General features: G+C 50.4%; 4 protein-coding genes, 3 long non-coding RNA genes and 1 pseudogene across 7 annotated transcripts; 4 read left to right on the top strand and 4 right to left on the bottom strand.

The window, feature by feature from the left end:
• Positions 1-9,605: 9,605 nt before the first annotated feature.
• LOC135311174 (uncharacterized) lies at positions 9,606-14,310 on the bottom strand. The gene is made up of 4 exons (XR_010370986.1): positions 14,156-14,310; positions 12,737-12,853; positions 11,691-11,775; positions 9,606-9,731 (listed from the first exon to the last, which is right to left on the bottom strand). It is a non-coding gene; the product is annotated as an uncharacterized LOC135311174 (long non-coding RNA).
• Positions 14,311-44,204: 29,894 nt separating this feature from the next.
• On the bottom strand, positions 44,205-59,465 carry LOC135311146 (ubiquitin carboxyl-terminal hydrolase 42-like; annotated as a pseudogene).
• Positions 59,466-60,643: 1,178 nt separating this feature from the next.
• On the top strand, positions 60,644-72,703 carry LOC135311145 (protein ELYS-like). Its single transcript, XM_064440285.1, has 10 exons — positions 60,644-60,764; positions 61,972-62,224; positions 65,916-66,096; positions 66,861-67,068; positions 68,371-68,487; positions 69,451-69,535; positions 71,495-71,645; positions 71,918-72,050; positions 72,138-72,319; positions 72,696-72,703. Exons 2-10 carry the CDS (start codon positions 62,018-62,020, stop codon positions 72,701-72,703), a joined length of 1,272 nt encoding a protein of 423 aa, XP_064296355.1. The 5' UTR covers positions 60,644-60,764; positions 61,972-62,017.
• Positions 72,704-72,736: 33 nt separating this feature from the next.
• Positions 72,737-77,070, top strand: LOC135311160 (protein ELYS-like). The gene is made up of 7 exons (XM_064440298.1): positions 72,737-72,870; positions 73,632-73,725; positions 74,285-74,408; positions 74,536-74,592; positions 75,675-75,821; positions 76,572-76,759; positions 76,932-77,070. The coding sequence occupies exons 2-7, from the start codon at positions 73,640-73,642 to the stop codon at positions 76,996-76,998; spliced, it is 669 nt and encodes a 222-aa protein (XP_064296368.1). The 5' UTR covers positions 72,737-72,870; positions 73,632-73,639; the 3' UTR covers positions 76,999-77,070.
• A 1,369-nt stretch (positions 77,071-78,439) lies between these two features.
• LOC135311164 (uncharacterized) lies at positions 78,440-79,627 on the top strand. The gene is made up of 3 exons (XR_010370981.1): positions 78,440-78,582; positions 78,668-78,777; positions 79,562-79,627. It is a non-coding gene; the product is annotated as an uncharacterized LOC135311164 (long non-coding RNA).
• Positions 79,628-87,442: 7,815 nt separating this feature from the next.
• Positions 87,443-88,357, top strand: LOC135311127 (olfactory receptor 14J1-like). The gene has a single exon (XM_064440268.1). It carries the CDS (start codon positions 87,443-87,445, stop codon positions 88,355-88,357), a length of 915 nt encoding a protein of 304 aa, XP_064296338.1.
• Positions 88,358-97,796: 9,439 nt separating this feature from the next.
• Positions 97,797-99,421, bottom strand: LOC135311144 (olfactory receptor 14J1-like). The gene has a single exon (XM_064440284.1). It carries the CDS (start codon positions 98,724-98,726, stop codon positions 97,797-97,799), a length of 930 nt encoding a protein of 309 aa, XP_064296354.1. The 5' UTR covers positions 98,727-99,421.
• Positions 99,422-106,488: 7,067 nt separating this feature from the next.
• Positions 106,489-108,982, bottom strand: LOC135311167 (uncharacterized). Its single transcript, XR_010370983.1, has 4 exons — positions 108,879-108,982; positions 107,580-107,727; positions 107,386-107,495; positions 106,489-106,616 (listed from the first exon to the last, which is right to left on the bottom strand). It is a non-coding gene; the product is annotated as an uncharacterized LOC135311167 (long non-coding RNA).
• Between the last annotated feature and the right edge of the window lie 5,013 nt (positions 108,983-113,995).

The raw sequence follows: 113,995 nt of genomic DNA, 5'->3' as shown, positions 1-113,995 counted from the left end.
TCAGCAAGTGACGCGTTCCCACCACTGCAGCGAGGCAGCGTCTGTCCCGTGCCTGTGCAGTCGGTGCCGGCAACGCAGGAATACGAGCCACGTCACATCAGGGTTTCCACTCGTGTGCCAGCTCTCTTAGCCTCTGCTGCTTCTTCTCACCCCATCCTTTGCTCGCACCCCTGATGGTACACTCAAGGAACAGGCCAAGCATTTCCACAAGGTGCCTGCATCACAGGATGCCCATCGCCAAGTACAGTTTCAGCAGCCCCTTGGCCCTCCTGGAGATCAGCTTTGCATCTGCCACAGGCCCCAGGGGCTGCAAGAGGCACCACAGACAGCAAAGCCCCCTCCTGGCAGAGCTGCAGAGCCCAGCTGGGTTTCTCTCAGCCACTGGGGGAACCCGTCTTTGCTGTCCTTGTGAGCCCCCCCTTTCACCCTGACCTTGCCGCCTGCCACTCGCTGCAGCACGTCTCTGCTCTGAGGGAAAGCCTTTGCTCACACAGGGTCTCGGGCCTTCAAGCTTTGACAAGGCTGAGCTTGGCCTTGCTGGCACAGAGCCCACGTGTGCACCAACGTTCTCAGCGTGGGGCACGGGGAGGAGGGGCTGGAGCCCCTCGTGCTCTCACAGGTCCATGGCATTGATGCGATACCTGCTGAGGTTTGGTGGGACAGGTCACGCAGCTTGGGGTGCTGCAATGGGGGTACAGCCTTTTCAGAAGAGACAGGCAGGAAAGCCCAGGAGGGGGTTCCCGCAGTGTGAAGGCGCTGCCTGGATGAAGGGAGAGCCTCTGTGGGATGGGGGACAGGCTGCGTGAGCCCTTGTGCGTGAGGGTCAGAGGAGAGGCCAGCTGGGGCGACATCGTGGTAGGAGGTAAGTGCCTGGAATCAGGTGAGGACGTCGACAAAGTCTTATTGAAGCCGTTTGAGAAAGTGGAAACTTCAGAGAACAACTCAATTTTCACTCTGTCCCAGAGGCCGGCCTGCTTAGGCCTGCAACAGACTACCTCTGCCTTGTCAAGTAAGAGTGAGTGACAGGAAGAAAATGAGAGAGCTGGCGTTCACCATCACCATCACCATCACCATCAGGAAGAAAACCAAATCTGTAAGCACATGGCACGGTGACTGTTATTAGTGGCAGCAGCACTGATTCCAATGCATTCCTGCTTTGAGGTGCAGGGCAGGGGCCACACATCTCTGGCAGCCACTCTGGGAATGCACTGCAGGCAGTGCCACCTCAATCAGTGTTTGTAAGAGAAGGCACGATACCCCATCCTCAAGTACTCCTCTAGCAAGGGTCAGCTGGAGGGTGGTCTTGCAGGACTCATACCCTGAGCCCTCGGGTGGCACGGACACTGCTGGTTTCCCTCTGCAGAGAGTGGTAGCAGCTGGATCCCTTCTCAAGAGACACTTCTTGCCAGGAAGCCTCCATCCTGGGGGAAGCTCCCCTGATTTTCACTGGCACGTCACACTCTCTTCTGATGTATCTGGGGCGCTTCTGTGCTTATTGTTCCTGCGCAGAAGAGATAAAGAGAGAAACGTTTCAGAAGAGATGGTCCTAAGGCTCCTATTGTGAACAATAATGCTCCCTAAGAGCTCCGGAGGGAGCCAGGGAGGTGGGAGGACACACACGGACAATTCAGGAAGCCCCAGGCCTCTTCTGAAGGGTGACTGGCTCCCAGCTGGGAGGCAGCACCGGGCACTATGTCTGGCTGGCAGAGAGCGTTCAGGGAAGGCAATGAGAAACAAGGCGGTGGTTGAGGCCTTTCCCAACTGTTTATAAAACTGTTTGTGCTCAGAACTGGAAAAGAATTTTTATCTGGATGTGAGAAGCTGCGGTTTGGCAGGTCTGCAGGCTCCTGTGCAAATCAGAGATGATTTTCCAGAAAAGGTGTGAGGTTGCCCTTGGTGAAAGAGGACACCAGGGAGCCAGCAGGAACAGGCTGGGAAGGAGTCATGGCTGGGACTCCTTTTGTATCTCATTCCTGGAGACCCTACCCCAAGAACTGGACCCCCAGAGCTCTTCCTTTCACCAGGTGATTCTCCACTGCATTGCTTCTCCTTCCTGCTGCTCATTGCCCTCTGGGGCTGATGCTTGTAGCAGTGGATTTGGAGGGAACTTACCCCTCTCGGGCCTCTGACTCAGCCCTCATGGAAGAAAGAGGCTGTTCTGCAAGTGAAGAACATGGGACCCAGGCAACCCTTCCCAAGACCCTTGTGAAGGCAACTGTGGCCCTTAAGGGGCCGTGACATGCCAGAATTGAGCAGAGAAAGGGCGATGGAGATGAAAACTCTGATACAAGTGAGCAAAACAAACTGTGGCAGTCCATCCTGGACTTGAGAAGACCAGATCTGGGCTTGTGCAGGGATCTTCCTTAAAGAATGTCCTTGGAGCCATCCTGGAGGGACAAGGATGCCCCAAGCAGCTGCCTGATTGTCAGGGATCCCCTCCTCATGTCACAAGAATGTCCCGTTGCAGTGGGCAGAAAGTCAAGCAAGGGCTGTGCCAGGCAGCCTGGAGGAGCAGGGACTTGCTCATGGAGCACAGAGTGGAAATGTGCAGAAGGTGGCAGCAAGGACAGGGCACCAGAAGAAACAGAGCGCCACAACCTGAGCGTGCTGGGATGGAGCGAGTCTAACGGAGTCACTGCTGTGGTAGAACCCCAGTAGGCAGCTGAGCACCACACAGGCGCTCACTCACATCCTCACAGTGGGATGGGGAAGGCAATCAGAAGGGTAGAAGTGAGAAAACTTGTGAGTGGAGATAAAGACAGTTCAATAGTTCAAGCAAAAGGTGCGCATGCAAGCAGCGCAAAGCAAGGAGTTCATTCACTGCTTCCCACCAGCAGGCAGGTGTTTAGCCATTGCCAGGAAAGCAGGGCTTCGCCACCTGCCATGGTGACTTGGGCCACCGAGCTCGAAAGAGTTCACCCTTATGCTGCCAGTCCCGATCCACCTCAGCCACTTCAATCTTGGCAGCCCGATCCACCTGCTGGTTGTTTCGGCGTTCTTCAGTGGCCCAACTCTTGGGGACATGAGCATCCACATGATGATGACTGAAGTTTCTGTTTTATTTGGAGAGGAACGCGTGATGTCAAGCAGCAAGTAAATTGTCTGATATCAGGTATCTAATTAAGGGTAATAAATTTGCAAGACCAACAATTTATCATATGAAATAATATTATTAATATTCTTGATAGAATATTAATAAATCATAAAATGAAATAAGAATATAGTAGTGGTAGGACTCAGAAAATACTCATGTCTTAGTCTTGCCATTTTATGCTGTTGTAACCTGAAGATAGTCAGGTCCTGACAACAAAATTGCAGTCTGAATAAATAGCCAGAAAGACAGACTCTTTGGTTTCTCTCAGGCATTCAGAAAGGTTGCCTTTCCCTATTTAAACAGTCCCGTTGGAAACTCAGGCTCTCTCTTTAGTCACTGGAGCCACCAGCTGGACATTCAAAACATGCGAACAGCCAATGCTTGATTATTAAAGCAAACAAATTCTACAGTTGGCTTTTTCCCTCCTTTCCAGGGAATATAAAACAGTTGAAATTACGGTGTCCTTACAGCACAGCTTAGCTCTGAATGATTAAAACTGGGTTTAAACCAGCACGTGGGTCACTCATCGGCAGTGTCACTTTCTCTTTCTGACAGCTGTTTTTAGGGATGTCTTCTCATCAGAGAGCTGCGGGGTGCAAGAGTTTTTAAAGCCCTTGCTCTCTAGGCTCCCCTCTCGGGTCAGGCAACAAACAACAGAAGCAACACAGTGTATTTCGGCAGCTTAAAAATTCAGTTTCTGCCCAATGACTTTTCTCTTCTCTCTCTTTTAGTGCATCGCTCGAGGAAGCAGCCGTTTGCTACAGGTGCGGGTGCTGCAAAAATGAAAAACTGGGTCTAAATTTTGAGAAGATCTCAGGGATCTTTCTACCTTTAACATTGCTTAGTAAACCTGTTTTCTCCTATCAGAAAAGACTTTGCAACAAAACAATTTATAAATTCCTAAAAAAACTCATAGTACAAAGAAATAAAACAATGCTTCCTTCTATGACGTCATTCTAAAGGAGGTGTTTTCACTTGCATTGTGGTTGAAGCATAAATTAGAAAATGCATCGAACACGTAGGTGACAGACATTTCAGAACACCGATGCGCGTATACTGAAGGTGTCATAGAAATACCTCCAAGGGATACGATTGCATGTTTGTGGCTTTCTTCAACGCCTTCTAGCAAATAGAGCTCCAGCAGTGCCTGGAATGAAAAGGGAAAAGGCTTTTACAAACTCCTCTCTCTGAGAAATGATTGGCTTTGGGGGAGGGCTGGGCTGGGGCTGGGGTTTGTGGTGGTGGTGGCTGTTTTCAGGGAACACAACACTCACCCGTAAACTAGGAGGTGGGTATTTCCCAGTTCCGCCTTCATCCCCCCGCCACAGCTCCTCAACTTGCTCTCCGAACTGGGAAACCATCCCATCGACCATCAGGCAGTCAGAGTCCCATTTGCCTCTGGAACAAAACGTAGCGAGGATTTGACAGAGGAAAACACTAATTCCAGCCTCTCAGTGTCACGGATTTCCTCCAGCCAAAACAAACCCAGCTAAAGCTCCCACGAGTCCAAGAACGGAACAAACACACACAGGCATGATCGTGACTTGAAATCGACTGGAAAGACATTTCTGAGTCCGATAAAGGGTGTTCATTAGATCATAGTGAATTGTTAAAGGAGTCCCAAATAGACATCCTAAAAGCTCCCTTATTAAGGGAAAAGTTGCAATGACCTTTTAGATTTTGGGTTTTCTGTTTTGTTGCATTACTTGTAATACAAAGGAAGTGTAAACAAAGCTTTTTAAGTGCCCAAACCAGCCACTCTCCTCCTGACTAACAGAGGAAACGTGACAGTACCAGAATGCCAGGACTATTCTCTAACCCAAATCTAACGCCCCCAATGGCAGGGTGCCAACACACAGCGGTGAGACCACGGCACGGAAATGTCAGGCTTTGGTCTCAGCACCTCGCTTTTGTTACTGAAAAACAGTCACGGTCAGAAAGCTGAGCCCGCAGCTGAATTCTGGTATCACCTGAAGCAGCACGTTTGCGCCTCTGCACGTGCCATCACAGTGACGGAGGGCTGGCCTGTGAAACACTGCATTCCTCAGAAGCCCATCGCAGGCTCCTGCGGGCTGCGACGCCAGCCTTTCATTTCCCGAGGAGGACGAGCAGAAGCAGCACGCTGGAGGTGGTGCTTCTAAGGAGCCCGTGAGCCTGTACGAGAGTTACCTGAGAAGGAAGCTCAGGAAGAGGAACTGGAAAGCCAACACCTGACACAGAGCAGCTTCCACCTGGACTCCTCCTGCAGCACCTTGTTCACGGTGCCACAGCCTGAGCTTCTTTAGGACTTGCTTTAGTTTACAGTGCAGGTGCCAAAGGAAAATCTATTCTCATCCAATGCAAGGCACAACACCTATATGCCAGGGAGCCAGTCCAGGAAAGGGAGTTCCCATGAGGAAGGGACTTTTATCCAGTAGCCAGGAGAGCGCTGGCTGTGCCAGCGTCATGGACCTCTGCCCATCTCCTTCAATGACAGCGAGCCGCTTGTGAGCAGGAGATTTGGGCCAATACCCTTATCGCCATGAATTACTCGTCAAGGAGAGAGATTAGTTTTGTTTTTCAAAACATGCTTTCTTCTGTGCCCAAACCAATTGCTCTGCAAATGCCGTGCTTTGCTGACCTGGCCGTGACTGATCCTGTCCTCATCACATGCCCTTTTCCAGTAGAAACAAATCACACAGACCGGCCAATGATTTACGTGCACTTCAAAGAAATGATGATACCGACAAAGGGCACTACGCAGAGGGATATATCAATGTTTTAACACAGGAAAGTAACCTCTGTGTTCAGCAGGACACGCGCATCACTGAAGTCAAGAGTGCTGCCGGCAAATGCATGAAGCGTAGCAAATGCAGCTGTTGATGGAAAAGCCACTCGCTGCCGCTTCTGAATTTGCAGCGGAACTGTTCCAGAGCTTTCCTGTAGGTCTTACCTTGATAAACACTCCAGTTTCTGTCGATGAGCCACGCAGTAGCTCTGAATCAGAGGAGAATTGTAGAACGGTCTAGAGAAACGCATCTCATCACCTACAGGCAATAAATAAGAAGGGAGTTAAAGAAGTCACATCACATTTTCAACCTACACTTTTGGACTAAACAGACAGAAGAACATACAAGCTCAGCATCAAAAGCACAGGCAAGCCTCCGACTTTGAACGAAGCCAATCCTCTTTCTGCCTTTGCTAAAAGAGACCTAAGGCACAAGGCTCAAGTCCTGCTTGTCTCAAGTGCCAGTTCAAGCTTACAGTTGATGTAACATCCAGAACACAGAGTGTCAGCCAAAGTTCGTTATTTAAAAAACCCCCAATTCTCAAAGGGAATGGGTTTTTATACATGTCATGTGAACATGCATTAGACAATTCAGGCTGACAATAGAATTTATCACCCATCCAAATGGTGAACTATTTCCAAGGTGAAGGTTTTCCTCTAAGCAATCAATGAAAATTTCGAAACAGGCAGGTCATGCTTTTACTGTAAAATCAAGCATTCCAGTGTTGGTGCTGTAAGAGTTACTTGTTTAAAATCCCAGGTATTTCAAGCTGTGGACATGAGCAACTCCTTCAGTCAGAGGCTTATTGCTATTTCTGACAAACATCCCAGGCAGAAACTGCTGGCATTATTCTATGCTACGTAGTTGAAAAAACCAGGACAATCTCAATTTCAGCAGCAGAACTTCAGCATCTGCTGTCACTGAACCAGCACGACTTGGTATTGATGAAACATTGACAAAACCACGGCTAAGCACGTGTTCATAGGAAGCACCTCCTGCTACAGATGCAGGACAGTTTAGGCTTACCTGAGCCCTCTGCCAGGAGACGGGACCAGCAGAACCAGAGGACCACTCGTGCATACAAAGCTGTGCGGCTGGTCACCCCCAGCTTATTTGTCAAGTCTGCAAAACATGAAAAAAGCCTGAGAGGACTGTTGGTATGCAATTTCTATTGGTTTTTTATAAAACTCCCCTCATCGCACTAGAGAGAAAGTCGAAAAATAACACCTTTACAGCCTTTTTCAGAAAAATAATGGCTGAGTGTAGAAATTTTATCTCGGGGGCTACCGAGGTGCTGTGCTTTGAGCTTCAGCCCAGAGTCGTTTCATTTGATAGCCAGCACCACTTCACGGGCTGCGTTACAGAAGCACCCAACCCCCAGGCTCAGCCGACTGTCAGACAGGTGTCACAATAGCACACGCTTTGTCAGCACAATGTCATCAGAGGTGGGTTGGTGGGGGGTTGGGGGTTTTTGGTTTCCCTGGGTTTTTGCGTGACAACCAATGAACAAGAGAACCAATAAATGGCATTTGAGCTCGGTTTAAGGTTATCGCTATTCAAAGCAGTGAAATACCTACCAAATTTATAGGTGCTTGGATGAAAACACTGCTCAGGTAGTGGATAAGAAGGAGGAACTGTCCAATTTAGGCTGCGCTCCTGTACCACAATATCCAATAGAACAGAGGAGTGAGCATCACAAGGTATCCTTTTCTTTATACATTGGAAACCTTTTCCAGGGATCTCTTGTGCCTCTGTTAGAAAACAGTTCAAGACTGTGCTAAGGTTGCTCAAAAGCAACTGGCGGTGCTGCAGAGCCTGTAATCTCTGCGGGTCAGTGGAGCTGCAGGAGCCGTCAAACATCACTTTCTATTTTGGCTTCATTCTGTTACATCACTCGTGAAACGCAACACTTGACTAAGAATAATTTTTAAAATTTACACCTCTGTGACAGGTTTCAGTCATACTGGCCCCCTTTTCAAGTTCAAATTGTATCCGTCCTAAGCCAAACAAAATACACAATTATCAGCTAATCAAGTTTTCCATACAGGAAGAGTGGATCAAGACATTTAGCAAAAAAACCCGCAAGAAACACACAAAAAAAAAAAAACCTAGGAAAACATACATTGCTTCTTTTAGAAAGTATACAAATAATTGTCGTATACACTCGATCACGCAGCTGGCATTATTGATTTCCAGATTTGACTCAATTACAAGTTTTTCGAATAGCTCCTTTCCGGCATAGTCAGAACGAAAGAACACAATTATCACACAAAACAAACACCAAAGCCCAAACCCAACAAACAGGACATTGGAACAAAGAGTTGAACATCAAACATTGACCATGTTACACTCGAGTTCTCTCAAGAAGTGGGCTGGTCTGTCCCCTCTGGGGAAGGCATGCTCTAGATGTGAGCAAAGCAGGTGGTGCATCCTTTACCCTGACAGAGCAGGGAACCAGGAGACAGGTCATTTGGCAAAATGGGTCTCTGTTCTCGGTTGAATTCATCAGTGCTGCTTAGGGAGCCTCCCACGCTTTACTGGGTTTCATCATGAACTCCTGGGCCCTTTCACTTGTGTGAGCTGCTGAAACTGCCCTTGAAGGTATCAAGTAGTTTCATAAATCAGAAGCCAGCTTCATTTCTAACCTCAGTCCACATCCAACAGAAGCTCCTGTGTGCCTACAACTTGAGTAGTTTCTGGATAAAACCTCATTAGGAGCCACCAGAAAAATGACAAGTATTTCTCCCTGCCTCACACGTCATAAAAAGGAGGCTGAAAGGGGCTTTTTTGGTGGTTTTGGGTGTTTTGTGTTTTCTGTTTTGGGGGTGTGTGCATGTGTTGCTCGTTTTTGACAAGGTTTAGAAGGCCCTCCCCTCAGAATCATGACACAAGTGGAGAAAATCCAAAGGGGTTTTAATGAGATTTAGACATGCTCTTGTTAGAGGATGGCACCACAGAAGAGGTGGAAGGTGCTTGTTCCAATGCTTCATAACCCTTTCTGTGAAGAAATTTTTCCTAAGATCCCTACTAAACCTTGTGCTCTAGACCCTTCACCAGCTTCGCTGCCCTGCTTTGGACACACTCAGCACCTCAGTGTCTTTCTCGTAGTGAGGGGCCCAAAACTGAACACAGGATTCGAGGTGCAGCCTCACCACCGCCGAGTAGGGGGGGACGATCACTGCCCTACTCCTGCTGGCCACACTATCTCTCATACAAGCCAGGATGCTGGTGGCCTTCCTGGCCACGCAGGCACACTGCTGGCTCATCCAGGTGCTTGGGGAAGGTATCAAACAGATCTGGCCCCAATATCGAGCCCTGGGGAACACCATTCGTGACTGGCCGCCAGCTGGATGCAGGTGCAGGCATAGGTTTGAAGAGGGGATAAAAGAAAGTTCAGGGAACATTTGTAAGCAATGGAGGGGATGGTCTTACTGTTCAAAGATGAGAGCTGGAGGAATAAAATGACTGACAAGCATTATAGAGGTGACCCCACCATACATCGCTACAGCATGTCAGCAAGCACTGAAGGAAAAAATAGGCTATATTTTAACAAGTCCCACAGAACGTAAGCACCCAGTTTTTCCTTTGAAATAAGCCCAACAAGTTAGTCTATACAGATATTGAAGACTTTCAGGCTGTGGGTATAGAACAGCGTTCATTGCTTAGATTACACAACCATTTCGTTTAGAATCACCAAACACGGACATCAGGAACAAACCTTCATCAACACTTACTTCTCTGCCAACGTGGTTGGGAAAGATTTCTACAGCCTGGCAGCTGAGTAGTTTGGTCTTGCTGCTCTGCCCTCTCAAGGGAAAGGCTCTGCCCGTGAGGTCTAAACTGTACTTTTCAACACAGGATGCCAAACGCTGCGGAAAAAATAACAGGAGAGAGAAAGGTAATTTTGAGATAGAAGCAGACATTATACCTAACGATGAAAGAAGTATATGTCTACTAGAACATGCATATTGTACTCTATCTCTCCCAGGCGCTTAGTCTGATGGCAAAGAGAACTAAGTGTCAAACTGTAACGGGTAAGTTTGGCCTTAAAAGCTTTGCACATTCTCAAAATTGAGCATTTCCCTCACCATATTGGTTCTAAATGTGTTTTGCAGAATTCCTTGCAATATCAAGGTTTCTTCACAAACCTACACAGTTGTCTACAAAGAGAGATCTGAAATAATGCGATACGTAGGCAGGCAAAGCTCTGTGCTCCATGGCTTGATTACAGAACCAATGAAGTTAGAGAAGTCATGGCATTGCAGCAGCTAAAGCTCTCTTGAGAGGTGTTATCTATAGGCACACACCACTAGAGTGAAAGCACATCCCTCGGGAGTAGCCATGAGAACTTCTTACTGAGTCACAATCTTCTCTCAAACCACGTCAGCTCCTGCCAGCTCCTCCTCTCGCCTCGTCACAGTCTAATGGGTGAAACATCCCTCCATTCCTTCACCAAGTGCAGCCAACAGCAAAACCACACGGCGGACATGGCATGCACGTGGGCAAGGCGTTTAGCATCACAGATTCCTACAGAGTCAGCAAACTCCTTTGAGATCTACAGAAACTCCAGCAGGATTGTGTTGAACCTCTGAGACCACCATTTTCAAAGCAAGCATTAACTGAAATCCTGTCTTTCCAAACACAGCAGTTGGATGTGTGGATTGTGGACAAAGAGCAGCTCTACAATTAAAAACCAACTAAACAAAACCAACCAACCAACAAAACCACTAAGCAAGTAAAATTCCCCAAATACACCACCACAAAAAAAAAAAAAAAGAAAATCGATCGTACCTCGTTCTGCCCAAGTTTCCTAAAGTTTCAGAGCTCTAAAAGGACCTGGCATGAGCTGGCATGAGACAAGACATTCTCATATGACCTCATATGTTACATGTAACTCACCTACTCTGAGAACAGGCAAGCTTTCTCTTAACCATTCTAGGAAGTACTACTAATAAATATCAAGGCTGTAGAGCACAGATCCTGTCCTACTGCACCTAAACAGGAAACAAATGCTCTGAATTAAGGTTATTTTCCCCTCAAAACGATTTTGCAATGGTGTAAGGCATACTACTGAACAGAATTATACGGTCTATAAACGCATCTTCTCTCTGTTAGATAACAGGGAGGTAAGGCTAGTTCATCTTTTCTTTAAGCACAACATCTTTGGAGCCACTTCTAAACATTTACATACACTTTTCTGACCATATCAGACCACTCTTTCCTGTATTTACGTATTTTGCTGGCGTCAAGAGCAGAGTTCATTGGGAACGCAGCCAGAAAGTAGAAAGAGTTCTCTTTAGAGCTACTGAGATTCAGGATCAGCACCGAAGAGACCCTGCAGGTGAGCTTCATTTGAAGTCCTGCTGACAGAGCTCAAAACAAAAACAAGAATCTAAACCTGAAGACCAGAACAGAGTAAAGCCGTATGACCGTGTTTAAGGCAGGGAGACAGACAGAAGCATATTCAAGTCTGCAGTTTGGTTCAACAGAGCTACTCAAAGCCCTGCCTTCTCTTCCTACATGCCATTCAGTTGGTGTTTAAATGAAGAATCATTTATTTGTAGAAGCTGCTTCCTCTTCAGGAACTGAATTTATACGGGCTCTTTGCAGACGACTCTAGTTGGAACACACGGCACTGCGGTATGAAATTGTACGACTGGTTTTCAAAAAGTATGGGCAAAGGCCGTGCCCAAGAAGACTCAGCAAAAGATTCTTTTTTTTAAAGTCATCTCTCACTTTTCATGGCAAATATTACCCCTGCCGACTTCACCGATACTCCCTTAGAGAAAAGGACTGTTTCCATCCTTTCACGGACGTGCACATCTTACCTCATACATGACTTGTCCTGATGGCAAGCGTCTCCTGTCACCGAATTCTAACCGCAGCAGGTGTAAACTCACAGCATCGCCTTCACTGAAAAAGGTATAAATGATGGCATTGGGTGACAAAGCTGCTTTATAGTCCTCGTTATCCTTTCCTTAGATCTAGGCTGAGGTTTCCTTAATAGCACTGTCTCGCTGAAAAGAAAAACAGCCCTTCCCAAAACATGAGAAATGGCCACATTTAGCCACTAAAACACAAAGGAGGAAATTTGGACACTAACAGCTTCTGGGGCAAAGGCTAACTGAACCATTTGCAAGCTTTAAGATGTTATGTGGACTAAAAGTGGTTGGGAATAGTTCTCCACAGTGAAGAGTTCTCAACCACAACTACTTTACAGTCAAACTGGAAAAGATTGCCACTCTATGGGCAGCTGAGCTGAGGAAATAGCTTGCTGATGCTGAGAGGGCGAGATCGCTCTCCCCTTCCCTTCCCACCAAAGCTCCACTCCCTCCCCTGCACACACGGCACCTTCCACACCCTCCTTTCAGTCATTAGCCCAGCAGGAAACCACCGACTCGGCTGCTGAACACTTCCTCTGCCGGGCGAGCTGAGCTGGCTCACCAAGGCTCAAGCTGGCACCCGGGAACCGGCCACGCTGTCACCTCCTCCTTTAGGGGCAGCAGGATGGCGGACCCGCACCTTTAGTGCTCTGGAGCTGCAGCCTCGACTGCTTTTGAGGGTGTTTTCCTATCATGGTGTGAATATCAAGCAAATCGTGAAGCAGTCATCAAGGAACAAAGGAAATCTTTTAAGAATGCAAGCACAGAATATAGCAACTGTGGCTTTGCCTCCTTTCAGCAGGGAGGAACGAGTAGGTCCCTCTTCATCTCCCTTACATCCTGTACAAATTGCACCGTAAGCTCCTTCCATGCCTGAGAGAATCTCCTGCACAGCTAATTAAACAAAACCAGTACCCCTGCGTCAACTGTATGGGAACAATAGCACAAATAAAAAAAAAAAATTCAGTGGCCAATAGTAAGTTTTTATTCACCTTTCTTGTGTAGACTGAACAGCCCACAAGCAGCCACAATCGCGAGGATCCTTCTCAGGCTCTTGAAAAGTAACAGCGTAGACAGGCATCCTTCCTCCTTCAAGCTGAGAGCAGTGCCTACAGGGTTAAAAATAATAATAATAAAATTATAACCACACAAAAAGACACCAGGTGAGCCCAGTGGCCCTGCCTGTTTGTAGAAGGACAGAAGCATCCCTGGAGCAAAGAGCACCTGACGTGCTTCTCCTCAAAGCACAGAAGGTCACACTCCCATCTCAAACAAGTGAGTCGAGGAAGCGACTACTTTTGATGCAACAGCCCAGAGGTGAGGAAATTACTCTCCATCACGTGCAACCATAACCTGCGTTTATCTCCTCCTCTGCCTGCGGAGGAGGACGAACATGAAAGATTCCTTCAGCTGCCAGGCAAAGGATTGTTCCCACTGTTGTCGCCTGCTTCAATATTCCACTTAAAATGCAGCGCCTCTTCTGCACAAGCTGAAAACAGCGCCAAACACAACTAGCATCCTGTTTCTTTACTTGGGCTATGTAAAGCACTTCTCCTCCAGACTTCTGAACCTTCTGTGCACCTTCACAATCTATTCTTGCCACCTCACTATCCCTCCACTCTCTATTTATGCCTCCAATAGTTCCTGCCGAGTCACTGCAGATTTCCTTAAGTGAATCCCTGTCTGAAGTGGGTCAAATATTCAAAGGGAGATTGCACTTTGGCAGATTTGAAATCATCTCTCCAATTCCTCTGTTGCTTATCACTTGACATGACCCTTATTCTCATCTCCAAGTCTTCCAAGCAGACTTTCATTCCCATGCATCGTTGCCTTGGCATGGGTCAAGCCCCTCTTTTGGTCAAGGCTGAAATGTGGGAAAGAATGTCTTTTCAGACACAGAGCAGCTCTTGACCTTTCATGTCTCACTAGCTTCTACCTGGACACTTTGAAGAATATTATCACCACAATCCCATCATTAACACGCTTCAGCCTTTCCATGTCTGCCCTCATTGCAGGAACTGGTTCTGAGAAATAATGTCTAAAACCTCTTTCACTGAAACACATACATTTCCTCCTTTCACTGAATACTACTGACAGAACAAGCTGTCTCACAGAAAGGAGCTCCATCACATCCTAACTGCTTGACAGAACCCAAAGAAGGAGCTTGCCGCAATTCCTCAATCCACAGGCACAATAAGGAGAACAATCCGAGTCCAGTGGGGACAAGGCGGCCCACTTAATCCACGTATGACTTAATGGTTGCTTCAGAAGGGGATTCCTAAACATTCCAGGGTTACACTCCACATTTCCGTCCCTGAAAAAGTGCTCTTCAAATTAACACACTTCCTCCTCAAGCAAAACCTTGACAGCCCGGCACCTCCAGGCATGACCCAGTGCAAAGGCCGACTTACTCCTGCTTCAGAGTTTTCACATCCCACAGTGACAGGCAGCCATCGGAAGAACCCACAGCGAGCTGGTTGCTTCTGCTGATGTAGCACAGGGTCGATATTGCTGTTCCTGAAGGGCTTTGCAGTTGAAAGCAGAGATGGCTCCCTTCTCTGGCCACAGTTTCTCTTCCTTGTGGAACTCCAGTAGCAATTCTGGCGGCAACTGTTAGACCTGCATGCACAAAGCCACACAATAAATGAATGTGTGATGCCATTTAGGTTGCATTTCAAACACTGACGTGACAACATGTATAATCTAATTCTACCGTCCCAGGCAAAATACCCATTGATGCAACACTTGGTTTGCTCTTTCCATTTTGTGTCTGGACTGGACAGGTATCCTCACTCATACTTCAAAAGCAGGTAAAAGCGTAACCTCCATAGACAAATTCTTCCTGGGCTCTGCACATCAGGAGTTTGGGCCTCATGATGAAGCTACTCCAAGTGACACCAGCTCCTGAGGCCGCTGTTGTAAGAGCCAAAGCGGCGAATGCGAGCCAAATACACCAATTACAGGTTTCGTTTGTCCAAATGTAGGGATTTTGATAAGGCATTTTTACTTTAAAGAACAAGCCTAAACTTTGCCCCAAGTCAATGAACAGAAGCAGAAGGACATTCCCAAGGAACAGGGCACGTCCGACACACCTTCCTGTCAGGCAGCTGCACCGGCTCGGAGGGTCAAATTCCTGCTCCTCACTGGCAAGAATCACAGTGACAGAGGGACCCTGGTGGGAGGGGGTATTTGTGACCTTAGAAGGAGTATGAAGCCGCTCCCATTTTTAACCCGTTCAGGACTAGATGGTGTCAAACCGCCATCTGTAATCAGCAGTCATAAATGTCTGCACAGCAATATCTTCAAAGTGGGATGCGTGTTGTTGATTTAAAAGACACAGGTTTTCTTACTTTTCAATTCAGGTTTAAAAACTGCAAGCTTACCCGACGGTTCATATTCGCTCTGGCTGCAAGAGGGATCATCCAAACACAGGTCCACCAGAAGGAGATGACCACCATCTGTTGCCACCACTGCCACTCCAAAGAGCCCTTGCAGAGCCCGGTGTAGGTGCTGAGGGCTCACGCTGGCTCCTCCGGGACTAGTTATGGGCTCTATAGCAGTTACCTACAGGAAAAATACAATTCAATATTGAAGCTGTTTGACAAGCTAAACAGAAAGCACTCAAAAGTGAAGCCAGAATTAGCCCATCAGGAACAAGAAAGTAAGTACAGGATGGTAAGACTTAAAAACACAGCATTGATTCCAATTCTATCAAGAAAAAAGAAAAGCCTGCACAAAACTCCGTTACTGCCTTCCGTTTCCTAGATTTCCTACAGTTATTTAACTAAGTTCACTTGAACTGCCATGGTGCATTCTACCATTACACCTTACCAATTTCCATTTCATACTTAGAAACCATCAACTGCAAGAAAACTTAGAAAATCAGTTAAATGCAAGAAAATTTATCGTATTTAAGGGACTTAAGTAAGAAAGGCCAAACTCACCCTCGCTCTCCCACTGCTCACAGCCCGTCAGCCCTGGGAGACAGCCTACGCCTTCTTTGCCAAACAGGTACTGGGGCAAATCATGGCTCTACGTCAGACGAGGCCGCGGTCAAGTTGCAGGGGAGACGCACCGTTGCCATGGGAAGGGAGTATTTTTAGAAAGTGCGGAAGGGAGATACCAGCTCAGTAAAAGTTACACCAGTCCTCACTTCGAGGCAAGAGAGCAACCAGGGCAAGCAGAAAAGTTTCACAGGCACACCAGCACTTCCATGCACGTGAACACAGGTTTAAAAAGCCGGCCTAAACAACGGCAAAAAGCCCAGCAGCTGGTTCGCCAAAAGCCAACCCCAGCTGAGGAGACGCGCACGCTGCTCTGTAACACGCGGAGCCGCCTGCCAGCAGCTTTAGTACAGGGTCGTGATGAAGACAGACCTTTCCGCACCTGCAGCCCCTCCCGGGACAGCCCTGACTGCTCCAGCAGAGACACCAGCACGTGAGGGCTCCTGCACTAAGGCTCCACAACAAAAGAACACGGGCTGCCCTTTGGCCTCCTTGCAAAATGCAGCACAATGACATCAGGGAGCTTTACACCAACAGCAAAGTGTTACACGACAATAGAACAGAGGAGTGAGCATCACAAGGTATCCTTTTCTTTATACATTGGTTTATTTCCCCCCCACAGGTGGGGAAAAATGACCAAACCCCTGAGCCCCAAGGTTTCCTCTCCCATATCGAGCACTTGCTGTGACTGCGCTGCCTGGCAATCTGCTGCAGAATTTACCTTTCCTCTTGGCTACAAGAATTCTAATCTTAGAAGTGCCCATGGGAATCTCGACAACGTTATTTTCTTTCAGGTTTCCTGGAAATCAAATTAAATTTCCAACCTTCTCTGCTACTCAAAGCACTACCAATAGCGTTTTGAGTATTCAAATTCTTGCTGCTCCAAGTCTTGATGACTCTTAGGAGGAAAGCCGAAATACTGCACATAACGTGCTGCAGAATTGGCCAACGTTCCAGTGTTGTGGTTAGCTTCTTCTTTGAAGATCTCTTTTTGTTGTTGTACAACTGGCTCCAAATCAATCTTTTCCACTTTTGCATACAGGTTCCCAGTTTTAACTCTTCAATTTTCCATGTAGAAGTTCCTGGAACTGCCTATTTTCCCACGGCGCTCGGCACTGGCTTTGCATATTCTCCTAGGCTGCTGCCAACTCATTCTGGGAATGAACACAGGAAACCTGTCTCAGCTCCCTGACTCTGAATGCTGCCCTTCTGCCTCGTACAAACCAGGAAGAGTGGTGAAAATACCATTCCATAGCTCTGAAACATGCAACCCTTATAAACCAATTTTAGTATCAGTAATTTTTTCAATTCAGATTTGCTTTTAAAAGAATCCAAGTCAAATAATACTCCATTAACAGTTTCAGCTTCCTGCTGCATGTCACATGCATATCCAGGGGGTAATTGGAGATGCTCCAACAAAAAAAAAAACCAAAACCAAAAAACAAAGCAAACCAAAACCAAAAAGGCAAACAAACCCAAAACTAAATGCCCCCTGCCAATTCTTTCTAAGATTGTGAGTTTGTTTTTTTAATCTCATTCCTTTACTCTCTGAAGGACTACATATCTACTCGTACACTAAAAGGCAGTCAGACAGCCACTGTAAATACCCTGGATTAATCCACCAATGGCTTGACACCTTGCACCAGAGTTACTCTCAGTCAGCATTAACCTGTACAACTTAGTTGCGCACAGAAGATACACCCACATGGAAAAATGTCCCAAATTTAAGATGCTCATTGAAGCTTTATCACAGAGTGATGTGAAGACTAGATCCGCATCTTACTTTTAAAACAGCCCAACGAGCAATACCTGTGCCCTGCCCATGCTGGTCTAACTGGTCTCAGAGTAGCAAAAAGATAGGGAGCAAAATGAAAGCAACAGAGGAAGCATGCTTGAACTCAAGCGCATTCATCAGGGCAGGAGAGCCAAAATGCAGAGAAGCCTAGGCCTTATTCCAACATTCATAACCTTTATGACACAACAGCCATCTTCCCCAACCCCCACGACTTCATCCTATCGTTCACGTTCAAAAGTGAACCAATTGTTGTGGTATTAAAAACCTCCCTGAGACAATGGAGGGTTACAACTACATTTGATTTCAAATCACTTCTGTAGGCACAGATTCAAGATGTGACATGCTCCTTCTCTACCTTTCCTTTTCCTATTCCCAGCTTACTTAGATTCCAGAAATGAGACTTAGAAAGCTAGGTCACTGTTCACAAACATAATTACTCAAGGATTATACTCTCGTGCCAGCACACAGCTTGCCTTTCCATCTCAAACTCTGAGATTCATCAGGATGATCAGCAAACTAACACAGTGGAGCACCAACCCAGCTCATCTCGGTCGAAATCACCACCACACAAACGCTTACGGCCAGGAATCACACTGTAGCACTACAGACCAACTAAACCCCACCTGGATTCTAGCAAGTCAAACCAAATCACGTTCTGGGAAGCTGAGTAATAAGGACGTATTTCTTTGTCGCAGATTCTAAGGTGATCAAAATAGAGTGAATCTTGATGTTCCGTTAACTTAAGGTGACTCTTGTCTACATGCAGATAATGAGCCGAGGGGAGAGGACAGCATTTGAGTTTATGGGTTAGAGAAGACAGGGACAGTTAGCAACATCACACCAGAGTATCCCATCTGCACAAGCACCACATGCAATAAGCAGAGGTTCAAGGGCTTCAGGCTGAAAGTCAGTCTGTAACCACCTGCCAGAGAACTCAGTGAAGGCTGTTTTTTCCCATCCTAAGTCAACAGAAAAATGTGTTTTGCTCTGAAGTCACCTGCTTGCTGGTCCCAGACTCATGGGAATGTGCCTAAGTCATTTACAGCACAACCGTGGAAGTCTGAGACACTTTAAAGACAGTATTTCTGACAGAAATTGACTATTCAGGTCATGTATGTTACAGAGACTTTAAAGGGGGGTTGGGGAGGGGCTCTTTTTCACTCTGGCCAACAAAAGGTAGTTTTCCAGGCCTTTTGGTCAAAGTGGAGAATTGGGTAACTACGTGCTCTACCATGAAACCAGAAATCTTGTTTTTCTCTCAGCAAACTCAGAGGGTAACGGTACCGTTAACCCAACGATTTCACATCAAGGTGCTCTCGACTGGATCCTCTGCAGTGACAGTATGGTGAAGCCATACAGAAAATAGACTTCCTAACAAAGAGACGCTCCAAAGCTGCTCCTGAAACAGCGTTATGCAGCACCTGACAGCGTTCCCCCCATTAAAAAGGACCTACCCTTCCTGGCAGAACAACTGCTGTAAACACGCTCGATGTTCCGGGGTCGTACAGGCAGAGAACACTTCCCTCTGCTTCTCTCAAGGCAACCAGCAGTCCCGCTCCCTTCTGCCAGGAAACCTCCTTCACCACGCGGATGGTGGGAGGCTGCTCACGGGCTCCGCTGAAACGGTGTGCAGAGAGCCCCTCTCCCGTCACAGCGTCCATGACCTCCAATACATCTCCAAATGAACCACCTTATTATTTTGCATTTGGACTTGTCATTCCTACACTGAAGAATTCTGGTTGTTTGGCATAAAGATTACAATATCTTGATCTCTAGACTTTATACCATATTCAGCTTGGTTTTGCTAGAAATCATCTAAACACATACCGCAATACAACTCCTAAAGCATACTTAAAATAGAGCAAATCTAAGCCAGCGCTTCTCTAGTTTACTAACTGTGCTTGACACAAGCCTGCTCTGGGCAGGGATTTGGACTTCAGCAAGAAATTACCTTAAATTGGGCACTGCGGGAGTCAGTTTCAACTTTTACACACGCTGATCTCAGAGAGAATTTAGCACATTTAGTTTCACTGAACTACTTCCAACCCAAAGGAAGCATTAACTCAATTACTGCACTTACAGTCGCGTAGAGAGATTCTACACGGTCTTCACAGAAGCCCGGACACCCAGACGGGCACCCAGCGCTGCCTTCAGATCACCTACAAAGTCAGCTACCTCATCTGCTCAGCCGCTCTCAGCAGCTCTCACGGGACACTCCTCCGCATCCCATTAAATACTTGGCAAACCTGGCTGCAGCGCCCAGCAGGGCTTTCCTCTTCCTCCTGTTTTTATTCAGGCTAGAAAAGAAAAAGCGGGGCGGGGTTGCCTCCTTACCACTGTGGGAGAACTATTTCTGCATGGGATGTTATGATGGTACAAATAAATACGGCCCAAAACCACGCCAGCACTTTTTTGAAAACTGCCTTTCATTCAACTAGAAATTGAGGAGGGCTCACTGACTTGCGCGCGTTATTTTAATAGCTCAAGATTGGTGCAGGCTGTTGCAAATTCCAAGTTTAACTACACAAATATTTTAATATTAGTATTTTTTCATAGTTTTGTCACAGTCCATCCTTTCTGTTCTCTCAAAACCTGATGCATCTGAGCAGCACCGACCTGACACAGCTGATACTGTGACCCTGTGCTTCAGGCCACCTCCAGGCAACAACAACTTTACAGCAAGGCCCAATTTCAAGGGAAATGCTCACCTCTGCAGAACTGCCCGCGCAGCACAGACCCTCGGGTGGTCTCATCTTCCCCAAGAGCCTGAACAGTCACCTCGGGAAACTGCAGCAGGCTGCTCGTTACCTGAGCCGCGAGGTCTCGCATTCTTCACTGCAAATAAAGACAAAAATGCAGAAAGAGACTCCTGACAGCCATAAACATTTTTGGGATTGACAGAACTTTCATCAGTTTGCCATGAATAATCTCCCATCCACCTCCTGTGGCTCTTCCTCTTAACAAAATGGCACTCGGGACAGGTTTGCATCTCACAGCAGAGCAAAAGGAGAATCCTTGGCTTTTCTGATGCCTACGAGATCACCAACAAAAAGTGACGCGGAGGTATTGACAAGAGAAATAACAGGGGAAAAAAGCCCAAGACGCTGAGGTCAAGTCTACTCACGCAGGTTAGTACGATGCGATCTGAGAAAAATCATCTTTTCAAAAGCTTCTCAGTGATAGGGAGAACTTTCCATTTGTCCCTTCCCTTGATCTCATACTTTATTCCTTATGGTCCCTTGTCTTCTAGTAGATTTCACACATCGTTTATGCCTTGTTCACTTTTGGCATGTTTATTCTGAGCATGAAGGAATATGACGTTCGTAATGACCTTCATTCTCAAACTCTTCCACAAAATGTGCTCTTGATATTTTCACCTTACAAGCAATACAGACTTTCATAGCTCATGAATCACATAGTAGCTTTCCATACACTTCTGATGGAAACATAACACAGCACTTTGAAACACTGCATTTTTTCTACACTTAAAGCCTCATAATCCCTATTCCAGTCCTTTCCTTCCCATTGCCTGTCCTTACCACACCTCTGCCGTATTTCACAGCCATTTCTAGGCCTGTCAGACACTCCCCACACTTCTGGAGGTGCTCCACAACCAGCTCCCATTGCAGCACATCAAGTACCGCAGTACAGCAGTACATCATGCTGACATCATTAACTGCGTATAAAAGCAGGTGAAACTGCTGGCGCATCAGGCGTGCCCAGGTTCCCCCGAGTGAGCCCACGGGCATTGTAAACATTTTATTCTAGGCATGTGCTTGGCAGTATGTAACCAGGGAGATAGAATCTATAATGAATTTTGAACACTATATATACTGACCTGGTTATGAGGGTGTGGTACTTGCATCATCCTGCTAAGTTAAACCAAGGATGACCGGGAAATCAAAGCAGCGGGAAAATAGTGAGACAGAGATCAGTTAAAGGCATGAAGCCTCTCCTTTCAGAGACATGTCCAACATGAACTGCATTTCTGCTCTCTTTTGAAACACTGACTACAACCACATCCCTATTTCTGTCAGAAATCAGCTTAGCGTAAATCGCCACAGGCTTACTCCATGGTCAGGAGTAAACCAGAATCCAGCCTCCCAGATGGATCCTGTACCAACGTGGGCTGGGCACAAGCGGCCAAAATTACCATTCTTCTCCACCCTGGCTACTAAGGACTTCCAAGCTTCATGAACTATTTCCAAAGAAAGCAACGTGGCACGAGTCACAGACTGATTTTTGGACTAAAAATCTCCAGAAAATTAAAAAATTTAACTTGAGAAATTACATGTTTGAGCAGAATCACATACAGCCACGTCACAGTTCTGGGATGTCACTTTTGACTGACGTGCAGTACGTGAAAGTCAGATCAAAGGCCAACAATGTTACAGGCGTACTGAAGAAAAAGCTAAAGATACGGTCAGTCCCAGCTGAAGATGTGATGTCACAAACCAGGCTGACTTCAGTGCCACCAAAAGAGAGGCCTTGCTGCCGCCCCATCTGTCCTTCTGCTCCTTACTTCTACTCCTGCATTCCTGTGCCTTCCCTTGCCCTGACCTGCACACGTGTTAGAGCTCCTCAGGAGCCACATTAACTCCCCAGGCAGACAGGGAACGCTCCCACAAGAGCAGGGAGTTTCCCACCAGGTTAGGGAGTGAAACGGGGTTGCAGAGAGAGCCAGCAAGCATAAAAGCCGGCACAAGGAAGGAGGCAGGACACTGCACCGGGGAGCAGGAGAGGGGATTTGCCCATCTCCATTCTGTGGCCGTAAGCCGTCCTGCTAGCTCATGCACGTGTGAAACCACACACTCGCTTTGCAAGGAGAGCTGCAAGAAACCCCTTCGCTTTTAGAAAGGGCAGCACCCAAGGCACACTCAGTCACCTTTGAACTCCCTCCTGCTCGTAGGGGCTCACTCTCTCCCTGAGAAAGGCTGAGGCTGACGCGTGCCATTCTTTCACTCAGCCAGATGTGGAAGCTAAAGTGATCTCAGGGGAGCGTTACTTGGTGACCAGAGAACGGACAGCATTGCCTGACACTGCTCGGGTCACATTGTCTAAGGAAACAGGACAAAGAGAGGGAAGAAGCCAAAGAAGAAGAAATGGAGAAAAACCGAGTTATTCTCTAACACGACTATTCCTGCATGCAGGAGCTGCAGTCCCTCTCCAACGCGGCCAAGCTAGCAAAAGCTCCTCAGGTCACTCCTGAAAGTGTGCTCTGTTGCACACTGCTTGGCGTACCTGGACAGGCGGGCGCAGGCGCCGAGTGTCTCAGGGCAGAGCGCACACGCAGCCGTCCCGACAGAGGCAGAGCCCAGGGAAGACAACGTTCCCAGCGCTCCCACAGCGCTGGCCCCTCGCAGCACCAGTTCCAGAGTCACGGAGTCACAAGGGAGAGAAAGGCCTTCCGGAATCCCTGGGGGCAGCTGGTCCAGCCCCTGCGCAGGCAGGGTCCCCCAGAGCAGGCTGCCCAGGGCCAGGGCCCGGCGGCTGCTGAACCCCCAGTGCTCAAACACACCCCTTGCAAACAGCCGCCCGACGAGGGGAGCTGCGGAAACGTCGGCAGCCCACGCGACAGGCCCAGGGGTTTGGGGACTCGCTCCGACCAACTCAAGTCTTCTCTCCTCCACACCAGTAAAACAACACCCCACCAGCAAAGGCTTCTCACCATTCTGTCTCCAAAACTCTCTCTCTCCAAAATTCTTGCTGAAACAAGCTTTTATTCTCACAATGGTTTGAGTCTCTCCCTTACACAAAATTTCTGGCACAAAAGGGAAAGCCCTTTATGGAGTGGATGGGATTTACAATCCCAAACATCTCTGTGTTAGGTTTTCAGACAGAGCCCCTTAATCTTTCAGGGAACTCAACTTGTGGAGACAAGGACCTGCTGTTCGGGGATGCCTGAAAAATCTCCAACAGCGCAAGGGCAAGGAAAGTTTTCAAAAGTTTGGATGCACAGTGGCTTAATTCTTCTGAAATATCAGGCTTTTCATCTGTGTGATCAGGAGGCTTTCTATCTGCTCACAGCCATGAGTACCCTTCTACCCATGCCGCAGCCTGAAATCAGGGAGATGAGCTCAGTGGCAGTGCTCAGCTACCTGGGGACAACAGACCCTTCTGACACTCCCTGGTTACTGATCCGGGCTTGGGCAGCTTGGAGCTGCTCTCTCCCACTGGCCTCGTCATGGACAATGTGGCCAAGCAAATGACAGCACGTGCTTTGCTGACACAGCGCTTCTTTGCTACGTGTGAATCTCAGTAAGCACCTTTGATGAAGCGCATATTTGAGATATACACAGCTTACAGAGTAGCTGCTGCCAAAACAAGCTAGTAGTTTGTGATAACCAGGATGGAGGGAAGACATTTATCGGCCACAACAGCGAAACAGTTTTCAGGAACCTCCAGCTTTTACATGCAGTTTTGCCACTGATTTGTCACATGAAGTAGACAAAGTCACTCACTCAACCTCCCTGAGCCACAGTTCACTCACTCACAAAAGACTCCAAAGGCACATGTCGCACTGCATCTGGTTGAGGTTTAAGGGGGATTTGGGGTTTAATCTGACCAGCACCGTGACTAAGCCTCTCTCAGCGTTACCGTCAAGCTTTAACATTGGGTATGGACACGCAAGCAAGCTTCGACCGGTTTGTGCTGTCAGTCTCATCACTGCCAGGAGTCACCAGGGAGGCAGAGGCCTGCCCAGTACCGATGAACACCGCAAAGCACCGGCGGTACTGAACATGTGAAGGGGCAAAAATTTAAAAATAGAATAAAGAAAAGATCCCCGAGACAGCTGTATTTCTGTACACACCTCTAACTCTGGCTGTAAAGATTCCCAGGACATCGTCGGAATGCCTTGGCTTGCAGCTGTACAGCCCCGAGTCATCATATGACACACTGATTATCTTCAACAGCTTTTGTCCAGCACGAGCTCTGTTGGGAGGTGCAATCCCGATACCACCTTTAAACCAGAAAACAGACACAGAAGAGCCGTGGCTGTCACAGGAAAGGTCAACGGTATCTCCACTCCCAAACACCAGCTCTCCCAGAAAGGCCATCTCGTTCCTCAAGTATTCTGCAGCAGGAGAAAGAAATGGAAATGAGCAAATAAGAGCAGGTCTCAGAGAATGAAAGTGCATTTCAAAAAGGAACGTATCCTATATTTGCCCTGCTGACGCTTCCAGGTGCCCAGAGCTCCTCCTTGCCCGGGGGAAGCCTTGCCTGCAGCCAGGCAGGCCGTACTGCAGACAGGCAGCCGGGCACACTACAGTCAGGGCTCTGGCTGACCTACCAGGGTGGCTTTGAACCTGTAGCGACCAAAGCACGGCCACCCCTCCAGGTGCGTCACAACAACCAGCACAGGCCTCTGTGTGGGGTCACCGCAACACCCCGTGTTGCACGGGGGGCTGATCTGGCAGAGATGCGCGTGTGCTGAAAAGTGCACAGTTCAGCCTCTGGGTCTCCATTTCTTTATTTCTGTGAGTCTGTCCACCACCCCTGGGAGACCCAGCACGGAGGGGATACAGGGAGCAGAAATGGGGATAAACCCGATTGCTCAAGTGACCCTGGGTGGCCCAAAGGCAGCCTCCGTGGGCTGCAGGAAAGAGGGGGGAAGGCCGCACCGAAGGCGCAGGCTGCAATAGCTGAAATAAATGAACACCTCTGGGCAGCAAAGACGGGCAGCCCCAAAGACTGAGCATGAAAGCGGAAATCCCTCTTTCTTCACTTTATCTACCAGCTGCGGCAGTTTGTTCCACGAGTGACGACAGGGAACCCTGCCACGGGCTGGAGGATTTTGTTTTCCCATAGGCTAATGATGCAAAGAAAGGTTCAAGCTCACAAGTCTCCCCATGGAGGGACGTGGGGCATGTTGGAAGTGTCGTTCTTGGGCCTGATGGCCTTCAGGCTCACTTTAGTGACATAAACTCACTCCTGACATAGGATGGTTTATTCATCCTTTAGACCCATTTCCTAAAGAAGAATTAGCCCTCAACACCTGCCCTCAGCCCAGCTGGATCAGCAGCCATAAGCCTGCTTATGCCCCTAAGGCAGAACCATCCTCTTGGTTGGTGCAAGATGGATCACGGAGGATCCCATTCCATGACCAAGGCACTTTGATGCCAAGGTTACATAATTAGCAAGCAAAAAGTCATTCAAAGCAGATTGGTCTGACCCTAATCCTATGATCCAAACCTAGGTGGCCCGAGCTCATCCCTGACAGCAATCAGATACGGAAAGGTGATCCTAATTTTTCAGCTTCAACATATTCATAGATTGAAATTTCACTGTGAAACAAACACAGTTACAGCAGCTCTGAATACCTGAGCACGTGGCTTTGGCTTCAAGCTGCTCTTTGGCCATTAAGTAAAACAGTTGGAGAAAGTTAGGACAGAAAAATGTATTGCTTCTGTCTTCTCCTCATGCCAATTTTTATTCTCATGGAAATGTAGAAATCAAAAATAGAAAAATGTTTCAGTCAATAGCCTTGCAGGGTAGCAATAAAGAATTCTGGGGACCTGAAAATGTGGTATTTCATGGGAGATATCGCCTTGCAGAAGGAGTCACATTTTAACTACTAAGTTTACCAAAGGTTTTACTCAGCTGAATCTCACAGGGCTTTTTTTGCTTTTAATATTAGAGAAACTTCCTGGTCCTTCAAGCCAAGGGGCAGATACCTTTGGGGTAAGCACACCAGGAACACCGCATTCACCACGGGAATAAACGTCCTTCTTCACACATCCAGGGATCTAAATCATACCCACGGCACTTGGCAGCCTGAGCTGTGAGCATGCTGGAAAGGGGCACCTGGACACTCAGCTCGACTGCAGAGAAAAAGTACTCGTTTTTTTTTTAACAAGCAAACAGCCCAAAGAGGGGCAAGCAGTAAACTGATAAGCGCTGTAGGAGGCCAAGGAAAAGAAATCAGAGCATCACAAGGTATTTTATGGCACTTTTGGCATCGTAGCTGCCTTCACACATGGTTTCAGCCCAGCGTTTGCGTAGCGGGTGCTGTCGGATTTACTCCTCCCAGCAGCCCCCACTCCCTGCTTTCACACACCACGAGTGGCTTTGCTGAACCGCAGTCCCGTTTGCTGCAAAAACGGGAGGGATGGTGAATTTGTACCAAGCCACCGTCCTCTCTGCCATCCAGCCTGGCATGTGGAGAAGAATCCACTTCATTAACTAACCAGGATTAAAGGAGATGAAACGACAAACACTGGAACAGCTCCAGCAAACCACGCTATCGAACGGCTTGGAGGGGGCTGAGCCAGCAGGCAATTTCACGCTGCTCCTTTGGTTCTTTCTCTTTTTTTTGTTTGGGTTTTTTGTTTTTTTGAAGGGTCAGAAAAAAGAAGAAGAAACAGGAATGCAGAGCCAGACAAACCCCCAGGACATCACAAAAGTTACAAACGTGCAGCACACTATGGAGAAAAGTCTATTCAAACAGGGGAACAGAATCAAAATGAAGCGCTTTAATTGAGCACCTGTGTGTCAGGTCCAGGCAGCTGGGAAACAGTTGCCCAGTGGGGAGGAAATTTCACCCCTGTTTTTAGGAGAAATACATGAACTTGAAACATTCCTGCTCGTTCTGTTCCACGTCTACTAAAAATTGCCAGAAGCTAAACTACGAGGAGGGCACAGCCACTTCTCCACCTACTCTGAAGCCTCAGGGCTCACGCCCAGGCTCCTGCACTGGATCCAACACACTCCAGTGACTGGCCAGAAAAACCTGCCAGCAGGCCATGCCCTAACCTCAGCTGAAATTAAGGTTAGGCTAATGCTGTCAGTCACAGCTCTGTGCGCCAGCTGACAGATCCCCGTCAGAAATGGCTTGGGCAAAGGCTTTTCTAAAGTGGAAGTTTTACTCTCTGCTCAGAAGCTGGGCTCATTCCCCGTCTTCCAGGGTCTCTAACTGAAATAGCAGACGTATGCAGAAAGCCTCACTTTTTGGTAGCAATGATTCAGGGTATAAATGGTTGGGAGTTACTAATACAATCTAGAGTAGATCAACTAACGCTGGCACCCGGAGCCAAAACTTAGCCAAGATAATGAGGCAGCCGAAACAAGAACAGCCTGCACGGTGACAAAACCTTGTTGCTTTAGGGAGTCAGAGAGGCCTCAAGATGCGAAGGACCTAAACAAAGTCACAATGACATTTGGCCTGAAGAAAAGCAGACGTACAGAGCCATAAAGATAAGGAACTGCAGAGCAGACACAAAACCAGAACAGAGCAGCCCTCACGGGCAGCACGTGCGTAATCTCAGAACTGAGTTTGCGCAAACACAAGGGTTAACAAGCGGACACAGGGAGGAAGAGTATGTCCTTCATCCAGAGACCCCTGACGACCACCCGGAGACACCAACAGGCATGCGCTAATGATAGGCCTGCGCAAATGATGTCTGCATATAATGAATATGTGTATCTTTTATCAGAAAGTGAATGAATATGGATATGAAGCATGTGCTTAACTGGCACAATTAAACCCGGCGCCGCAAATAAAGAATGCCTGCCTTTTAACACCACATTGGTGTTAGGAGGCTCATTCCCGATTTCGGTGACAGTACCTCGAGTTCCCATTTATCACAGAGCCTGGCCGCGATGCCTCCACACGGCTCCACCCTCCGGACAACTCCTCTTAGAGTCAGGGCACCAAGGTCTCCTGGCATTGCCGACACCTATGGCTACTGGGGACCTTCCGTGGAATGGGTTCCTCACATAGCAGCTGCACTTCACCCTGACAGCTTCTTCCATGCTGTACCTTTTCTAAAAACATAAGTTTCATTTATAAATCACCTCCAGCGATTACTCCACAGGGACACTTCCCTCAGCGCCACCTCCGCGTACGCCACCTGTTAGGATGCAAACAGCATCCCCAAGCCTTCACGTGCAAAGGTGTCTCAGAGCACGGGAAGGGTTTAGCGCCACTCGAACACAGCATCAACCCCAAGCTCTGGGCTGAAGCGGCAGGTGAAACCCAGGGGACTGCCGAGGCAGGCGCCAAGGGTGCTCCCCACCCGCCGGGGGTTCAACTGTGCCCCAAGTGACAGCGTCAGTACGTACTTCAGCCTAAAACGGGGAGAACTGGGGACACTTTGGTTCTGCCGCTTCCCAACCCCGGGGCCAGCACAGGCTGCTCGCTCCCTCCTGCTCACCGACCGCATTCGCTCCGACCAACTTGCTGAGATGGTGACCCAGAAATCAGTGCTTTTGGCTGTGGAAAATGAGCCAAACGAGTTACACTAAGAATGTGGTGTTTTACTGGGACTTCCTTGCAAACAAAAACAACACCCGCTGTGATTCACAGGTTTACCCTAAAGGGCTATGGGAGTAATGCCCTCACCCCCAGCCCCCACCACGACCATTCATTCCCCTGGCACGTTTGTGCAAACAGGCTTCAAACCCTTCCCTGAGCAGTGGGAACTTTCTGCCGGGTACACGCAGTCCCGAAGATGGGGGGCTGGGAGGGGGCTCCCTGCCACTAAAGAGCTTTGGAAAATAAACAGCGACTCTGGTACCAGCTGAGGCGCGTCAGAGAGACACGGCAGTTAAAAAAAAAAATAAAATCCCCAAACCAACGCGCTTTTGCCCGACGTTTTGCCGCACGGCAAACGGGATGATTCCTCCGAGCGTGCACACCTGCCATAGTTCCTTTCTGACATTCACACATGGAAGTTAACACACCGCACCTCTCTAATACATAATCATTGACCTGGCCGGGCACCCCCTTCTTCCATGGGTCTCTATCTCCGCCGCTTAAGTTTAAAGGTACAGTGTGATTTTAATTCACTGCGCGTGCTCAAGAGGAGTGGGGTGGGGGTCAGCCCTTTCATCCCTCAGTTGAGTCGGGGGTCGCAATCTCCCGCTGCCGGAATTACCTCTCCCCCAGTGACTCTGCGTGGGCAAATGTCCAGTTGTTCAGGGCCTTCTGGGGCCAGAAGTTCCCTTTGATCACTGCTGACTGAGTTGGGGCCTTCCCTTCACACCCTTCTTTGTAGCAGGATGTTCCCACTGTCAGTCCTTGAAGTTCTACTGATTTGTGTTCTTTTAGGAGGTTCCTGTCAATGGGGCAGTCACTGCTAATAGCCTCCTCTCTGGCCCAAGCATTGTTTATTATCTTGTTCAAATTCTCAGGTGTTACCTTCTACTCCTGACTATGATTCTTCCTTAACTACAAATAACTCCTGCGCTGTTCTATTTCATCCAAGAATAATATACATATACGGACACGTCTGAGGTGACAATAGCCTCTTCTCTGGCCTAAGCATTAGGTACTACCTTGTTAAAATTCTCAGGTGTTAGTTTCCACTCCTAACTGTGATCCTTTCTTAACTTCTACTCTTATCCCAATGAGCGGGTTCCCTCACCCAGTGTGCAAAATGCCAAACTACACACAGTTCGGAGGTATTTTATTTAATTCATTTTGGCAAAAAGCATGGCAGAAGCAAACAAACAAACCCGCTTTTCAGGATAACACTACTAACTCCTGCCCTATTCCATTTCACCCAAGCAGAATATACACCTTTGAGGTAAAATTACAATGGTATATTCAGGCTTTACCTGTTGCTCCTCTGATCTGGAAGACTGACTCAGCAACCAACACAACCATCCAGGACATCAGTATATGCAGCGCCTGGTCCCTCCTGCCTCTCTTTCTGCAAAAAACAGTCACAGGAGAAAGTGCTGGAAAGCAGGCTCACATTCAACCTGTGCAGCAGCAAATCCCCCACGGGCTAGAGGGGAACTTCTTCCTCGACGTACCTGTTTTCTTTTGGCTAAGTCTGAAAAGCAAGTCTCTTGTGACTGGCCAGACTAAGCCTTTCCTGCTGCCTTAGCACGCCCTCATCTCCAAACACAGTAACAACGGATAATAAAAGCTTGCCTTTTCTCCTTACTGCCGGTTGGGAACATCCACTGCCTGCTTGGAAATCAGGGGTGCACGTGTGCTACTGCTTCCATTATAGGGTAGGAGGATGCTTGTTGGTGTTTCAGAGCCTTGCAAGTATTCATTTAAGGAGTTACCACCATGATCATGGCTAAGCTGGCTGCTTGGCTTACAGCTGTACGGGGCACAGACAAAAACTGCTCTCAGGCTTGTCCTCTTGCTCAGACATCTAACAAGGCAAAGTCACCGCAGCATGACTGCTTCTAGGGCAGCAGTCTTCTGCCTTGCTTTTGCCTCAGAAACTGGCTGCAGATAGGGGTGGGGTTGTTTTGCCACAGGGTTTGTGAGCCCAGCTTTGCCTCATCCCCCTCCTTCTTCAGCTTGCCTGGCTGTGGCTCCTCCTCCCCCTGCCAGGCTGGAGAGCAAAGAGGGTGGTAACATCTGAAATGCGGGCACTTGTTCTCAATTGTACCTGTCTCCTACGGGAGAGCTGAGAGACCTTGCTCACAGAAGAAGGGCTAGGGAGAACACAAGGCAATCTGAGACCAAAATTTCCACCGCAGACCACCTCCTTCTGGGTGAAATGCTATTGCCAGTGGTGAAAAGCCTTGGATTTCTTTAGAAGCAAAACCAACAAGCAAACCAGCAAAAACCAGCTGGGTGATTTTTCTTCCCCTCAGCTGGGCTTGTTTTCCCCAGCCCTGGCCCCTCTGCAAGGTGATGCTTGTCCCTAATTTTAGGGTGCAGGAGAGGGCCCTGAACAGGGATGTTGCAGGCAGCACATTTCTTGAGGCTCCCAGTAATGCAGTCGCTGGGGATTGATCAAGAAATTGGGCAGTCACCCAGAATTTCTATTTTTGCTCTCTCCCCAATTCCCATGACTCTTTTTTCCCTTCGTCTTTCTTCTCTGCCTGACTCCCCGCCTGTATTTCCTGACTCCTGTCTGTCTGTCCTGCAGCCTGTTGCTATGTTTTCCTTTCCCCACACCTCTCTCCCCCGCTCCCTGGCCTTCTCCTTTCTCTGTCGCCGCGTCCTGGCCGCCTGTTTCCCCTCTGTGCTGCCGCCTGTCCCCTCTCTCCCGCCTGTATCCCCCGCTCAGCCGGCCCTGCTTCCCTCGGGGCCTGCGGGGGGGCGGCTGGCTCGGGCTGGGGGCGCGGTGCCCGCGCAGGGTCAGGGGGCGGGAAGGCGCGCCCCGGGGCATGCTGGGAGCTGGAGCCCTGGGGCAGGGGCTGCCGGGCGGCCATGTTGCCCCGGCCCCAGCCCCTGCCCCGAGGCCTGTCCCGCAGCCCCAGGCCGCCCCCGGGCCTGTCCTGGCAGCAGCCAGCTGGGCCTGGGCCCCGCTCCGGCCCCCCTGAGCTGTGCCTCGGGGCGGCCTCCTGGGGTGCGAGCTGTGAGGCACCCGTGGGTGCCCTGAGGTGGAAGGCAGTCGGGTGAGCGGGGCTGCAGCAGAGGGAGGGAGGGACAGACAGAGAGAGACAGAAGTGCCTGAGCTGTGCCATGTGCGTGGCAGTGCAGAGAGCAGGAACTGCGGTGAGTCCTGGGCCCTGGGGTCATGTCACCCCTCTTCCGCATCCCAGTCCCTCCCTGACACCCCCCTTCCATTTCCCTCTGTGGATTCTGTGGTGGGATATGTAGGTAAATGTCTATTATATTATACAAACACATATACATAATACAAATATTATAATATAAAAATATTTATTTATAAATAATCTATTATTTATAAATATAGCATAGTATTAATTTATACAAAAATTATACCCTTTTCTCTATGTAAACCATCCCCAGCCCAGGTCAGCCACCCGTGGTGGGCAGGGGCTGCGTTACCTGCCCGCTCTCCCTCCCACAGACCAAGTCCCCACAGGCAGATGCAAAGCCAACACCCAACTGTTTCAACAGTTATAACACAGGATCACAGTATCTTGTGCCCTCAGCACAAGACAGATATGGAACTGCTGGAGCGGGTCCAGAGGAGGCCACAAAAATGATCTGAGGGCTGGAGCCCCTCTGCTACAAGGTCATGCTGAGAGAGTTGGGGTGGTTCAGCCTGGGAAAGGGAAGGCTGGGGGGAGACCTTATTGCAGCCATCCAGTACTTAAAGGGGGACTATAGGAAAGATGGAGCAACCTCTTTAGCAAGGCCTGTTGTGACACGACAGGGGGTGATGGTTTTACACTAAAGGAGGGTAGATATAAGCTAGATATAAGGAAGGAATTTTTACTATGAGGGTGGTGAAACACCGGAACAGGTTGCCCAAAGAGGTGGTAGATGTCCCATCCCCAAAAACAGTCAAGGTCAGGTTGAACGGGGCTCTGAGCAACCTGATCTAGTTGAAGATGTCCCTGCTCACTGCAGAGGGGATTGGACTAGATGGCCTCTAAATGTCCCTTCCAACCTAAACCGTTCTAGTATTCTATGATTCTGTGAACCCCAAGTGTTGCACCTCTCACCCCCAGCACCTCCCTGACCGGCTCCTGGCACCCATCTCAGCTTCCACTGCCCTTCCCAAATGGGTGCAACGGGAGGCTGCTGAGCTGCTCTGTCACTCTCTCGCTCTGGACATCACAGCATTTTGACGTGGCAGCCTCCTGGGGCAGGGGCAGCTTTCTCCCCCCCTGGGGCCGACATCCCCCTCGGCTGCTGCACCTGAGTCCCCCACGTGTTTCGCCCCGGGCTTCCTTCCCTGAGCGGTCCCACGTGCACCAAGTGGGTCGCTGCAGACCGCGGGGGACTCTTGGCTGCAGTGCTGGGGTTTGTAGGCGGCAAAGCAATGCCTGCGATGTGGCTGTCCAAACCAGGGGGAACGCTGATGGAGCATTTCTCTCCTGACTGTGGTCCCATGTTGGGGTCCGTGAGCATTTTGGGATTGAAGGGCTGGAGGGGGTGTCCATGTTGTAAGGGAACAACCCCCACTTGCAAAGAAGAGGTATGTCTATGTTTAATTGGCGTGAATCTAAACTCCTTTCTGATCGAGCATTGCTTACTAAGCGTTTGATGTTTTCATATTTAACCAGCCAATGTTTAAAGAAGAAGAGTTGTCCCATGGGCAGCGAGAGGCCAGGAGCCACCCAGCCTTCCCCGCAGGCTCAGGTGGACCCAGCACACGGAGCTCCCGCCATCAGCTCTGCGCAGATCTCCAGCAGCACAGCCAGCCAATGCACAAGAGAGAAGGCAGCCTCCTCCACGCCCTGCGGAGACAGTCACGCAGCACCGGCAGCCTGAATCTGGAGGAGGACGTTCTCTCTGCGCCTCTCAGCTGGGAGAGGGTTTCAGCCGCCAGGTTTGCGATGGAGACGCTGATGTCATTCGTCATGCCTTGAAGGGCTGGAACAGAGAGGAACAGGGGCAAGGTCGGAACCTGGATCTCTGGGGACCCCAGGAACCCCTCCTGTCAGGGCCACCCCACCCAGCTCTTCCCATGGCCAGGAGGGAGCAGGAACCAACAGGATGAAATGGAAGGCGCTGGCCACAAATACCCCACGTGCCCTTGAAATCTCTCTCCTCCCTGCCCGTACCACCCCTCGTCCGCTCAGGGAACAGAGCCCTCTCCAGCTGGGGCAGGGATTGCAGCTCCCTGCTCAGGGCCTTTCCTTCACTGCGCCAGCCCCCGCTGACACCCCGCTGCCCTCACTCACCCTCGTAGATGATCTGCAGCTCCTCCTGTTGCCCCATCATGTGCTGGCCAGCGAGCCCTAGGAGCACACAGCCCATCACAAATCCCGCTGGCCTCAGCAGCACAGCTTCCCCACACCAGCCCAGCCACACGCTTTCCTCCCCTCGGCAGGGCTGAGCCCGGGGCGGTCCCTGAGCGTGACACCCAAGGCCAGGGCTGGGAGAGGGCAGCAGGGAGCCCTGTGGGCACCCTTGACCCCGCATCAGGCAGTCAGGCTCCACAGTCACCGGGGCAATTCCTGCTGCTGGTGCAGCAGCCGGGGCTGGGGCCAAGCTGCAGCAGGGCAGGGAGGGACCACTGGGGGGTTGTTGCTCACCAATGAACTTGACGGCTGCCTCTCGTATGGACCCCTGTGGGCTCTGCAGGTACAGCAGGCAATGGTGCAGGTACTCATCTGCTCCGCTGCTGTACTTTGTCAGCTGGAGAGAGCGGAAGGGGATGGAGGGAAGGGTTGGTGCACACTCTCCCCCTGCATCCAGGGCTGGCCTTCCCTGCCAGGACACCTGGTGCCAGGGTTTGGAGGAAGCAGAGGGCTGGGGGCTCCCCAGGGAGCTGCAGTGCCACCCTGCCACTAAAGCCCAGCTGGGCCAGGGCTCCGGTGGCACCCACAAGCTCGGGGAGGGAGAGGAGCCTGGAGAAGAGCCCGTGGGGCTGCCTGCCTGAGGGAAGGGAGCGTGTGTGGGGTGCAGTCTGGTGGCAATGAGCTGCAGCAGTGGGCTAGGGCACAGCTGTCAGCCCCACACACTGGGCACTGGGGGCAGGGGTCTTGTCCAGGCTGGCTCTGGTGCTTCGGGGCCATCCTTACCAGGCACTCTCCGGCTGCCCATGTCTCCTCCCTCTCCAGCAGCTGCCTGAGCTCCCAGTTCTTCAGGAACTTGGTAGCTTGAAGCAGGGTGTCCCAAGAGTCCTGCAGAACAGCAGAGACTGGGAGGTGGCACCGCTGCTCAGGGCACAGGACCTGCGTCCCCTGCACCTGGGCAAGGCTCAGGGCCTTTCCTGGCCCTTGCTGGGAAGGCGCAGCAGCTGGGGAACGTGTCCCTTGGCACTGGGTTCAGTGCCTGGGCAGAGGAGTGGGTCAGCCCCCATCTCAGGCATGTGGTGCTGCCAGGGCAGCAGGACAGAGGTCCCCCAGAGCTGCTGCTCTGTGGCCAAGGCCAGGAGGAGGCTGGAGCGGGGCAGTCCATGAGGCGCCGGGGCAGCAGGCAGCCAAGCCCGCTCCCACGGGGACACCAGCAGGTCAGAATTCCTCACCTCTGCCACACCCTTGTTCTCATCATGCAAGTGGAAGAGTAGTGGGATCAGGCTCTGGTGCACGTGCGCATTCCCTTCCTCTTTGGGTAGAAACGCCATCACGTCTTGGAAGAGGTGAATGGAGAGCAGCTGCACAAGGCTGGCATCCTGGTGGAAAGTAAGACGACAAGACTCAGCACCAGCTGCTCCAGGCTCACCTGGGCACGTGTCTGAAAACCCACAGGGCACAAAGTTTCCCATCAGCACCCAGCATCCGTGGTAGGGTCACAAAGCCTTACATTGTCAAAGAGTGGCGGGAGCCTCTCAGCCAGCTGCAGGGCGATGGCTCTGGCATTTGCCATGTCTGCGGCCTCGAGCACCTTCCTGAGCACACAGAGGGACATCCCAACCACCTCACAGTCGGCAGCCTGCAGGAGCTGTAGGAGACTTGGCAGCAGGAAGTGCATTCTGCTGGCCTGTGTGGAACACAAGGCAGTTGTGAAGCCATCAAAGGCTGCAGTGCCAAAACCGCTCCAGCAGTTCAAGCCCACGCTGCTGCCTTGGGGCCCGGAAGCCAAAAGCTTGCCCCAAAGGGCTCGGGCAGGTGAACGGGGAGGCAGGAGAGCTGGGGGCAGCTGCCACAGCTCCCAAAGCCCAGCCAAGCCCAAGCTACTGTGCTACCCAGCACCCCTTACCCAGCCCCACGCTGCCAGCACGGCTTTGGCCGGCTGCCCCCTTCTCACCATCGAGGGTTCCTTGCAGAGCAGGATGAGGCCTCTGAGCACCAGGCGATGCTTCTCTCTGCACTCACTCTGCAGGTACTCTGGGCTGAGACACAGGATGGGCTCAGCCCATCCCCTTCTGACATGGCTGGTGGTCAGGACCTGAAACACACGGAGCCGTGATGGAAGAAGAGCTAGAGCTGGCACAAGGGGGGCATGAAACACAAAGTGTCACCCCAGCAGCAAGGGGCCAAAGACATGCAGCAGAGCGCACCCTCTGCCCCAGCTCCACTGACTGGGCTCCTCCGCAGCTGCGGCTACAAGAGGGCAGAGTGGTGGGAGGCAGCTCAGAGAGCCAGCGCTTGCCATCACGCTCACCTCGACAAGGAACGCCATGGCAGGGAGCCCCCAGCGCAGCTCCTTCCTGTAGAGCTGCTTGGCCAGGTAGCGCGCGATGCAGTGACACAATTGCCTTGAGACACCAAGCATCTCTCTGTCAAGGGGGAAGAAGGCACCGTTTCCCTGAGCAGGGTGGGCAAAGCTCTCTCAGGACTGACTCACACAGGCCTGCTCTTTTCCTAGCACCCCTCGCCAGGGGAAAGGTAGTGAGTGGGCGACACCAGCAGGCTCCTTTTGTGGAGGAGACTGGAAAAATACCCTTCCTGCCCTGAAGCCTTCCCTTCTGAGGAGACCCCTTTCCTGCCTGCGGGGGACTCGTGTCCCCCAGGCTCTGCCACTGGCCTTCAGTGCATCCTGGCCTGCCCCGGCGGGCTGCCCTGGCTGGGGCTGCCTGCAGACAGACCTCCCGCTCTGTGCCGTCAGCCCAGGCCCCACGGGAGGGGACGCTGGTGCTTTGGGAGGTGGCTGCTCCTGCACACCCACCTCTCGCAGGCTCTTCCAGGCTGCTGGGCCACCCCTTGGTGACAAGGGCGTCTCAGCCACGACCGAGGGCATGGTGTGGGGTGCTCTGCCTGCAGGGCACCAATGGCAGGGGGAGCGGGGAGAAGGGGGACCTCACCTGGCCAGCAGGCCTATTGCGTAGTGGTGGGTCTCAGCATTGAGAAGTGTGTCCCAGCCATGCTTACGTTCGACCGCCAACACCACAGCCTCGTAGTCAAGACGGCAGAGCAGTGCTTTCACGGTCAGCACTGCAAAGCTGTGTGCAGAGCAAAGCCCAGGTCATGCCGGGAGCCCTGGCCTCGGCTCCAGGGCCATGGTAGGGACAGGAGGACTGGGATGGAGCACCTGTTGGGGTAGGTGGGAAGGCAGCCTTCCTGCTGGCACCCCCTCCAGAAGTTATTGACCTCCTCCGGCATCTGCACAGTGCTGAAGAAAATCTGGGCGAGGAGAGCCAGGAAGAGGCGGGGGAAAAGCACCTCCAATCTCTGTGGGTACCTGGGCAGCTGGAGGATCTCCCACAGCGCCCTGGTTGCCTGCAGAAAACCAAACACCCAGAGACAGTGCTCAGTGCCGAGATGTCCCCGTGGCAGGGCGCGAGCACTGGAGGGCGAGGCTCACGCGCTGCCCTGGGCCACGGGAGACGCAGGGGAAGCACCCAGTCTGGCTGCTCCTGGGCCTGCCCCTAAGTTAGGTTTCCAGCCCAGTGTGTGAGGCAGGCAGATGCAGTGTCGGGGGAGGATGGCGAGCCACCCGGAGAGGCAGCCCTGGGGGTGAGCAAAGGCCTGCTCCAGAAACTCACGGCCAGGGCAAAGATGTTCTTCTTGTCCCCATCAAGGGTGAACGTGCTGTGCAGCGGCCAGTCCCTCAGCACAGGGAGCAGCTCCTGTAGCACCTTCTCTGCAGTCGTGCTTGTGGAGACCATCACCCTCCACATGGCCGCGGCAGCTCTGCAGGCCCAGAGCTCTGTGTCAGCGGGGTCTCAGCCACAGTGCCATGGCCTGGGCACCCCTGGGGTCCCGGAATGACTGCCAGCCCTGCCTCTGCCCACTGCCCCTTGCTGGAAGCACCCAGTGGGCCTGCCCCTGCAGGCAGCAGGTGGCTGAGCAATGGTGCCTTGAGGGGCAGGGAGGGAGCATGGCAGCGGGCTCTGGGGCTGACATGCCAGGGCTGGGAAATGGAAGGGCCAGAGGGGCCAGAAAACCTCCATCTGTCTGGCAGCCCTCATGGGATGGGCTCTACAGGCTGGTGAGCTCTAAAGGCTGCTGAGCCCTAAAGGCTGCTGAGCTCCGAGCCCTCAAGGCAGGTGGGCCCCGTACCTGTCGCACGATGGGGCACAGTGCAGGAGGGTCACTACAACGTCATGGGTGTGCATGTGGGTCAGCTCCAGAAGGCCGTTGTCCAGCCTGTGCTCGGCAGACACATCCGTGTTGGACGCGAGCCACTGGTAGATGCGCCTCACGATGCCCGGCACCTGGAGGAAACACGGCTGGGAGTTGGAGTCCTGGAGGAGCCAGCCATTTCCTCAGCTTCCCCCGAGTAGTGCTTCCCCTCCCACCACACTGTGCTGGCCTAAAAGGCTGTTGGGCGCCCAGCAGACCCGGCACACGATCCTGGGGGGTTAAGCCCTGGCCACAGGCTACTTATATGCTCCAAATTGGAGATGTCACTTTTCTCCAGCAGAGCCAGAATGGCAGCACAAGCCTCCACGTCACAGGAGTCTGAGCGTGCCATGCCCTCGATGGCTGCGGTGGTGGTGTCTTCAGGCTCAGTGGGCTTGAGGGTTTCCCAAAACATCAGCAGGAGAAAGAAGGGTAGGGAAGAGAGGGATGTCACACCGACAGTGGTGCTCGGCTAAGCAGTGAGAGCAGGCCCAGCCCAGGCAGGGATGGCTGTGGGTACCTGTGCTCTGCTGTGGGAGAGGGCATGGGTGCGCTCCTGCTCCTGCTCTGACTTCTGCTCTTGCTTCTGCTCCTGCTCTGGCTCCTGCTCCTGCTCAGGCTCCTGCTCATAGTCCTGCTCCTCTTCTGGCAGGTCCGTGCCTGGATCTGGCAAAAGACCAAGCACAGGCAGAGCTGAAGGACTGCGGGAGAGGCTGTCAAACACAGCCGAGCCCCGCGGTCAGCAGGCAGGGCCAGCCCCAGGACAAGGGCTGGTGGGGACACTGCCCCCTGTCTCCCTGGCCTCAGGTTGGGGCTGGGGGTACCCAGTGCATGGAGCATGGCCGAGGCCTGGCCGTGGGAGGCAGCCCCATCCCCTCTTTCCCTGGGGATGCCCACGGGGGATGGGATGGGGCCAAGGCAGCTGCAGCCACTAGCTCTGTGGCCCAGCTCAGCCACTCACAGGCCTGCAGGGGCTGGACCTCCTCCTTCTCCTCATCGGGCTGCCAAGCTGGGGCAGCCCCAGCACCTTTGTCCTCCTCCTCCTCCTCCCCCACCAGCCTGGGCATGCTGGGGGTTCTCTCCGCCATCCCACTGAGGCCTGGCCTCGAGGGCTCCTGTCGCAGGGGTGGGAGACGCCTCAGAAAAGCGCCACAGGTGCGGGTCAGCAGGGAACGAGGTGGCTGCACAGGGGCTCCCCGCAGCCCCACTCTGTCCTGTTCTGTCCTGTCGGTGTCCCCCAGGCGCTGTGGGGCAGCCACGTCACCGCCAGCGCTTATATCAGGGTGGGTGACGATGGGCCCTGTGACACGCTGCCATGTGCCATCCAATGGGCAGTTCCCATGTCATGGTGGGTCAGAAAGGGCCCTGGGACCGTAATCCCCTTGTATCTTCCCAAACTGGCAACTACGCTTTACAGGATAAGGTCAAAATATATACACATTTTAAAGTACCCTGACAACCCAAGAAACTCAAATCCAACACACCAGAATCGACAGCCAATGTATGAACTCCCATTTCAAACAGAAGACTGAACAGAAACTAACAGAAAGCAAGTGGGAAAGGGGACAGAGAACAGGAGGGAAAGGCTGCTCTCACTGCTGCAGTGCTACATTTAGATTGCAGTACTTTCCTAAAACCCGATAGCTTGGCTAAACTAAGCACTCAGCCAGGAAGGATCCCCGTTGGGCTTGATGGTGCTGAGACAATGGGCACGACTCTCGGCATTGCTGCAGCCTCTGAGGACAAATACCAACTAGAGGTCCTTGCAGTTCCTGAGAGAGTAATACTAAAGCAGAAAGGAGCCACTTTCTCGCTTTGGCTGTATAACAGCAGCACACTTTGCAACCGTACAAGGACAGCTGACAAAAGAGCAAGGCAGTGAAGAGATATTCAAAGGCTAAGCTTTTGTGCATCCTTTTTAACAAAACCCTCACACCTTTTAATTTTGCTGCTTTACTGTTCAACAATACTTGGCAAGCTTTCCCGTGATTTATTCCTACCACGCTAAGATCCAGGTTCTGCTTTGAAATACATACAGAAATATGTGTCTTAGAAGACAAAACAAACCCCAGACTAAAACCCCACCCTTTAGACCAAGACCTGAGTCAGCTTTCAGAAGAAAGCTAATTGTGTCTCCAGCACAAGAAGCGTCTGAGGCTGCAGCGCTTTTACGGGGGGTGTGGGGGGTGTGGGGGGGCTTGTCAAGAGAGAGGCAAGGCTTCCACCCTCCCTGTGCCTACGCACAGCCCAAAGCAGGTACAGTCAGAGCGAGCAAGAAGGGGATGGGTTCGCTTTGCCTTTCATTTACTTTAACTAGTTCCAACTAACACTAAGTCTTCCCTCCCACTCCAGGGTTTTTCCTTTTTTAAAAAAAATTTTTTTGAGACATCCATGTTAGCTCATGGTAAGATGCTACTTAAAAATGTAACACAGACGTGCCAGGGAACACAGGAGGCTAAAAGAATGTTAACTTGATTGATGAACATGTGATTGCTGTTTATAGGCATGCCAGTAAACACAGAGAAAAATAGCCATGCAAGCTTCATTCCCTAGCTTCGAAGTAACCAGGGGTTCAGCTAGGGTTGATTCCCCCGGTCTCCTTCCTGCCAAGCTACTTCAAGCATTTTACCCAAATCGCTAGATCCAGGTCCTTCCAATTTCTGAAGTTTCTTTCTAATATCTGGGGCCGATTGTCCCAGGAATATAGAGGCCAATTGTACTGCCTCTTCTGGTTTTTCTGGGTCCAAATTAGTACATTTTCTGGCAGTCACCTTCAGCCTCTCCATAATGGCTGAAGGGGACTCATTTAATTCTTGTCTCAGTTCATAAATTTGTGACCAATTTATTGCTTTTGTCACTGCATGTCTTACACCCAATAAAATCCACCTCTGATATCTAGTCAGCATTCCCCTGGGTCCCAGGACCCAGCTGAAAGTATGGGGACAGAGAGGGAGGAGAACTGTAGGAGAGGAGAGATGCGCTTGGCTGGGGAGAAGCTTCCCTGCCAAAGGGCTGTAGGCAGCCCTGTCCTTGAGCGCGTGCCACGCCGGCCTTTCTTCTGCTTTAACTTCCGAACTGCAGCTGTCTGGACAGCTGTTGGACTTGTCTTTCCTTTTGGGTTTAAGCTTCAGCGCCTACAACCACCGCAGCTGAAGCTGAAATCAGCTTGACTGTCTGGACTGCAAGTGCATACAAGTGGCCACATCCTGTAGTAGGCACTACCACTGACTGGCCTGCTGGTGAAAGACTCGAAATCCTGGGCTTTCTGAGGACTCTGTTGTTGCGAGTAGTGACAGGGAAGCTGTTCTGTTTCAGTGGCTTTCTAGAGAAGGCAGCGAGACATTCTGCTAACAGCACTGGGTCTTGTGACTGTGGAAGCAGGCCAGAAGTCCTTGCCAAACTCTTTGCTGAAGCTTCTGGTAGCTGATTCTTCCTTTCCTATTCTTATGGGCAAATGAAGTAGAGCAGGATAAGACTGTCTTGATCACAACAGGTCAAAAGGCCTTGCAAGGCAGCTGGATGGAAGCTGTTGAACGAGACCGTTCCTGTGGCACTATGTCAGTAGTCAAATGCTAGAGAGGAAAAGGCAGCTCAAAAGAGCAGGGGACGGTGCTGGACCGGTGGGTTATGGGCAGCCGTAGTCGTTGGCTATGTCCATGTTGGCCTCCCTCTGCACAAAAACCTGCAGCTGCCCAGTGACCCCTGCAGGGCCTCCCACTCCCACTCCTCCTGGGCCAGCTTCTTCACGCGCTCCCACTGGGGCCGCTGCTCATGTGTGACGGGCACCGACTGCTCCTGCTCCTCTAGTGTGGTGGGCGCAGCCATGAGACCCCCTCAGGTCCCAAGGGATAACAGCGTGTCAGAGGAAGGGTGTGGCAGCATTTGCAGCTGCTGCTGGATCACCTCCTGTTGAGTTTGGCCCCCCATGGACGACAGGCACAGCCAGCTTGTCTGCTGGGTTTTGGTGGCAGCCCTGGTGCGCACCTTGCTGCTTGATGTCGACGCCAGTGCCACATCCTTCTGCCATCAGCCGGGGCTTGAGGCAGCCAGTGCTGTGTTGGGTCTCGTGGAAACTGTCAGGGACCTGGGGACCCTGGCAGGCATGCTGGGGCTGGCTTGGGGCTCCCAGTCAGGTGGTTGGTGCACCAGCCCAACCACCTTCACTCTGTGTCCCAGCGGGTGGAAACTCTGGATGGAGTTGAGCAAGCACGGCCTCAGGTCAGCGCGGGGCATCCTCAGCCCCGGGTGGGGATGCTGCTCCTGAGAACGCCTGTTCCAGCCTACGGTGGGGATGCCAGCGGCGGCGCAGGGTCAAGGTGGTGGGAGTGGACATGGTGGTTGGCGGGATCGGGCCCGGACCATCATGGCAGGGAGAGGGGGCTCCCATGTCTCACTGGAGCGGTGAGCGCGTCTGCCCCGCCTTGCCCTGCGCCCACTGCTCTGCGCCTTCCTGCCGGGCTGGGGCCTCCCGGGGGCTGCCCCAGGGCACTGCAGTGGCGTGCGGCCCGGTGCTGCCGGCAGCTACAGGGCCCAGGCGGGCCCTGACACTGGTTGTGCTGGCATCAAGCAGTGCTGTGTGTTTCATGGAACATATCGCAGCCCCCAGGCAGCGGGGAGATGGATTTTTCAGCACAGGGTCTGTGGGACCGAAGCGAGTGAGGGTTGCCAGGTGGGGGCATGTGCCCTGTACTCCAAGAGGTAGGGGAGCTTGTGGAGGGAGGTTGTCAAGTCAGTGACACTGGGGATGGTGTCCCCGCCATCCCCTAGACCCACCGATACCACTGGCTCCTTGGGGCAGCTGCCCTCTGCCACATACTCACAGAGGTCAGGGTGCTCATCTATGGCCTCGGCAGTCACACGGGGGACACCGGTGGTCAGGGTGGTATCCTCACTGTCCCCTAGCCGTGCCACCACCGCTTGGTCCTGGGGGCAGCCACCAATTGCCACGTATGTGGAGAAGTTGTGGAGATCATCGAGGAACCTGGTGTTGGCGAGGCTGTTGGGAAAAGCAAGGATATTAGTGACCATGTCCTCACTGTCCCCCAGCCCTGCTGCCACCACTCAATTATCAGAGCAGCTGCCCTCTGCCACATACTTGGAGCGGTCAGGGAAATGGTTGAGGAAGTCGGTAGAGTTGGTGACATCGTCAACGGAGACCTTGCTGTCCCCCAGCCACACCACCGCTGCTCTCTCCTTGGGGTAGCTGCCCTCTGCCACGTACTTGGAAAGGTCGGGGAGCTCGTGGAGGAAGGCGGCGAGGCTGGGGCTGTCAGGCCCATCGGGGGCGGTGTCCTCGCTCTCCAAGGTGTCAAGCCAGGAGAGCACCTGGCTGGCGGTGGTGTCCCCTGCCAGCTCAGGACAGGCCTCAGCAAAGGCATCTGGGCCCTGCTCGGGCAGGTCCACAGGCTTCTCCGGCGCTGCTGGGGTGATCTCTGCTGCTGAAAAAGCAAACAGATCCAACCCAACCACGGGGCGATGCAAGCTTTCCTTGGCACAGGGCACCCACCTGCAGGCTCTGCCACCCACTAAAGCTCACCTTTGGCCTTCATCCTATTTCTGCCAGTCAGCGGAGCCAGGGCGGTCTGGTGGGGGCTGGCAGCAGGGACGCTGGCCTCGACGGCCACCACATCCTTCTTAATGGCCTCTGACAGCTTCTGGGTGCTGCTGGGCAGGGTGTGGAGCACAGGGGGCTCCTGGACCCACGGCTGAGCCGCGGGCTGGCACCATGGCGGGGTGCCAGGGTGGGCAGGGACGCGCAGCAGGTTTATCTTTGGGCTTCTTTTTCTTCTGGACCATCTTGTAGTTTTTCATTCTCTGGTCACCTCTCTTTCAGCATTTCTCTTCTCTTTCACTTTTGCTTCCTTCTGTGAGGGTTTATTTTCTTTTGCCATTTCTGAGTTTTTCATTTTCCTGGGAAGACTCCTCAGAATGTGAATGAGCTGACACAGGTGGAAGTGCGTGCCTTTCACGAGAATGTTTTCCAGACTGCTGCGGAGGCACTGATCAGTGATGCAAGTTTGCTCTGTGGCTGCTGAAGTGATGTACATCTTCCTCTCTAGAGAGGCTGTGTGGGGCCATCTGCTTTTGCAGTGATAGTCCTTGTGTGACCTGTTGTCATAAGCTTGACTCCATTTGTCAAAGTCTTTGTCACAATGAGAGGACTTTCTCCCTCTGCCATCTCTTGTTCCATGACAGCAATAATAATTCACGGCAGTATCTGCATTTTCTCCCATCTCTGTGGTTCACCTTGTATCTTTCTCTGCTCCAAGTTCCCTCTCCTTTGGAATGATAATACTTATTCCTGTCTTGTTCTGCTCTTTCTCTGCTTCAGGATCTATGACGAGAATCTTTTCTTGAGCTGCTGACATTGTTTGGACTGTTTCCTTCATTATGGGAAGATCTGCACTTGCTTTCGTTGCAGTACTCCTGCTTGTGATGATTTTGCTGGTTGGTTTCCACACTGCTAGAGCACCTCCTCTTGTGGGAATGATCATCTGGTTTGCTTCTGGCTTCTTTCTCCTTCTCCCTCTCTTCAGTGTCCGAGTTTTCTCTCTTCTTTCCGTAGTGCTCTCTGTCAGTTTCACTCAGAGTCATATATTTCTTTCTTATATTTTTTCCTTATATTTTTTCCTATGTTTCTCTCCTTCACATTCTTTATTACTCAGTCCCTCGTTTTCTCCAGCAAATTGACTCTCCAAACTTTATCCAGCTTTGTAATAGAAGAGTCATTAACAGGTGGTACCTCTACATAGATATTAGAAATGTGCTTTGGATCTTGGCATTTATCTCTAATATCTAGAGATGCAAGTTTTTGGAAATACATTCAATGTCAGACTTCAGAGATGAAGTTTGCCCTGATTTCTTTCTGTTCTCAGGAGCCCCTTCGATGTACAAAGGGTTTTCTTTTGAAAGGAGTTCAGATTCTTTTGATGTTCTCAATTTGTCTTTGTCTCTACTGTCTTCAGACTCACACTGCCCAAGGAATCAATCTGCAGTGTCTGAGGAGTTTTTCCTGACCTTGTGCTGACCATTGATTTTGGGATGCGCATTCTCAGCTTTTCTGATAATACTTTCAGCAACTTCTTCTTTGGTAGAGATCATTCCAGAATCTGATTGAGTAAAAAGTTTCTCCACCTCAGAGCTGAAGTTGGAAGAAACCTTCCTGGATTCTCCGTAGGCAAACAGCGCTTCCATCGCCACAGTTTCCATACGAGCATCATCCTCAGAAGATTTCTGAGACCTGGGAGCACTGCCCAAAATAAAAACGTATTTTTCACTTGAAAAAGTCCATCTAAAAGATGGATGGTAGGAGTAAAATCCCCTTCAGTAAAAAAATTGGTGGCTACTGGAAAACTCTGAAAGGCATTCCCTTTAGCAACCTATTATTACACCTTCCTCTGCTCACAGAGGCCGTGTTTTCTTCCTTAATTCGGCAGTATTGCATTAAAACCCCACACCCCACACATCTGTCTGCCTCCACTCACTGCTCCGAATCACATCAATAGCCAAAACCCCCAGCTAGAAACAAGTAAACGCATGGATTTCCCTCTCCCTCCCAAACAGGAGAACAGATGGTGGGAATTCACATTCACACATCCTAGGATGGATAACAAGGGAAAAAGGGTGTGGGGGTGTGCTCCCCCTCACCTGATCTTTTGCCCCTGGCTCTGCTCGGTAAGTGGCTCAGAGCATGATGAGCTTTGAAATCGTAGCTAAGTGCCATAAAGAATTGGCTGTGTGCACAAAATCCTTTAGATACAAACTGTTGAACAAGCCTGGGACTAGGACTGGATCCAGCTGCCCCCAGACTCCTCTCTGAGAAGGAGTTCAGAAAGCAAGGGGGTCCTTTCTGACCCTCGTGACTCAACAGGAGGGTCTCCCTGACAGTTTGTCTGACCGTGTCCCTGTGCAGGAAATAATCAAGTGAACATGGCCATCAAATCTTGTTGAACCACTGTTGCATTTGCTAACAAATCTTGTTAACTCCTTGTAATATATTAATAAAATAGATACTTTTGCTTCTCTCTTGTGCCAGTCGATGTCACATGTAGCTGAGTCGCTTTGAAGGCAGAAGCTGGACCCTGGCTTCTGCACCTTTCTGTGATGTCCCAGGAGTCTGAGTAGGTGCTGGGGCTCAAGAAGGCCCTTGATTGTGCCGGTGCTTGTTATGTTTTTACTTCACATGGGTATACATATATGTATATTATTCTTGGATGAAATAGAATAACGCAGCAGTTATTAGTAGTTAAGAAAGGCTCATAGGAGTAGAGACTAACAGCTGAGAATTTGAACAAGATAATAAACAATCCTTGGGCCAGAGAGGAGGCTATTAGCAATGACTGCCCCATTGACAAGGACCTCCTAAAAGAATACAAATCAGTAGAACTTCAAGGACTGACAGTGGGAACATCCTGCTACAAAGAAGGGTGTGAAGATAAGGGAAGGCCATAAATTGTCAGCAGTCATAGCAGGGAACATGTTGGCCCAGAAGGCAACGAAGTGTGGAAACCAGGTGAAAGGTAATTCCAGTAGAGAAGAACAACAGCTGTCCAGACACACGCCATGAGGAAGTTAAAGCAGAAGAAAGGCCAGCGTGGCACACGCTCAAGGAGAGGGCTGCCTATAGCCCTTTGGCAGGGAAGCTTCTCCCCAGCCAAGTGCATTTCTCCTCCTCTCCTACAGTTCTCCTCCCTCTCTGTCCCCGGACCTTCAGCTGGAAGATCTGACTGCAATTCAGAATAATTCAGTGATTATAGCACTTCCAACGCCTGGAAAGTGAACTGTCCCAGGAGCCTGCCCTGCTCCTCAGGTTCTCCCTTCAGGCCCCGGATTGGGGAAAACAAGAGTGCCTCGTACACCGTGGGAAGACTTAACTTCAGTCGGCGAAGCACGGGTTTATTTCAGCTACATAGTCCAAGGAAGATGAGCACAAGGAGCAGACAAGAAGCTGCACCTTGGTGGCATGCCACAGTTGCCTACTCAATGAGTCTAAGCTGCCACTTGGAAAAGGAGCAGATGTTCCCAGGAGTGGGGGGTAACCTGAGGGTAACAAATGTCCACGGCAATTGGAAGCCAAGAAGGTCTAGGAGGGTGCACTGCACCAGCTCCTCTTCCCTGTGGCTCCTGGAGTTCCATCTTGCCCCATACACTTCCTTTCAAATGGTACATTGGAGGAATACAACTCCAAGGAGCTTGCTGATTCTGTGAGCCAGGAGGAGGCCACAGGCTGCCGGACTCTTTGACCCATACTCAGCCCCAGCTTAGAAATGCTGTGCAACGCCCTGCCCCCCACTCTAGAGAAACAATTTACGTAGGCACCAAAGTCCTTTGGAGCTCTGGAGACACTGTCTCCAGGGAACGCTGTCCATGAAACATGGTCCATGCTGACTGCTCTGTGAAGGATTGGCACAGGCAGCTTGATGAAGACTTGTCCCTGGCTTCCTGGCAAGGGCCAGCAGTTTCCCAGATGGTTTTCAGGCTGGAAGGAGAAGAAACTACATTCACATGGAGAAGGGTGGCCTGGCTCTCATTGCTGCTATCAGCATCAGAGGATTAAGAACTGATTTGGCCAACCAGCTCTGCTCTGAACCGCAGCCAGTACCTTTAGTCGGACCCTGCAATTACGGAACAGAGAAGCAGCCATGGGAATTCATGCGTCACAAGCGCCCTTGAGCGAGAAGCACTTGGATGGCAGGGACCTGGGTGCGCTACTTGTAGAAGCTCTCTGGCCTCTCCCAGTGCGGAGCAACTCGTCAAGAACAAGAAAGGGATGGTGTGGCTGAAAGGCACCTTCCCAGAGCAGGTGGCAACTAAGGGACCACCTGGACGAGCCTTTCCTGTAAGGGGAAGCCATTGCTCCCCCTCATCCAGTCCCACCTCCTCCCACTGGCACCAGCCAACTCTTCAACTTGTGCAGGCAGCTCAGGGGCAGTGCAGGACAGCTTGCAAACACAGCGTGGGGCCCTCCAGCAGGGCAGGCTCGCAGCACCCGCTTGTGCTCCCTAAGGGCCCCCGCGACCTCACGCTCTAGACCTCTGCAGGCACCTTTTCCATTTTCCTTCCGTGCCACACTGACAGTTTTCACACTGACTGGGAAGACACAGACTGCAGGACCAAGTGACCCTGTTAGAAGCTTGTGCAGAGGACCTGGGGCACTCCGGGGGAGGAAATACTCAGCAGGGAGACACAGGAGGCGAGCAGGTCCATGCAAGAAGGCAGGAAATGAAAGCTTCAAGGAGCAAAGGGAAGGGTAAAGGCAACGCTCAGCAGTGTGCTTGGTTCCTCCTCCCAAAAACCTTTGTTTCTCAGTTTCTTAGTGCTCCTACCTCAAGAATAAGCTCAGAAGACCTCACGTAATCCAGCAAGGGCAGGGAACAGAAAAAGACTTTTCCTTTCGTATTCTGTGCCGAGAGGAGGTGCGGAGGCAGAGGCTGCACCCAGCTGCTCCGACCCCAGCCCTCTGCCACATCTACGTTTCTTGCTGAATTCAGTAAAGGAGTTGGGTGTTGGCTTTGCAGCACCTCTCTCTGCCTACGGGCATTTGCTCAGCGGGAGGCAGTGCGGGGGAATTAATGACCCCTGCCCACACCACGGGTGGCTGAGCTGGGCTGGGGGTGGCTTATATACAGAAAAATGTATTTTTTTTTTTATAAAATAATACTATTTCAGTATTAGATTTATATAAATATATTTGTATTATGTGGATGTCTATGTATAATATAAATTACATATATATTCATACATAAATACATATGTACCTACATATCCCACCACAGAATCCACACAGGGAAATGGAAGGGGGGTGTCAGGAGGGACTGGGATGAGGGAGAGGGGTGACATGACCCCAGGGCCCAGGACTCACTGGAGTTCCTGCTCTCTGCACTGCCACGCACATGGCACAGCTCAGGCACTTCTGTCTCTCTCGGTCTGTCTGTCCATCCCTCCCTCCCTCCCTCTGCTGCAGCCCCGCTCACCCGACTGCCTTCCACCTCAGGGCACCCACGGGTGCCTCACAGCTCGCACCCCACGAGGCCGCCCCGAGGCACAGCCCAGGGAGGCCGGAGCGGGGCCCAGGCCCAGCTGGCTGCTGCCAGGACAGGCCCAGGGGCGGCCTGGGGCTGCGGGACAGGCCTCGGGGCAGGGGCTGGGGCCGGGGCAACATGGCCGCCCGGCAGCCCCTGCCCCAGGCCTGCAGCTCCCAGCATGCCCTGGGGCGCGCCTTCCCGCCCCCTGACCCTGCGCGGGCACCGCGCCCCCAGCCCGAGCCAGCCGCCCCCCCGCAGGCCCCGAGGGAAGCAGGGCCGGCTGAGCGGGGGATACAGGCGGGAGAGAGGGGACAGGCGGCAGCACAGAGGGGAAACAGGCGGCCAGGACGCGGCGACAGAGAAAGGAGAAGGCCAGGGAGCGGGGGAGAGAGGTGTGGGGAAAGGAAAACATAGCAACAGGCTGCAGGACAGACAGGAGGAGTCAGGAAATACAGGCGGGGAGTCAGGCAGAGAAGAAAGAGGAAGGGAAAAAAGAGTGATGGGCTAAAGACAGAGAGGGAGGAAATAAATAACAGGGACAGGGAACTAGATAGAGAGTGATGGGGAGAGCAAAAAGAGCAGTTCTGGGCAGCTGCCCCAGTTCTTGATCAATCTCTAGCGACTGCCTTACCAGGAACCTCAAGAAATATGCTGCTTGCAGAAGACCTGCCCTGGGCCCAATCCTACACCCTAAAATTAGGGACAAGCATCGCCTTGCAGAGGGGCCAGGACTGGGGAAAACAAGCCCAGCTGAGGGGAAGAAAAATCACCCAGCTGGTTTTTGCTGGTTTGCTTGTTGGTTTTGCTTCTAAAGAAACCCGAGGCTTTTCACCACTGGCAATAGCATTTCACCCAGAAGGAGGTGGTCTGCGGTGGAAATGTTGGTCTCAGATTGCCTTGTGTTCTCCCTAGCCCTTCTTCTGTGAGCAAGGTCTCTCAGCTCTCCCGTAGGAGACAGGTACAATTGAGAACAAGTGCCCGCATTTCAGATGTTACCACCCTCTTTGCTCTCCAGCCTGGCAGGGGGAGGAGGAGCCACAGCCAGGCAAGCTGAAGAAGGAGGGGGATGAGGCAAAGCTGGGCTCACAGACCCTGTGGCAAAACAACCCCACCCCTATCTGCAGCCACTTTCTGAGGCAAAAGCAAGGCAGAAGACTGCTGCCCTAGAAGCAGTCATGCTGCGGTGACTTTGCCTCGTTAGATGTCTGAGCAAGAGGACAAGCCTGAGAGCAGTTTTTGTCTGTGCCCCGTACAGCTGTAAGCCAAGCAGCCAGCTTAGCCATGATCATGGTGGTAACTCCCTAAACGAATACTTGCAAGGCTCTGAAATACAAACAAGCATCCTCCTACCCTATAACCGAAGCAGTAGCACACGTGCACCCCTGATTTCCAAGCAGGCAGTGGATGTTCCCAACCGGCAGTAAGGAGAAAAGGCAAGCTTTTATTATCCGTTGTTACTGTGTTTGGAGATGAGGGCGTGCTAAGGCAGCAGGAAAGGCTTAGTCTGGCCAGTCACAAGAGACTTGCTTTTCAGACTTAGCCAAAAGAAAACAGGTACGTCGAGGAAGAAGTTCCCCTCTAGCCCGTGGGGGATTTGCTGCTGCACAGGTTGAATGTGAGCCTGCTTTCCAGCACTTTCTCCTGTGACTGTTTTTTGCAGAAAGAGAGGCAGGAGGGACCAGGCGCTGCATATACTGATGTCCTGGATGGTTGTGTTGGTTGCTGAGTCAGTCTTCCAGATCAGAGGAGCAACAGGTAAAGCCTGAATATACCATTGTAATTTTACCTCAAAGGTGTATATTCTGCTTGGGTGAAATGGAATAGGGCAGGAGTTAGTAGTGTTATCCTGAAAAGCGGGTTTGTTTGTTTGCTTCTGCCATGCTTTTTGCCAGAATGAATTAAATAAAATACCTCCGAACTGTGTGTAGTTTGGCATTTTGCACACTGGGTGAGGGAACCCGCTCATTGGGATAAGAGTAGAAGTTAAGAAAGGATCACAGTTAGGAGTGGAAACTAACACCTGAGAATTTTAACAAGGTAGTATCTAATGCTTAGGCCAGAGAAGAGGCTATTGTCACCTCAGACGTGTCCGTATATGTATATTATTCTTGGATGAAATAGAAGAGCGCGGGAGTTATTTGTAGTTAAGGAAGAATCATAGTCAGGAGTAGAAGGTAACACCTGAGAATTTGAACAAGATAATAAACAATGCTTGGGCCAGAGAGGAGGCTATTAGCAGTGACTGCCCCATTGACAGGAACCTCCTAAAAGAACACAAATCAGTAGAACTTCAAGGACTGAGAGTGGGAACATCCTGCTACAAAGAAGGGTGTGAAGGGAAGGCCCCAACTCAGTCAGCAGTGATCAAAGGGAACTTCTGGCCCCAGAAGGCCCTGAACAACTGGACATTTGCCCACGCAGAGTCACTGGGGGAGAGGTAATTCCGGCAGCGGGAGATTGCGACCCCCGACTCAACTGAGGGATGAAAGGGCTGACCCCCACCCCACTCCTCTTGAGCACGCGCAGTGAATTAAAATCACACTGTACCTTTAAACTTAAGCGGCGGAGATAGAGACCCATGGAAGAAGGGGGTGCCCGGCCAGGTCAATGATTATGTATTAGAGAGGCGCGGTGTGTTAACTTCCATGTATGAATGTCAGAAAGGAACTATGGCAGGTGTGCACGCTCGGAGGAATCATCCCGTTTGCCGTGCGGCAAAACGTCGGGCAAAAGCGCGTTGGTTTGGGGATTATTATTTTTTTTTTTAACTGCCGTGTCTCTCTGACGCGCCTCAGCTGGTACCAGAGTCGCTGTTTATTTTCCAAAGCGCTTTAGTGGCAGGGAGCCCCCTCCCAGCCCCCCATCTTCGGGACTGCGTGTACCCGGCAGAAAGTTCCCACTGCTCAGGGAAGGGTTTGAAGCCTGTTTGCACAAACGTGCCAGGGGAATGAATGGTCGTGGTGGGGGCTGGGGGTGAGGGCATTACTTCCATAGCCCTTTAGGGTAAACCTGTGAATCACAGCGGGTGTTGTTTTTGTTTGCAAGGAAGTCCCAGTAAACCACCACATTCTTAGTGTAACTCGTTTGGCTCATTTTCCACAGCCAAAAGCACTGATTTCTGGGTCACCATCTCAGCAAGTTGGTCGGAGCGAATGCGGTCGGTGAGCAGGAGGGAGCGAGCAGCCTGTGCTGGCCCCGGGGTTGGGAAGCGGCAGAACCAAAGTGTCCCCAGTTCTCCCCGTTTTAGGCTGAAGTACGTACTGACGCTGTCACTTGGGGCACAGTTGAACCCCCGGCGGGTGGGGAGCACCCTTGGCGCCTGCCTCGGCAGTCCCCTGGGTTTCACCTGCCGCTTCAGCCCAGAGCTTGGGGTTGATGCTGTGTTCGAGTGGCGCTAAACCCTTCCCGTGCTCTGAGACACCTTTGCACGTGAAGGCTTGGGGATGCTGTTTGCATCCTAACAGGTGGCGTACGCGGAGGTGGCGCTGAGGGAAGTGTCCCTGTGGAGTAATCGCTGGAGGTGATTTATAAATGAAACTTATGTTTTTAGAAAAGGTACAGCATGGAAGAAGCTGTCAGGGTGAAGTGCAGCTGCTATGTGAGGAACCCATTCCACGGAAGGTCCCCAGTAGCCATAGGTGTCGGCAATGCCAGGAGACCTTGGTGCCCTGACTCTAAGAGGAGTTGTCCGGAGGGTGGAGCCGTGTGGAGGCATCGCGGCCAGGCTCTGTGATAAATGGGAACTCGAGGTACTGTCACCGAAATCGGGAATGAGCCTCCTAACACCAATGTGGTGTTAAAAGGCAGGCATTCTTTATTTGCGGCGCCGGGTTTAATTGTGCCAGTTAAGCACATGCTTCATATCCATATTCATTCACTTTCTGATAAAAGATACACATATTCATTATATGCAGACATCATTTGCGCAGGCCTATCATTAGCGCATGCCTGTTGGTGTCTCCGGGTGGTCGTCAGGGGTCTCTGGATGAAGGACATACTCTTCCTCCCTGTGTCCGCGTGTTAACCCTTGTGTTTGCGCAAACTCAGTTCTGAGATTACGCACGTGCTGCCCGTGAGGGCTGCTCTGTTCTGGTTTTGTGTCTGCTCTGCAGTTCCTTATCTTTATGGCTCTGTACGTCTGCTTTCCTTAAGGGCAAATGTCATCGTGACTTTGTTTAGGTCCTTCGCATCTTGAGGCCTCTCTGACTCCCTAAAGCAACAAGGTTTTGTCACCGTGCAGGCTGTTCTTGTTTCGGCTACCTCATTATCTTGGCTAAGTTTTGGCTCCGGGTGCCAGCGTTAGTTGATCTACTCTAGATTGTATTAGTAACTCCCAACCGTTTATACCCTGAATCATTGTTACCAAAAAGTGAGGCTTTAATTTAATCTTTAAAATAGAATTCATACCGTAAGCACTAAGAGTGAGGGTTTGGGACCTAAAAATTAGGCTTTGACCCTGTAAGGAGGGGTTCTGACAGAAACACATTATCTATTGCATTAAGTATTAACTAATGACTTTCTGCATACGTCTGCTATTTCAGTTAGAGACCCTGGAAGACGGGGAATGAGCCCAGCTTCTGAGCAGAGAGTAAAACTTCCACTTTAGAAAAGCCTTTGCCCAAGCCATTTCTGACGGGGATCTGTCAGCTGGCGCACAGAGCTGTGACTGACAGCATTAGCCTAACCTTAATTTCAGCTGAGGTTAGGGCATGGCCTGCTGGCAGGTTTTTCTGGCCAGTCACTGGAGTGTGTTGGATCCAGTGCAGGAGCCTGGGCGTGAGCCCTGAGGCTTCAGAGTAGGTGGAGAAGTGGCTGTGCCCTCCTCGTAGTTTAGCTTCTGGCAATTTTTAGTAGACATGGAACAGAACGAGCAGGAATGTTTCAAGTTCATGTATTTCTCCTAAAAACAGGGGTAAAATTTCCTCCCCACTGGGCAACTGTTTCCCAGCTGCCTGGACCAGGCACACAGGTGCTCAATTAAAGCGCTTCATTTTGATTCTGTTCCCCTGTTTGAATAGACTTTTCTCCATAGTGTGCTGCACATTTGTAACTTTTGTGATGTCCTGGGTGTTTGTCTGGCTCTGCATTCCTGTTTCTTCTTCTTTTTTCTGACCCTTCAAAAAAAAAAAAAAAAAAAAAAGAAGAGAAAGAACCAAAGGAGCAGCGTGAAATTGCCTGCTGACTCAGCCCCCTCCAAGCCGTTCGATAGCGTGGTTTGCTGGAGCTGTTCCAGTGTTTGTCGTTTCATCTCCTTTAATCCTGGTTAGTTAATGAAGTGGATTCTTCTCCACATGCCAGGCTGGATGGCAGAGAGGACGGTGGCTTGGTACAAATTCACCATCCCTCCCGTTTTTGCAGCAAACGGGGCTGCGGTTCAGCAAAGCCACTCATGGTGTGTGAAAGCAGGGAGTGGGGGCTGCTGGGAGGAGTAAATCCAACAGCACCCGCTATGCAAACGCTGGGCTGAAACCATGTGTGAAGGCAGCTACGATGCCAAAAGTGCCATAAAATACCTTGTGATGCTCTGACTTCTTTTCCTTGGCCTCCTACAGCGCTTATCAGTTTACTGCTTGCCCCTCTTTGGGCTGTTTACCTGGTGGTCCTGTTTAAAAAAAAAAAACGAGTACTTTTTCTCTGCAGCCGAGCTGAGTGTCCAGGTGCCCCTTTCCAGCATGCTCACAGCTCAGGCTGCCAAGTGCCGTGGATATGATTTAGATCCCTGGATGTGTGAAGAAGGGCGTTTATTCCCGTGGTGAATGGGGTATTCCTGGTGTGCTTACCCCAAAAGTATCTGCCCCTTGGCTTGAAGGACCAGGAAGTTTCTCTAATATTAAAAGCAAAAAAAGCCCTGTGAGATTCAGCTGAGTAAAACCTTTGGTAAACTTAGTAGTTAAAATGTGACTCCTTCTGCAAGGCGATACCTCCCATGAAATACCACATTTTCAGGTCCCCAGAATTCTTTATTGCTACCCTGCAAGGCTATTGACTGAAACATTTTTCTAATTTTGATTTCTACATTTCCATGAGAATAAAAATTGGCATGAGGAGAAGACAGAAGCAATACATTTTTCTGTCCTAACTTTCTCCAACTGTTTTAGTTAATGGCCAAAGAGCAGCTTGAAGCCAAAGCCACGTGCTCAGGTATTCAGAGCTGCTGTAACTGTGTTTGTTTCACAGTCAAATTTCAATCTATGAATATGCTGAAGCTGGAAAATTAGGATCACCTTTCCGTATCTGATTGCTGTCAGGGATGAGCTCGGGCCACCTAGGTTTGGATCATAGGATTAGGGTCAGACCAATCTGCTTTGAATGACTTTTTGCTTGCTAATTATGTAACCTTGGCATCAAAGTGCCTTGGTCATGGAATGGGATCCTCCGTGATCCATCTTGCACCAACCAAGAGGATGGTTCTGCCTTAGGGGCATAAGCAGGCTTATGGCTGCTGATCCAGCTGGGCTGAGGGCAGGTGTCGAGGGCTAATTATTCTTTAGGAAACGGGTCTAAAGGATGAATAAACCATCCTATGTCAGGAGTGAGTTTATGTCACTAAAGTGAGCCTGAAGGCCATCAGGCCCAAGAACGACACTTCCAACATGCCCCACGTCCCTCCATGGGGAGACTTGTGAGCTTGAACCTTTCTTTGCATCATTAGCCTATGGGAAAACAAAATCCTCCAGCCCGTGGCAGGGTTCCCTGTCGTCACTCGTGGAACAAACTGCCGCAGCTGGTAGATAAAGTGAAGAAAGAGGGATTTCCGCTTTCATGCTCAGTCTTTGGGGCTGCCCGTCTTTGCTGCCCAGAGGTGTTCATTTATTTCAGCTATTGCAGCCTGCGCCTTCGGTGCGGCCTTCCCCCCTCTTTCCTTCAGCCCACGGAGGCTGCCTTTGGGCCACCCAGGGTCACTTGGGCAATCGGGTTTATCCCCATTTCTGCTCCCTGTCTCCCCTCCTTGCTGGGTCTCCCAGGGGTGGTGGACAGACTCACAGAAATAAAGAAATGGAGACCCAGAGGCTGAACTGTGCACTTTTCAGCACACGCGCATCTCTGCCAGATCAGCCCCCCGTGCAACACGGGGTGTTGCGGTGACCCCACACAGAGGCCTGCGCTGGTTGTTGTGACGCACCTGGAGGGGTGGCCATGCTTTGGTCGCTACAGGTTCAAAGCCACCCTGGTAGGTCAGCCAGAGCCCTGACTGTAGTGTGCCCGGCTGCCTGTCTGCAGTACGGCCTGCCTGGCTGCAGGCAAGGCTTCCCCCGGGCAAGGAGGAGCTCTGGGCACCTGGAAGCGTCAGCAGGGCAAATATAGGATACGTTCCTTTTTGAAATGCCCTTTCATTCTCTGAGACCTGCTCTTATTTGCTCATTTCCATTTCTTTCTCCCGTTGCAGAATACTTGAGGAACGAGATGGCCTTTGTGGGAGGGCTGGTGTTTGGGAGTGGAGATACCGTTGACCTTTCCTGTGACAGCCACGGCTCTTCTGTGTCTGTTTTCTGGTTTAAAGGTGGTATCGGGATCGCACCTCCCAGCAGAGCTCGTGCTGGGCAGAAGCTGTTGAAGATAATCAGTGTGTCATACGATGGCTCGGGGCTGTACAGCTGCAAGCCAAGGCATTCCGACGATGTCCTGGGAATCTTTACAGCCAGAGTTAGAGGTGTGTACAGAAATACAGCTGTCTCGGGGATCTTTTCTTTATTCTATTTTTAAATTTTTGCCCCTTCACATGTTCAGTACCGCCGGTGCTTTGCGGTGTTCATCGGTACTGGGCAGGCCTCTGCCTCCCTGGTGACTCCTGGCAGTGATGAGACTGACAGCACAAACCGGTCGAAGCTTGCTTGCGTGCCCATACCCAATGTTAAAGCTTGACGGTAATGCTGAGAGAGGCTTAGTCACGGTGCTGGTCAGATTAAACCCCAAATCCCCGCTAACACTCAACCAGATGCAGTGTGACATGTGCCTTTGGAGTCTTTTGTGAGTGAGTGAACTGTGGCTCAGGGAGGTTGAGTGAGTGACTTTGTCTACTTCATGTGACAAATCAGTGGCAAAATTGCATGTAAAAGCTGGAGGTTCCTGAAAACTGTTTCGCTGTTGTGGCCGATAAATGTCTTCCCTCCATCCTGGTTATCACAAACTACTAGTTTGTTTTGGCAGCAGCTACTCTGTAAGCTGTGTATATCTCAAATATGCGCTTCACCAAAGGTGCTTACTGAGATTCACACGTAGCAAAGAAGCGCTGTGTCAGCAAAGCACGTGCTGTCATTTGCTTGGCCACATTGTCCATGACGAGGCCAGTGGGAGAGAGCAGCTCCAAGCTGCCCAAGCCCGGATCAGTAACCAGGGAGTGTCAGAAGGGTCTGTTGTCCCCAGGTAGCTGAGCACTGCCACTGAGCTCATCTCCCTGATTTCAGGCTGCGGCATGGGTAGAAGGGTACTCATGGCTGTGAGCAGATAGAAAGCCTCCTGATCACACCGATGAAAAGCCTGATTTTTCAGAAGAATTAAGCCACTGTGGATCCAAGCTTTTGAAAACTTTCCTTGCCCTTGTGCTGTTGGAGGTTTTTCAGGGATCCCCGAACAGCAGGTCCTTGTCTCCACAAGTTGAGTTCCCTGAAAGATTAAGGGGCTCTGTCTGAAAATCTAACACAGAGATGTTTGGGATTGTAAATCCCATCCACTCCATAAAGGGCTTTCCCTTTTGTGCCAGAAATTTTGTGTAAGGGAGAGACTCAAACCATTGTGAGAATAAAAGCTTGTTTCAGCAAGAATTTTGGAGAGAGAGAGTTTTGGAGACAGAATGGTGAGAAGCCTTTGCTGGTGGGGTGTTGTTTTACTGGTGTGGAGGAGAGAAGACTTGAGTTGGTCGGAGCGAGTCCCCAAACCCCTGGGCCTGTCGCGTGGGCTGCCGACGTTTCCGCAGCTCCCCTCGTCGGGCGGCTGTTTGCAAGGGGTGTGTTTGAGCACTGGGGGTTCAGCAGCCGCCGGGCCCTGGCCCTGGGCAGCCTGCTCTGGGGGACCCTGCCTGCGCAGGGGCTGGACCAGCTGCCCCCAGGGATTCCGGAAGGCCTTTCTCTCCCTTGTGACTCCGTGACTCTGGAACTGGTGCTGCGAGGGGCCGGCGCTGTGGGAGCGCTGGGAACGTTGTGTTCCCTGGGCTCTGCCTCTGTCGGGACGGCTGCGTGTGCGCTCTGCCCTGAGACACTCGGCGCCTGCGCCCGCCTGTCCAGGTACGCCAAGCAGTGTGCAACAGAGCACACTTTCAGGAGTGACGTGAGGAGCTTTTGCTAGCTTGGCCGCGTTGGAGAGGGACTGCAGCTCCTGCATGCAAGGATAGTCGTGTTAGAGAATAACTCGGTTTTTCTCCATTTCTTCTTCTTTGGCTTCTTCCCTCTCTTTGTCCTCTTTCCTTAGACAATGTGACCCGAGCAGTGTCAGGCAATGCTGTCCGTTCTCTGGTCACCAAGTAACGCTCCCCTGAGATCACTTTAGCTTCCACATCTGGCTGAGTGAAAGAATGGCACGCGTCAGCCTCAGCCTTTCTCAGGGAGAGAGTGAGCCCCTACGAGCAGGAGGGAGTTCAAAGGTGACTGAGTGTGCCTTGGGTGCTGCCCTTTCTAAAAGCGAAGGGGTTTCTTGCAGCTCTCCTTGCAAAGCGAGTGTGTGGTTTCACACGTGCATGAGCTAGCAGGACGGCTTACGGCCACAGAATGGAGATGGGCAAATCCCCTCTCCTGCTCCCCGGTGCAGTGTCCTGCCTCCTTCCTTGTGCCCGCTTTTATGCTTGCTGGCTCTCTCTGCAACCCCGTTTCACTCCCTAACCTGGTGGGAAACTCCCTGCTCTTGTGGGAGCGTTCCCTGTCTGCCTGGGGAGTTAATGTGGCTCCTGAGGAGCTCTAACACGTGTGCAGGTCAGGGCAAGGGAAGGCACAGGAATGCAGGAGTAGAAGTAAGGAGCAGAAGGAGAGATGGGGCGGCAGCAAGGCCTCTCTTTTGGTGGCACTGAAGTCAGCCTGGTTTGTGACATCACATCTTCAGCTGGGACTGACCGTATCTTTCGCTTTTTCTTCAGTACGCCCGTAACATTGTTGGCCTTTGATCTGACTTTCATGTACTGCATGTCAGTCAAAAGTGACATCCCAGAACTGTGACGTGGCTGTATGTGATTCTGCTCAAACATGTAATTTCTCAAGTTAATTTTTTTTTAACTATTTCCCTACTACTTTGATTTCCCGGTAATCCTTGGTTTAACTTAGCAGGATGATGCAAGTACCACACCCTCATAACCAGGTCAGTATATATAGTGTTCAAAATTCATTATAGATTCTATCTCCCTGCTTCCATACTGCCAAGCACATGCCTAGAATAAAATGTTTACAATGCCCGTGGGCTCACTCGGGGGAACCTGGGCACGCCTGATGCGCCAGCAGTTTCACCTGCTTTTATACGCAGTTAATGATGTCAGCATGATGTACTGCTGTAGTGCAGTACTTGATGTGCTGCAATGGGAACTGGTTGTGGAGCACCTCCAGAAGTGTGGGGAGTGTCTGACAGGCCTAGAAATGGCTGTAAAATACGGCAGAGGTGTGGTAAGGACAGGCAATGGGAAGGAAAGGACTGGAATAGGGATTATGAGGCTTTAAATGTAGAAAAATGCAGTGTTTCAAAGTGCTGTGTTATGTTTCCATCATAAGTGTATGGACAACTACTATGTGATTCATGAGCTATGAAAGGCTGTATTGCTTGTAAGGTGAAAATATCAAGAGCACATTTTGTGGAAGAGTTTGAGAATGAAGGTCGTTAAGAACGTCGTATTCCTTCATGCTCAAAATAAACATGCCAAAAGTGAACAAGGCATAAACGATGTGTGAAATCTACTAGAAGACAAGGGACCATAAGGAATAAAGTATGAGATCAAGGGAAGGGACAAATGGAAAGTTCTCCCTATTACTGAGAAGCTTTTGAAAAGATGATTTTTCTCAGATCGCATCGTACTAACCTGCGTGAGTAGACTTGACCTCAGCGTCTTGGGCTTTTTTCCCCTGTTATTTCTCTTGTCAATACCTCCGCGTCACTTTTTGTTGGTGATCTCGTAGGCATCAGAAAAGCCAAGGATTCTCCTTTTGCTCTGCTGTGAGATGCAAACCTGTCCCGAGTGCCATTTTGTTAAGAGGAGGAGCCACAGGAGGTGGATGGGAGATTATTCATGGCAAACTGATGAAAGTTCTGTCAATCCCAAAAATGTTTATGGCTGTCAGGAGTCTCTTTCTGCATTTTTGTCTTTATTTGCAGTGAAGAATGCGAGACCTCGTGGCTCAGGTAACGAGCAGCCTGCTGCAGTTTCCCGAGGTGACTGTTCAGGCTCTTGGGGAAGATGAGACCACCCGAGGGTCTGTGCTGCGCGGGCAGTTCTGCAGAGGTGAGCATTTCCCTTGAAATTGGGCCTTGCTGTAAAGTTGCTGTTGCCTGGAGGTGGCCTGAAGCACAGGGTCACAGTATCAGCTGTGTCAGGTCGGTGCTGCTCAGATGCATCAGGTTTTGAGAGAACAGAAAGGATGGACTATGACAAAACTATGAAAAAATGCTAATATTAAAATATTTGTGTAGTTAAACTTGGAATTTGCAACAGCCTGCACCAATCTTGAGCTATTAAAATAACGCGCGCAAGTCAGTGAGCCCTCCTCAATTTCTAGTTGAATGAAAGGCAGTTTTCAAAAAAGTGCTGGCGTGGTTTTGGGCCGTATTTATTTGTACCATCATAACATCCCATGCAGAAATAGTTCTCCCACAGTGGTAAAGAGGCAACCCCGCCCCGCTTTTTCTTTTCTAGCCTGAATAAAAACAGGAGGAAGAGGAAAGCCCTGTTGGGCGCTGCAGCCAGGTTTGCCAAGTATTTAATGGGATGCGGAGGAGTGTCCCGTGAGAGCTGCTGAGAGCGGCTGAGCAGATGAGGTAGCTGACTTTGTAGGTGATCTGAAGGCAGCGCTGGGTGCCCGTCTGGGTGTCCGGGCTTCTGTGAAGTCCGTGTAGAATCTCTCTACGTGACTGTAAGTGCAGTAACTGAGTTAATGCTTCCTTTGGGTTGGAAGTAGTTCAGTGAAACTAAAAGTGCTAAATTCTCTCTGAGATCAGCATGTGTAAAAGTTGAAACTGACTCCCACAGTGCCCAATTTAAGGTAATTTCTTGCTGAAGTCCAAATCCCTGCCCAAAGCAGGCTTGTGTCAAGCACAGTTAGTAAACTAGAAAAGCGCCGGCTTAGATTTGCTCTATTTGAAGTATGCTTTAGGAGTTGTATTGCGGTATGTGTTTAGATGATTTCTAGCAAAACCAAGCTGAATATGGTATAAAGTCTATAGATCAAGATATTGTAATCTTTATCCCAAACAACCAGAATTCTTCAGTGTAGGAATGACAAGTCCAAATGCAAAATAATAAGGTGGTTCATTTGGAGATGTATTGCTTGAGGATTCAGTGGGTGATTTTCAATAACTGACCAGAATTCGGTAAGCCTGTCTCCCTCTGTGAGGTCCTTCTCCTGAAGAAAAGGGTCAGTGAGTGTGATTTTCCAGTGGTTTTCAGTCCTCTCCTGGGGGTTTGCTTTAGCCATCTTTTCCTTCTCTTCCAGGGAGAGATGGGCTGGCCTGGCTGGCTTGTGTCCTCAGCTGGAGGTCATGGACGCTGTGACGGGAGAGGGGCTCTCTGCACACCGTGTCAGCGGAGCCCATGAGCAGCCTCCCACCATCCGCGTGGTGAAGGAGGTTTCCTGGCAGACGGGAACGGGGCTGCTGGTTGCCTTGAGAGAAGCAGAGGGAAGTGTTCTCTGCCTGTACGACCCCGGAACATCGAGAGTGGTTAAAGCAGTTGTTCTGCCAGGAAGGGTAGGTCCTTTTTAATGGGGGGAACGCTGTCAGGTGCTGCATAACGCTGTTTCAGGAACAGCTTTGGAGCGTCTCTTTGTTAGGAAGTCTATTTTCTGTATGGCTTCACCATACTGTCGCTGCAGAGGATCCAGTCGAGAGCACCTTGATGTGAAATCGTGGGGTTAACGGTACCGTTACCCTCTGAGTTTGCTGAGAGTAAAACAAGATTTCTGGTTTCACGGTAGAGCACGTAGTTACCCAATTCTCCACTTTGACAAAAAGGCCTGGAAAACTACCTTTTGTTGGCCAGAGTGAGAAAGAGCCCCTCCCCAACCCCCCTTTAAAGTCTCTGTAACATACATGTCCTGAATGGTTCATTTCTGTCAGAAATACTGTCTTTAAAGTGTCTCAGACTTCCACGGTTGTGCTGTAAATGACTTAGGCACATTCCCATGAGTCTGGGACCAGCAAGCAGGTGACTTCAGAGCAAAACACATTTTTCTGTTGACTTAGGATGGGAAAAAACAGCCTTCACTGAGTTCTCTGGCAGGTGGTTACAAACTGACTTTCAGCCTGAAGCCCTTGAACCTCTGCTTATTGCATATGGTGCTTGTGCAGATGGGATACTCTGGTGTGATGTTGCTAACTGTCCCTGTCTTCTCTAACCCATAAACTCAAATGCTGTCCTCTCCCCTCGGCTCATTATCTGCATGTAGACAAGAGTCACCTTAAGTTAACGGAACATCAAGATTCACTCTATTTTGATCACCTTAGAATCTGCGACAAAGAAATACGTCCTTATTACTCAGCTTCCCAGAACGTGATTTGGTTTGACTTGCTAGAATCCAGGCGGGGTTTTGTTGGTCTGTAGTGCTACAGTGTGATTCCTGGCCGTAAGCGTTTGTGTGGTGGTGATTTCGACCGAGATGAGCTGGGTTGGTGCTCCACTGTGTTAGTTTGCTGATCATCCTGATGAATCTCAGAGTTTGGGATGGAAAGGCAAGCTGTGTGCTGGCACGAGAGTATAATCCTTGAGTAATTATGTTTGTGAACAGTGACCTAGCTTTCTAAGTCTCATTTCTGGAATCTAAGTAAGCTGGGAATGGGAAAAGGAAAGGTAGAGAAGGAGCGTGTCACATCTTGATTCTGTGCCTACAGAAGTGATTTGAAATCGAATGTAGTTGTAACCCTCCATTGTCTCAGGGAGGTTTTTTATACCACAAAAAATGGTTCACTTTAAAACATGAAAAATAGGAAGAAGTCATGGTGGTGGGGGGAAAGTTAGCTGTTGTGTCATAAAGGTTATGAATGTTGGAATAAAGCCTAGGCTTCTCTGCATTTTGGCTCTTCTGCCCTGATGAATGCGCTTGAGTTCAAGCATGCTTCCTCTGTTGCTTTCATTTTGCTCCCTATCTTTTTGCTACTCTGAGACCAGTTAGGCCAGCATGGGCAGGGCACAGGTATTGCTCGTTGGGGTGTTTTAAAAGTAAGATGCGGATCTAGTCTTCACATCACTCTGTGATAAAGCTTCAATGAGCAGCTTAAATTTGGGACATTTTTCCATGTGGGTGTATCTTCTGTGCGCAACTAAGTTGTACAGGTTAATGCTGACTGAGAGTAACTCTGGTGCAAGGTGTCAAGCCATTGGTGGATTAATCCAGGGTATTTACAGTGGCTGTCTGACTGCCTTTTAGTGTACGAGTAGATATGTAGTCCTTCAGAGAGTAAAGGAATGAGATTAAAAAAACAAACTCACAATCTTAGAAAGAATTGGCAGGGGGCATTTAGTTTTGGGTTTGTTTGCCTTTTTGGTTTTGGTTTGCTTTGTTTTTTGGTTTTGGTTTTTTTTTTTGTTGGAGCATCTCCAATTACCCCCTGGATATGCATGTGACATGCAGCAGGAAACTGAAACTGTTAATGGAGTATTATTTGACTTGGATTCTTTTAAAAGCAAATCTGAATTGAAAAAATTACTGATACTAAAATTGGTTTATAAGGGTTGCATGTTTCAGAGCTATGGAATGGTATTTTCACCACTCTTCCTGGTTTGTACGAGGCAGAAGGGCAGCATTCAGAGTCAGGGAGCTGAGACAGGTTTCCTGTGTTCATTCCCAGAATGAGTTGGCAGCAGCCTAGGAGAGCATGCAAAGCCAGTGCCGAGCGCCGTGGGAAAATAGGCAGTTTCAGGAACTTCTACATGGAAAATTGAAGAGTTAAAACTGGGAATCTGTATGCAAAAGTGGAAAAGATTGATTTGGAGCCAGTTGTACAAAAACAAAAAGAGATCTTCAAAGAAGAAGCTAACCACAACACTGGAACGTTGGCTAATTCTGCAGCACGATATGTGCAGTATTTCGGCTTTCCTCCTAAGAGTCATCAAGACTTGGAGCAGCAAGAATTTGAATACTCAAAACGCTTTTGGTAGTGCTTTGAGTAGCAGAGAAGGTTGGAAATTTAATTTGATTTCCAGGAAACCTGAAAGAAAATAACGTTGTCGAGATTCCCGTGAGCACTTCTAAGATTAGAATTCTTGTAGCCAAGAGGAAAGGTAAATTCTGCAGCAGATTGCCAGGCAGCGCAGTCACAGCAAGTGCTCGATATGGGAGAGGAAACCTTGGGGCTCAGGGGTTTGGTCATTTTTCCCCACCTGTGGGGGGGAAATAAACCAATGTATAAAGAAAAGGATACCTTGTGATGCTCACTCCTCTGTTCTATTGTCGTGTAACACTTTGCTGTTGGTGTAAAGCTCCCTGATGTCATTGTGCTGCATTTTGCAAGGAGGCCAAAGGGCAGCCCGTGTTCTTTTGTTGTGGAGCCTTAGTGCAGGAGCCCTCACGTGCTGGTGTCTCTGCTGGAGCAGTCAGGGCTGTCCCGGGAGGGGCTGCAGGTGCGGAAAGGTCTGTCTTCATCACGACCCTGTACTAAAGCTGCTGGCAGGCGGCTCCGCGTGTTACAGAGCAGCGTGCGCTTCTCCTCAGCTGGGGTTGGCTTTTGGCGAACCAGCTGCTGGGCTTTTTGCCGTTGTTTAGGCCGGCTTTTTAAACCTGTGTTCACGTGCATGGAAGTGCTGGTGTGCCTGTGAAACTTTTCTGCTTGCCCTGGTTGCTCTCTTGACTCGAAGTGAGGACTGGTGTAACTTTTACTGAGCTGGTATCTCCCTTCCGCACTTTCTAAAAATACTCCCTTCCCATGGCAACGGTGTGTCTCCCCTGCAACTTGACCGCGGCCTCGTCTGACGTAGAGCCATGATTTGCCCCAGTACCTGTTTGGCAAAGAAGGCGTAGGCTGTCTCCCAGGGCTGACGGGCTGTGAGCAGTGGGAGAGCGAGGGTGAGTTCGGCCTTTCTTACTGAAGTCCCTTAAATACGATAAATTTTCTTGCATTTAACTGCTTCTCTGTGTTTTCTTGGAGTTGATGGTTTCTGAGTATGAAATGGAAATTGGTAAGGTGTAATGGTAGAATGCACCATGGCAGTTGAAGTGAACTCAGTTAAATAACTGTAGGAAATCTAGGAAACGGAAGGCAGTAATGGAGTTTTGTGCAGGGTTTTCTTTTTTCTTGATAGAATTGGAATCAATGCTGTGTTTTTAAGTCTTACCATCCTGTACTTACTTTCTTGTTCCTGATGGGCTAATTCTGGCTTCACTTTTGAGTGCTTTCTATTTAGCTGGTCAAACAGCTTCAATATTGAATTGTATTTTTCCTGTAGGTAACTGGTATAGAGCCCATAACTAGTCCCGGAGGAGCCAGCGTGAGCCCTCAGCACCTACACCGGGCTCTGCAAGGGCTCTTTGGAGTGGCAGCGGTGGCAACAGATGGTGGTCATCTCCTTCTGGTGGACCTGTGTTTGGATGATCTCTCTTGCAGCCAGAGCGAATATGAACCGTCGGGTAAGCTTGCAGTTTTTAAACGTGAATTGAAAAGTAAGAAAACCTGTGTCTTTTAAATCAACAACACGCATCCCACTTTGAAGATACTGCTGTGCAGACATTTGTGACTGCTGATTACAGATGGCGGTTTGACATCATCTAGTCCTGAACGGGTTAAAAATGGGAGCGGCTTCATACTCCTTCTAAGGTCACAAATACCCCCTCCCACCAGGGTCCCTCTGTCACTGTGATTCTTGCCAGTGAGGAGCAGGAATTTGACCCTCCGAGTCGGTGCAGCTGCCTGACAGGAAGGTGTGTCGGACGTGCCCTGTTCCTTGGGAATGTCCTTCTGCTTCTGTTCATTGACTTGGGGCAAAGTTTAGGCTTGTTCTTTAAAGTAAAAATGCCTTATCAAAATCCCTACATTTGGACAAACAAAACCTGTAATTGGTGTATTTGGATCGCATTCGCCGCTTTGGCTCTTACAACAGTGGCCTCAGGAGCTGGTGTCACTTGGAGTAGCTTCATCATGAGGCCCAAACTCCTGATGTGCAGAGCCCAGGAAGAATTTGTCTATGGAGGTTACGCTTCTACCTGCTTTTGAAGTATGAGTGAGGATACCTGTCCAGTCCAGACACAAAATGGAAAGAGCAAACCAAGTGTTGCGTCAATGGGTATTTTGCCTGGGACGGTAGAATTAGATTATACATGTTGTCACGTCAGTGTTTGAAATGCAACCTAAATGGCATCACACATTCATTTATTGTGTGGTTTTGTGTGTGCAGGACTAACAGTTGCCACCAGAATTGCTGCTGGAGTTCCACAAGGAAGAGAAACTGTGGCCAGAGAAGGGAGACATCTCTGCTTTCAACTGCAAAGCCCTTCAGGAACAGCAATATCGACCCCGTGCTACATCAGCAGAAGCAACCAGCTCGCTGTGGGTTCTTCCGATGGCTGCCTGTCACTGTGGGATGTGAAAACTCTGAAGCAGGAGTAAGTCGGCCTTTGCACTTGGTCATGCCTGGAGGTGCAGGGCTCTCAAGGTTTTGCTTGAGGAGGAAGTGTGTTAATTTGAAGAGCACTTTTTCAGGGACAGAAATGTGGAGTGTAACCCTGGAATGTTTAGGAATCCCCTTCTGAAGCAACCATTAAGTCATACATGGATTAAGTGGGCCGCCTTGTCCCCAGTGGACTCGGATTGTTCTCCTTATTGTGCCTGTGGATTGAGGAATTGGGGAAAGCTCCTTCTTTGGGTTCTGTCAAGCAGTTAGGATGTGATGGAGCTCCTTTCTGTGAGGCAGCTTGTTCTGTCAGTAGTATTCAGTGAAAGGAGGAAATGTATGTGTTTCAGTGAAAGAGGTTTTAGACATTATTTCTCAGAACCAGTTCCTGCAATGAGGGCAGAAATGGAAAGGCTGCAGTATGTTAGTGATGGGATTGTGGTGATAATATTCTTCAAAGTGTCCAGGTAGAAGCTAGTGAGACATGAAAGGTCAAGAGCTGATCTGTGGCTGAAAAGACATTCTTTCCCACATTTCAGCCTTGACCAAAAGAGGGGACTGACCCATGCCAAGGCAACGATGCATGGGAATGAAAGTCTGCTTGGAACACTTGGAGATGAGAATAAGGGTCATGTCAAATGATAAGCAACAGAGGAATTGGAGACATGATTTCAAATGTGCCAAAGAGCAATCTCCCTTGGAATATTTGACCCACTTCAGACAGGGATTCACTTAAGGAAATCTGCAGTGACTCGGCAGGAACTATTGGAGGCATAAATAGAGAGTGGAGGGATAGTGAGGTGGCAAGAATAGATTGTGAAGGTGCACAGAAGGTTCAGAAGTCTGGAGGAGAAGTGCTTTACATAGCCCAAGTAAAGAAACAGGATGCTAGTTGTGTTTGGCGCTGTTTTCAGCTTGTGCAGAAGAGGCGCTGCATTTTAAGTGGAATATTGAAGCAGGCGACAACAGTGGGAACAATCCTTTGCCTGGCAGCTGAAGGAATCTTTCATGTTCGTCCTCCTCCGCAGGCAGAGGAGGAGATAAACGCAGGTTATGATTGCACGTGATGGAGAGTAATTTCCTCACCTCTGGGCTGTTGCATCAAAAGTAGTCGCTTCCTCGACTCACTTGTTTGAGATGGGAGTGTGACCTTCTGTGCTTTGAGGAGAAGCACGTCAGGTGCTCTTTGCTCCAGGGATGCTTCTGTCCTTCTACAAACAGGCAGGGCCACTGGGCTCACCTGGTGTCTTTTTGTGTGGTTATAATTTTATTATTATTATTTTTAACCCTGCAGGCACTGCTCTCAGCTTGAAGGAGGAAGGATGCCTGTCTACGCTGTTACTTTTCAAGAGCCTGAGAAGGATCCTCACAACTATTGCTACTTGTGGGCTGTTCAGTCTACACAAGAAAGGTGAATAAAAACTTACTATAGGCCACTGAATTTATTTTTTTTTTTTTGGTGGCATTTGTTCCCATACAGTTGACGCAGGAGTGCTGGTTTTGTTTAATTAGCTGTGCAGGAGATTCTCTCAGGCATGGAAGGAGCTTGCGGTGCAATTTGTACAGGATGTAAGGGAGATGAAGAGGGACCTACTCGTTCCTCCCTGCTGAAAGGAGGCAAAGCCACAGTTGCTATATTCTGTGCTTGCATTCTTAAAAGATTTCCTTTGTTCCTTGATGACTGCTTCACGATTTGCTTGATATTCACACCATGATAGGAAAACACCCTCAAAAGCAGTCGAGGCTGCAGCTCCAGAGCACTAAAGGTGCGGGTCCGCCAGCCTGCTGCCCCTAAGGAGGAGGTGACAGCGTGGCCGGTTCCCGGGTGCCAGCCTGAGCCTTGGTGAGCCAGCTCAGCTCGGCTGGCAGGGAAGGTGTTCAGCAGCCAAGTCAGTGGTTTCCCGCTGGGCTAATGACTGAAAGGAGGGTGTGGAAGGTGCCGTGTGTGCAGGGGAGGGAGTGGAGCTTTGGTGGGAAGGGAAGGGGAGAGCGATCTCGCCCTCTCAGCATCAGCAAGCTATTTCCTCAGCTCAGCTGCCCATAGAGTGGCAATCTTTTCCAGTTTGACTGTAAAGTAGTTGTAGTTGAGAACTCTTCACTGTGAAAAACTATTCCCAACCACTTTTACTCCACATAACATCTTAAAGCTTGCAAATGGTTCAGTTAGCCTTTGCCCCAGAAGCTGTTAGTGTCCAAATTTCCTCCTTTGTGTTTTAGCGGCTAAATGTGGCCATTTCTCATGTTTTGGGAAGGGCTGTTTTTCTTTTCAGCAAGACAGTGCTATTCAGGAAACCTCAGCCTAGATCTAAGGAAAGGATAACAAGGCCTATAAAGCAGCTTTGTCACCAAATGCCATCATTTATACCTTTTTCAGTGAAGGCGATGCTGTGAGTTTACACCTGTTGCGGTTAGAATTCGGTGACAGGAGACGCTTGCCATCAGGACAAGTCATGTATGAGGTAAGACGTGCACGTCCGTGAAAGGATGGAAACAGTCCTTTTCTCTAAGGGAGTATCGGTGAAGTCGGCAGGGGTAATATTTACCATGAAAATTGAGAGATGACTTTAAAAAAAAAGAATCTTTTGCTGAGTCTTCTTGGGCATGGCCTTTGCCCATACGTTTTGAAAACCAGTCGTACAATTTCATACCGCAGTGCCGTGTGTTCCAACTAGAGTCGTCTGCAAAGAGCCCGTATAAATTCAGTTCCTGAAGAGGAAGCAGCTTCTACAAAGAAATGATTCTTCATTTAAACACCAACTGAATGGCATGTAGGAAGAGAAGGCAGGGCTTTGAGTAGCTCTGTTGAACCAAACTGCAGACTTGAATATGCTTCTGTCTGTCTCCCTGCCTTAAACACGGTCATACGGCTTTACTCTGTTCTGATCTTCAGGTTTAGATTCTGGTTTTTGTTTTGAGCTCTGTTAGCAGGACTTCAAATGAAGCTCACCTGCAGGGTCTCTTCGGTGCTGATCCTGAATCTCAGTAGCTCTAAAGAGAACTCTTTCTACTTTCTGGCTGTGTTCCCAATGAAGTCTGCTCTTGACGCCAGCAAAATACGTAAATACAGGAAAGAGTGGTCTGATTTGGTCAGAAGAGTGTATGTAAATGTTTAGAAGTGGCTCCAAAGATGTTGTGTTTAAAGTATAGATGAACTAGCCTTACCTCTCTGTTATCTAACAGAGAGAAGACGCGTTTCTAGACCGTATAATTCTATGCAGTAGTATGCCTGACACCCATGCAAAATCGTTTTGAGGGGAAAGTAACCTTAATTCAGAGCATTTGTTTCCTGTTGAGGTGCAGTAGGACAGGATCTGTGCTCTACAGCCTTGATATTTATTAGTAGTACTTCCTAGAATGGTTAAGAGAAAGCTTGCCTGTTCTCAGAGTAGGTGAGTTACATGTAACATATGGGGTCATATGAGAATGTCTTGTCTCATGCCAGCTCATGCCAGGTCCTTTTAGAGCTCTGAAACTTTAGGAAACTTGGGCAGAACGAGGTCCAATAGATTTTCTTTTTTTTTTTTTGTGGTGGTGTTTTGGGGGACTTGTATTTGCTTAGTGGTTTTGTTGGTTGGTTGGTTTTGTTTAGTTGGTTTTTAATCGTAGAGCTGCTATTTGTCCACAATCCACACATCCAACTGCTGTGTTTGGAAAGACAGTATTTTGGTTAATGCTTGCTTTGAAAATGGGGGTCTCAGAGGTTCAACGCAATCCTGCTGGAGTTTCTGTAGATCTCAAAGGAGTTTGCTGACTCTGCAGGAATCTGTGATGCTAAACGCCTTGCCCACGTGCATGCCGTGTCCGCCGTGTGGTTTTGCTGTTGGCTGCACTTGGTGAAGGAATGGAGGGATGTTTCACCCATTAGACTCTGACGAGGCGAGAGGAGGAGCTGGCAGGAGCTGACGTGGTTTGAGAGAAGATTGTGACTCAGTAAGAAGTTCTCTTGGCTACTCCCGAGGGATGTGCTTTCACTCTAGTGGTGTGTGCCTATAGATAACACCTCTCAAGAGAGCTTTAGCTGCTGCAACGCCATGACTTCTCTAACTTCATTGGTTCTGTAATCAAGCCATGGAGCACAGAGCTTTGCATGCCTATGTATCGCATTATTTCAGATCTCTCTTTGTAGACAACTGTGTAGGTTTGTGAAGAAACCTTGATGTTGCAAGGAATTCTGCAAAACACATTTAGAACCAATATGGTGAGGGAAATGCTCAATTTTGAGAATGTGCAAAGCTTTTACAGCCAAACTTACCCGTTACAGTTTGACACTTAGTTCTCTTTGCCATCAGATTAAGGGCCTGGGAGAGATAGAGTACAATATGCATGTTCTATTAGACTTATACATTCTTTCATCGTTAGGTATAATGTCTGCTTTTATCTCAGAATGACCTTTCTCTCTCCTGTTATTTTTTCTGCAGCGTTTGGCATCCTGTGTTGAAAAGTACAGTTTAGACCTCACGGGCAGAGCCTTTCCCTTGAGAGGGCAGAGCAGCAAGACCAAACTACTCAGCTGCCAGGCTGTAGAAATCTTTCCCAACCACGTTGGCAGAGAAGATAGTGTTGATGAAGGTTTGTTCCTGATGTCCGTGTTTGGTGATTCTAAATGAAATGGTTGTGTAATCTAAGCAATGAACGCTGTTCTATACCCACAGCCTGAAAGTCTTCAATATCTGTGTAGACTAACTTTACACAGAAGTGTAAATTTTAGAAATTATTCTTAGTCAAGTGTTGCGTTTCACGAGTGATGTAACAGAATGAAGCCAAAATAGAAAGTGATGTTTTGAAAATATCAGAGATATTGTATTTTCTCCCAATAAGAAACAATGTCTTGTCTTTCACAGTCATATCTCCTGACACCAGTGTATCAGTCTTCAGCTGGCAAGTGAATACACGCGGTCAGGGAAAGCCATCTACTTATGTGGGTGTATTTGACTTTGACTGCTGGTATCATGCTCAAATGCCAGGCTCACTAAGGTAGATTTTGACAAAGTTGTTTTCAATATCCCTCCCCGTAATTCATTGGAAAGTCGGTGTTTAGCTTCTGCACTTGTTTTCTTTCAGGCCAGAAGAATCCCTTCAGGACTGCCCCTATTTTGCACGGTGGTCACTGGACACCGTCACAAGCATGACTTCTCCCAACCACATTTTGGATATTGTGGTGCAGGAGCGCAGCCTAAATTGGACAGTTCCTCCTTCTTATCCACTACCTGAGCAGTGTTTTCATCCAAGCACCTATAAATTTGGTAGGTATTTCACTGCTTTGAATAGCGATAACCTTAACCCGAGCTCAAATGCCATTTATTGGTTCTCTTGTTCATTGGTTGTCACGCAAAAACCCAGGGAAACCAAAAACCCCCAACCCCCCACCAACCCACCTCTGATGACATTGTGCTGACAAAGCGTGTGCTATTGTGACACCTGTCTGACAGTCGGCTGAGCCTGGGGGTTGGGTGCTTCTGTAACGCAGCCCGTGAAGTGGTGCTGGCTATCAAATGAAACGACTCTGGGCTGAAGCTCAAAGCACAGCACCTCGGTAGCCCCCGAGATAAAATTTCTACACTCAGCCATTATTTTTCTGAAAAAGGCTGTAAAGGTGTTATTTTTCGACTTTCTCTCTAGTGCGATGAGGGGAGTTTTATAAAAAACCAATAGAAATTGCATACCAACAGTCCTCTCAGGCTTTTTTCATGTTTTGCAGACTTGACAAATAAGCTGGCGGTGACCAGCCTCACAGCTTTGTATGCACGAGTGGTCCTCTGGTTCTGCTGGTCCCGTCTCCTGCCAGAGGGCTCAGGTAAGCCTAAACTGTCCTGCATCTGTAGCAGGAGGTGCTTCCTATGAACACGTGCTTAGCCGTGGTTTTGTCAATGTTTCATCAATACCAAGTCGTGCTGGTTCAGTGACAGCAGATGCTGAAGTTCTGCTGCTGAAATTGAGATTGTCCTGGTTTTTTCAACTACGTAGCATAGAATAATGCCAGCAGTTTCTGCCTGGGATGTTGGTCAGAAATAGCAATAAGCCTCTGACTGAAGGAGTTGCTCATGTCCACAGCTTGAAATACCTGGGATTTTAAACAAGTAACTCTTACAGCACCAACACTGGAATGCTTGATTTTACAGTAAAAGCATGACCTGCCTGTTTCGAAATTTTCATTGATTGCTTAGAGAAAAAACTTCACCTTGGAAATAGTTCACCATTTGGATGGGTGATAAATTCTATTGTCAGCCTGAATTGTCTAACCCATGTTCACATGACATATATAAAAACCCTTTGAGAATTGGGGTTTTTTTAATAACGAACTTTGGCTGACACTCTGTGTTCTGGATGTTACATCAACTGTAAGCTTGAACTGGCACTTGAGACAAGCAGGACTTGAGCCTTGTGCCTTAGGTCTCTTTTAGCAAAGGCAGAAAGAGGATTGGCTTCATTCAAAGTCGGAGGCTTGCCTGTGCTTTTGATGCTGAGCTTGTATGTTCTTCTGTCCGTTTAGTCCAAAAGTGTAGGTTGAAAATGTGATATGAATTCTTTAACTCCCTTCTTATTTATTGCCTGTAGGTGATGAGATGCGTTTCTCTAGACCTTTCTACAATTCTCCTCTGATTCAGAGCTACTACGTGGCTCATCGACAGAAACTTGAGTGTTTATCAAGGTAAGACCTACAGGAAAGCTCTGGAACAGTTCCGCTGCAAATTCAGAAGTGGCAGCGAGTGGCTTTTCCATCAACAGTTGTATTTGCTACTGGAATGGAATGCCAATGGAACAATGCCATTGGAGGCGTTAGATTTGGGTTAGAGAATAGTCCTGGCATTCTGGTACTGTCACGTTTCCTCTGTTAGTCAGTAGGAGCGTGGCTGTTTCTGGCACTTAAAAAGCTTTGTTTTCACTTCCTTTGTATTACAAGTAATGCGACAAAAAAGAAAACCGAAAATCTAAAAGGTCATTGCAACTTTTCCCTTAATAAGGGAGCTTTTAGGATGTCTATTTGGGACTCCTTTAACAATTCACTATGATCTAATGAACACCCTTTATCGGACTCAGAAATGTCTTTCCAGTCGATTTCAAGTCACGATCATGCCTGTGTGTGTTTGTTCCTTTCTTGGACTCGTGGGAGCTTTAGCTGGTTTTGTTTTGGCTGGAGGAAATCCGTGACACTGAGAGGCTGGAATTAGTGATTTCCTCTGTCAAATCCTCGCTACGTTTTGTTCCAGAGGCAAATGGGACTCTGACTGCCTGATGGTCGATGGGATGGTTTCCCAGTTCGGAGAGCAAGTTGAGGAGCTGTGGCGGGGGGATGAAGGCGGAACTGGGAAATACCCACCTCCTAGTTTACGGGTGAGTGTTGTGTTCCCTGAAAACAGCCACCACCACCACAAACCCCAGCCCCAGCCCAGCCCTCCCCCAAAGCCAATCATTTCTCAGAGAGAGGAGTTTGTAAAAGCCTTTTCCCTTTTCATTCCAGGCACTGCTGGAGCTCTATTTGCTAGAAGGCGTTGAAGAAAGCCACAAACATGCAATCGTATCCCTTGGAGGTATTTCTACGACACCTTCAGTATACGCGCATCGGTGTTCTGAAATGTCTGTCACCTACGCGTTCGATGCATTTTCTAATTTATGCTTCAACCACAATGCAAGTGAAAACACCTCCTTTAGAATGACGTCATAGAAGGAAGCATTGTTTTATTGCTTTGTACTGTGAGTTTTTTTTAGGAATTTATAAAACATTTTGTTGCAAAGCCTTTTCTGATATGAGAAACAGGTTTACTAAGCAATGTTAAAGGTAGAAAGCTCCCTTAGGTCTTCTCAAAATTTAGACCCAGTTTTTCATTTTTGCAGCACCCGCACCTGTAGCAAACGGCTGCTTCCTCGAGTGATGCACTAAAAGAGAGAGAAGAGAAAAGTCATTGGGCAGAAACTGAATTTTTAAGCTGCCGAAAGATACTGTGTTGCTTCTGTTGTTTGTTGCCTGACCCGAGAGGGGAGCCTAGAGAGCAAGGGCTTTAAAAACTCTTGCACCCCGCAGCTCTCTGATGAGAATACATCCCTAAAAACAGCTGTCAGAAAGAGAAAGTGACACTGCCGATGAGTGACCCACGTGCTGGTTTAAACCCAGTTTTAATCATTCAGAGCTAAGCTGTGTTGTAAGGACACCGTAATTTCAACTGTTTTATATTCCCTGGAAAGGAGGGAAAAAGCCAACTGTAGAATTTGTTTGCTTTAATAATCAAGCGTTGGCTGTTCGCATGTTTTGAATGTCCAGCTGGTGGCTCCAGTGACTAAAGAGGGAGCCTGAGTTTCAAATGGAACTGTTTAAATATGGAAAGGCAACCTTTCTGAACGCCTGAGAGAAATCAAAGAGTCTGTCTTTCTGGCTATTTATTCAGACTGCAATTTTGTTGTCAGGACCTGACTATCTTCAGGTTACAACAGCATAAAATGGCAAGACTAAGACATGAGTATTTTCTGTGTCCTTCCACGATTATATCCTTATTTCATTTTATGATTTATTAATATTCTATCAAGAATATTAATACTATTATTTCATATGATAAATTGTTGGTCTTGCAAATTTATTAGCCTTAATTAGATACCTGATATCAGACAATTTACTTGCTGCTAGACATCACGCATTCCTCTCCAAATAAAACAGAAACTTCAGTCGACTCCTTCGCAGCCGCCTTTGCCATCCCTTTGGGCCTTGTTAAGCTTATTCAAGGTTTTTGGTTTCTAGACCACAAGGATTATGATGTAAGTATGTGACAGTTGAGTTGGGCACACATTGCAATACAAAGCTAGGATCTATCCAATGATGCAAAACCCCCTGGTGCTTAGCTAATAACAGGTGATAAAGCATCGGAAGCGTTTTTTGTAATATGCTTCAGCAGCACCTTCAGCAATACGTGATGATTTGCAATTGGGTTTTAATTGCGTTGACAGGAAATGGATTAAGACAATGAAGAAGTCAAGGTTAATAGCGCTTGCCATGTGAATTGCCAAATCCGTCTGTTTGGGCTGTTTTCAGCAGAGCAGTCAAGCACTTTCTCAAAAGCAGTGGTTTAGGTACTTGAACTATTCAAACTGCCATCCTGGCAGCATGATTTGAGGTGGAAGACTGCAAAAGTGACTTTTCAAGCTACTTCCTGTTCCTTCTGATGCTGGAGGCTGTTCTTTGCCTGTCACGATGTTTGTATGACCTGTTTGCCTGGGAGAATAACTTGTCTTTATGAAAGGTGATGTTTGCATACGGAGATTTGGTGATCCTAGAAAAGTGAGAATCGCTCCTTTCAAAAGACTCCCTTTGTTCTGGACACTCACTGCATTGTTTTTTCTGCAGATACTTCAGGATTTCTATTTCCCTGTCCCGTATCAAGTCCTTCATTAGTCATCCTCTGAGTTTATTCCACAGAGATTCACCCTTACGGAAGAAACTTTTGAATAGATTTGTTGTGTGCGTGTGTGTCTATATATCTTAATCAACCTGATCTGTAACGTCTGCAGAATTCCCTGGCCCTGCTCTTTGAACCAGCTGCAATCAAACCTGTGTCGTGGCAAGACGTGAGAATTCTTCAGTCCCTCATGTGCCAAGGAGAGCATGGGCGAGCCCTCACCTACCTGCAGGTGATGAAGCCACCATTCGCAAGCAGTCGTGAAGCGCGGCTTTTCCTCACTGTGCTGTTGTCCAATAGGTAAAGAAATACATGCCACCGTTTTGGCATTCAGATACTGTGAAAGGTGGAGAACAAATACTAGAAATTCAGATCCCCTAAACTTCCTTTAAACTTGGAATATCAATAATTGTGGGGCATCTTTTTGGGGATTCCATTAATATTCCTTTACATGTGAAAAAATTAATTCTAGGTGCATGGCGGAGGCTTGGGGTCTGCTGCAGCAACACACCACTAAGATAAACGTGGAAGAGCTATGAAGAGACATGTATGACATCTGTCGGGAGATGGGACTAGTGGGAGACTTCCTGAAGCTGCCTTTCACAGACTCTGAACAAGGAAGCGTGGGCAAGAAAGAAACCTGAATCCCCTCTTTGCCAAGAGACGAGGCAGGATCATCATGTATGTTTTAAAATGTGTTATTTCTCATGGAAGGGTTTGGAGAAATTCTTACGGAATCATGAAATTGTTTTAATCCGGCATCTGCAGCGTGCCAACTGTGTGCCAGCACTACAGCTGAGCCAGGCGAGGAACGTTCATCTCATGGTAAGCGTAAAAGTCCTGCCAAGTGTGCCAGCTTCTCTCAGGGGTTACTAACTGGTTTAACAGCACTCAGTAAGAATCCTGCTTTCTTTATCACACCCTTCTTTGAACTACTTGGAATAAGCCTCTGCACCTTACGTTACGGCTGAACCTAAAAGTTGAACAAAATGTGTCACTACTCCAAAGCTTCCCCGTGCAGTTGGAAATTCAATGTTCCAGGCTGTTGTTGACTCCACTTCAAAGAGTTTGTTTGTGTCTGAGGATGAAATAAGTACCTCTCCTGTCAGCCACTCTTACCATTCAGTTATTCAGCGACATACATTGTGTAGGGTTCGGATTATTGGAAGTTGTTTGGGTCACTGTGGAATGAAGAGTGTGTTGTATGTCATCCCTTGTACCTTGCACGCAACTCTGGGTGCCAATCCACAGGCAAAATGTACACTATGGGTTGTTCTTTATATTATTTGCTCAAGTTATAGCATGAGCTCTGCAATTCCACAACTTTCATTTTACCACTTTTAGGACCAAAAATCTTACCTAACTTCTGTATCTCAAAATAGCCAGGTCAAATTTTGATTTATGGGAACTTCTGTTGTGGTTCTGTGATCCATTGGGTGGTTTGTGGAACCAGAGTTTTCCAGGGAAGCAAAGTTATGGGGTGGGTTTGGAAGGTTTAGGGCCTGCAATTGAAAGCCTCCATCCAGGGGGAAGGGGTGTGTAGGGAGCTTTCTCTTCCCTGTTTTAATCCTCACTTCCTTTTGTCCAATGTAACCCGCCGTTGCCCTGGAGATTCAGTCACCTGGGGCAGTGGCGTTTTGGGAAAAACAAGGGAAAGGCTGCTGTTTTGTCAGCCACGTGAAACTTGTGGGTGCTGACAGGTGGGTCAGGCTCAGGTTCTGCAGAGTGCCGGCATGGTTTTAACTTAAAGTTGTAGCTTCTGTTATTATTCTAGTCTTCCTTCCACTTGGCTCAAAATACCGGGTGGAGCTGGTGTGCGCGGATGGGCAGAACTGGCTGCCGCTCTGTGCCGTGGGTGTATTTTACTGCACCTGTAGAGGAAACGTATTCACTAATTGGAAACAGCACCGAGAGTTCCGTGCAATGAACTGCTTGTAATTATTTACCTTCTTGCTTTACGCTTCTCGTTCATCAGACCGATTGTGATCCTCGCTGGGGACAGGGGGCAGCTGCCAGAAATTCTCTGTCAGCAAAACATGGCAAGACCCTTCCTCGAGGTCAGAGGCAGCTGGCTGTAGAGAGAGCCAAGCCTTACCATCTGCCTTCATCCGGACCAAGAGGAGGTAAATTTTCGGGGGGGAATATAACGCACAACTCCCCATCACTTTGATTGCACAAGGCTGATCGTTTTTCCCTCTTGCTTGACAGCCGCAAGACCAAAGCCATTCTCAACAGTAACAGGACAAGCTAATGCAGGAGATGTGCCTCCAAGAGCACCTTTCAGCAGTCGTGTACTGGCCAAAGTTAGAGAGTTATGGGTAGGAAACGAGCAGAAACCCACCTCAGAGAGAGGTATTTTCTGTTATGATGGTGTTTGTATATGCAAAATACATATGTTTATATTATGTTAAATGTGTTTAGAGAATTTAAGAGAGCTGAAACTAAAACAAGGATTACCATCAAGCTATTGGTGTATGGATCTGGATAGACTTGATTGTGTGATCAAATAGTAACCTTTTCCCACTTGCTGAACATGTTTCTGCTTTGTTTCTGCCTCTTCTACTTAAAAACAGGCAGAATGATAAAGAGCAGAAAAGAGGCCAGTAGTTGTCAGATGATTTTCCTACAGGTGGTATGGCCAAATCACCCTCAATTCTGGTATATTTGGACTTGAGGGCAATGAAGGTCACTTACTGTCCTTCTCTGCTGTCCTTTTGTCACGAGAAAAGACCAAGGCCTTGGACAGGTCGTACTACAAGGACATGCCCAGCGTGCAAATCAGGCCACAGATAACTAAGCCGTTTAATCCCCCATCAGAACTTCTTCTCATGGAAGATGACTCTCAGGGTTGTCAGCACAATCAGTTTATTTGCTGCAATTTCATCCCTTCCCATGTAGACAACCATAAATAGCTTCTGGTGGGGAAGAAACAAGCTCCAGGCAGGAGCCAATCCATAGTTTCTTGTGAGTTGTTGGGCACTGCCTGTAACCTCTTGGTCTAGGCCCATCGGAAAATACGATGAAAGAATAGAATTTCACGTAGTAAGATTGCCTTTGTTTCTTATGTTGTTGGTACTTTTGTCTTCTGTGCAAAACTTGCAGGTTTCCATCGCAGGAATGCTGTTCTCACCAAAGCAGTCAAGAGAATGAGTGCCTTTGGATGCTTGGAGAGAAATGTTCTGCGGTTCCTTGTGAATTACAGCTGTTCCTCAAATAAAAAGCGTTTTCCAATGCACTGTGCTGTGTGGGTGACCCATACGTGAGGCAGAGGGAAAAATGCAAGTGACGGTTCCTGATGAGCCTGTTGGTTCAGGTCACTCACTCCTGGGCTGTGCATCACCCGGCATGGCTCAAGAGCAGGCTTATCCCACAGTAGCCATCTGTGTGGTGTGCCTTGCTGTTGAACTTGGTTTAAACCCAGACTAAACCACAACTTATTAGTGAAAGCCTGATTGCTGGTAGTTTGATACTACAATTGTAATGTTAATGCACAGAGAGAGAAGGATGCAGGAAGTAGGTGTGTGATTTCTGTGAACACCGACAGCACAAGCGTAGATGACCCTAGGAATCCAGGGCACAGGAAAAGCTTTGCTTCTGATCTAGCCTATTGGTCTCAGAGGAGCTTCCTGAAGGACAAGAACGGCATGTTCATCTCCGCAGGATCCAACAGTGACGTGGGCCAGGTAAGATTGGAGTCAAAGAACCAACTGGAAGCAGCTGTCACTAATACACAGTTGTGGGTCAGTCAGTTCGTTTATCTCCCATTATTAACATTCATGTAAATGTAACACAAATGACCGGCATTTACCACTTTCCTGGTCTGAAGCATTGGCTAGATTTTATCTACATTTGTGGCATCCTGGAACTGAGTGCTACTTTCAAGTGGGCTTGCACTTCTTGCAAGGCTGGGTGCCCGCTGTGTGCCAAGAGCTCCTCAAAGCCACCCACACTCGGGAGAACAACAAGCAGTGCCAGGTGGGATTAGCACAAAGTGACGCTAATGGAGTAAATGGGTCGCACTGATCACCCAGCGGGCTCGAGTAGGAAACCCCAGTGGCCCAGGAGTCTTGGAAGTGACCATGGACTGGCCAGAAGGCAAAGACTTTGGAATATCACCAGAGGAGGGGGTGCCACGTGCTGAAGAGGCCCCACTGTATAACAAACTGCCAGAAAATGAGAAGCAATACACCCTGTTCACTGATGGGTCCTGTCGCCTTGTGTGGAAGCACTGGAGATGGAAGGCTGCTGTATGGAGTCCTATAAGGCAAGTCACAGAAAGTGCTGAAGGAGAAGGTGAATGGAGCCAGTTTGCAGAGGTAAAGGCCATCCAGCTGGCCTTAGACATCGCCGAACGGGAAAAGTGGCCCGTGCTCTCTCTCTGTACTGACTCCTGGATGGTGGCAAATGCCCTGTGGGGGTGGCTACAGCAGTGGAAGCAGAACAACTGGCAGGGCAGAGGCAAACCCATCTGGGCTGCCGCGCTGTGGCAAGATATTGCTGCCCGGGTAGAGAACCTGGTTGTAAAGGTACGTCATGTGGATGCTCACGTCCCCAAGAGTCGGGCCACTGAAGAACGTCGAAACAACCAGCAGGTGGATCGGGCTGCCAAGACTGAAGTGGCTGAGGTGGATCGGGACTGGCAGCATAAGGGTGAACTCTTTCGAGCTCGGTGGCCCAAGTCACCATGGCAGGTGGCGAAGCCCTGCTTTCCTGGCAATGGCTAAACACCTGCCTGCTGGTGGGAAGCAGTGAATGAACTCCTTGCTTTGCGCTGCTTGCATGCGCACCTTTTGCTTGAACTATTGAACTGTCTTTATCTCCACTCACAAGTTTTCTCACTTCTACCCTTCTGATTGCCTTCCCCATCCCACTGTGAGGATGTGAGTGAGCGCCTGTGCGGTGCTCAGCTGCCTACTGGGGTTCTACCACAGCAGTGACTCCGTTAGACTCGCTGCATCCCAGCACGCTCAGGTTGTGGCGCTCTGTTTCTTCTGGTGCCCTGTCCTTGCTGCCACCTTCTGCACATTTCCACTCTGTGCTCCATGAGCAAGTCCCTGCTCCTCCAGGCTGCCTGGCACAGCCCTTGCTTGACTTTCTGCCCACTGCAACGGGACATTCTTGTGACATGAGGAGGGGATCCCTGACAATCAGGCAGCTGCTTGGGGCATCCTTGTCCCTCCAGGATGGCTCCAAGGACATTCTTTAAGGAAGATCCCTGCACAAGCCCAGATCTGGTCTTCTCAAGTCCAGGATGGACTGCCACAGTTTGTTTTGCTCACTTGTATCAGAGTTTTCATCTCCATCGCCCTTTCTCTGCCCAATTCTGGCATGTCACGGCCCCTTAAGGGCCACAGTTGCCTTCACAAGGGTCTTGGGAAGGGTTGCCTGGGTCCCATGTTCTTCACTTGCAGAACAGCCTCTTTCTTCCATGAGGGCTGAGTCAGAGGCCCGAGAGGGGTAAGTTCCCTCCAAATCCACTGCTACAAGCATCAGCCCCAGAGGGCAATGCGCAGCAGGAAGGAGAAGCAATGCAGTGGAGAATCACCTGGTGAAAGGAAGAGCTCTGGGGGTCCAGTTCTTGGGGTAGGGTCTCCAGGAATGAGATACAAAAGGAGTCCCAGCCATGACTCCTTCCCAGCCTGTTCCTGCTGGCTCCCTGGTGTCCTCTTTCACCAAGGGCAACCTCACACCTTTTGTGGAAAATCATCTCTGATTTGCACAGGAGCCTGCAGACCTGCCAAACCGCAGCTTCTCACATCCAGATAAAAATTCTTTTCCAGTTCTGAGCACAAACAGTTTTATAAACAGTTGGGAAAGGCCTCAACCACCGCCTTGTTTCTCATTGCCTTCCCTGAACGCTCTCTGCCAGCCAGACATAGTGCCCGGTGCTGCCTCCCAGCTGGGAGCCAGTCACCCTTCAGAAGAGGCCTGGGGCTTCCTGAATTGTCCGTGTGTGTCCTCCCACCTCCCTGGCTCCCTCCGGAGCTCTTAGGGAGCATTATTGTTCACAATAGGAGCCGTAGGACCATCTCTTCTGAAACGTTTCTCTCTTTATCTCTTCTGCGCAGGAACAATAAGCACAGAAGCGCCCCAGATACATCAGAAGAGAGAGTGACGTGCCAGTGAAAATCAGGGGAGCTTCCCTCAGGCTGGAGGCTTCCTGGCAAGAAGTGTCTCTTGAGAAGGGATCCAGCTGCTACCACTCTCTGCAGAGGGAAACCAGCAGTGTCCGTGCCACCCGAGGGCTCAGGGTATGAGTCCTGCAAGACCACCCTCCAGCTGACCCTTGCTAGAGGAGTACTTGAGGATGGGGTATCGTGCCTTCTCTTACAAACACTGATTGAGGTGGCACTGCCTGCAGTGCATTCCCAGAGTGGCTGCCAGAGATGTGTGGCCCCTGCCCTGCACCTCACAGCAGGAATGCATTGGAATCAGTGCTGCTGCCACTAATAACAGTCACCGTGCCATGTGCTTACAGATTTGGTTTTCTTCCTGATGGTGATGGTGATGGTGATGGTGAACTCCAGCTCTCTCATTTTCTTCCTGTCACTCACTCTTACTTGACAAGGCAGAGGTAGTCTGTTGCAGGCCTAAGCAGGCCGGCCTCTGGGACAGAGTGAAAATTGAGTTGTTCTCTGAAGTTTCCACTTTCTCAAACGGCTTCAATAAGACTTTGTCGACGTCCTCACCTGATTCCAGGCACTTACCTCCTACCACGATGTCGCCCCAGCTGGCCTCTCCTCTGACCCTCACGCACAAGGGCTCACGCAGCCTGTCCCCCATCCCACAGAGGCTCTCCCTTCATCCAGGCAGCGCCTTCACACTGCGGGAACCCCCTCCTGGGCTTTCCTGCCTGTCTCTTCTGAAAAGGCTGTACCCCCATTGCAGCACCCCAAGCTGCGTGACCTGTCCCACCAAACCTCAGCAGGTATCGCATCAATGCCATGGACCTGTGAGAGCACGAGGGGCTCCAGCCCCTCCTCCCCGTGCCCCACGCTGAGAACGTTGGTGCACACGTGGGCTCTGTGCCAGCAAGGCCAAGCTCAGCCTTGTCAAAGCTTGAAGGCCCGAGACCCTGTGTGAGCAAAGGCTTTCCCTCAGAGCAGAGACGTGCTGCAGCGAGTGGCAGGCGGCAAGGTCAGGGTGAAAGGGGGGGCTCACAAGGACAGCAAAGACGGGTTCCCCCAATGGCTGAGAGAAACCCAGCTGGGCTCTGCACCTCTGGCAGGAGGGGGCTTTGCTGTCTGTGGTGCCTCTTGCAGCCCCTGGGGCCTGTGGCAGGTGCAAAGCTGATCTCCAGGAGGGACAAGGGGCTGCTGAAACTGTACTTGGCGATGGGCATCCTGTGATGCAGGCACCTTGTGGAAATGCTTGGCCTGTTCCTTGAGTGTACCATCAGGGGTGCGAGCAAAGGATGGGGTGAGAAGAAGCAGCAGAGGCTAAGAGAGCTGGCACACGAGTGGAAACCCTGATGTGACGTGGCTCGTATTCCTGCGTTGCCGGCACCGACTGCACAGGCACGGGACAGACGCTGCCTCGCTGCAGTGGTGGGAACGCGTCACTTGCTGACAAGGGAGGTCTGTCACGTCCCGACCGTGAACAGGGACAGCTGCCCGGTAGGGCCCGCACTGCCCTACCAGCTGCACGCTCCGGTTGTTCTGGGCAGCTTTGGTATCGAGGGAACACTACAGGCCTGTGTTTGGCCATGACATGCAGCAGCTGCACTGGGTGGGTGTAGGCACTTCAGGGAAGCCCATGAGAAACCTTCAGGTTCAGTCAGTGGAGACGGACAGCTGACAGACAAGAGGAAGGGAAAGCCTGAGCTGTCCCGGTGGCACAGGACTCCATTTGCTCCGATGAATACCTCTGTCAGCTGCCCTAAACATACTGAGGAGGGACAGGTCTCCCTGTCCTTAACACGGGCCTCTGCGGTCATTCCATTTGGGCCAAAGAATTGCCCACCAGCCCCCAAGGCGACGCCCCCAGAAGCTAACTTGTCCCTAAGAATTGCTTCCTTGCAGTCTGCAGTCACCTGCACGTGTCTTGCACCACCTCTGGCACCTCCGATGTCACCAGGGATCTGCACCTGAGCAAACCACTCCTGGCCTCCATCCCCATTAACCAGCATGGATGCTTAGAGAAGGAGTTCACAGGTGACTTGAGGCAAGAAGAATCCCACATGCTGTGGGTCCGTGGGTGTGTGTTGGAGGAGCTGAAGCCACCTCCTGCCTGAGGGCTGCTACGGAGAGCTGAGACGCCTGCATGAGCTCAGCTGGATCCCTGCCCCACACAGGGGAGGCATGACCCCCTTCCCGTTACTGCCATCATGTCCTGTCGGAGAGTGGGGCAGGAACAGGGGCTTCCAAAGGGCAACATCGACACCTCCCACAGACCTGCACACCCTGGTTGGGCAACTCCTGCTGCCGGACACAGTTTGTTCAGTGCTGAGAGAGGGACAGTCGGTGCTGACATCAGTCTGCTTCCAAGTATATTCACAGCAGAGACCCTCCTGCCCCTCAGGAGCTGTCAGCCCTGGAGCCCCAGGGACACCTGGAGGGAGCCGCGAGGGGCAGAGAAAGGGCTGCCTGGGGCTGGGCCTCTGCTGCTGAGCTGGGCTGGGCTCCTGGGACAAAGGCAGCTGCTGGCAATGAGGCAGCGCTGCCGAGAGACAGCTCTGCCCAGGAGCAGCTCCTCTGCCAAGCGCAGCAGGGCTGAGGGCACTGCCTGCAGGCACCGAGGGCAGAGGAGCCGGGCAGGGAGAGGGGAAAGGCAGCCTGGGCTGGGGGGATGCTGGGAGCTGACTGCAGGGAAGGATCTTCACAGCCCTCTGCATGGTAAGTCTCTGGGTGGAGGAGAGTGTAGCTGGTGTTCTGGGAGGGATATCCAAAAGCTGCTGCATCCCACAGCATAGGTGATCCTTGAGGAGGACTCTCACAGCTGCCCTTGCACAGGGGAGGAGGACGTGCTGAGGAGCAGCACTTCCCTGCGGCACTGTCAGATGGACAGGGCACGGCGGCTGCCTTCGCCCGGGGATGCTGCAGGGCTTTGCAGGCACGTGTGCAGGCAGGGGTGCCCAGGGCTGTCCTTGCGAGCAGGGTCCCTGCGCCCCAGGGGTCTGTGTGCTGGGGCAGGGACTCTGCCGCCTGCCAGGCTCAGCACTCAGCCTGCCCGGGGAGCTCCCCACAGCGCTGTGGGGACAAGCTGTGGGTGGAAGGAGTGACCCTGGCAGGGCAGGGTCCTTCTGCTGTCCGGAGGGTGCAGCGTGGGTCAGGGCTGCTCAGGCTTCTCCATCAGCCTGAGGACATTTGCAGAGGGTCATTTGAAAGATGGCAGTCAAGGTCGGGGGTTTCCTGAAAGGGAAGAAGTCTGTGCTTTGTGTCTTCTCTTCCTGGTTGTCTGGGTGGGCAGTGGGAGGTGGGAAGTTGTTTCTCTGCTCTGGCGTAGGCACTGAGACCCCTGTTCACGTTAGGACCTGTCTGAGCTGCTCCTTAGCCCCCGCACGCACAGAGCTGTCCCTGGGCAGTGCCCTGCTGCCAGGAGGTGTCTGCAGGACAATACTGTAGGAGGGGGACTCACGCATCTCCCTGCCATCCCCTGCAGTGCAGATGCTGTCCCTGGAGCAACCCCTTGTCTCCCCCACACCCACAGAGCAGAGCCTGTGCTCTTAATACACTGGGGCCATTGCCAGGTGTTGCCCTTCCAGTAGCCCTCCCAGTAGCCTGACCACCAAAGATATTTGTTTTGTGAGGCTGGCAGTGATCTCAGCCTCTCTTCAGGACGTAACAAATGTAGGCGATGGGAGTCTTGCCTTGGGAGGTGCTGCTGGGCTGCAGGCTGCCCCCCAGCAGGGCAAAGCTCTCCATGGCATCTCTGTGCTGTGCAGGAGCCCCATGGAGATGACGCCTCACTGCTGAGGCCATGGAAATGCTGCTGGGTGGCTGTATGTGGGCAGGTGTAATGAGCCCCCTGTGCCCCTGGCTGGGAGGGCAGAGCTGAGATCCTCCTCTCGTATGATGAGGTTTGGAGGGGTTTGGAGATCTGCACTCCGAAACTGGATTCCTCTGCTCCCAGCAGCATCCTGTTTCTTTTGGAGGGAACACCCGAGTGCAATAGTCCTCCAGCTGAAATACCTCATCTAGTAGGTGGGTCACCTGGTCATAGAAGGAGATCAGGTTGGTGAGGCAGGACCTGCCTCTCATGAAGCCATGCTGGCTGGGCCTGATCACCTGGTTGTCCTGCACATGCATGGTGCACTCACTCAAGATGAACTGCTCCATATTCTTCCCCGGTACCAAGGTCAAGCTGACAGGCCTGTACTTCCCTGGATCCTCCTTCTGTCCCTTCGTGTGGATGGGTGTCACATCAGCAGTCCTCCAGTTGCCTGGGACCTTTCCTGTTACCCAGGACTGCTGATAAATGATGGAGAGTGGCTTGGCAAGCTCCTCGGCCAGCTCCCTCAGCGCTCTCAGGTGGATCCCATCCAGCCCATTAAACATGTGATTGTCCAGGTGGAGCAGCAGGTCATAATCTCCATCCTCCTGGATTACTGGGGGTCAGCACAGGGCAGCTGAGATCAGGGCTGATGCAAAGGCTGGCTGTCTTCACTTGGCACTAAGGGAAAGTCCTTTTGCCTCTCATCACCCACAAGATTCCACGTGTAGCAGAAATGCCAGGGATTTCTGCATTCAAAGTGCTCCTCACCTGTGGTGGGCAGCTGGAACAGAACACACAAACCAAAATCCCTGCAGCTCTGCTCTACACTCAGGTGAGTTGGGAGGGAAAATTCTAAAAAGTTCTTTGATATCATGATGGATTTAATCTGAGATCAACCCATGTTCCTATTACCCGGTTGCAGTAGGACAGGACTTACTCATGCAGAAGGGCGGTTCTGTAAGAAATGGTATAGATTTTCTCAAAGAAGTCTGCCCTAACCTCTCACTTCCTTTATCTCCTTGTTCAGTGCTCCACGCCCAGAGGCAGCAGATGTCCAACAGCAGCTCCATCACACAGTTCCTCCTCCTGGCGTTCACAGACACGCGGGAGCTGCAGCTCCTGCACTTCTGGCTCTCCCTGGCCATCTACCTGGCTGCCCTCCTGGGCAACGGGCTCATCGTCACCGCCATCGCCTGCGACCACCGCCTCCACACCCCCATGTACTTCTTCCTCCTCAACCTCTCCCTCCTCGACCTGGGCTGCATCTCCACCACTCTCCCCAAATCCATGGCCAATTCCCTCGGGGACACCAGGGACATCTCCTACGCAGGATGTGCTGCACAAGCCTTTCTGTTTGTCTTTTTGTTGGGAGCAGAGTTTTGTCTCCTGACGGTCATGGCCTACGACCGCTACGTGGCCATCTGCAAACCCCTGCACTATGGGACCCTGCTGGGCAGCAGAGCTTGTGCCCACATGGCAGCAGCTGCCTGGGCCGGTGGGTTTCTCAATGCTCTGCTGCACACGGCCAGTACATTTTCACTGCCCCTCTGCCATGGCAATGCCCTGGAGCAGTTCTTCTGTGAAATCCCCCAGATCCTCAAGCTCTCCTGCTCAGACACCTACCTCAGGGAGGTCGGGCTTCTTGGGGTCAGTGCCTGTGCAGCATTTGGGTGTTTTGTTTTCATTGTGCTGTCCTATGTGCAGATCTTCAGGGCTGTGCTGAGGATCCCCTCTGAGCAGGGACGGCACAAAGCCTTTTCCACGTGCCTCCCGCACCTGGCCGTGGTCTCCCTGTTTATCATCACTGCCATGTTTGCCTACCTAAAGCCTCCTTCCATCTCCTCTCCATCGATGGACCTCGTGGTGGCAGTGCTGTACTCGGTGGTGCCTCCAGCCGTGAACCCCCTCATCTACAGCATGAGGAACCAGGAGCTCAAGGATGCAGTGTGCAAACTGATGAGCTGATTTTATTTTGAGAAACAAGAAAATGCCTGTTTTCTTCTGCATAGCATTCATAATGAAACTTGTTACAGCCTTAGCCTGCCTTGTGAGGTTTATGGTGTGGTGTCTTTCTTTTTCTTGTGATAATGTTGTGCACAACCAAATTTTATTATTCATCCCACTTCTAGTTCACTGTCTAGCAGCTGAGTTTGTCCAAGAGACTGTGAAATGAGGAATCGTGCTCCGCGTGTATTTCAACAACATAAAGGACCCTGCAGCAAGTTGCTTGTCCAAGACCCTTCCTCTGAAGCCTTCGGGAACTGCAGGGGCCGTGCCTGCGGACAGAGGTGGGGGGAGAAGCGTCCTGGCACAGCAGCACTGCCAGGGAGCAGCAGCATTTTCAGAGCTGCTCTCTTCCCACTTCCGCACTCTCCCGTGTTGGTGCAAGGCCTGAGTGCTCTTGGAGCTGGGTCACACTCCTGCTGTGTTTTAGTCCTGTGGCTGCAGGAAGGGACAGGCAAGGAGCACTTCTCTGATACAGCTGACCTCCACATCACCATGTCTGTCATGGAAGGGCATGTCCTGAGCGCAGTATCTGGAGGCATATGTCTTCCTCCAGAGCTGCTCTCAAGGACATGCCCAAGGAACAGCCTCTAAAGAGGCTCATTGGTTTGCTTGGTCTCCATGGCTCAGTGTACTGAGATCATGGACCCGGTATGGGCTTCAAGGGTCTGAGGGCTGGGTCAGGTGCTGTTTGTTGGTGCCAGCACCCATGCAGGTGGCAAACGACCTCTGATGGACCTTCCTGGGGCTCTAGGGCATGTGACAGGGCTGATGGCAGATGAATGTTTTCCTGGAGGGACTTGGGAGCTGCCAGGAGAGCAGAGGGGATGTGCAGGGAGGGACAGCGTGTGCCAGGGAGTTAGCAGTGAATGGACCCCACCAAGCACCAGCCTGTCCAGCACGGTGTCACCCAAGGATAATACTCTAAATCTGGATGTGAAGTGGCAAACCGGAGCTCAGCAACCCCAGGGGACGCAGCAGGCACAGGGAAAGGGGTCTGGTGAATGATTTATTTGTCTTACCTTCAGTGAACTTAGATTCATAGAATGCTTTGGGATGGAAGGGACCTTTAGAGATCATCTAGTGCAACCCCCTCAGTGAGCAGGGACATCTTCAACTAGATCAGGTTGCTCAGAACCCTGTCCAACCTCAACTTGAATGTTTCTAGGGATGGGGCCTCCACAACCTCTCTTGGAAATGTGTTCCAGCACTTTAACACCCCCACTGTAAAGAATTTTTTCCTTACATCCAGTCTAAATCTAGCCTCCTTTAGTTTAAAACCATTAACCCCTTGGCCTGTCACAGTGGGCCTTACTAAAGAGGTTGCCCTCATCCTTCCTATCATCCCCCTTTAAGTACTGAAAGGCCACAGTAAGGTCTCCCCAAAGCTGTCTCTTCCCCAGGCTGAACAACCCCAACTCCCTCAGCCTCTCCTCGTAGGAGAGGGGCTCCAGCCCTCGGATCACTTCTGTGGCCCTCCTCTGGACCCTCTCCAACAGCTCCATGTCCTTCCTGTGCTGAGGGCTGCAGAGCTGGATGCAGCACTCCAGGTGGGGTCTGACCAGAGCAGAGCAGAGGGGCAGAATCACCTCCCGCGACCTGCTGGCCGTGCTGCTTTTGATGCAGCCCAGGATACAGTTGGCCTTCTGGGCTGCGAGCGCACATTGTTGGCCCATGTCCAGCTTTTTGATCACCAGCGCTCCCAAGTCCTTCTCCACAGGGCTGCTCTCAATCCCTCCATCCCCCAGCCTATATTGATACTGGGGGTTGCCCCGACCCATGTGTAGGACCTTGCACTTGGCCTTCTTGAACCTCATGAGGTTCTCACAGGCCCACCTCTCCAGCTTGTCTAGGCCTCTTTGGGTGACATCCTGCCCTTCTGGTGTGTCAGCTGCACCACTCAGCTTGGTGTCACCTGCAAACTTGCTGAGGGTGCGCTCGATCCCACTGTCTATGTCATTGATGAAGATATTAAATAGAACCAGAACCAGTATGGACCCCCTGAGGGACCCCACTTGTCCTAGTTCCCCACCTGGATGTTGAGCCATTGATCACTGCCCTCTGGATGTGACCATCTAGCCAGTTCCTTATCCACCAAACAGTCCAGCCATCAAATCTGTATCTCTCCATTTTAGAGAGAAGGATGCTGTGGGGAATCGTGTCTAAAGGTCTTGCAGAAGTCCAGGTAGATGACATCCATAGCTCTTCCCTTGTCCACTGATGCAGTCACTCCATCATAGAAGGCTGTTAGGTTGGTCAGGCAGGACTTGCCCTTGGTGAAGCCATGCTGGCTGCCTCGGATCACCTCCCTGTCCTTAGCATAGCTTCTAGCAGGGTCTGTTCCACAATCTTCCCCGGCACAGAGGTGAGGCTGACAGGACAGTTGTTCCCCGGCCCCCCTTTCTACCCTTTCTAAAGATGGGCACAATGTTTCCCTTCTTCCAGTCACCAGGGACCTCACCTGGCTGCCAAGACTTTTCAAATATCATGAAGAGTGGCTTGGCAACTACGTCAGCCAGTTCCCTCAGGACTCAGATGCACCTCATCACGTCTGATACACTCGTGTATGTTCAGGCTCCTCAGGTGGTCACGAATCCAATATTCCCTTACAGTGGGAGGGGCTTTACACCCTGGTCTCCATCCTGTGGTCCATCAGCTCACGAGGGTGAGGAGAGAGGTTACCAGTGAAGGCTGCGGCAAAAAAATTGTAGAGCACCTCAGCCTTCCCCTCATCTGTTGTTACTAGGCCATCATTCTTGTTCATCAGAGGGGTATGGTTTCTTTAACCTTCCTTTTCCGGTTGACATGCCTGTAGAAGCCCTTCTTGTTATTCTTTGCATCCCTTGCCAAATTCAGCTCCAGCTGCGCCTTGGCCCTCCTCGCCCCATCCCTACACAACCAGGCAGCGTCCCTATCCTCTTCCCAGGATACCTGTCCCTGCTTCCACTGCCTGTGCAGTTCCCTCTTGCTCTTTCGTTTAACCAGCATGTCTCGACTCAGCCTTGTCTATAGTGCTGTTAATACAAAAATTATGAAAAAAGTCATGAAAATTCCTAAAAGTCCTAGCAATGCTGGAGAGGAGGACTTTTTCAGCTATTCCATTGAGTTCTTTTCTGCAGAGGTTTCAAGAATTTCCTTCAATCTACATTCGCAGTTGGATTTGCTTCTCCACACAGAGGCTGCAAGTGCCCTGGGGTAGCTGAAGAAGCCGTGTGTGCCAAGGGATATGCTAGTCCTTCTGGAGCACGAGCTGCTCTGCAGGCAGAGTACCTCGGGGTGGTGGGGAGCATCACCTGCCTCCAGCACTGCCGGGGCGGCTGAGCCGGGACCTCTCCAGCACAGCAGCACGTTGTGCATGGCTGCTGGCTGTGAGGCCGTGCCTGCCTGGCCAGCAGTGGGGAGAGAGATACTTGGAGGTCTTCAGAGCCGTTACAATACAGCCCCCAACAAGATGAAATATCTGGGGAGGTTAGGGGAATCTGGGACCAGGGAGATGGGAGATTTAGTGGAGGGAAGAGGGTCTTGGCCAAACAAGATGAAAGACTTTGAAGAGGAAAGATCTGTTCAGGTAATTTTGATGCCACTGTGACACTGTCTGTGAAAACATTCCTGTTAAGCCTTTCCCCTGGGCCAGCAGGAGGTGCAAGGCTGTGAGGGTGGCTGTGATTTCACATCTGTCTCTGGAGTTGATAGGCCAGCAGCAGAAATGTGGCTGGGAAAGGGACTGTGAGGTCACCTCTTCCTGAAGTAGCTGGTACGCCAGCCCTGGAATCATGGTTAGGATACATGCTTTTAGGCTCACACCTGCCAGTGTCTCTGATAGGCCAGCAAAGGCACGTGGTTGGCAAGTTGATTGTGGGAGTCCCTTTCCCTGAGTACCTGGTTGGCCCATCCAGGAAGAGGGCTTGGATACGGTTGTCACGTCCTTTGTGCCCGAGTACCTGATGGGACAGCAGCAGGCACGCGGTTTGGTTGGGTTTATCCCAGAAGCTGAAAGGCCAGCAGCAGCCATGTGGCTTTCACCAGGAGAAAAGATCATGATGAGGTTACTTCCCTCTGGACAGCTGGTGCAGCAAGTCTTGGAGATCCCATCTGTAGAAGGGTCATCCCGTTTTGCTCCTGTGAGCACTTTCAGTGTTTTCTTCAAGGGAAAAAACTGTCAAGGCATCATTTCTACTGCCCGCAAAGAGGCTGTTCACATGTGAATCCGTTGTTGCAGTTTTGGATATAGGTGAGGACATGCAGGTGACCTAATGACTGGTACCAGGTGGGAGCTTCCTGCAGGCTTCTCATTACAATCAAATTCATTCTGCAAGCCAGGAGTGTGCCCAGCACAACACAGCCTGAAGGCTGAGCTGTACGTGGAGCGCGGCACAGCACAGGCCTGGGCCTGCTCAGGTTTGCTGTTACATGGCTCACTAACTTCTTGATGTACAACGCTCTTCTGGTGGGCATCCCGGAGCTGCCTGAGGAAGGCTGGGAAGGGGACTTCCATTGCGTGTAACCCCTGTAGCAGAGCAACTCGGCGCACACACTAGGTGGGACGATCCCCCGTGTGCCTGGCATAGCAATAACGAAGGCCTGCTTTCTGAAACTACAGATGGAGTTTTAGAGGGTTCCTATAGTTGCTGACTTACAGTATCAACCCGCCAGGGTGGGAATGATCTCCTGGAGATGTGTTTCACACAAAGACAGGGCAGGACTGGTGGAAGAGATGGAGGGCAGCTTCGGCCGCAGCGTGAGTGAGGTGGCAGAGTAGAAAACCCTGTGGGAAGGGAGCAAGACAAACTGTAGCAGGGTTGAGCAGGGAGGAAGGATGGCCTCCCCCACCTGCTGGCAGTGCTCTTCCTAGTGCAGCCCAGGATGTTGTTGTCTGCCTTTGCTGTAAAGCTGCAAAGGTGGGAGAAGGGAGGGCTTTGGCGAGACCTAGTAAGAGCCTTCCCATATCTTCTTGGATATCAGCAAGTAAATGGAGCCAGGTTCCTCACTGTTGTGCAGGAGGGGAGGATGAGGGCCAATAGGCATCGGTGAGACAGGTGAGGAGAAAATTTCTCCCCACCAAGACAGTCAAGCACTGAAGCAGATTTCCCGGAGAGCTTGTGTCATCTCCATCCCCGGAGCTTTTCAAGCCCCAAATGAATACAGCCATGAGTAACCTGGTCTGAGCCCATAGCTGACCCTCCTCTGAGCAGCAGGTGGGCTGAGACAGCTCACGAGATCCCTTCCAGCATAAACAATTCAGCGTTTCCTTCCACCACAGATGGTGCCTTCATGATGGGTGGCAAAGCGCTCAGGATCCCAGTGACCACTGAAGTCAGCCAGAAGGAATTTTGGTCAGATGATCTGTGGCCTTCTTGTCTCACTCCAGGCGTTGTTGCTCAGCTGCAGGGCTGCATGGCAGGTACCCCAAAAACAGCCCTGATCACTTCATTTGCTTTTCTTTCTTTTCCCCCTCTTTTCCCACTCACAATTCCTTCCCCTTGACCATCCTTGTACCAGCCCATGCAAAAAGCCCACCTCTGTTTACCCTTTCTTCCCTGCGCCTAGTTTGGCTTCCTTTGCACCCTGAGCTTGTACCTTCCTTTGTTTCTGAGCTTGTCACCACAGCAATTCCTACCTTGCTGAGCAATTCCATTAAACCAGTACCTCCTATTATTATCAGTAGTGTTTTGTAATGCCTGATAATTATTTTGTCAGAGGCACCATGTGTCAGGGTGAACCATCCGTACATGCACATCAAGAGCTGGCCCAACGGAGCTTCACTCTTAGAGGACGTTGAGAAATTCTGGGATTTGCTCAGCATAAACCTCCCAGTGTTTTACAAGGAGAAGGAGCAAGTCCTTACTGGGGGCAGGATAACCCCAAACATGGGGGCTGACTGGGACCGAACCTCTAAGCTGTGACCCTGGGGAGGGGGCCTGGGCTTTACGAGCCAGTGGTGCCTGCTCACCATGAATAAGGCCAACCCCATACAAGCCTGCATTAGGGGGACCATGGCCGCCAACACAAGGGAGCCGTTCATACCCCTTGAATCAGCAGTGGTGTGGCCACATCCAGACTAGTGTGTCTGCGTGTGAGGCTCCCGGTTCTGGAAGAAAGAGGAGGAACTGGAGAGGCTCCAGAGGCTATCTGCCAGGTGGGGCTTGGGGCCTGCATGGAGAAGCTGAGGGATCTGGCCTTCTGTAAGGGGAAAACGTGCCGGCACGGGATAGTGCAGGACAGGCTGCAGCAGAGATGGCCGAGGGCTCTGCCAAGACTGAAAGGCCCAAAGGAACCAAGGTCTTTGTCCCCTTGGCTATGGCCACTGAGGCCTTCCAGGAGAAACTTTATTTTGAGGCTCTGGACTTTGTTTCTTCCTCGTCCCTGCTTGAGGATGCCGGGACACGTTGCACAGGTTTTCCATGCTTGGCATTGCTCAGCCTCATGTCCCACTGTCCCCAGAAAGAGCCCTGAACCACATGTGAGGGGCAGGATCCACCTTCCCAGGGCTGGGGGTCAGGGCTTGGCCTCTCTGCTTTCTGATAAAATCAGGGTTTTTCTCTGCATTACAGCCACCTGCACAGGGCCCTTCCCTTTCTGCAGCCACAGCCTCCAATTAGCTGCTCTAACGAGGCCCTAGGGAGGCTTTGCCAGTAATGGCCCTCATGGGCCTCATTGATGCTTCAGGTACTTTGGGTTTTGCTCTGACTTTGACTTCTTGAGAAGTTCGTTCAGTCTTCTCAGCATCTGAGGTTCATGGACTCACTGCAAATGCACCACGGAGCTCATTAAAATACAAAAAGCTCTAACAAGTTCTGTCTCTTCCTGTAATTTCCTTCAAGTCTTTAAGACTTGCACACCTAATTGGAGTTTTTTCATAGTGTGGTTATGGAGGAAATGTTCATACTGTACCTAATAAAAATGTTGGGGTTTTTCTGAGTTTATTTTAAAGGGTATATTCTATTGCTTTTCATTTTAAAGAAGAGGGGATAGAAGCATACTCCAACTGAGACTGATCCAGATTGTCTCCTCAGGAGGTCCGGGCAGGTAGGGAAGCAGTCCCCTGAGGTCTGACACTGTAGGGACAGCTTTGCTCCTCACCTCCCCAGCCCTGCCATTTCTGTCCCTGGCCACCTGGGACTTAGATCACTTTTCCTTGCATCATACTTTTTCACTGGTCTCTGCAGCTGGATGTTACAGCTCCATTGCACCAACTCCCCCCACTCTCCTTCAAGAACTGGCTGCACACAGGCACAGAAGGGTTTTTACTATTTGTAAGGAAAGAAAATTAAAGCATGGCCAGTTTTCATGATCAGGAAAACACACTCTGCAACCATATGCTAAGTATGAGCTGCCTCTGATGAGGCCGCCTCTCTCAAGGGATAACCTTATCAGAAATGTTTTAGCTAGGGAGATACAAAAGGTAGATATGAACATAATTAAGAGATGGCTAAAGAGCCCATTAGACTACTGACAACTTCTAACTCCCTGAAGCTCAAAGCTGCTGCATAGGTGAGAGGTATCTGAATGACCAAAGAGTACAGGGAGGAAATAACTGGAGGGTAATGGAAAGGGCCTTTGTGCCGAGAGATGCTGCTGAAAAGATGACTTTAGGAAAGGTCGTTCTATCCTGGACAGGCTAACCCACTACAGCACCACCACATCAGGACTGCTGCGTCGAGCCTGGGGCTCACTGGCACAAGGAAGGTGCTGACAGACTGGAGCAAGTCCTGCCAAGGCCAGGAGGATGGTTGGTGCCTGGAGCACCTTCTGGACAAGGAGAGGCTGAGAGAGCCGGGTTTTTGAGAAATCCCTCAGAGACAAACACCGCAGCAAGGACCCAGGCCAGCTGGTGGGATCTCAGTCAATGGAGATTTCCAAAATTGGTTGAGACAAGCACCTGACTGAGCTGGAGCTGCCTGAGAACAGGCTTGGCTGAGAGCCCAGCTGTGGCAAGAGCTGTGGGACTTGTCGCATAATGACTGTCAGTAGGAAACTGTTTTCCATTTTATTAATAATGGCGGTTGGAGTTGGGTGTCATGAAGGCCCAGAGGAGGATGGGGGTGACCATGCAGCAAAGGTCCCTCCTCAGAGCTGGGGTGTGCGGCCAGCGATGGAAATGGCCAGTGTGTGGGACTGGTCTGGGACAGCCTCCTGGGGCAGCTTCCCTGGGGTGTCCTGGCAACATGGCCCAGGCGAGGCCCCTTTCTTCTGCACCTCTGATGCATTGCTTTCTTCACCATGACGCCTGGCTCTGCACTGTGAGTGCTGTCTGTCCCGGCCCTGCACGCTCACACACCTTAGCTCTGCACTGAGCTCTTTCCCGGGCCCTTTCCAGCCCAGCCATGCCCCTCCCCAGCTCTCCCCACCTCCCCTGCCCTCTCCCAGCCCAGCACAGCCCAGCCGAGCAGCCCAGGCTGGGCTGGCTCCGCAGCGCTGCCCACCGCAGGGTGCTGCAGAGCTCTGGGCACCCACACCACAGCCCCAGCCCCTCTGCAGGGCACAGCAGCCGCTGGGGCAGAGCGGGGGGTTCAGGCTCCCCGTCAGCCCCAGGGCTGCTGCTGGCCACAAGGCCATGAGGAAACAGAGCCTCGTCACTCTCTGGCTCTCCTGAATTCGTACTGTAGGTGATCCCCAAGTCTGACTCAGTTTGCCCCCTTCTCTGCTCCCACCAGCCCCACTGCCCAGGGAAGCACCACACTCCTGGCCCTGGGGGTGCTCAGGCACCTCCTGCATCTCTGCTGCATCCCTCTCCTGTGCCTGCTGGGTTCCCCCTCACTCCATGGCACTGCAGAGTCCTCCTTTGTGGATACGTTGATTCAGTGCTTTACTTTTGGGGACTTCCCTTGGAGGCTGTTTCACCTTCTAAGACTCCATTCGTTTGAACCCCAGGACACATGGTGAGTCCCCACCCTCTCCTCACCCCTCCAAATTCATTTCCAGAGAGTCTGGTATCTGCCATCACTCCTGTCATCCATGAAGCAACCTGAGGAAGTAATGGGGCGCTCATGGACCATCTCCGCTGCAACTGGACACCAAGAAGAGAGCCTTTAAAACCAGAACCTTTAATCCAGTGGAACCCAACGTTACCAAGACCTTAACTCCAAAACCACTCAGAACAAAAGGAGAGCAGAAACTTTAAAAGACCAATTCCTTGGGCATTTTCTCGGAAGCAGGTTTGGAGGAAGAGGCCAGCCTTCAGGCACTGCAGCCGGGAGATACCCTTTTATTGGAGAGCTGCAAGCAGAGAGGCCACACCTGACAGGGTGTTGTGCAAGGGTCAGACACAACAGGATCAAACCTCAACAGTAGGAGTATAAACCCAGAAAATTAGAAAGTTGGATTATCACAACAGCAAAAAGCAGACTCGTGCTCTAAGATAAACTCTGAAACTGTGCAGAGGAGGGGAGGCAGGTTATATTCAGTGAAGCAGCATCCATTGGATTACTCTCCATAAAGCATCCTTGATTTCCTTGTTCCTCATGCTGTAGATGAGGGGGTTCACTGCTGGGGGCACCACCGAGTACAGCACTGCCACCACCAGGTCCAGGGGTGGGGAGGAGATGGAAGGAGGCTTTAGGTAGGCAAACATGGCAGTGATGATAAACAGGGAGACCACGGCCAGGTGCGGGAGGCACGTGGAAAAGGCTTTGTGCCGTCCCTGCTCAGAGGGGAGCCTCAGCACAGCCCTGAAGATCTGCACATAGGACAGCACAATGAAAACAAAACACCCAAATGCTGCACAGGCACTGACCAGAGTAACCCCGACCTCCCTGAGGTAGGTGTCTGAGCAGGAGAGCTTGAGGATCTGGGGGATTTCACAGAAGAACTGCTCCAGGGCATTGCCATGGCAGAGGGGCAGTGAAAATGTACTGGCCGTGTGCAGCAGAGCATTGAGAAACCCACCGGCCCAGGCAGCTGCTGCCATGTGGGCACAAGCTCTGCTGCCCAGCAGGGTCCCGTAGTGCAGGGGTTTGCAGATGGCCACGTAGCGGTCGTAGGCCATGACCGTCAGGAGATAAAACTCTGCTGATATCAAAAAGGCAAACAGAAAGGCTTGTGCAGCACATCCTGCGTAGGAGATGTCCCTGGTGTCCCCGAGGGAATTGGCCATGGATTTGGGGAGAGTGGTGGAGATGGAGCCCAGGTCGAGGAGGGAGAGGTTGAGGAGGAAGAAGTACATGGGGGTGTGGAGGCGGTGGTCGCAGGCGATGGCGGTGACGATGAGCCCGTTGCCCAGGAGGGCAGCCAGGTAGATGGCCAGGGAGAGCCAGAAGTGCAGGAGCTGCAGCTCCCGCGTGTCTGTGAACGCCAGGAGGAGGAACTGTGTGATGGAGCTGCTGTTGGACATCTGCTGCCTCTGGGTGAGGAGCACTGAACAAGGAGATAAAGGAAGTGAGAGGTTAGGGCAGACTTCTTTGAGAAAAAACTATACCATTTCTTACAGAACCGCCCTTCTGCATGAGTAAGTCCTGTCCTACTGCAACCGGGTAATAGGACCATGGGTTGATCTCAGATTAAATCCATCATGATATCAAAGAACTTTTTAGAATTTTCCCTCCCAACTCACCTGAGTGTAGAGCAGAGCTGCAGGGATTTTGGTTTGTGTGTTCTGTTCCAGCTGCCCACCACAGGTGAGGAGCACTTTGAATGCAGAAATCCCTGGCATTTCTGCTACACGTGGAATCTTGTGGGTGATGAGAGGCAAAAGGACTTTCCCTTAGTGCCAAGTGAAGACAGCCAGCCTTTGCATCAGCCCTGATCTCAGCTGCCCTGTGCTGACCCCCAGTAATCCAGGAGGATGGAGATTATGACCTGCTGCTCCACCTGGACAATCACATGTTTAATGGGCTGGATGGGATCCACCTGAGAGCGCTGAGGGAGCTGGCCGAGGAGCTTGCCAAGCCACTCTCCATCATTTATCAGCAGTCCTGGGTAACAGGAAAGGTCCCAGGCAACTGGAGGACTGCTGATGTGACACCCATCCACACGAAGGGACAGAAGGAGGATCCAGGGAAGTACAGGCCTGTCAGCTTGACCTTGGTACCGGGGAAGAATATGGAGCAGTTCATCTTGAGTGAGTGCACCATGCATGTGCAGGACAACCAGGTGATCAGGCCCAGCCAGCATGGCTTCATGAGAGGCAGGTCCTGCCTCACCAACCTGATCTCCTTCTATGACCAGGTGACCCACCTACTAGATGAGGTATTTCAGCTGGAGGACTATTGCACTCGGGTGTTCCCTCCAAAAGAAACAGGATGCTGCTGGGAGCAGAGGAATCCAGTTTCGGAGTGCAGATCTCCAAACCCCTCCAAACCTCATCATACGAGAGGAGGATCTCAGCTCTGCCCTCCCAGCCAGGGGCACAGGGGGCTCATTACACCTGCCCACATACAGCCACCCAGCAGCATTTCCATGGCCTCAGCAGTGAGGCGTCATCTCCATGGGGCTCCTGCACAGCACAGAGATGCCATGGAGAGCTTTGCCCTGCTGGGGGGCAGCCTGCAGCCCAGCAGCACCTCCCAAGGCAAGACTCCCATCGCCTACATTTGTTACGTCCTGAAGAGAGGCTGAGATCACTGCCAGCCTCACAAAACAAATATCTTTGGTGGTCAGGCTACTGGGAGGGCTACTGGAAGGGCAACACCTGGCAATGGCCCCAGTGTATTAAGAGCACAGGCTCTGCTCTGTGGGTGTGGGGGAGACAAGGGTTTTCTCCAGGGACAGCATCTGCACTGCAGAGGATGGCAGGGAGATGCCTGGGTCCCCCCCTACAGTATTGCCCTGCAGACACCTCCTGGCAGCAGGGCACTGCCCAGGCACAGCTCTGTGCGTGCGGGGGCTAAGGAGCAGCTCAGACAGGTCCTAACGTGAACAGGGGTCTCAGTGCCTACGCCAGAGCAGAGAAACAACTTCCCACCTCCCACTGCCCACCCAGACAACCAGGAAGAGAAGACACAAAGCACAGACTTCTTCCCTTTCAGGAAACCCCCGACCTTGACTGCCATCTTTCAAATGACCCTCTGCAAATGTCCTCAGGCTGATGGAGAAGCCTGAGCAGCCCTGACCCACGCTGCACCCTCCGGACAGCAGAAGGACCCTGCCCTGCCAGGGTCACTCCTTCCACCCACAGCTTGTCCCCACAGCGCTGTGGGGAGCTCCCCGGGCAGGCTGAGTGCTGAGCCTGGCAGGCGGCAGAGTCCCTGCCCCAGCACACAGACCCCTGGGGCGCAGGGACCCTGCTCGCAAGGACAGCCCTGGGCACCCCTGCCTGCACACGTGCCTGCAAAGCCCTGCAGCATCCCCGGGCGAAGGCAGCCGCCGTGCCCTGTCCTTCTGACAGTGCCGCAGGGAAGTGCTGCTCCTCATCACGTCCTCCTCCTCTGTGCAAGGGCAGCTGTGAGAGTCCTCCTCAAGGGTCACCTATGCTGTGGGATGCAGCAGCTTTTGGATATCCCTCCCAGAACACCAGCTACATTCTCCTCCACCCAGAGACTTACCATGCAGAGGGCTGTGAAGATCCTTCCCTGCAGTCAGCTCCCAGCATCCCCCCAGCCCAGGCTGCCTTTCCCCTCTCCCTGCCCGGCTCCTCTGCCCTCGGTGCCTGCAGGCAGTGCCCTCAGCCCTGCTGCGCTTGGCAGAGGAGCTGCTCCTGGGCAGAGCTGTCTCTCGGCAGCGCTGCCTCATTGCCAGCAGCTGCCTTTGTCCCAGGAGCCCAGCCCAGCTCAGCAGCAGAGGCCCAGCCCCAGGCAGCCCTTTCTCTGCCCCTCGCGGCTCCCTCCAGGTGTCCCTGGGGCTCCAGGGCTGACAGCTCCTGAGGGGCAGGAGGGGCTCTGCTGTGAATATACTTGGAAGCAGACTGATGTCAGCACCGACTGTCCCTCTCTCAGCACTGAACAAACTGTGTCCGGCAGCAGGAGTTGCCCAACCAGGGTGTGCAGGTCTGTGGGAGGTGTCGATGTTGCCCTTTGGAAGCCCCTGTTCCTGCCCCACTCTCCGACAGGACATGATGGCAGTGACGGGAAGGGGGTCATGCCTCCCCTGTGTGGGGCAGGGATCCAGCTGAGCTCATGCAGGCGTCTCAGCTCTCCGTAGCAGCCCTCAGGCAGGAGGTGGCTTCAGCTCCTCCAACACACACCCACGGACCCACAGCATGTGGGATTCTTCTTGCCTCAAGTCACCTGTGAACTCCTTCTCTAAGCATCCATGCTGGTTAATGGGGATGGAGGCCAGGAGTGGTTTGCTCAGGTGCAGATCCCTGGTGACATCTGAGGTGCCAGAGGTGGTGCAAGACACGTGCAGGTGACTGCAAACTGCAAGGAAGCAATTCTTAGGGACAAGTTAGCTTCTGGGGGCGTCGCCTTGGGGGCTGGTGGGCAATTCTTTGGCCCAAATGGAATGACCGCAGAGGCCCGTGTTAAGGACAGGGAGACCTGTCCCTCCTCAGTATGTTTAGGGCAGCTGACAGAGGTATTCATCGGAGCAAATGGAGTCCTGTGCCACCGGGACAGCTCAGGCTTTCCCTTCCTCTTGTCTGTCAGCTGTCCGTCTCCACTGACTGAACCTGAAGGTTTCTCATGGGCTTCCCTGAAGTGCCTACACCCACCCAGTGCAGCTGCTGCATGTCATGGCCAAACACAGGCCTGTAGTGTTCCCTCGATACCAAAGCTGCCCAGAACAACCGGAGCGTGCAGCTGGTAGGGCAGTGCGGGCCCTACCGGGCAGCTGTCCCTGTTCACGGTCGGTACGTGACAGACCTCCCTTGTCAGCAAGTGACGCGTTCCCACCACTGCAGCGAGGCAGCGTCTGTCCCGTGCCTGTGCAGTCGGTGCCGGCAACGCAGGAATACGAGCCACGTCACATCAGGGTTTCCACTCGTGTGCCAGCTCTCTTAGCCTCTGCTGCTTCTTCTCACCCCATCCTTTGCTCGCACCCCTGATGGTACACTCAAGGAACAGGCCAAGCATTTCCACAAGGTGCCTGCATCACAGGATGCCCATCGCCAAGCACAGTTTCAGCAGCCCCTTGGCCCTCCTGGAGATCAGCTTTGCATCTGCCACAGGCCCCAGGGGCTGCAAGAGGCACCACAGACAGCAAAGCCCCCTCCTGCCAGAGGTGCAGAGCCCAGCTGGGTTTCTCTCAGCCATTGGGGGAACCCGTCTTTGCTGTCCTTGTGAGCCCCCCCTTTCACCCTGACCTTGCCGCCTGCCACTCGCTGCAGCACGTCTCTGCTCTGAGGGAAAGCCTTTGCTCACACAGGGTCTCGGGCCTTCAAGCTTTGACAAGGCTGAGCTTGGCCTTGCTGGCACAGAGCCCACGTGTGCACCAACGTTCTCAGCGTGGGGCACGGGGAGGAGGGGCTGGAGCCCCTCGTGCTCTCACAGGTCCATGGCATTGATGCGATACCTGCTGAGGTTTGGTGGGACAGGTCACGCAGCTTGGGGTGCTGCAATGGGGGTACAGCCTTTTCAGAAGAGACAGGCAGGAAAGCCCAGGAGGGGGTTCCCGCAGTGTGAAGGCGCTGCCTGGATGAAGGGAGAGCCTCTGTGGGATGGGGGACAGGCTGCGTGAGCCCTTGTGCGTGAGGGTCAGAGGAGAGGCCAGCTGGGGCGACATCGTGGTAGGAGGTAAGTGCCTGGAATCAGGTGAGGACGTCGACAAAGTCTTATTGAAGCCGTTTGAGAAAGTGGAAACTTCAGAGAACAACTCAATTTTCACTCTGTCCCAGAGGCCGGCCTGCTTAGGCCTGCAACAGACTACCTCTGCCTTGTCAAGTAAGAGTGAGTGACAGGAAGAAAATGAGAGAGCTGGAGTTCACCATCACCATCACCATCACCATCAGGAAGAAAACCAAATCTGTAAGCACATGGCACGGTGACTGTTATTAGTGGCAGCAGCACTGATTCCAATGCATTCCTGCTGTGAGGTGCAGGGCAGGGGCCACACATCTCTGGCAGCCACTCTGGGAATGCACTGCAGGCAGTGCCACCTCAATCAGTGTTTGTAAGAGAAGGCACGATACCCCATCCTCAAGTACTTCTCTAGCAAGGGTCAGCTGGAGGGTGGTCTTGCAGGACTCATACCCTGAGCCCTCGGGTGGCACGGACACTGCTGGTTTCCCTCTGCAGAGAGTGGTAGCAGCTGGATCCCTTCTCAAGAGACACTTCTTGCCAGGAAGCCTCCATCCTGAGGGAAGCTCCCCTGATTTTCACTGGCACGTCACTCTCTCTTCTGATGTATCTGGGGCGCTTCTGTGCTTATTGTTCCTGCGCAGAAGAGATAAAGAGAGAAACGTTTCAGAAGAGATGGTCCTACGGCTCCTATTGTGAACAATAATGCTCCCTAAGAGCTCCGGAGGGAGCCAGGGAGGTGGGAGGACACACACGGACAATTCAGGAAGCCCCAGGCCTCTTCTGAAGGGTGACTGGCTCCCAGCTGGGAGGCAGCACCGGGCACTATGTCTGGCTGGCAGAGAGCGTTCAGGGAAGGCAATGAGAAACAAGGCGGTGGTTGAGGCCTTTCCCAACTGTTTATAAAACTGTTTGTGCTCAGAACTGGAAAAGAATTTTTATCTGGATGTGAGAAGCTGCGGTTTGGCAGGTCTGCAGGCTCCTGTGCAAATCCGAGATGATTTTCCAGAAAAGGTGTGAGGTTGCCCTTGGTGAAAGAGGACACCAGGGAGCCAGCAGGAACAGGCTGGGAAGGAGTCATGGCTGGGACTCCTTTTGTATCTCATTCCTGGAGACTCTACCCCAAGAACTGGACCCCCAGAGCTCTTCCTTTCACCAGGTGATTCTCCACTGCATTGCTTCTCCTTCCTGCTGCTCATTGCCCTCTGGGGCTGATGCTTGTAGCAGTGGATTTGGAGGGAACTTACCCCTCTCGGGCCTCTGACTCAGCCCTCATGGAAGAAAGAGGCTGTTCTGCAAGTGAAGAACATGGGACCCAGGCAACCCTTCCCAAGACCCTTGTGAAGGCAACTGTGGCCCTTAAGGGGCCGTGACATGCCAGAATTGAGCAGAGAAAGGGCGATGGAGATGAAAACTCTGATACAAGTGAGCAAAACAAACTGTGGCAGTCCATCCTGGTCTTGAGAAGACCAGATCTGGGCTTGTGCAGGGATCTTCCTTAAAGAATGTCCTTGGAGCCATCCTGGAGGGACAAGGATGCCCCAAGCAGCTGCCTGATTGTCAGGGATCCCCTCCTCATGTCACAAGAATGTCCCGTTGCAGTGGGCAGAAAGTCAAGCAAGGGCTGTGCCAGGCAGCCTGGAGGAGCAGGGACTTGCTCATGGAGCACAGAGTGGAAATGTGCAGAAGGTGGCAGCAAGGACAGGGCACCAGAAGAAACAGAGCGCCACAACCTGAGCGTGCTGGGATGGAGCGAGTCTAACGGAGTCACTGCTGTGGTAGAACCCCAGTAGGCAGCTGAGCACCACACAGGCGCTCACTCACATCCTCACAGTGGGATGGGGAAGGCAATCAGAAGGGTAGAAGTGAGAAAACTTGTGAGTGGAGATAAAGACAGTTCAATAGTTCAAGCAAAAGGTGCGCATGCAAGCAGCGCAAAGCAAGGAGTTCATTCACTGCTTCCCACCAGCAGGCAGGTGTTTAGCCATTGCCAGGAAAGCAGGGCTTTACCACCTGCCATGGTGACTTGGGCCACCGAGCTCGAAAGAGTTCACCCTTATGCTGCCAGTCCCGATCCACCTCAGCCACTTCAATCTTGGCAGCCCGATCCATCTGCTGGTTGTTTCGACGTTCTTCAGTGGCCCAACTCTTGGGGACGTGAGCATCCACATGACGTACCTTTACAACCAGGTTCTCTACCCGGGCAGCAATATCTTGCCACAGCGCGGCAGCCCAGATGGGTTTGCCTCTGCCCTGCCAGTTGTTCTGCTTCCACTGCTGCAGCCACCCCCACAGGGCATTTGCCACCATCCAGGAGTCAGTACAGAGAGAGAGCACGGGCCACTTTTCCCGTTCGGGGATGTCTAAGGCCAGCTGGATGGCCTTTACCTCTGCACACTGGCTCACTGGCTCCATTCACCTTCTCCTTCAGCACTTTCTGTGACTTGCCTTATAGGACTCCATACAGCAGCCTTCCATCTCCGGTGCTTCCCCACAAGGTGACAGGTCCCATCAGTGAACAGGGCGTATTGCTTCTCATTTTCTGGCAGTTTGTTATACAGTGGGGCCTCTTCAGCACATGGCACCCCCTCCTCTGGTGATATTCCAAAGTCTTTGCCTTCTGGCCAGTCCATGGTCACTTCCAAGACTCCTGGGCCACTGGGGTTTCCTACTCGAGCCCGCTGGGTGATCAGTGCGACCCATTTACTCCATTAGCGTGGCTTTGTGCTAATCCCACCTGGCACTGCTTGTTGTTCTCCCGAGTGTGGGTGGCTTTGAGGAGCTCTTGGCACACAGCGGGCACCCAGCCTTGCAAGAAGTGCAAGCCCACTTGAAAGTAGCACTCAGTTCCACGATGCCACAAATGTAGATAAAATCTAGCCAATGCTTCAGACCAGGAAAGTGATAAATGCCGGTCATTTGCATTACATTTACATAAATGTTAATAATGGGAAATAAACGAACTGACTGACCCACAACTGTGTATTACTGACAGCTGCTTCCAGCTGGGTCTTTGACTCCAATCTTACCTGGCCCACGTCACTGTTGGATCCTGCGGAGATTAGCATGTCATTATCGTCCTTCAGGAAGCTGCTATGAGACCAATAGGCTGGATCAGAAGCAAAGCTTTTCCTGTGCCCTGGATTCCTAGGGTCATCTACGCTTGTGCTGTCGGTGTTCACAGAAATCACACACCTACTTCCTGCATCCCTCTCTTTCTGTGCATTAACATTACAATTGTAGTATCAAACTACCAGCAATCGGGCTTTCACTAATAAGTCGTGGTTTAGTCTGGGTTTAAACCAAGTTCAACAGCAAGGCACACCACACCCATGGCTGCTGTGGGATAAGCCTGCACTTGAGCCATGCCGGGTGATGCACAGCCCAGGAGTGGGTGACCTGAACCAACAGGCTCATCAGGAACCGCCACTTGCATTTTTCCCTCTACCTCACGTATGGGTCACCCACACGGCACAGTGCATTGGAAAACGCTTTTTATTTGAGGAACAGCTGTAATTCACAAGGAACCGCAGAACATTTCTCTCCAGGAATCTCAAAGGCACTCATTCTCTTGACTGCTTTGGTGAGAACAGCATTCCTGCGATGGAAACCTGCAAGTTTTGCACAGAAGACAAAAGTACCAACAACATAAGAAACAAAGGCAATCTTACTACGTGAAATTCTATTCTCTCATAGTATTTTCCGATTGGCCTAGACCAAGAGGTTTCAGGCAGGGCCCAACAACTCACAAGAAACTATGGATTGGCTCCTGCCTGGAGCTTGTTTCTTCCCCACCAGAAGCTATTTATGGTTGTCTACATGGGAAGGGATGAAATTGCAGCAAATAAACTGATTGCACTGACAACCCTGAGAGTCATCTTCCATGAGAAGAAGTTCTGATGGGGGATTAAACTGCTTAATTATCTGCGGCCTGATTTGCACGCTGGGCATGTCCTTGTAGTACGACCTGTCCAAGGTCTTGGTCTTTTCTCGTGACAAAAGGAGAGCAGAGAAGGACAGTAAGTGACCTTCATTGCCCTCAAGTCCAAATATACCAGAATTGAGGGTGATTTGGCCATACCACCTGTAGGAAAATCATCTGACAACTACTGGCCTCTTTTCTGCTCTTTATCATTCTGCCTGTGGTTACGTAAAAGAGGCAGAAACATGTTCAGCAAGTGGGAAAACGTTACTATTTGATCACACAATCAAGTCTATCCAGATCCATACACCAATAGCTTGATGGTAATCCTTGTTTTAGTTTCAGCTCTCTTAAATTCTCTAAACACATTTAACATAATATAAACATATGTATTTTGCATAACAAACACCACATAACAGAAAATCTCTCTCTCAGGTGGGTTTCTGCTCATTTCCTACCCATAACTCTCTAACTTTGGCCAGTACACGACTGCTGAAAGGTGCTCTTGGAGGCACATCTCCTGCATTAGCTTGTCCTGTTACTGTTGAGAATGGCTTTGGTCTTGCGGCTGTCAAGCAAGAGGGAAAAACGATCAGCCTTGTGTAATCAAAGTGATGGGGAGTTGTGCGTTATGTTCCCCCCCAAAATTTACCTCCTCTTGGTCCGGATGAAGGCAGATGGTAAGGCTTGGCTCTCTCTACAGCCAGCTGCCTCTGACCTCGAGGAAGGATCTTGCCATGTTTTGCTGACAGAGAATTTCTGGCAGCTGCCCCCTGCCCCCAGCGAGGATCACAATCGTTCTGATGAACGAGAAGCGTAAAGCAAGAAGGTAAATAATTACAAGCAGTTCATTGCACGGAACTCTCGGTGCTGTTTCCAATTAGTGAATACGTTTCCTCTACAGGTGCAGTAAAATACACCCACGGCACAGAGCGGCAGCCAGTTCTGCCCATCCGCGCACACCAGCTCCACCCGGTATTTTGAGCCAAGTGGAAGGAAGACTAGAATAATAACAGAAGCTACAACTTTAAGTTAAAACCATGCCGGCACTCTGCAGAACCTGAGCCTGACCCACCTGTCAGCACCCACAAGTTTCATATGGCTGACAAAACAGCAGCCTTTCCCTTGTTTTTCCCAAAACGCCACTGCCCGAGGTGACTGAATCTCCAGGGCAACGGCGGGTTACGTTGGACAAAAGGAAGTGAGGATTAAAACAGGGAAGAGAAAGCCCCCTACACACCCCTTCCCCCTGGATGGAAGCTTTCAATTGCAGGCCCTAAACCTTCCAAACCCACCCCATAACTTTGCTTCCCTGGAAAACTATGGTTCCACAAAACCACCCAATGGATCACAGAACCACAACAGAAGTTCCCATAAATCAAAATTTGACCTGGCTATTTTGAGATACAGAAGTTAGGTAAGATTTTCAGTCCTAAAAGTGGTAAAATGAAAGTCGTGGAATTGCAGAGCTCATGCTATAACTTGAGCAAATAATATAAAGAACAACCCATAGTGTACATTTTGCCTGTGGATTGGCACCCAGAGTTGCGTGCAAGGTACAAGGGATGACATACAACACACTCTTCATTCCACAGTGACCCAAACAACTTCCAATAATCCAAACCTTACACAATGTATGTCGCTGAATAACTGAATGGTAGGAGTGGCTGACAGGAAAGATACTTATTTAATCCTCAGACACAAACAAACTCTTTGAAGTGGAGTCAACAACAGCCTGGAACATTGAATTTCCAACTGCACGGGGAAGCTTTGGAGTAGTGACACATTTTGTTCAACTTTTAGGTTCAGCCGTAACGTAAGGTGCAGAGGCTTATTCCAAGTAGTTCAAAGAAGGGTGTGATAAAGAAAGCAGGATTCTTACTGAGTGCTGTTAAACCAGTTAGTAACCCCTGAGAGAAGCTGGCACACTTGGCAGGACTTTTACGCTTACCATGAGATGAACGTTCCTCGCCTGGCTCAGCTGTAGTGCTGGCACACAGTTGGCACGCTGCAGATGCCGGACTAGAAGAATTTCATGATTCCGTAAGAAATTCTCCAAACCCTTCTATGAGAAATAACACATTTTAAAACATACATGATGATCCTGCCTCGTCTCTTGGCAAAGAGGGGATTCAGGTTTTTTCTTGCCCACGCTTCCTTGTTCAGAGTCTGTGAAAGGCAGCTTCAGGAAGTCTCCCACTAGTCCCATCTCCCGACAGATGTCATACATGTCTCTTCATAGCTCTTCCACGTTTATCTTAGTGGTGCGTTGCTGCAGCAGACCCCAAGCCTCCACCATGCACCTAGAATTAATTTTTTCACATGTAAAGGAGTATTAGTGGTATCCCCAAAAAGATGCCCCACAATTATTGATATTCCAAGTTTAAAGGAAGTTTAGGGGATCTGAATTTCTAGTATTTGTTCTCCACCTTTCATAGTATTTGAATGCCAAAACGGTGGCATATATTTCTTTACCTAGTGGACAAGAGCACAGTGAGGAAAAGCCGCGCTTCACGACTGCTTGCGAATGGTGGCTTCATCATCTGCAGGTAGGTGAGGGCTCGCCCATGCTCTCCTTGGCACATGAGGGACTGAAGAACCCTCACGTCTTGCCACGACACAGGTTTGATTGCAGCTGGTTCAAAGAGCAGGGCCAGGGAATTCTGCAGACGTTACAGATCAGGATGATTAAGATATATAGACACACACGCACACAACAAATCTATTCAAAAGTTTCTTCCGTAAGGGTGAATGTCTGTGGAATAAACTCAGAGGATGACTAATGAAGGACTTGATACGGGACAGGGAAATAGAAATCCTGAAGTATCTGCAGAAAAAACAATGCAGTGAGCCGTCCAGAACAAAGGGAGTCTTTTGAAAGGAGCGATTCTCACTTTTCTAGGATCACCAAATCTCCGTATGCAAACATCACCTTTCATAAAGACAAGTTATTCTCCCAGGCAAACAGGTCATACAAATATCATGACAGGCAAAGAACAGCCTCCAGCATCAGAAGGAACAGGAAGTAGCTTGAAAAGTCACTTTTGCAGCCTTCCACCTCAAATCATGCTGCCAGGATGGCAGTTTGAATAGATCAAGTACCTAAACCACTGCTTTTGAGAAAGTGCTCGACTGCTCTGCTGAAAACAACCCAAACAGACGGATTTGGCAATTCACATGGCAAGCGCTATTAACCTTGACTTCTTCATTGTCTTAATCCATTTCCTGTCAACGCAATTAAAACCAAATTGCAAATCATCCCGTATTGCTGAAGGTGCTGCTGAAGCATATTTCAAAAAACGCTTCCGATGCTTTATCACCTGTTATTAGCTAAGCACCAGGGTTTTTTGCATCATTGGATAGATCCTAGCTTTGTATTGCAATGTGTGCCCAACTCAACTGTCACATACTTACATCATAATCCTTGTGGTCCAGAAGCCAAAAACCTTGAATAAGCTTAACAAGGCCCAAAGGGATGGCAAAGGCAGCTGCGAAGGAGTCGACTGAAGTTTCTCTTTTATTTGGAGAGGAATGCGTGATGTCTAGCAGCAAGTAAATTGTCTGATATCAGGTATCTAATTAAGGCTAATAAATTTGCAAGAACAACAATTTATCACATGACATAATCACATGACATAATAGTATTAATATTCTTGATATAATATTAATAAATAATAAAATAAGAATATAATCGCGGTAGGACTCAGAAAATACTCATGTCTTAGTCTTGCCATTTTATGCTGTTGTAACCTGAAGATAGTCAGGTCCTGACAACAAAATTGCAGTCTGAATAAATAACCAGAAAGACAGACTCTTTGATTTCTCTCAGGCGTTCAGAAAGGTTGCCTTTCCCTATTTAAACAGTTCCATTTGAAACTCAGGCTCCCTCTTTAGTCACTGGAGCCACCAGCTGGACATTCAAAACATGCGAACAGCCGATGCTTGATTATTAAAGCAAACAAATTCTACAGTTGGCTTTTTCCCTCCTTTCCAGGGAATATAAAACAGTTGAAATTACGGTGTCCTTACAGCACAGCTTAGCTCTGAATGATTAAAACTGGGTTTAAACCAGCACATGGGTCACTCATCGGCAGTGTCACTTTCTCTTTCTGACAGCTGTTTTTAGGGATGTATTCTCATCAGAGAGCTGCGGGGTGCAAGAGTTTTTAAAGCCCTTGCTCTCTAGGCTCCCCTCTCGGGTCAGGCAACAAACAACAGAAGCAACACAGTGTATTTCGGCAGCTTAAAAATTCAGTTTCTGCCCAATGACTTTTCTCTTCTCTCTCTTTATTATTCTGTGTGCCTGCACTTGTAACAGCACAAAAGCAAGCCCTCTTAGCTGTGCTGGAAAATGGATGATGTCAGCAGAGTCGGGTACTGGTAAACCACTGTCAGAAACCCTTTTGCTCTGGAGCAGCACATTTTAGTGCATCGCTCGAGGAAGCAGCCGTTCGCTACAGGTGTGGGTGCTGCAAAAATGAAAAACTGGGTCTAAATTTTGAGAAGATCTCAGGGATCTTTCTACCTTTAACACTGCTTAGTAAACCTGTTTTCTCATATCAGAAAAGACTTTGCAACAAAACATTTTATAAATTCCTAAAAAAACCCACAGTACAAAGAAATAAAACAATGCTTCCATCTATGACGTCATTCTAAAGGAGGTGTTTTCACTTGCATTGTGGTTGAAGCATAAATTAGAAAATGCATCGAACGCGTAGGTGACAGACATTTCAGACCACCGATGCGCGTATACTGAAGGTGTCATAGAAATACCTCCAAGGGATACGATTGCATGTTTGTGGCTTTCTTCAATGCCTTCTAGCAAATAGAGCTCCAGCAGTGCCTGGAATGAAAAGGGAAAAGGCTTTTACAAACTCCTCTCTCTGAGCAATGATTGGCTTTGGGGGAGGGCTGGGCTGGGGCTGGGGTTTGTGGTGGTGGTGGCTGTTTTCAGGGAACACAACACTCACCCGTAAACTAGGAGGTGGGTATTTCCCAGTTCCGCCTTCATCCCCCCGCCACAGCTCCTCAACTTGCTCTCCGAACTGGGAAACCATCCCATCGACCATCAGGCAGTCAGAGTCCCATTTGCCTCTGGAACAAAACGTAGCGAGGATTTGACAGAGGAAAACACTAATTCCAGCCTCTCAGTGTCACGGATTTCCTCCAGCCAAAACAAAACCAGCTAAAGCTCCCACGAGTCCAAGAAAGGAACAAACACACACAGGCATGATCGTGACTTGAAATCGACTGGAAAGACATTTCTGAGTCCGATAAAGGGTGTTCATTAGATCATAGTGAATTGTTAAAGGAGTCCCAAATAGACATCCTAAAAGCTCCCTTATTAAGGGAAAAGTTGCAATGACCTCTTAGATTTTGGGTTTTCTTTTTTGTTGCATTACTTGTAATACAAAGGAAGTGTAAACAAAGCTTTTTAAGTGCCAGAAACAGCCACGCTCCTACTGACTAACAGAGGAAACGTGACAGTACCAGAATGCCAGGACTATTCTCTAACCCAAATCTAACGCCTCCAATGGCATTGTTCCATTGGCGTTCCATTCCAGTAGCAAATACAACTGTTGATGGAAAAGCCACTCGCTGCCACTTCTGAATTTGCAGCGGAACTGTTCCAGAGCTTTCCTGTAGGTCTTACCTTGATAAACACTCCAGTTTCTGTCGATGAGCCACGTAGTAGCTCTGAATCAGAGGTGAATTGTAGAACGGTCTACAGAAACGCATCTCATCACCTACAGGCAATAAATAAGAAGGGAGTTAAAGAAGTCATATCACATTTTCAACCTACAGTTTTGGACTAAACAGACAGAAGAACATACAAGCTCAGCATCAAAAGCACAGGCAAGCCTCCGACTTTGAATGAAGCCAACCCTCTTTCTGCCTTTGCTAAAAGAGACCTAAGGCACAAGGCTCAAGTCCTGCTTCTCTCAAGTGCCAGTTCAAGCTTACAGTTGATGTAACATCCAGAACACAGAGTGTCAGCCAAAGTTCGTTATTAAAAAACCCCCAATTCTCAAAGGGAATGGGTTTTTATACATGTCTGGTGAACATGCATTAGACAATTCAGGCTGACAATAGAATTTATCACCCATCCAAATGGTGAACTATTTCCAAGGTGAAGTTTTTCCTCTAAGCAATCAATGAAAATTTCGAAACAGGCAGGTCATGCTTTTACTGTAAAATCAAGCATTCCAGTGTTGGTGCTGTAAGAGTTACTTGTTTAAAATCCCAGGTATTTCAAGCTGTGGACATGAGCAACTCCTTCAGTCAGAGGCTTATTGCTATTTCTGACAAACATCCCAGGCAGAAACTGCTGGCATTATTCTATGCTACGTAGTTGAAAAACCAGGGCAATCTCAATTTCAGCAGCAGAACTTCAGCATCTGCTGTCACTGAACCAGCACGACTTGGTATTGATGAAACATTGACAAAACCATGGCTAAGCACGTGTTCATAGGAAGCACCTCCTGCTACAGATGCAGGACAGTTTAGGCTTACCTGAGCCCTCTGCCAGGAGACGGGACCAGCAGAACCAGAGGACCACTCGTGCATACAAAGCTGTGAGGCTGGTCACCGCCAGCTTATTTGTCAAGTCTGCAAAACATGAAAAAAGCCTGAGAGGACTGTTGGTATGCAATTTCTATTGGTTTGGCAAAGAAGGCGTAGGCTGTCTCCCAGGGCTGACGGGCTGTGAGGAGTGGGAGAGCAAGGGTGAGTTTGGCCTTTCTTACTGAAGTCCCTTAAATACGATAAATTTTCTTGCATTTAACTGATTTTCTAAGTTTTCTTGGAGTTGATGGTTTCTAAGTATGAAATGGAAATTGGTAAGGTGTAATTGTAGAATGCACCATGGCAGTTGAAGTGAACTCAGTTAAATAACTGTAGGAAATCTAGGAAACGGAAGGCAGTAATGGAGTTTTGTGCAGGGTTTTCTTTTTTCTTGATAGAATTGGAATCAATGCTGTGTTTTTAAGTCTTACCATCCTGTACTTACTTTCTTGTTCCTGATGGGCTAATTCTGGCTTCACTTTTGAGTGCTTTCTATTTAGCTTG

Source organism: Phalacrocorax carbo, unplaced genomic scaffold (assembly GCF_963921805.1).
Source record: "Phalacrocorax carbo unplaced genomic scaffold, bPhaCar2.1 SCAFFOLD_54, whole genome shotgun sequence".
Lineage (NCBI taxonomy): Eukaryota > Metazoa > Chordata > Aves > Suliformes > Phalacrocoracidae > Phalacrocorax > Phalacrocorax carbo.
The sequence above is the reverse complement of the archived record's forward strand: the minus strand, read 5'-3'. Positions and strand labels throughout refer to the sequence as shown.

Bases quoted from the DNA above. Each gene is read 5' to 3' on its own strand.
- LOC135311144 (XM_064440284.1), bottom strand. From the start codon at position 98,726: ATGTCCAACAGCAGCTCCATCACACAGTTCCTCCTCCTGGCGTTCACA.
- LOC135311127 (XM_064440268.1), top strand. From the start codon at position 87,443: ATGTCCAACAGCAGCTCCATCACACAGTTCCTCCTCCTGGCGTTCACA.
- LOC135311145 (XM_064440285.1), top strand. From the start codon at position 62,018: ATGGACGCTGTGACGGGAGAGGGGCTCTCTGCACACCGTGTCAGCGGA. The intron at 68,488-69,450 runs GTGAATAAAAAC...TACCTTTTTCAG, and splicing joins GTTCAGTCTACACAAGAAAG to TGAAGGCGATGCTGTGAGTT. The intron at 72,051-72,137 runs GTAGATTTTGAC...GTTTTCTTTCAG, and splicing joins CAAATGCCAGGCTCACTAAG to GCCAGAAGAATCCCTTCAGG.
- LOC135311160 (XM_064440298.1), top strand. From the start codon at position 73,640: ATGCGTTTCTCTAGACCTTTCTACAATTCTCCTCTGATTCAGAGCTAC. The intron at 74,409-74,535 runs GTGAGTGTTGTG...TTTTCATTCCAG, and splicing joins ACCCACCTCCTAGTTTACGG to GCACTGCTGGAGCTCTATTT. The intron at 75,822-76,571 runs GTAAGTATGTGA...TAACGTCTGCAG, and splicing joins TAGACCACAAGGATTATGAT to AATTCCCTGGCCCTGCTCTT.